This window comes from Microcaecilia unicolor, chromosome 6 (genome assembly GCF_901765095.1).
Source record: "Microcaecilia unicolor chromosome 6, aMicUni1.1, whole genome shotgun sequence".
Lineage (NCBI taxonomy): Eukaryota > Metazoa > Chordata > Amphibia > Gymnophiona > Siphonopidae > Microcaecilia > Microcaecilia unicolor.
This window is the reverse complement of record NC_044036.1, coordinates 295,309,869-295,432,940: the sequence shown is the minus strand read 5'-3', so window position 1 is coordinate 295,432,940 and position 123,072 is coordinate 295,309,869. Positions and strand designations below refer to the sequence as shown.

Sequence of the window (123,072 nt, the reverse complement as noted above, 5' to 3'; positions counted from 1 at the left end):
ATTTTCGATATGACATCTAAATCTGAATTTGGACATTTTACTCAAAATGTCCAAATTCTGAACAGGAAAGAAGGTCATTTTCAACAAAAAAGAAGTCTATCTTTTTCTTTTGAAAATACTGTTTTGAAAAACATTTTGTGATTTGGAAGTTTTGTTTTTCAGTCTATTTTCGAACAAAAAACATCCAAATGCAAAACGCACAAAATCAAGCCATTAGGATATAGACCATAAGAAAAGTTTAAGTCACAGGAAAGCATTCATAGTGGACAACAAAGTTCAAACTGCTGTAGAATCAGTCCTGTTACACTTGTGGAGGAAACTGTGAACCCTCCAAAACTCACCAGAAACCCACTGTACCCACATATAGGTGCCCCCTTCACCCGTAAGTGCTATGGTAGTGGTAAACAGTTGGGGGTAGTGGGTTTGGGGGGGCTTAGCATAGTAGACAAGGTAAGGGAGCAATGGTGAGATGTGTACATGGGAGCATTTTACAAAGTCCACTGCAGTGCCCCCTAGGGTGCCCTATTGCTTTCCTAGGATGTCACTTTTCCATTATTCTACCTGATGCCAAGCTTTCTATTTTTTATAACATCTGAACCTTGTGTCTATTGTTTATCAGTAGATTTGGGCTTTGAATTCAGATCTATAGATAAAAAGGAGTGCTATTTTTCCATACTTCATAGCAAGAGTGTACATTCCCTAATTACCTGTCCCAATGCAACTGAAGCTTTTACCTCCTCAGTGATTATAAATGGTTTCATCCCTGTATGGATTCTCTAATGCCATGTGAGGCTTTCTTTCTAACCAAAGCTTTTACCACACTCAGAACATGTAAATGGTTTCACTCGATTGTGGATTTTCTTGTGTATTGTGAGGTCTGCCTTCTGCCTAAAGCCTTTACCACACTCAGGGCATGTATATTGTTTCACTGCAACATGGGTTCTCTGGTGGACTGTGAGTCTGTCCTCAATGACTCTTTTACCACACTTTCTATATGCAACTGTTTTAACTTCTGAATGGATTCTATGGTTCATTGCTAGACTGGTCCACCATGTTGCAGCAGCATGGTGGGGGGACGGCAGCAGTATGGCAGGGGGGTGACAGCAGCATGGTGGGGGGGGGGGGCCCAGGGTCATCAGTGCCCAGGAGCCCAGAGTACTCTGTCTGCCCCTGGACAATACGCTGATCCACAAGCTGACCACATTCTCAGCCCCCTGGGCTGCCCAGCCTCAGCCCAGGGAGATTCACTATAAGGACCCCCAAAGTGCTCCACAATCAAAAGAGGAGGAAAGGGCAATGGGTATAACATCATAGCTAGTCAAATAATCTTAATCTTACAGAGTTCTATGGGTAAATACACCAGCAATAAAAAGTACTAATGTGACCTAGTCCCTCCTGCCCCCCACCCCCAACCCTCCCTTGACACCCTCTCATCCATTCCCACCCCCCACCCCCCACCCCCATTCATAGAACTGTGCCGTGTCCCTAAATATAGGCAGGAACAGCAAGCCACTTTAGTGCTAAAGGGTACCCCTTCCCCAGTTTGTACATGGAAATATCTATTAGGTAGGCTATAAAGTTCTAACCATCAGTATCAATACATTAGGCTAATAAGAGAATCTTAATACTAAAGAAACAGTATCATAAGTACATAAGTAATGCCATACTGGGAAAAGACCAAGAGGCATATTTTCAAAGCACTTAGCCTCCCAAAGTTCCATAGAAACCTATGGAACTTAGCCTCCCAAAGTGCTTTGAAAATATGCCTCCAAGGGTCCATCGAGCCCAGCATCCTGTCCACGACAGCGGCCAATCCAGGCCAAGGGCACCTGGCAAGCTTCCCAAACGTACAAACATTCTATACATGTTATTCCTGGAATTGTGGATTTTTCCAAGTCCGTTTAGTAGTGGTTTATGGACTTGTCCTTTAGGAAACCGTCCAACCCCTTTTTAAACTCTGCTAAGCTAATTGCCATCACCACTTTCTCCGGCAACGAATTCCAGAGTTTAATTACACGTTGGGTGAAGAAACATTTTCTCTGATTTGTTTTAAATTTACTACACTGTAGTTTCATTGCATGCCCCCTAGTCCTAGTAATTTTGGAAAGCGTGAACAGACGCTTCACATCCACCTGTTCCACACCACTCATTATTTTATATACCTCTATCATGTCTCCCCTCAGCCGTCTCTTCTCCAAGCTGAAAAGCCCTAGCCTCCTTAGTCTTTCTTCATAGGGAAGTCGTCCCATCCCCGCTATCATTTTAGTCGCCCTTCGCTGCACCTTTTCCAATTCTGCTATATCTTTCTTGAGATGCGGCAACCAGAATTGAACACAATACTCAAGGTGCGGTCGCACTATGGAGCGATATAACGGCATTATAACATCCTCACACCTGTTTTCCATACCTTTCCTAATAATACCCAACATTCTATTCGCTTTCCTAGCTGCAGCAGCACACTGAGCAGAAGGTTTCAGTGTATTATCGACGACTACACCCAGATCCCTTTCTTGGTCCGTAACTCCTAACGTGGAACCTTGCATGACGTAGCTATAATTCGGGTTCTTTTTTCCCACATGCATCACCTTGCACTTGCTCACATTAAATGTCATCTGCCATTTAGCCGCCCAGTCTCCCAGTCTCGTAAGGTCCTCTTGTAATTTTTCACAATCCTGTCGTGATTTAACGACTTTGTATAACTTTGTGTCATCAGCAAATTTAATTACCTCGCTAGTTACTCCCATCTATAAATCATTTATGGTGTCAGGAATTATCAATTCAAACATGGATACAAGATAGATTTCTGATTATGGCTAATGCACTTAGAAAACTGCCACAATAAAATACTGGACAGTTCATATCAGATCAGCCATTTTCTGCCACTTTGGGAAACATCGACACTAATCAGGTTTCCAGTAATTGCACAAGCTTGTGATCCGGCATTATTTCTGGCAAGCCTAAAAACCGAAGGTTGTCTTGCCTGGATCGATTTTCCAGTTCATCCAGTTTTTGTTGATATTCTGTACTGGGCATTCCACTCAGGTCAATGCCGCTTCCTGGGCCAGTTGAGTATCTTCCACCTCAGCTATTCTAGTCTCAAGTTCTCCAGTGCGCTAGACCATTTCTGAGGTAAGTGCTGTAAGCCCCGACAGTTGACCCATCAGTTGATTAAAGCATGGATCCAATGCTCACACCACCACGTCTGTAAGGTCTGGAATCAAGGAATCAGAAGATTGCTGTGATTGCAGTGGGAATGTCCGGGGAGCCACCATATTGGCCACCTGGGCTCAACTGCATTCCCCCTTATATGGCAGTTTGCAGAAGCCACACTTAAATGCGTGATTTATTTGTCCATAGACTAGTGGCAGATGTTCAACTATAAGTTCTGATAGCAATCATAGAAAAAACAGCCCGATGAAAGCTGATAAGGGAAGGGGACCTGAGCAGCTCACAGAAGACGTGTCTTCAGCCGCTCACAGCATTGCATGACCACCATGTCTGAAACATTTAAAAAAGTTGAGATCAACATATATACCCAACTGGGCATTTAAAAGTCTGTCCTTTAATGATGCCTCATGTTTAGAAATCATAGCCATAAGTATAGACAGTTATTCAAATATCACATGCATACACAGGCATCCATATACACATTGTAAAAGTAAACAACAACTTCTACACTGTACATCCAAAACTTAATTTTTATTTTCTCATTTCCATCTTTTAAAATTCCAGACAGCAGATATACAGATCAGCAGGACCCAAAGTCCAGAAAAAGTAAAGTCAGAAACAACATAGTTTATATCTAACTGTTCAACTACTCTTAGAATTCACCTTTGGATTTAAAAAGCAAAACTATATGCATTTAAGGACTGGATAAACGAAGTAAAACAAAGTTTAAAACAAATGAAATGCAATGCCCTTAATATGTAATACTTAGTATCAATAATGAAACAGTGATGGAATATTCACATAGAAAGCTGATACACGCCACCACCTTCTCTTACATGAGTACGCAGCTGTGGAATGCATTGCCTACACCCCTGAAAGCAATTGACGAAATACAGTGGTGGAAATAAGTATTTGATCCCTTGCTGATTTTGTAAGTTTGCCCACTGACAAAGACATGAGCAGCCCATAATTGAAGGGTAGGTTATTGGTAACAGTGAGAGATAGCACATCACAAATTAAATCCGGAAAATCACATTGTGGAAAGTATATGAATTTATTTGCATTCTGCAGAGGGAAATAAGTATTTAATCCCTCTGGCAAACAAGACCTAATACTTGGTGGCAAAACCCTTGTTGGCAAGCACAGCGGTCAGACGTCTTCTGTAGTTGATGATGAGGTTTGCACACATGTCAGGAGGAATTTTGGTCCACTCCTCTTTGCAGATCATCTCTAAATCATTAAGAGTTCTGGGCTGTCGCTTGGCAACTCGCAGCTTCAGCTCCCTCCATAAGTTTTCAATGGGATTAAGGTCTGGTGACTGGCTAGGCCACTCCATGACCCTAATGTGCTTCTTCCTGAGCCACTCCTTTGTTGCCTTGGCTGTATGTTTTGGGTCATTGTCGTGCTGGAAGACCCAGCCACGACCCATTTTTAAGGCCCTGGCGGAGGGAAGGAGGTTGTCACTCAGAATTGTACGGTACATGGCCCCATCCATTCTCCCATTGATGCGGTGAAGTAGTCCTGTGCCCTTAGCAGAGAAACACCCCCAAAACATAACATTTCCACCTCCATGCTTGACAGTGGGGACGGTGTTCTTTGGGTCATAGGCAGCATTTCTCTTCCTCCAAACACGGCGAGTTGAGTTCATGCCAAAGAGCTCAATTTTTGTCTCATCTGACCACAGCACCTTCTCCCAATCACTCTCGGCATCATCCAGGTGTTCACTGGCAAACTTCAGACGGGCCGTCACATGTGCCTTCCGGAGCAGGGGGACCTTGCGGGCACTGCAGGTTTGCAATCCGTTATGTCGTAATGTGTTACCAATGGTTTTCGTGGTGACAGTGGTCCCAGCTGCCTTGAGATCATTGACAAGTTCCCCCCTTGTAGTTGTAGGCTGATTTCTAACCTTCCTCATGATCAAGGATACCCCACGAGGTGAGATTTTGCGTGGAGCCCCAGATCTTTGTCGATTGACAGTCATTTTGTACTTCTTCCATTTTCTTACTATGGCACCAACAGTTGTCTCCTTCTCGCCCAGCGTCTTACTGATGGTTTTGTAGCCCATTCCAGCCTTGTGCAGGTGTATGATCTTGTCCCTGACATCCTTAGACAGCTCCTTGCTCTTGGCCATTTTGTAGAGGTTAGAGTCTGACTGATTCACTGAGTCTGTGGACAGGTGTCTTTCATACAGGTGACCATTGCCGACAGCTGTCTGTCATGCAGGTAACGAGTTGATTTGGAGCATCTACCTGGTCTGTAGGGGCCAGATCTCTTACTGGTTGGTGGGGGATCAAATACTTATTTCCCTCTGCAGAATGCAAATAAATTCATATACTTTCCACAATGTGATTTTCCGGATTTAATTTGTGATGTGCTATCTCTCACTGTTACCAATAACCTACCCTTCAATTATGGGCTGCTCATGTCTTTGTCAGTGGGCAAACTTACAAAATCAGCAAGGGATCAAATACTTATTTCCACCACTGTAACTAGCTTCCGCAAATCTTTGAAGACTCATCTCTTCAACAAGGCCTACTAAGAGAACCCACAGCCTCACAACATTACCTCACCAATATTCCCAATTATTACAACATTACCTCACCAATACTCCCAATTATTAAAGTCCACCTTCCATACCATCCGAATAACACCTTCCTTCTTTCTTCCTTTACTTAATCTCTGTACAATACTAAGTGTTTTTGTTATCATGAAATGACTATACCATAACAAACTATGTAAGCCACATTGAGCCTGCAAATAGGTGGGAAAATGTGGGATACAAATGTAATAAATAAATAAATAAGTCTGAGCCAACAGATTTATTTTTCATTGAACATAATTAAGGGCCCTGTTTACAAAGGTGTGCTAGCATTTTTAGCACACGCTAAAAATTAACGCATGCTAACTGGATCCCTAACTTTGTATAAACTGGACAGCTAATAGTGGGGTCCTTTTATTAAGCCGTGGTAAAAAGTGGTCTATTGTTGTGTAGGCATGTGTTTTGGGCACTCGAAGGGCCAGTTTTTACTGCGTCTGCAAAAAAGGGCTTTTTATAAATGGGATGGGAAAAGGGCATGCAGTAAAACTGAAACTAGTGCGCACCTAAAACCAGCCTGAGTCCTTAACACCACCCATTCATCTAGCGGTAAGGGACCACTGTGCTACATGCGCAGTGGTCGGCGAGCACCAACTGCTGATTACCGCCAGAAAGGCAACGCATGCAAGGAAATAAATAATCCAGACGTTATGGGCGCGTAGCAAATCTGAAGTTACCGCCAGGGGGCATGATAGCCTGGCAGAAGTCTAATTTTGTAAAAGGGCCCCAGTGTGCTGAACTGGACAATGTTGGCACATTTAGACTGGCTCTGGACTTCTGCATGAAGGTAACTCTGCCCTCATTATTCAATGTCTGTCTTTTAAATAGTAGTAATAAAAAATATCAAGTGCATTTTTATAACATACCACTGCAATCCACAAAACAAAAGGAGCAAGTTCCCACATGCCATCTTTTTCTTTTGATCTAGGCACAGGGAAAAAAAAAGATTTTAAATGCTACCAGGTTTCAACCTAATTCATGTTTGATGTGGGATATGTCATAACTAGCTGAGATAATATTTAACCATCTCTCTGACCTCATGTACAACTTTTTTTTTTTAAATCAAACACCTTACTTGCTAACTCTTCATACTTTCTTACCTATCTATATGTTACATCTTTGCTTTACCCTTCACTATCAATTATAATGTTAACGTGTTGTGTTGACATTGTAAATAGTATACCATGCCATACTTTGTATTGTTTTTGAATATTTTTACTGCTGCAATTGTCTATTGCTCATGTTTGATCTATTCTTACTGTACACCGCCTTGAGTGAATTCCTTCAAAAAGGCGGTAAATAAATCCTAATAAATATAAATAAAATATGAAAATAGACAAATAGAAATAATGAATTTGAGCACCTGATTTTCATAACATGATGTCTGTTTTAGTGGCCCTTTACTGTAGGAGTGGACAACTGGAATGTAGCAACTACTGGACTGCCAAGATTACTTATGAACTTTTACCCTGTTTGTGGCATGTTCCACATGTGACAATTATTGGACTTTGGACTTTTGCACTTGTCACTATTGCACTAATGGGATTTTCTATCTGAACCTTGTATTCATATTTGCACTTTTGCCTTATGCCAATACCTCAGGTTTATAACGAGCATACTAAATGTGTGTAGTTTGGAGTGGTTTACCTTTTTACTAGCAGTACTTATTCGTTAACCAGTATTCAGATAACAAGTTTCAGTGGTCAGCAATTTCCAGAGGCAGCAGGTTCTGCCAATGCAGTCTCGTGATCTACGCATAGAGGCTGTATTGTGTGAAGGTGCTGAAACACTGCAATAAGTTACATTTTCTTGCAAAGTAACAATTTCTATGAAAGCTATGAAACTGACGTATCTTTTCTCTGTGAGAACTACAGAACTACTAATGTATTGCGCATGTGCATGTACTGCGCATGTGTATGTGTGACGTGTGATGTGTTTTATGCGCATGATCACTAATTTGTATAAGACCGAATGTCAGATGACGCTCAGGAGGCAGTGTCCTGAGACTAAACTCGGTACTGTCCATTGCTAGCAATAAAGGTGTCCTGTTTTCGGAATTATTTGCCTCTTGTCTCCTGATTTACTAGCCGAGGGCCTGTTTCATTGGCGAGCCAGCCAGGAGTACAACAGGGAAACGGATTATATTCTTTCCCCTCCTCCGCCGCAGTCGGGTCGGGGTGATCTGCCCCCCCCCCCCCCCCGAGACGGTGGTGAGTGGCCACCGCTGATTTCAGCGTCCATCTCCCGAGGGAGGGCTGATAGACGCCGGCTGACTGGCGGTGGGGCTGTGTGATTCCGGCAGGACACCTTTCCTTCGATTCTGGAGAAAAGACCGTCGACGGGCCTGGACCGAGACGACGACGACGGACAGGCGAGTATACTCTGGGTAGAGGCCGATCTGGTAAAGGGTCAAAGAAGAGGCTTGATCATCCTCTTGGCCAGTGGCTAATACGGACTAGGTCCCGAAACCCACTAGGCATTGCGGAGAAACCGATTGGGAGGGTTTCTTGTGGCGTATGAAAGTTGAGTGATTGGGCCTGCAGTTTCGGATCGGGCGACCGCATTCCAGTCAGGCCGGTTGCTGACCCTTTTGTGTCTGGTGGAACGAGACCCCTTACTCCTCCACCACCCCTTTCCCTCTTTGTCTGTTTCCTATCCTTTGGCACTCAGGTTAGGGATGGGCGGGGGTGAGTCTACTCCGTTAGACTTAATGACGGAACACTTTAGCGAAGTGTTTGACCAAGAACAATGTAGCAGAGCCGGCATGATACAGCGATGTCAGTTTATGTGGCCCAGCTTAGGGAGATTTGTTGACTGGCCCGCGGTGGGGTCATTCGACTACGAGAAAGTGGCCGCAGTTATGGATGTGGTTATAGTTGAAGGGAACCCAGGCTGCCCCGGGGACATCCCATATGTGGAAGGGTGGCTTAATGTAGTCCGGAACCCGCCGGCCTGGGCTCAGAATCAGGTGGAAAAGGCCGCCCTAATGGTAATAAGCCAACGGAAGGGACGCAAAATTAAGTTTAAAGCTCAAACCACGCCCCGTACCTTCGCCCCCCAATCCCCGGCAACTGTTGCCGTTGCGAAGGTCATACAAAATGCCACTGGTACTGCGGCCACGCCCCCTGCTACCAACATAGAGGCCCCGCCCCGTGCTACCAACACCCCCTTCCCAGGACAGAGAAGAATTCGAGGGAAAGCGCAGGGCTCCCAAACCCCAATGGCCCCCATTCTCAGTACGGGAGAGGCCTACGAGGAGGAACATGAACCTGCGCCCCCTCCTTACAGCCCTGTATATCCTAACCCCGCGAGACTGGCGGAGGACCCGGGTAACGCCGAAGCCTCCGCCTCGGAATCGGAGGCCGAAGACTCTTCCGAGGCGGCAGTGCCCGGGACATCCCGTAAGAGCCAGAGGGTTACCAAACCGATCACCCGCTTTCCCCAATCAAGTCCGATAAGCACCCTTCCTCCAAATCAGCAAGCGGAGGTTGCTGACCTGTTTCCTATTCGACAATCAACCACGTACACTCCCACTCCGGAAGGCCAGCCCATTGAGTCAACGGTTTATATGCACGTTCCATTTTCCAGTGCTGATTTGTATAACTGGAAGGTACATGGACCTTCTTATGAACAGAAACCTGAACAGCTTGTAGAACTAGTAGAGGGCATAATATATAGCTACAATCCAACCTGGGGGGATCTCCGGCAACTGAGTGCCCATATTCTAACCACAGAAGAGCGCCGATTGCTACAACAGAATATGGAAGAAGCCGTCAGACGAGCTCACCCGGATGAAGCGCAGGTAGAAGACCGCTTAAGAAGAGAGGTGCCCACTGCACGTCCTGATTGGGATTACCGGACCGAGGACGGTCAAAACCGCACTCGTCAATACCAGCAGGCCTACCTAACCGCCCTAAAGAAGGGAAAGCAGAAAATCACCAATATGGGAAAAATCCATAATGTCGTCCAACAGAAAAATGAGAGCCCAGGGGATTTCCTTGAACGTTTAATGGAAGCATACAGAAGACATAGTCCCATAAATCCCGAAGATCCAAAGAATATCCCCACAGTGGTCATGAGCTTTGTTAGTCAGGCGGCACCAGACATCAGAAAGAAACTCCAGAAGACAGAAGGATTTGAAGGAATGAGCATAAGCCAGCTGAAGGCTATAGCTGATCGGGTGTTCGAATACCGTGAGCAGAAAGAGAAATCTGAGGCTCGCAAGGAAGCAAGCAGACGGATGCATGAAAATGCAGATGTATTGGCTGCTGTTCTGGAAGAGCGATTGGGATCCAGACCACGAGGAAGGGGACGAGGCCGAAGGGGGAGAGGATCACTTGGACGGAACCAGTGCGCCAATTGCCGACAAGAAGGACACTGGTGGGCGGAGTGCCCGGAAAAGCCGCGGGACCAGAGCCAGGAGGGGGTGGATGACGATCAGCTGAGGAACCCTGGGCAAGAACAGCGAGGCCGAGGCCGAGGCAGAGGTCGAGGCTGGGGTCGGGGCCGAGGACATATAGAACCTCAAGAATGGCAATTGGCCCTAGATGCGGCTCAGGGCTATTCTGTATGAAGAGGCCGGGAGGGCAGCGGCCCCACTGACCCTCTGGTGGAAATTCGAGTGGGGACGCAACTAATGAGGGCCCTATTAGACACCGGGGCCCAGAGATCTGTCATCACCACAGCCATTGCTCCTCCTACGAAGCAAACAATACCGATCGTAGGAGCTTCAGGGAAGTCCCTCACAGCCCCGCTCTTGAAGGAATGCCACGTTCAAATCGGAGGCACGATGGTGTCCCATCAGTTTATACATATCCCTGAATGTCCAATCCCCCTGATTGGTCGGGACCTGCTGTGCAAACTCCAAGCCACTCTAAGATTCAAGCCCACGGGTGAAGTGGAAGCCCAGTTTGAAGGCCGACCAGTGACGCTCATTTGCCCTGTCCGAGAAGAATGGAGATTACACGCCCCCCTTCTCACGACCCCCGACGACTGCCAATATTCCCAGGACACCCCTTTCGCACAGAAGAGAAGAACTCTAATGGCTGGAGTGCCCGGCGTATGGGCTGAAGTGAACCCTGGGGGACTTGCAGTCAACGCTATCCCTATCTGGGTCGAACTCAAACCAAATGCCCAGATTGTCAACCAAGGACAATACCACATCCCCTATGCAGCCCGGCATAGCATGCAAACGCATCTACAGAAACTCCTTCAACAAGGGGTCCTTAAATCTACCAGATCTGCTTGGAACACCCCACTGTTGCCCGTTAAGAAGCCAGGAACATCGGAATACAGACCTGTCCAGGACCTGAGGAAGGTCAACAACCAGGTGGCCGACATAGTTGCCCTTACTCCATACTCCATTTTAGCTCAAGTGCCAGCCCAAACCAAGTGGTATAGTGTCATAGACCTGAAGGATGCTTTCTTCTCCATTCCCCTTGCGGCCGATAGTCAGCAGTTGTTTGCCTTCACGTGGGAAGACTTGCAGACTGGAAGTAAGCAGCAATTCACCTGGACCCGACTTCCCCAGGGGTTCAAGAATTCACCTACCCTCTTCGGTGACCAACTTGCCCAGGACTTGAAGATCTACCAGGACGAGTATGGGCCTGTCGTCCAGTATGTAGACGACCTGTTGGTGGCCGACATAGTTGCCTGGAATCACGAAATGGATGGTGGCTCTTACAAGATGGCCGGATATGGATACCTGAAGCTCTGGCCTGGACAGTAGTTAAAGAAGCCCACAATAGTACTCACTTAGGGAGAGATGCCTTGGGTCGCCTACTGGGAAAAACCTATTATATTAACAAATTGTCCCTCTGGACCAAAAATGCTTCCAGCCAATGTACAACTTGTGCCCGGAACAATCCTCGGACAGGATCAGGTCCTGCCCCTGGGCATATCCTCCGGGGCATCAGCCCATTCCACATCTGCCAGATTGATTTCACGCACATGCCCCCAGCCCGGGGCTATAAAGCTCTCTTGGTGGCAGTATGTACATATACTGGATGGATTGAGGCTGTACCCACCAGGACGGAGATGGCTAAAGAAGTTACTTCCTTACTCATTTACCACATTTTGCCTCGATATGGGCTCCCCAAACAGATTAACTCTGACAATGGACCTGCATTTGCCAGTGAAGTGACCCAGCAACTCAGTACTAGGCTGGGCCTCGATTGGAAGCTACATTGCGCCTGGAGACCCCAGAGCAGCGGGGCAGTGGAGAGAGCCAATCGATCTCTGAAGAATCAGCTTGCCAAGCTATGTCAAGAAGCTAAAGCCAAATGGCCCGACTTGCTCCCATTGGCCTTGCTACACCTAAGGTGCACTCCGAAAGCTACAGGTCTCACCCCTTATGAGATGCTGTATGCCAGGCCACCACCACTGCCTTCCTTCCCCGACTCCCTAGAGATACAGGGTGAGAGTTCCTTAGTAAAACAGCTTAGGGCTTTACATAAAGTAGTGCAGGACATCCAGCAATACACCGAGTGTGTTGGGCCCCTAGTCCTCACTAGCCCGACACACCAATTTCAGGTAGGAGATGAGGTGTGGGTAAAGGAATGGGACGAATCTGACTGTTTAAAGCCTAAGTGGAAGGGCCCCTCTCTTGTTCTCCTAACCACCCCAACCGCTGTTAAAATTGCAGGGAGCCCTGTGTGGATCCATTGGACCAGGCTGAAGCCAGCTGCGCCTACCGACGGCCCACCCCCAGCCTGGACAGCTCACAGTCATCCAGATGCTCCCCTGCGATTAACCCTGAAGAGGAAGTGAACCAGATCCATGCCTACTCAGACGCCTAGCGCTTGGACCCATTGCGTCTTTGGTTCACTGTTTATTGGAGCTATCATCTTAAGTCTCCTCATCTACTTATTGCAGAAGCTTGGATACTTCATCCATCGGCCATGAGATTCAAACTACTACTCCTCTTTCTTTACCTTTGCCCTGCTCCGGGGGCTCCGGCTGCCCTTAGTCTGAACTGTACTGAGTGCTTACGCTTAGTACGTCACCGCATAGAGGGGGGGTATCACTTAGTCACCACCCTCATTCACCAATCACAGCCCCCGGAGAAAGATTGTCGTCCTCTTCCTGTTTGTGTCATTATTACCCCGGTTGGACCCCAACAGCTCCATAAGTGCCTTAAGAGCAAGAACCACACGGTCTGCCATTCTCCCTCAGCCCCTAGATACTACAATGTTACCCTGAGTGTGGGTCTTCCTCAGTACCCGGGGCAAGCATATAGAGGACGGATCATTACGTCTTCCACCGGGGTTCAGGGAGATGGCACCTTATATTACGTTACCTCCACCCGAGTCCTTGTCGCCGATACACAAGCTATTGCCACTCTCACCTTTGATGTTTGTGCTGCCATGGACAAACATCCTTTGTCTCACAAGTGCGGTAGTCAAAGCTGGCGAAAGGCCTATGCAAATGACCACAAGTATATCTGTTCCCTAACGTTAGATTGGAGATATGGTTCCCCTTGGGCGTGGATACCATGTGGGGCTGATACCCGGGCCTCGGGATGGGAGCGAGTGTGTGCCTACACAGGAGGCGGATACTCCGGATACGCCGGTCTGGGTGAATTCCGTCGGGGTTCAGGGAACACTGTGCTCCTTGAATGGCCCCTCAGAGGATCCAGGACCCCCTGGAAACAAACTTGGGGTCTTGGCATCGACGGGGCCGGAATGGATCCTATTACCTATATCACTATCAGCCAGAGCCTTGAGGAAAAGGCCCCCACACACTATCAGACCACAGTAGTTGGATTCCAGGAGGTATTCGATGAAATCGCTCGCGCGGAGGAAGCGGCTGTTAAGTTTCCTATTTCCCCTGAAGCTCGAAACATGTTTCTTAATTTGGCCGAGAACATTGCCCTCTCCCTTGGAATTGCTAACTGTTTCGTCTGTGGGGGCACTGATATGGGTGAGCAATGGCCCTGGGAAGCGAAGGAAGTTCACCAGCATATGTGGGATGCCCTAAATACCACTAACATTACTTTTCCCCAACGTCCGCGCCCGTATGAATGGGCACTGAGGACTAACATCATCAGTACTCTCTGTGTTAGCCGGGCCCCCTCAAAACGATACTCTGTCCCTGTTGGGGACTCAGCTTGCACGGGGGTCCTTCAGTTTAATGGCAGCCGAACCACTTGGTGGCAAACGGACGGCCTGCCTGTCCCGATGCCCATTTGGACCGAACCTACTCTGAACACAACATGGACACACGGGGGAAATGCCTCCCTTAAATGGGTAGCCCCGGAAGGATACTATTATATTTGCGGCCATAGGGCCTACGAACAGCTCCCGGTCCGCTGGTTTGGCACCTGTCTCCCAGGCACCGTCCGACCTAGTTTCTTCCTTCTGCCCCTTCGAGTAGGCGAGACGCTTGGTATACCTCTCTACATGGAACAAGGACCTGGAAGCATGAGGAAACGGTCCACCCGGGGCACCAAGGTTAAAATCGGGGATTGGAAGGACAATGAGTGGCCCCCGGAACGCATAATTCATTATTATGGCCCGGCCACCTGGGCTGAAGATGGCACGTATGGATACCGTACCCCTATCTATATGCTTAATCGCATCATTCGCCTGCAGGCAGTACTGGAAATACTCACGAATGACTCAGCCCTAGCGCTTAATGTCTTGGCCCGGCAAAACACTAAGCTGATAACTGCAGTTTATCAGAACCGCCTCGCCCTTGATTATTTATTGGCCCAGGAGGGCGGGGTGTGCGGTAAATTCAATCTTACTAACTGCTGTCTGCAGATTGACGACCAAAGTCACGTTATTAGAGACATTACTGACCGAATGGTGAAGTTGGCCCATGTTCCAGTCCAGACCTGGAACAGCGCCTGGGATTGGACTTCCTCTCTCACCGATTTACTACCTACCTCAGGGAGCTTTAAAGGCTTCTTTGTTATGGGGGGCCTGTTTTTATTATCCTGTTTATTAATACCCTTGTCTCTACCCTTTGTTCTCAGGTGCCTCCGGTCCACCATAGAAACCATTGCTGATTGGCGTGCAGCAGCCCAGATCATGGCCCTACAGCGGTATTCCCCCATCTCGCAATCCGATGCTGATGATAATGAAGCTGACTCCCCTTTTCTTGAGGCTGATGGGCCGCCCTCCTTGTGACAGCAAAGTCCGGCTACAAAGGGGGGGGACACCACTAGGGACCCCCCGTCTCAACCCCGGTGAAGCACCCAACGGTTGCGCAAGGACCTAGGGCCCTCTCACTGTTTACTTGTGCTAATTTTCCTTGTTTTTCTCTTCATTTTCAGGCTTGGAGGTGATACTCTCCACCGGACCGGATGTTCAAGTATCAAAAGGGGGGAATTGTAGGAGTGGACAACTGGAATGTAGCAACTACTGGACTGCCAAGATTACTTATGAACTTTTACCCTGTTTGTGGCATGTCCCACATGTGACAATTATTGGACTTTGGACTTTTGCACTTGTCACTATTGCACTAATGGGATTTTCTATCTGAACCTTGTATTCATATTTGCACTTTTGCCTTATGCCAATACCTCAGGTTTATAACGAGCATACTAAATGTGTGTAGTTTGGAGTGGTTTACCTTTTTACTAGCAGTACTTATTCGTTAACCAGTATTCAGATAACAAGTTTCAGTGGTCAGCAATTTCCAGAGGCAGCAGGTTCTGCCAATGCAGTCTCGTGATCTACGCATAGAGGCTGTATTGTGTGAAGGTGCTGAAACACTGCAATAAGTTACATTTTCTTGCAAAGTAACAATTTCTATGAAAGCTATGAAACTGACGTATCTTTTCTCTGTGAGAACTACAGAACTACTAATGTATTGCGCATGTGCATGTACTGCGCATGTGTATGTGTGACGTGTGATGTGTTTTATGCGCATGATCACTAATTTGTATAAGACCGAATGTCAGATGACGCTCAGGAGGCTGTGTCCTGAGACTAAACTCGGTACTGTCCATTGCTAGCAATAAAGGTGTCCTGTTTTCGGAATTATTTGCCTCTTGTCTCCTGATTTACTAGCCGAGGGCCTGTTTCATTACCAGAAAGAAAAAAAAATCTCTGCACGAATATAACATGTGCTTTATAAACAGCCCCTCCAAATTACACACTGATTAATATATATAACAAATACCTACTGTACCTATGAAAAGTTATTTCGTTATTATACTTCCTCTGTGTACAACCATATGCTGCACAAGCTGGCATGTGTTGAAAATATAAGTGGGATCAAATAAAAATACTACCAGCATAACGAACGACAACATGGATGCAGCAGCTTGTACGTTTGTTTTGTTTTGAGGGTACTTGAATGCCGGCTGCGGGGGGGGGGGGGGGGGGCAGAGATTAGCCTATGTGGCTTCAACTTTTGACGTCATCCCGTCCCCTGTTTTACCTCCTGGACTCCGCACTAACCTCCGAGTCTTCTCTGGCGTTAGTGACGTTCTATCTTACCGGAAACAGGACGGAGCGTCGCAGGAGGGCGGAATGCAGAGGGAGAGAGAACTTGTGCCATAGGGGACGGGGCATTGGAGAGTAAAGCTGTACGATTGCTGGTGGGCAACCTTAGGTATGAATTTGATGGGGAATTGGTGCTGGATCGCGGACAGGGAGGAGAGCGGAAAAAAGAGAAAGAGAGCTATCAGAGCACGACGAGTGGAGACCGCCCCCTCGCCACCGAATCCGTGTGAGGAACAGTGCTCGGTGTATGAGAGTGTGAGGGCAGTGTGTGATTTGTTATCTTTGTGTTAGGGAGGTGTAGGTGGGTAAGTCACTAGTGATGGCGTTGGGGCCAAGGAGGTTAGCTTGAGAACAGGAGACGGTGGGTGCAAGTCTTATCTAGACCATTATATGGGTTGAAGCCAGTAGGCGGAGATTGCCGCCTCTCTAGTTCACCCAAAACAATAGCAAACGCTATTGAAAACAATAGCAAAAGATAATTAGAAACTAGTAAAAAAAAAAAAAAAAAAAGCCCGTTTCTGACACAAATGAAACGGGCGCTAGCAAGGTTTTCCTGGAAGTGCGTATGTTTGAGAGAGTGTATGTGAGAGTGACTGTGTGAGAGAGTGAGGCTGGGTGCAAGTATGTCTGTGAGAGAGAGAGAGTGTGTGTGTGTGTGCAAGTGTTTATGTGAGAGACAGTGAGAGAGAGAGTGTGTGTGTTTCACACAGAATACAGTGTGTGTGAGAGACACAGACTCTCTGTGAGACTGTATGAGACCAAGAGAGTGTGTGAGTGACTGTGTGAAACATAGTGAATGTGATACAGTGTGAGAGTGAGTGAGAGAGTGTGTGTGACAGAGATACCTCCCCCTCCCTCTCTCTGGTGTCTGAGCGTTACTGTGCAGGACGCTGAGCTCTGGCTGTGCTGCAAGGAACTGACCAATCCTATTTAATAGAATGCACCTTCAACATTCTTGTGTGGTTGCTTACCTGTAACGGTAGTTCTCCTTGGACAGATCATCTTGCAGCCACACAACAGAAGTGACTCTCCCCTGACGTCACAGTCCCGGAACTCTCACAAGCATTTTTTAAATAAAATAACTTAACAACGAATATGCTCGTGCTAGCCACGCTCCACTACACCCTATAAATACCAGGTGTCCCGTGCCCCTGACAGTTTCTTACAATAGCTATCGTCAACTGTAGGGAGGGTAGGGCGGGCTTGTGTGGCTGCAAGATGATCTGTCCAAGGAGAACTACCGTTACAGGTAAGCAACTTATATTTCTCCATGGACAGAATGCATCTTGCAGCCCCACAACAGAAGACTCCCAAGCTACACAGGTAGCAGTTTCATACATTAACAAATTGAAAATTGAAAAAAAAAACTTAGAACTGGTACCTGTGGAAGGAGGAGGAGGTAGTTGACGCTTCACACGCTGGAAGATAACACTGCCTGACCAAAAGTTGATTCGGCTGATGAGGCAGTGTCAATGCAGTAATGCTTTGCAAAAGTATGAGTCGTAGCCCAAGTTGCTGCTTTACAAATGTCCTGCAGTGGTGTCCTTTGTAAATGAGCCATAGTTGCAGCCATGGCTCTCAGATGGTGGGCCGTGACCCGTGGAACTTCGGTAGTCACTCCTGAATGAGGAGAGTTGGCTAACTGATAGCATAAAGTAATGCATTTTGCAATCCACTGCGACAAGGTACCCTTGGTAACTGGTTTCGGAGGAGTAGACCTCAAAGACAGAAATAACTGAGAGGGTCGGTTTACAGATTTTGTGCGCTTATGTGTAAACTGAGCCGCAACCTCCACAGCCGGGAGGGTAACTTGTGGCTGTTTGGGCTGATTTTGCTGCAGAAAGTTGTGGAGGAGATGAAGGAATTCACGGTTGCTGACAGATGGCTGAAAAGAGAGAGTTGTTTTGTGCCCCTCAAGTATGCCAGCTGCCGAGCCCTGTGGAGCGCTGGATTGGGGCAGTGTATCTATAGGCACTTGTGGAGAAAGACCAGGAAGTGCCTTTGAAATATTGCTAATCACCTCCAGAGATGCTGGTGCAGAAAACTGACTTGCAGATTTTAATGGTGCTGTGTCTGTTAATTCTTGAAAAACTGGTGCTGAAATCTGACAGGCAGATCCTAGCTGTGAAGGTGAGGAGCAAGAACGCTGCACAGAAGAGTGGGAGGAGTTATGCTGGTGACTGTACTGGGAATGGGTGGAGCCATGCTGAGAATGGGAGGAGCCATGACATCGGTGCCGATGGGAAGAGGCTGGGTGTCGACGAGAGGAGGAAGAACTCCGTCGATGCCTAGAGTGTCGGTGTCGATGAGAAGCAGAAGGGGAGGGGTCGGTGTGCACCCTCGGTTCCTTGTGCTTTCTGTGCCTTGGAGGGGAAATGCTACTGCTCGGGGACTCGGCACCGACAACTGTGGCAGTGATTTGTGGTGGCCGAGTCTCGGAGGTAAGGTGCTGCAGAAGCGGGGGGAGGGCTCTCTCTAGAGATTGTTCTCTGTCGGTGTGCTTTCGTTTTTGCTGTGCCTTCTTCCCCCGTGATAGGGAACTCGTGGGCTGCTGCAGCTCAGATACTTCTCGTAATTTGAGCTCCCTGATCTTCCGTGTGCGGGGCAACATGCTGGCACAGGAAGTGGTATGACTACTGACAGCGGTTGATGTGCTTGAATCCAGTAAGTCTTCAAATGCCACTGTAGGTGCCGCATATGCAGCCTGGCTAGAAACACTACTGGTATGGTTGCTGCCATATGCCCCAGTAGCACTAATACTGTGCGAACTGTGGTGCAGGTGCGGGACCTTAGATGAATGATGAGGGACCGGATGTGTTGAGCCCTGTCCAAAGGTAAGTAGGCGAGGGCCCGTGGCGTAGCTAGTACTGCCCCTATAAATTGAAGGGATTGTACTGGCTGAAGCTGGGACTTCTTGTAGTTGACTAGGAAACCCAGTTTTTGCAGCACCGAAATTGTGTCCTGAAGAGCCCGAACAGTCTCCTGGACTGACGGTGCAGAAATTAGCCAATCGTCTAAATATGGAAAAACTGCTATCCCTTTCTGTCGCAGGTATGAGACGATTGTGATGACGCATTTCGTGAACACCCTTGGAGATGAGGAAAGACCGAAGGGCAGGACTCGATATTGAAAATGGCGTGATTGTACCTTGAAACGTAGGTACCTTCTGTATGAGCGATGGATAGGAATGTGCAGATAGGCGTCTTGGAGATCCAGGGAAACCAACCAGGCCTTTTGCTCCAACAATGGAAGGATTATCTGCAGCGTTGTCATCCGAAATTTTTCGACTGTGATGTAAGAGTTGAGGGGACGTAAATCGAGGATCGCCCGAAGACCCCCTTGTCTCTTTGGAATGACGAACAGCCTGGAATAGAAACCTGTGTTGATTTGTGTGGCCTGCACCGCTTCTATTGCTCTGATTCGGAGAAGGCGGGCGATTTCTTCCTGGACCCATTGACGGTGAGATTGCGGAATGGGCGAGTTGACAATGTGGGAATGGGAAGGTGTGGTTAAAAAATTCAGTCGGTAACCCTGATTGACGATAGACAGGACCCATTTGTCGGTCGTGATACGGGCCCATTGTGGGGCAAAATATTGAAGTCGGCCCCCCACTGGCCAATTCTGGCGTGCAGGGTCAAAAAGAAGGTTGATTTTTTGGGGCCCCAGTACTAATCTGTTTTGGGGGTCTTCGCTCTCGAGTGGGTTTATTATATTGCTGATACCGATTAGGTTTATTATTGTACTTGTAGTTTGACCCATACCTAGGCGCTGTGTAAGGTTTTCTATAAAAATACCTTCTCTTTGCCGAATTAAAGGAATTGTTCACCGAAGAACGGTGAGATGAGTATCTTGACTGATGAAGGTTGTTATCTTCTAGGGTTTCTAGTGTGGTGTAATCCTGTTTGATACTGTCAATGATGTCTTTGACCTTGTCACCAAAAAGGTTATCGCCTAAACAAGGTGCATCTGCCACTCTGTTGTGGACATCCTCACGGAGGCCCGAGGCCTTTAGCCAAGCCAACCGGCGAGTGGAGATGCCCACTGCCGCCCCCCTCACGGACGTGTCATAAGAGTCGTGTGCGGCACGAATGAGGTTTGTGGCACACTCGTCTAGATGTTGCAGAGACGGTGTTATCTGCGCCTGTAAGGGTGCTGGCATGGTCTCCACTATCTTTGACAGCGTTTCCAGGAGAGTAAACTGGTACTCTGAATAGTGGAAAATATGCATGCCAATACGAGCGTTCAGCATTGTATTTTGGTATATTCGCTTTCCTAATAAGTCCATTAGTTTCATGTCCTTATTGGGTGGAAAATTGGAGTGGTCTCTGGAACTTTTGTTCTTCTGCATTGCCGAACAGACCACAATGGACTGGTGCGACAGCTGTGGTTTTCCAAAGCCAAATCCATCTTGGACTCTATACTTGGTGTCCAGACTCTTTTTCGTAGGGGCGGCTGAAAAAGGTGTGGACCATATGACTTTGTGTTGCTCTGCTAAAACATCATGCAGAGGTAGAGCAATTATTTCCTTCGGAGCCTCCTTATAACGGAGTGTTTGTAACTTCTTGGTTCTAGGATCCGGTTGGGATGTGGATTGGATGCCTAATGCTAAGGCTAACCGATGTAGAAAATTTGGGTAAGAAATGTCTTCTGGTTGAGAAGTGCGGGATGGTTGCGTTGGGGATGGGTCAGACAGCAAGCCTGGTGTGTCCGCACCCAGCTCCGAGTGTGGGTCCGGAGAGGAGGGGTTAGAATGCATCATTGAATTGGGGGAAGAGGAGTCATACTCCGAAGCAAGCTCTGCCGCCATGGAAGCTGAGGTCGATACAGAGGATGTGCGCTTATGTGTAAACTGAGCCGCAACCTCCACAGCCGGGAGGGTAACTTGTGGCTGTTTGGGCTGATTTTGCTGCAGAAAGTTGTGGAGGAGATGAAGGAATTCACGGTTGCTGACAGATGGCTGAAAAGAGAGAGTTGTTTTGTGCCCCTCAAGTATGCCAGCTGCCGAGCCCTGTGGAGCGCTGGATTGGGGCAGTGTATCTATAGGCACTTGTGGAGAAAGACCAGGAAGTGCCTTTGAAATATTGCTAATCACCTCCAGAGATGCTGGTGCAGAAAACTGACTTGCAGATTTTAATGGTGCTGTGTCTGTTAATTCTTGAAAAACTGGTGCTGAAATCTGACAGGCAGATCCTAGCTGTGAAGGTGAGGAGCAAGAACGCTGCACAGAAGAGTGGGAGGAGTTATGCTGGTGACTGTACTGGGAATGGGTGGAGCCATGCTGAGAATGGGAGGAGCCATGACATCGGTGCCGATGGGAAGAGGCTGGGTGTCGACGAGAGGAGGAAGAACTCCGTCGATGCCTAGAGTGTCGGTGTCGATGAGAAGCAGAAGGGGAGGGGTCGGTGTGCACCCTCGGTTCCTTGTGCTTTCTGTGCCTTGGAGGGGAAATGCTACTGCTCGGGGACTCGGCACCGACAACTGTGGCAGTGATTTGTGGTGGCCGAGTCTCGGAGGTAAGGTGCTGCAGAAGCGGGGGGAGGGCTCTCTCTAGAGATTGTTCTCTGTCGGTGTGCTTTCGTTTTTGCTGTGCCTTCTTCCCCCGTGATAGGGAACTCGTGGGCTGCTGCAGCTCAGGTACTTCTCGTAATTTGAGCTCCCTGATCTTCCGTGTGCGGGGCAACATGCTGGCACAGGCTGCACAGTTGGAAGAGAGGTGTGCCCTGCCCAGACAGTGTAAACACCGGTCATGTGGATCGGTCGCAGACATTTTCCCTGTACAAACGCTACAGCGTTTGAAACCCTGCTTCTTTGGAGGCATAATAGGAAAACAGATCGCTGAAAAATCGAATTCGCGAAGTATTTTAAAACAAGAAACAAACAGAAGTAATTGGAAACGAGAGACAGAGTAAGAAACGGGACTGTCCGACGGCGGAAAAGAAAAAACTGTCAGGGGCACGGGACACCTGGTATTTATAGGGTGTAGTGGAGCGTGGCTAGCACGAGCATATTCGTTGTTAAGTTATTTTATTTAAAAAATGCTTGTGAGAGTTCCGGGACTGTGACGTCAGGGGAGAGTCACTTCTGTTGTGGGGCTGCAAGATGCATTCTGTCCATGGAGAAACAGAGAGCAGGAATGCCTCAGCCATGCAGTCAGCTTCAGAATGTTGGAGGTGCATTTTATTATATAGGATAAGGGACTGCCTATGCGTGGGCCATCTGTGAAAAGTCAAAAGCTGTTCCATTTGAATAGGCAGTGCCTTAAAAGGTGGAGGACAAACGTTTTGGGGGTTTTTTCACATGTTTGACAGCTTTTTAATTTATTTGAAAGCTTCGAGTATGTAGCTATAAATATTGTGAAATAAGGGAAAAGGAAATGGGACTTGATATACCGCCTTTCTGAGGTTTTTGCAACTGCATTCAAAGCAGTTTACATATGTTCAGGTACTTATTTTGTACCAGAGGCAATGGAGGGTTAAGTGACTTACCCAGAATCACAAGGAGCTGCAGTGGGAATCAAACTCAGTTCCCCAAGATCAAAGTCCACTGCACTAACCACTATCACTAAAACAGCTTCAAAAATTATTGTAGTTGGTAGACACAGCACTAATCAAAGCTGTATTTTGTGCTCATTTTTCTACACTCTTCTGTACAATACAGTAATGGACAAATTTCAGTGAGAGTATCCTGTTTACTGATGGGTTCATTTTAACTGTTGTTGTAATCTGCCTTGGGAAGCCTGGTGTTAAAAGATTGGATGTAAAATTAAACTCCCCTTTGATTGGGGCACATGGAATCACATCTTCACCTCATCTCTTTGTACAAATGGATTATTCTGTTTTGAGCATGTTTCAGGGACAAGTGGTTTTCTTAAGTCAGAATAATAAAAATAAATATTTTCTTCCATGCAGATTAGAGAATCACACAGGGACAAATTTTGTCCCTGCCCCATCCCCCTAGGCTCTTTCTCCATTCCCGCCCTATCCCTGCAGGCTCTGTCCTTAAGAAACTTCGAACAGTTATGATTTTATATTTAAATCTTATTAAAGTATAAAAAGGAACAAATACTGTGCAACTGTTATTTATAAATCACAAATAGAAAACAGTAACAACGAGCAACTATATAATAACCCCCACACACACCCTCTACCCTTCCAACCCCAACAATAGCTGACGTCTACTACCCCAAGGAACCCTAATCCACCCTGCTAAAATGTCCAGGGGTACAAAATACAATTCATTCTGTATGCCCTAGTGGGGGAGAAATATGTCCTATGAAGCACTGAAATTAATTTTTAATCTGTGGATGAATAATAAGTCATCAACAATCTCAGGATTCAGTCCTTCCTGCAGTAAACAATGTCTTCTCAGAAGATGTTCTGGTAGCAGAAATGTACAGGATCCTCCATGCAAATTTTGCCAATTGTGGCTAGCACTTTTGCTTGTTTTTCCAAAAAATGAAAACATTGCTTTCATCACTCGAACATAAATACCTATAACTGGCCAATTCATTAACAGCCTTCAAAGTAAAAAATGACATGGGTCAAAGTTTGTCTCTGTTCCAACAGGCTCTGTCCCCATCCCTGCCCCGTCCCCACAGGATCGGCTGTGTCCCCATCCCTACGTTTACCATGGGTCCCCAAGTCATTCTTTAATGCAGATATCATTTGTTAATACATAACTAAATGGCCTGTAAGTCCCTAATGCAGTCCGGGTTTTTTTTTTATTTTGTCCTTGTGATGACTTATACTGTGCCAAAATTGGAAATATGTGAGAGAATAATAGACTTTAGTAAAAACCAAACCTTATTTTTTATGTTTTAATCATCTTTATTCAAAGCCCATGTTGGTTGATAAGCTTCATACAGAACAAAAAACAAACAAACAAACAGTGAATTGTCCACCATGGCACAATAAAAGCTTTTACAGAAAACATACCCCAAGAACCTTTCCCGTCCTATACTCCCCTCCCTCCCTATACGCCCACCTGACTGTTTCCACTCACCAAAATAACACACCAGATGTACAGATTAGTAGGAACCAAAGCAGTACAAAACAAGTAAAGTCATAAACAACAGTTTATACCAAATTGTTTAACCACCCTTAAGTTTTGCTTTAGGTTTAACAAGCAATACCATCTGCATGTAGGGTCTAGATAAATGAATTTAAACAACCTATTTTTAAGGCATATGCCCTAAATATGTAATATTTGGAAGCAATAATGAAACAGTGATGGAATATTCACTTAGCAGGCAGCCAACAGATTTAATTTCCTCTGAAAATAATTAACTTTATGTGAACTTGGTGGCTAATACTTGCTATTTTGTATTTTGGCATTGTATTGTTTGCCTGCATAATTGCACTTGCACATATTTTCCTGCCAAAGCTTTAATTAACAAAAGCTGTCAAAGAAAGGGCTCTGATGGAAACCTAAGCATAGAACATTTGGCAATTACCAAATTGTGGCCTGCAGCTATTATTGTATAAATGGGTTACCCTAACTACCATCAGAGGCAGACACATTATAATTGTGTTCGCATTTGGGTATTAATTGAGAAAATGCTGCTATCAAATCATATCAGAATGCTTGATGTCGACTTGGTTAACTTCTGCTGAATATCAATCAGCTAATAGTTTTAAGGCTAGATTTTGGTTGCAGAACTCATGCTGACTTATTTCGCCTCCAGATTTGTTCCTCCTTGGTTGTTAATTTTAAACAAGAAAAAATGATTTACTCTGGTCTTGCAACAAGGACATCCCATCAAGCTATGCATCACCATTTTGAAAACGTAAATGTCATTCAGATCCAGCTGTTCTACTGCTGCTTTCTCTTAGTCATCATTATTCCTGGAACTCATCTATATACAAATACACAGCCGGGAGACAAAGATTAACCCCCTCCCCCACAAGAATAAAATGCGTTTTACAACCAGACTTGAAGAAGAAATAAATATATATCACAGAACTGGAAAACGTTGGCACATTTAGACTGACTGGACTTCTGCATGAAGGTAGCTCTGCCCTCATTATTTAATATCTCTCTTTTAAATAGTAGTAATAAACAATATTAAATACATTTTTATAATATACCACTGAATTCCAAAAAACAAAAGTAGGAAGTTCACACAAACAATTTCTCATTTGATCTAGGCATAGGGAGAAAAAAAAGATTTAAAATGCTCCCAGGTTTCAACCTAATTCATGTTTAACGTGAGATATAAACGTCATAAATAATAAATAGATAGAAACTCTGAATGTTGAGCACCTGATTCTCATAACATAATGTCTGTTTTAGTGGCCCTTTACCAGGAGGAAAAAATCTCTGCACGAATATAACACGTGCTAGGATGTCCCTATAACCAGCTCCTCCGAATGACACTTTGAGGCATATTTTCAAAGCACTTAGCCTTCCAAAGTTCCATAGAAACCTATGGAACTTTGGAAGGCTAAGTGCTTTGAAAATATGCCTCTTTGCGATTTATAACAAATTACTACTCTACCTATGAAAAGTTATTCCGTTATTATACTTCTTCCGTGTAAATCTATATGCTGCACAAGTTGACATGTTTGAAAATATAAGTGAGATTAAATAGAAATTCTAATAACAATAAAAAATAACAACGTGGATGCAGCAGCTCATAGGTTTGTTTGCTTTGTTTTGAGTGTATGTGGATGATAGCTTGGTGGGGGGGGGAGAGAGGAAACAGATTAACCTAATAGAGTTAAACTTTTTGATGTCATGCCGTGTCCTGTTCTCAGTCTAACCTCCTTGGGTGAGGCAAGGGAACTTTGACCTGATTAGAGAATAAGGGATTATAGTAATAGTAAAGGGGAGGGGACTCTGAGCTGCCTAGGGGAGGGTTAGATAATTATTTTCTAATGGTTGAATAGGTTCTGAGCTGGCCACAAGAAAGTAGATGCTTTTAGTGGTAGGAGAGAGGTGAGTGTTGCTAGTGGTATGGGGGATGGGCTGTAGGTTGAGAGGGGGAAGGATTAGTACCATTACTGTAGTTTTAGGGGTAAAGGTAGGGGATTCTTTTGAAGGTGGGGTTGGAGGCAGCAGAATTGGGTGGGAAAATGTTAGAGTGCGCTGAAAAATGACCTGCGGTAGTGTAGACATGTTTTGGGCGTGCACAGATGCATTTTTCAGCACACCGCGTCCATTTTGGGTCGGAGACCTTTGCGCCAGCCATTGACCTAGTGGTAAGGTCTCACACGGTATCTGGGCAGTAATGGTCTACGCATGTAAAATGCTACCCGCATGCCAGAAAATAAAAATATTTTCTGGTTCGCGTAAAGGACGCACATCAAAAATGTAATTACCACAAGGGTCAGGTGGTAACTCAAAATTGATGTGCGTTGGACGCATGTAGGCGCCTACGTGGCTTAGTAAAAGGGCCCCTAGGTGTTGCTGGATGGGGAGGGATGATATGGTTTAGAGGAAGGATTCAGAATTGAGAGAAGTAAAGACTGGTGCTATTAATGGTGGTGTCAATGAAGTGAGGAAGTGCAAAGGTTGGGTGGGAGGGTCAAGTGGTGCAAGTAATGGATGAGAAGGTACCAGAGGTCCCTTTTGAGATGTAGAGAGCAGTGATGCTGTTTGGAGAGAGGAGAGTCTTACGTTGGATAGGGGAGGGATGGCTGGTGCTATTAGCATTGTGGATGATGCAGCTCTGAGCAGGGTGGGGTAGGATTACATGGTTGGTGGTAGCATTGGGGAAGACAGGTTTACAAGGGTGTTGGTGGTCTGCTGTATCCTGTCAACAAGTGAGAAATGTCAACCTGACCAGGGACAATACAGACTAGCACCAGAACCTGTAAATTCTTGTTTTTGTTCTTTCTATACACTATACTATTTTATAAACATTCTCACTTACTTTTTCTTTAAATTTCCACCTTCACTGTTAAATGTATTACTTGACAACTTGTGTTGCAAGTGCTAATAAAATTACCTGGGGGGGGGGGGTGATACACAGATGGTTGTGTTAATAGTGGGAGAAGAGGGATGTGGGGGTGGTTGGTGATATTGGTGCTGGGTTTGAGAGGGTTTATTAGTGGTGCTGATGATGGGGACGGGGTTCTGATTTGGGTGTTTGGGTCCTCAGGGGAGTCAATTTTTTCACTCTGCTGCTCTCCACAGGTTGCTGGTCGTTGTCCGTGGAAAAATGTTTAACCCACAGCAGCAGCAGCAGCTACTCCATCTCCAGCAAATACTGCAGCCCCAGTGGCCAGCCCAGCAGCATGGAACCCGGTAAAAGAGCATGAAGAGGGTGCATTGCACGCCCTATGTTGAGATTGGATGACAGCTGCTGGTTGAGGGTCAGGGCATATGTTCACTACCACTGCTTAATGCAGCAGCTATGTTTGCCTGCATTTTCTCTTGCTGGGAGATCAACTTACCCTTCTCTGTGTTTGTTTTAAGTTGAATCATATTATTATACATCCTAAGTTTTTCCTGTTCTGACATTTTTTGCACAGGGTTTTGCAGCCATTGCATCAACCACAGCAGCTGCTTAATTTACAGAGAGCAAACCAATCAACACTACTGAATGCCAACCCTATGCTGCAGCAGGCTCTAATCCTGCAACGCATGCAAGGTATGGTATCTGAATAAAAGAAAGCATGAGACAAGCAAGGAGGATGTGTAAGGGAAATGAAGGGACTGTAGAGCTTAGCAGTTGATGTGGATGGGTAGATTGGTTTTACCTGTTGTCATTTTCTGTGCTTTTATGTTTGTACTAGTGGAACCCAGCCCGTTTCCTCAACAATGAAACGGGCCCTAGAAAGGCTCTCTTGTAAGCGATTTTTTTTTGTCTCTCCCTTGCCCTCCCATCCCCTCCATGTCCAGCGATTCTCCTCTTCCCTGCCCTCCCATCCATGTCCTGCGATTCTCTTCTCTCCTGTTCTCTCCTCCCATCCCATCCATGTCCATCAATTCTGCTCTGCCCTCGATGTGCCGCAATTCTCTCTTCCTTTGTACCTCATCGTTTTCTGGCTGGCCTGGCTGGCTTCCCTTCCTTTGGTAACATCCTGATGTTAGCTCGCCTCCAGCGTTCCCTTCCCTCTCACTGTTCCGCCCTCTGACGTCATTACGTTTTGACGTGAGGGCGGGGCAGTGAGGGGGAATGGAACGTTGGAGGCTGGCTGACGTTATGAGATATTAACGAACCCAGGCAGCCAGACAGCGATGGAATGTTGGAGGTGCAAATTATTATATAGGATATCCAAGTTAATACCAAAAATGAGAAAAAGTCCCCTATGAAAAAATACAGAAGAAAAGGAGGTAGGGGAGGACCAACAAAAAGTAGAAAAAGGAAATCTTGGCATCGGAGAATAACAAACAAGTTTTATTGTAATAAAAAAAAAAAATAGGCCAACAGGTCTACATAAAACAAATTCCCTAAAGCAGTAGGAGTTTCTTTTTCTTTTGTATATCCAAGTTGACATCCAACCATACTGCAGCATACCATTCAGGGTACTTCTGGTCTATGTTTGATAGACTGTGTTGGTTTCCTCCTATGTGACGAAAAATAGGATGTGTTGTGGTGAAGGCATGACTCCAGTTTTTGCTGTGTAAGATGGGGTATCCCTCAATGATCACTGCTCCTGTCAGTCATGCTGTTCAATCTGCACTTGGTGCCCACTGCAGCTGTTTTGGATAAGTAAGACAGACTGCAAGTTTTCACACAATTGCTGCTGATATTCAAATAGCTGCCTATACAAAAAAAAAAAAACCATAAAAATAAATCAAATCTCATTAAATGAGTGTCTAGATAAGTTTAGCTCTTTCAAAATCATGTTAAACCCCAACAAGTCTGCTGCTATGCGGTTGTCTTGCCAGTTAAATATGCTATTTAAACCAGCAGAATAAGGTGACATAAACATTGTGTGCCATGCTGACAGGTTTGAGGGTAAAAGTAGAGAACCTGACTCTCTGCTTTTTGAAGCATTCTGCAAGTTCTGATTGCTGGCGAAGCATGTTCACTGTATGAAGGGAGGGTGGTTTAGGATGGGAGAGATGGAGGTTAAAAAGAAAATGAAGCTGTTGGTTCATTCTTTTTGTGTATTTCACATATTTGATAATAAAAAGAATTGAATTAAAAGTGAAGAACTGGTTGAAATTTTCGGAACATAGGTGCAGTAGTAAAGCTGCTTCTTTCACCTATGTATAAGTCATCAGCCAAAGTCCTGTCTTGCCTGGCATTCCTTAGTATTCTCAACAGACCAGTCAGGTGCTTGTTGGTTGTGTCCATTGACCAGCAAGTGGAGATGGAGAAATACTGATAGACGGACCATGGTTCGGTGTTCTCTCTCTCTAGCAGGTGGAGGATTATCCTGTGTAGCATCTGGAATGATTGGCTGAGGCTGCTCCTGGACCAGTTTTCAGCACTGAGTGACAGAAGAACTGGGGGTATTGCTTTATTACAGCCTTTAGGTTTTCTTGGGGTATGCCTAGGTTCCCCACCCACACCCCTTATCACTGTTCCCTCTCCTTTCTTCCTGCAGCTGTTTGAAAAAATACAGGAGGAGAAAATTGAGAACATAAGAACATGAGCGTTGCTATACTGGGACAGACCAAAGGTCCATCAAGCCCAGTATCCTGTTTCCAACAGTGGCCAGTCCATGTCCCAAGTACCTGGCAAGATCCGAGAACAGTAAAACAAATTTTATGCTGCTTATCCTAGAAATAAGCAGTGAATTTTCCCAAGTCCATCTTAATAATGGCATATGGACTTTTCTTTTAGGAACTTATCCAAACCTTTTTTAAATCCTGCTAAACTAACTAATCCTAGTATTTTTGGGAAGAGTAAACAAACAATTCACATCTACCTGATCACTTCACTCAGTATTTTATAGACCTCTATCATATCTCCCCTCAGCCATCTCATCTCCAAGCTGAAGAGCCCTAGCCACTTTATCCTTTCCTCTTAGGCAATTTGTCCCATCTCCTTTATCGTTTGTTTTACCCTTTTTTGTACCTTTTCTAATTCTGCTGTATTGCATACAGTGTTCGATGTGCAGTTGCACCATGGAGCAATACAAAGGTATGATAACATTCCCATTTTTGTCTTTCCATTCCTTTAATTCCTAACATTCTATTTGCCTTTGGCTGTCAAAGCACATTAGCAATGCTGGTTGCAGCATTGGGCAGCGGATGCAGCGTAAGTCACGTCTAGTTAAACTGCCCTTTTGGGACAAGTAGCTGTTTGGAGAAGATCTCAGTAACTTGGTGAAAGAACTGAGGGAAACTAAGCCATAGTGGTTGCTGGAGGATGCCAAAAGCCGCTGGTCATCCATCTTTGGGGGGCTCTCGATTTTAAGAGAGTAGATGGTACCAGCTTGGTCGTCGGCAGTATGATCAGATGTCCCTCTTTCAGGCAAGTCAATCTTCCTTTTGTGCAGACAGGAAGTCCTTGTCCCAGTCAGCTAGAGCACCCAATGCCTCCTGAGCTTCACAGTGATGTGAGGCTGGTCCATTTTTCTCTTCCTCCGGTGGGAGGATAGTTTCAGGAATTTCAGGAAGAGTGGGTCAAAATCACGTCAGAACAGTGGGTTCTGGATATTGTTACAGAAAGATACAAGTTGGAGTTCTCCCGCCTGGTCACACTTCTCGTCTTTTAGTCTCCTTATCGAAAGGGAACCAAGGCAGTTGAGGTTCAGGCCACTGTAGCTTCCTTGCTGGCTGTCCAGGCCATTGTTCCAGTTTACCATGCTGAACAGGGACAAGGCAGATACTCCCGTCTAATTTGTTGTCCCAAAGAAGGAAGGCACCTTTCATCTGTTCTTAGATCTCATAGGTCTAAACCACTGCCTCTGGGTGTCGCATGGAGACACTGGGTAGTCATAGCCTCAGTTCAAGCAGGAGAACTTCTCACCACTCTCAATCTCAAGCAGGCATACTTTTATATATTCCATACAGCTGCAGCCACATCAGAGGTTTCTATATTTTGCTGTGCTGGGCTGTTGCGTCCAGTTCATGGCTTTGCCCTTCGGTCTTACCACAGCTCCAAAAATGTTTACCAAGGTTATGGTGGTGGCGGCGGCATCCTTCCTTCGTCATCAGGGAATCTTGAGTCTGCCCCCCTTCAATCTCATTTCATGTCCTAGAACGAGAGGACATGAAATGAGATTGAAGGGGGGCAGACTCAAGAAAAATGTCAGGAAGTATTTTTTCACGGAGAGAGTAGTGGATGCTTGGAATGCCCTCCCGCGGGAGGTGGTGGAAATGAAAACGGTAACGGAATTCAAACATGCGTGGGATAAGCATAAAGGAATCCTGTGCCGAAGGAATGGATCCTCAGGAGCTTAGTCAAGATCGGGAGGAGGGGCTGGTGGTTGGGAGGCGGGGATAGGGCTGGGCAGACTTATACGGTCTGTGCCAGAGCCGGTGGTGGGAAGTGGGACTGGTGGTTGGGAGGCGGGGATAGTGCTGGACAGACTTGTACAGTCTGTGCCAGAGCCGGGGTTGGGAGGCAGGGCTGGGGAGGTGAGGATAGTGCTGGGCAGACTTATACAGTCTGTGCCAGAGCCGGTGGTTGGGAGGTGGGGATAGTGCGGGGCAGACTTATACGGTCTGTGCCCTGAAGAGCACAGGTACAAATCAAAGTAGGGTATACACAAAAAGCAGCAAATATGAGTTATCTTGTTGGGCAGACTGGATGGACCGTGCAGGTCTTTTTCTGCCGTCATCTACTATGTTACTATATGTATCTCAACTGGTTCATTTGTGTGTCATCCTATTCAGAAAGCATGGTGGAGACAGACAGAATTGTTTGTCTTCTGCAGTTGTTGGGTCGGGTGATCAGTTTTGAGAAGAGCAGACTAACTCCATCGCAGATGCTGGAGTAACTAGGCATTCTATTCAACACAGTGCAGGAGAGGATCTTCCTGACAGTGCAGGAGGCCAAAGTTGGTTCAACAGATTTGTCTTCTCATTCAAGGCAGACCCAGTGTCTGGGACTATGTCCAAGTTCTAGAATCAATGGCCAGCGGCCATTACAGGAATCTCTTTTCAGCCGCTGGTCTCCAGTGTCACAGAAGTACAACCTTCATCTTCCTTGGACGTTGGTTGCCAGATAGAGTATGCAGTAATGGTTGTTGCTCAGGAATTTGACCATCGGAGCTCCGATAACACAATGGGAGGTGGTGACAACGGATACTAACAAGTCAAGTTAGGGAGCTCATTAAAAGTTTCATCTGGCACAGGGTACGTGGATGGAACAGTCTCGGTGGTCAATTAAATCACTTGGAGCTCAGGGCAGTTTGGAATGCCTTATGCAACTTCGCTCCCTTTCTGGCATTCTCCCACAATGCGATGTCAGTGTCTTATATGAACAAGCAAGGTAGGACCCGCAGTCGTCTGATGGCAGTGGACACATCCTCCCTTATGAACTGGGCAGAGAAAAATCTTCTCTGCTTGTCGGCAGCTCACATTGTTGTGTCCTTGATTGTGGAGGCAGCTTTCTCGGGCACTCTTTGGACCTGGGGGAATGGGAACTATCCATTCAGGGGTTTCAGCTGATAGTGGTGAGGTTATCCCACTCTGTAGGATGTTCAAAAGCAATCCCTAGAGTGGGCGGGATCCTGGCGCAGCTTCCGCCCCAAGGACCGAAGCCCCAAAACTGGCATCCAAGCGCACCACAACGTCCACCCTGTAGTGCTTGGCAAAGATATGCAGTGTTGATCATATTACCACCTTGCAAATATCCAGAGACAGTAAGGTGGTCTCTGCCCAGGATGTCACTATACACCTTGTAGAATAAGCCTGCAAAGCCTGAGAAGCGTGCTTTTGAATTAGAGAGTTGCACAGGGACAGAAATCTAACCTGTTCCCACCCATCCCCGCAAGAATTTAATGGTACCTAAAAAAAAAAAAAATTCCAGTCAGCTCACTGTCTTTAGGTTTGAGCCACAACACTGCAGGCAAGGAAGAAATAGAAGTTGGAACACTCTGGTGCGCACATGTAAGACTTATCTCTGATTCGCTGGCATTGTGTGCTGAGAGGTTGCCATGTGCATGCATCAGTAGATCAGGTGACCTCTGATGTTCGTGCCTGTGAGCTGAGAGGCCTGTGCATCAGCCCAGGAGCAGAGAGGGTTAATAGAAGACTTTCTACATCTGTGATGTGAAAGCAAAGAGGAGGAGGTGGCACTCAAAGAATGTGGTAGTTGGTAGTTGAGAGGCTTACACTTCTATGGGAACCCCACAGGAACTGCTTTCATCCCCACGGGAATCCCGCAGCCCTGGAAGGGTTTCCCACGAACCGCGTTCCCGTGCAGGTCTCTCTTTTGAACATCCCACAGGTTCTGGAATAGTGGGAAGCTGTGTAATGGAAGGAAAAGTTGAGTCTTACTTGATAATTTTCTTTTTATTAGTTTTTCCCACTATTCCAGAGACCCATCCGAGGTTGTAATGGGTCAAATAACAACAGTCACCTTGCATGGTGCTTCCTGCATATCTTTTGTTCTTACAAGTTGTCCAGAGATTAGGGAGGTCCACACATGTTTGCTCGTCTGGTTAGGTTAGCAAGTCGTTTAAGGTTTTGTGCTTGTTCTGAGTTTCTCCATACTGCTTGTCTACATAAATACTGAGGAGCTGGACTGGATTCCAAGAGAGAAATGTCTTGGTTCAGTTTTCAGTTCTCTGTCTCCACTTGATGGGGTTGATGGACACAACTATGCCACAGATTCTGGAATAGTGGGAAGGAGTAATGGAAAGAACGATCAGGTAAGACCTAATTTCTCCTTGAGATGGCTTCCTTAGGCCTTCAAGCAGCAGTTTGTGTATGTGTCTAGAGCCTCTAATGCTGGTTTCAGCACTTTATTGTTGAAGAGCAGAGCTGCAATATACTATGGAAGCTGGTTGTATCAAAGTGGGCTTAACTCATCTGGCAGATACATTTTGAGTTGATTTGCACTCTTGCTTGAAGTTTAGTCCTGTCAGTCTTGGCTGTTTATCTTGTGTGACTGAGAAACTGGGCTGCAAATTCAGCCTCTAGGTCTTGTCTTGGTAAGCTTCCATTTAGGAGAAAACTGTTATTTTGAGAAGAACTTGAAAAAGTTGTTAAAGATTTTGGAGAAGTTAAACCTCAAAGACTTTCAGAGGATAAATCCAAGTTGAATTGTTCTGGATGTAGGGATGTTAGATGTTAAAGGCCAGGTCGCTGTGGCTACTCTAAGAGATCCTGTTACAGTCAAAGCAGACTTCTTTCAGACTGACAAGAAAAGTTGAACCAAGGGAGTTTGACTTCAAAATACCTTTTGCTGTTCCCAATGATGGGGTTCAGGTCCATTCTTTGGGAGAGCCAATAGATCATTTGTCCAGCTATAACCTCCAGTCAGGGTAGGAAAGCTACAAATTGGAATTTTCTTGTCCCCTCACAGATTTTATTTTTCTTGGATTATTTCTAAAAACAGAAAATAAAGTCTATCTTGCTTAGCTTCTTAATTAGGAGCTGTAAGTCCAGTTCCAGACAGTGAATGCTGACTGGGCAGATATTCCATTGGTTTCTGAGTGCCCAAAAAAAGGAAGATTTCTTTTTGCCCTGTTGTAGACCTCAAGGGTGTGACTTGCACTCTGCAGGTAACTCAGTAATTGTATCGGTCCATCTGGGCAGAATTGTAATGGTTCTAAACCTCAAGAAGCCCGTTTCCACATTCCTGTTTGGCCTCTTCAAAGGTTTCTTAGATTTGCTATTCTAGGCCAGCAATACTAGTTTCAAGTAAGGTCTGTTAGGACTAAAGAAAAGAAAAAAAAAAACAGAGTTCTGTCCTTGCAGAACAGGCTTGACATTGAGTTTTAAACCAGAGTATAGAACATCACTATGAAAAGACTCAGAACTCTTGAGCCAAAATCTTCTTTAATGCAGTAATCAAATAAGGAAAAAATGACTTGCAGTTCAGATGTGCTGGACAAGAGTTTGTCTTGCAAATGGGATTCTGTTTTCAACCAGCCCTCTCTTTTTCTGCATGGGAGAAGCTGGGAGTGGTTCACAACGTGCTGAGCGTAGGTGTTGTATATACTTTTATACTGAAATCTTAATGGTGTCAGTTAATTTGAAAGGGTTATAAGGCAAGTGCACAAGGCAGATTCATTCACGTGGAGAAGCTGCAGACTGTCTTATCGGACCTGATGGAAAGAGGAAGGGGCAACTAGCCCAGCATGCACAGAGAAATGGGGGGCAACTAGCCCAGCATGCACAGAGAACAAGCAAGCCAATAGGAAGAGTCCCATAAGAGACAGGGATCTGGGACATAGGCTCTTACAGTCTCTCACAAGGACAGGAAATGAATCTGTACAAACAATGCTTGGCATTGTGATGTAGCACCTCCCACCAAGAAGGCACAGAGGTAAGAACATATATAGTAGTAACATAGTAGAAGACGGCACAGAAAGACCTGTATGGTCCATCCAGTCTGCCCAACAAGATAAACTCATATGTGCTACTTTATGTGTATACCTGTCCTTGATTTGCATCTGCCATTTTCTGGGCACAGACCATAGAAGCCAGCACTAGCCCCACCTTCCACCACCGGCCCTACATCAAAGAATTAAGCAGAGATGTCTATAGTATGAGGTCATTTCCACTCCTTAGGGTCAGTCTTTTGAGCTCCCTTTTAATTCAGGGTGAAATAAAAGCATATCGTCCCAGTATTACAACTTGAAAAGGAATAAACACCCAGCTTGGTGGCTACTTGAATCCTTTTTGCAATATGTAGGTCTTAGTTTCATTTGCCATATATTGTCCTCAAAAGAAAAGAAAAATAAATCCAACCAATGACCAAGGGAGCTTTATACAAATGAGCTGCTTTCTGGCAGTTCCTTTTAGTGCTTGGCAAACAATTGTCCTTCATTTGCTTAAACTTAATGCCTCTTCCTCCTGCTCAAAGTTTTATCCTGGCAACAGACTATGGTTCAGTTTTTAGCCATGAGGGAGAGTCTCCCCCCCCCCCCCCCCCCCAAAAAATAAAAAAAATTCCTTGTTTCTCAAACAGTCTTATTTCAACAAAACACTGGTGCTAACCAAAACTTCCTAGCACCCAAAAATTTCTCTGTTGTGTTTGGTCCCTCTAACAAGCCTAGGGCTCAAACAGCTAGCAGATCACATGCATAATCACTCGGAATGGAGAGGCCTGAATTCCATTATGCCCCCCTCCTCTTTGCCAACAAAACAAAAGAAAACCCTTTACTGTAGCTGCTAGATTAATTCCCATCTTTTCCAGAGACTTTTTAAATGTCAGTTTCTATTTCCATCTCACCTTCCTCGAGAGGTATAGGGACTGACAACCCAATACTCAAAAGAGCGCCAGAGATTTACCACTGTATCTGTGCAGAACAACAATTCCATCTTGCTCAATGCTAATGAGATGCAAATTTAGGCATGCTCACAGCATTAAGCATGAGAGAGTTTAGCAGGATAGTGTCTGGCACATATGCTGTAGATTTGTGCGTTAAGCACATCTCTTCCGCGCATTCCCAGAACACCGGAGGTGAGGAGGAAGGATTGCCAATTTTGAGTGGTTGGGATAGGAAGGACTGCATGCTCTGCGTTCACCCACCATGTCTCAGGTATCCGTCTCTGCTTGAGTAACCCAAACCGATCCAGCTCGACGTTGTCAGGCAGTTGTCGGCCCTTTTTTGCATTCTGGAGATGAGGATGTTAATATTTTTGCTGTAATGCTCTGCCCTTGTGCTTGGAACCTGAATGGAGTGCACTAGTAACGTTTTAATTCATCCATCCCTCCAGCCTTCCCTATTCCTCACTGCTCAGCACAACCCTAATGCGAGCTCCGAGCTGGCTTAGGGTTTCCAGCGGCAGGAGCGCCCTTGTTTGGCATGCTGTCCTCCAAGCATTAGAAAGGAATAGGTAATGAGCTTGTTAGCATGCATTTACATGAGACTTGCAGTGTTAAGCCGGTGCACTCTTTGTTTCCCACGCGTGAGCCTTTTCAGCATTCTGCGGGAGCAAATGCAGGTGCTAATGGCCTCTAGTGCCCGCATTTGCTTCTAAGCATGGGGCCTGAGTGCTTAAACTCCATGGGCTCTTTCCCGACTTCATCTGGAACATTGGTGTTTTCCACTTCCATGGGCTGGAGAACTTGTTCCTGCTCCTCCCTTTCCCAGGAGATAGGAATTTTAAAGCCCTCCGCCTTCTCAGGAAGTTCCCTTCTCATTGGTCTGGATAACCAGGATTTTTCCTGAACTTCTTTTCCTGTATTTGGTTGCCTAGCAACCTTTCATTAAAAGATGTGGAGCTCCCTCTGCTGGCTGCAAGTTTATTTGCAGCTGGGTTTCTTGGGCTATCCTTATTCCAGACAGCAGTAGGAGGGTATTGAGCTTGAGTTGGAAGCAGTGGCGTAGCTAGGGCGGGGCGATGGGGGCAGTCCGCCCCGGGTGTCAGCAGGTGGGGGGGTGCTCCGCACCTGCTGCTCCCACCCTACCTTTAAAAAAAATCAGTGAAGCGGCATGGCAGGCAGCGCCTTGCGTCTGCCCTGCTTGTAAAAGAAGTAGATCTCCTCGTTGTCGTGGGACCTCACTGTGTCCCGCCCTCCTCTGAGGTAACTTCCTATTTCTGCGAGGGCGGGACACAGTGAGGCCCGATGACGACGAGGAGGAGATCTATTGGCTGGCGGTAAGGGCTCAGGCTGTAAATAGGCATGCCCTAGTTTTAATTTTTACGCACGCCTATTTCCTAGCCCATTAAAAAAATTGCCTTTTTCCCATCCATGGTAAAAAGTGACCCAGCGCACGCCAAAAAGATGCACCCACACTACTGCAGGCCACATTTTACCAAAGCTTTGTAAAAGGACCCCCTTATGAATTATGCAGAATCAGTAACTTTTCGAAATTTTGCAGAACCTTGAAACCTCTGCTTTTTGCCCAATGTTATGGGTCTAGTAGCTAAATTAGTCGCTGGATATGTTGGATTTCTGGAGTTGGAGTTTTTATTGTGACGTGCATAATACTTGGCAGAGTGAGATCTGAAATGAATAAATTACATTACATTGCAAAATGTTTCTGCAGGCAACTTTCGAGGATTTAACATAGGACTGCAGCAGGTTTTCCCTCAGGCTACACAGCATTCACTTCTGGGACCTCCTCCTGTAGGGTTCTCCATGAAGCCCCTACGCTTCAGCTTCCCATTCCAGCAGCAAAACCGGATGTATGAGAAGGTGAGAAGATTGAATGCTCTTAAAGGAGATTTTGAATATGATGAGAAATGCTGTGAGTGTCTGGTTTACAAACAAAGCAGATTAGTATGAGATACAAACAAATCTTTATTGATGCAATACAAACCAAAATAATGCCTGACACAGGCCGTGTTTCACCCACATAGGGGCTACATCAGGGGCTATAAAATAATCAAAGTTACAACTTAATAAACAGTAAAAAATATATTAATAATAAAACAATAATTTAAAACAAAACAAAGAATTAAAACCATGACATGCATAAAAAAATTATAAATATAGAAGGGGAGGAAGTGACGTCAGCCCCTGGAGATGGCTGCTTAGCTAAAGAGCTCTGTCAGCTCCGAGGCGAAATTAAGAGATTCCCCACTCAAATCGAAGAGACCTGTCTTCAGATAACGAGATCACAAGCGGAATGGCGGCGAAGAAGAAGCTGGCCAAATTTAAATTCGCCTCTGAGGCACCGAAGCCGAGCGGGAGTGCAGGAGCGCGAACGATGACATGAGGCTCCAAAATGGCGGCCGAGGAATACGAGTCGGATCCGGACCCCGAGGAGAATGGGGCAAGTGACACAGAAATTTGCAAACAGGACTTTGTAAGGTGGTTTAAAGAAATAAAAACGGAAATGGTAACAACGAGGCGCAGCCTACACTCAGCAGTCGCGGAGTTGCGAGAGGAAATGAAAGAGATTGGCAACCGGCTGGCAGAGGCGGAGGAAAAGACTGAAGCTGTGTCAGCAGAGGTTCGGGACCTGCGGAAATCTCTAAAATCGGAACAGCAATCTAAGCTAGAGATAGAGATGGCGTTGGAAGACCTGGAGAATCGCTCACGGAGGTGCAATTTGAGATTCAAGGGGGTGCCGGAGGACGATCAATTCAAAGATGCAGCCCAGACGGTAAAGGATTTATGTGCCTTCTTATTACAGCAGGACACCGGCTCCGAAGAAGAAGCAAGGGGGGAGCCGGTGGAAATCGAGAGGGCCCATAGGAGTTTGGGGCCACAACGAGGTGGAATGCCGAGGGACATAATAGCTTGCTTTCACAAGTTCTCTGTGAAGGAAGAGGTGTGGCGGAAAGCGAGAAATATGGGAGAAATAGAATGGAAATCAGGGAAAATCAAAGTGTTCCAGGATTTGGCAAAGAAAACATTACAACGGAGGAGAGATTTTAAAGAAGTCACGACATACCTCCAGAAGGCCGGCCTGAGATACCGGTGGTTACATCCATTTGGAATACAAATTACTGTTGGTAACAGCACTCGCAGACTACAATCCCACTTGGGGGCATGGAAACTTCTACGCGATATGGGGTGTTCAGATTTGCCGAGAGAGGTGGAGGAAGCACAACTGCAGAAGCAGAATAGCCCGGCTCGAAAGGAGCGAAATGGATGGCAGACGGTTACCAGACAGAAGGAATATAGATCACAGTCTGTGGGGCGTTCGGCACTTGAAAATGAAGATGGAACTTGAAGAAAGTCAAGTATAGACTTTTTGGTTTGAAATTTGGTCTGAAGACAGACAAGCGGGGTGACCTGCAGGTTGTTATGTAATGTTATATGACGGGATAGAGATGCAGGGGGAAAGGAAATGTTGGGGAATGCTGATGACTGAGTTTATGGTTAATGAGCGGTCCTCTGGGGAGGGCTCACTTCCTGAGGGGCAAAACTGGCAGACGGGTGGATGGCCAGTTGAGGGACGGGCCCGTGATTGGGAGGAAGGGGGGAGGGGACGGGGGGAGGGGGGTTAAGGGTGGGGTCATGGAATATAAATGGTTTGAACAGCCCTAATAAGAGGAGCGTGATTTTTAGAGAATTGCGCAGAATGAACTGGGACATAGTCTTCCTACAAGAAACTCACATTAGGTCGCAGGATACACATTTGATACTCAATAAAGGAATGGGAGAAGGCTTTACGTTGGCAGATCCCAAGGGGAGTAAAACCGGAGGGTTGGCAATTTATGTGAAGGAACATGTGCAATTTGTTAAAGAGGATGTTTACAAAGAAAGGGAAGGGAGATGCATTGCCATTAAGGGGAGAACAAATGAGGGCCCACTCACACTTATCAATGTTTATGCACCCAATGTAGGCCAGGGGAGGTTTTATGATCATCTTAGGCAAGAATTAGCGAGCTTTGTGGAGGGGAAGATTCTCTTGGGGGGGGATTTCAATTATACGGTAGAAGAGATTGACCACTCTAAAGGGGGAGTGGGTGGGGGGGGGAGCCAATAGACGTATGTTACGTAAATTGATGAGGGAATTAGATTTACTTGATGTGTGGCGACTCCAGCATCCAGCTCAAAGAACATATACCCATTACTCACATGCCCAGGGCACTTATGCACGAATTGATATGTTATGGTGCAGTAGGGGGATATGGGGGGCAATTCATCAGACGGAGATTGAGAGCATTCATGCCTCAGATCATGCTCCAGTCTGGATTGCACTGAAGGGGAGGGGATGTAAGAGAATGGGAAAGCTGTGGCGCCTTAATGAAACTCTACTAGATCAAATGACAGACTGTCAGGAAATTCGAGAAGCTATTAAAGAATATTTAAAATTTAATGACAACGGAGAGGTGGGGGTGGGAACTGTGTGGGATGCATTAAAGGTGGTGATCCGGGGACATCTCATTAAAAAAGGGGCTTGTAGGAAAAAGGAACGAGAACACCATGAATTACAGGTGCGGAAAGAGCTGGTAAGACAGGAAGTTAGACATCAACGGGTGGGTGGAGCTCAGAATTTGGAAGAACTCATTAAGTGGAGAACGGAATTACAAACTATACAGCTGAAAAAGATGGAATTCCATAGAGGGTTAATGCAGCAGAACTTTTTTGAATTTAGTAATAGGGCGGGAAACATGCTAGCAAGGCGGCTTAGGGAACGAAGGATAAAAAATACAATTGTTAAAATTAAAGGGGTAAATGATAGGCTCTACTATCAGGACGATGAAATTAGAGAACAATTTGTGAACTTCTATGCAAAATTGTATGCAAAGGGAGAAGGGCCTCAGAAACATGACATTCTAGAATTCCTACAGGAATTAGATTTACCAAAGATAACAGCTGAACAGAGGGCGGAACTGGAAGCTCCAATGGATCTTAAAGAGGTGTTTTCAGTTATTAGAGGTTTGAAGAGTGGGAAGTCACCAGGATTGGACGGTTACACTGCTAAATTTTACAAGATCTTTCAGCAGGAATTAGGTCCACTCTTGGTAAGGGTTGGGAATGTATGTTTTGTTGAAGGCAATCCGCCATTGAGTATGAGGGAGGCAGGGATCTCGGTACTACTAAAACAGGGACGAGATCCCACGGTATGTGGGTCATATAGACCGATATCCCTACTTAACGTCGATGTTAAGATCCTGGCCAAGGTAATTGCGGAGAGATTGAAGGTACTGCTTCCTTCACTTATACACATAGACCAGTCAGGATTTATAATGCACCGACAAGTGAGCGATAACATCAGACGAACTCTAAATATAATTTGGGGAGCACAGAAAAGGGGGGATTCACTGGCCCTGCTCACAGTCGACGCTGAGAAAGCTTTCGACAGAGTCGAATGGGAGTATTTATGGGAGGTAATGTTGGAAATGGGGCTAGGAAGCCTGTTTGTGGGGTGGGTGAAAGGGCTGTATACAACACCGGTGGCCAGGATCAAAGTTAATGGGGGTTGGTCAAACTCATTTGTCATTCAAAGAGGAACGCGGCAGGGCTGCCCCCTCTCTCCGTTGTTATTTGCTATCTCTATAGAGCCCCTGGCACAAAGAATAAGAATGCTAAGGGATGCTAAAGGGATCCGAATGGGGGGAAGAGATCACAAAATGGCATTATTTGCCGACGACATACTGTTTTATGTAGGCTCCCCGCTCCTGACGTTACCTATAATAATGAGGGAATTGAAATTTTTTGGAACCTTATCGGGCTTTAAGGTTAATTTAGATAAGTCTGAACTAATGGGCATCACGATATTAGATTCAGAGATGGCACAGTTGGGGAATAACTTTGATTTCAGGGTGACAACTACTAGCTTCAAATATTTGGGTATTAACATCTCGAGAGACCTTAATAGTTTATACATGTTGAATTATCTACCTCTTTTTAGAGAAATCAGAAAGGACTTACGTAGATGGAAGCTGGGTTGGCTGTCTTGGTGGGGTAGGATAGCAGCCATAAAAATGAATATCCTTCCCCGGTTGCTATTCCTGTTTCAGACATTGCCTATTTTAGTCCCCAAAGGGGAGATTTACAAACTACAAATGGAGTTGGGAGGCTTTGTATGGGGTGGGAAACAGGCCCGTTTATCAAGGAAGATTATGTGGCGGACTGTGGAACAGGGGGGAAGGGGCATGCCGAATATCCTTTGGTATTATTGGGCGTCCCAATTGCAGCAGATAGGACTATGGAGTAAAGTAGACCTCTCACCAATAACTAATCTGGAGCAGATCTTTGTACAGGGGGGAAATTTGGATGCGTTACTGTGGGGCTCAATCCCGGATGTGGAGTATAGGAGGATGGCCTTGAATCCCTTTGTATCCCATTTGCTGAGATTATGGGGAACTCTTAAGAAAAGACTGAGGAAAACCCGGAATAGATCCACATATGCTTGGATAACACAAGAACCAGGGTTTATAGGGGGGAAAGAAAATCGGGTTCTCCACACATGGTTTCAAAAGGGATTGATTCGGTTTCGGGAACTCCTGGAGAATGGGGCGATCAAAAGCTTTGAGGTACTTAGGCGGGAATATGAACTCCCTGTGTCAGACATATTTGCATACATGCAGGTGAAGGACTATATGTGGAGGGAGATAGGGGTGAAGGAGGACCCAACCATAACAGAAAAATTTGAAAATCTGTGGGGTACCATAGATCTACAGGGGAGAGGGATATCTAAACTTTATGATTATATTAGGGGAGTGGAATTTGTAAAATTACCATACATGAAGGCGTGGGAGAAGGATCTGGAAACAGAATTGACTGAAATAGAATGGAGGCGAATTTGTTTAGAGGCCAAGAAAGCATCTATTTGTGTCCTTATAAAAGAGAATGCGTACAAGATACTAAGCAGATGGTATTACACACCTGATAAAATAAAGGCAATGTTTCCAGATGCCCTTGACACATGCTGGAGATGTAAGATTGGGAGGGGGACATACTTTCATATTTGGTGGGAGTGTCCGGTACTACAGGTATTCTGGGGGGAAGTAACAGGGTTGCTAACTACAATATTGGGTAATTTGGTCCCATGTGATCCTAAGTGGTGCTTGCTGGGCTGGGGCAATAGGAGGGGGAAGAGATGGCAATGCAGAATAAAAAGAATGGGTTTTGCGGCGGCGAAAACCATTGTGGCCTTAAATTGGAAACAAACTAAGGGCCCTACGGGAAAGGATTGGGTGGAGAGGCTTAGGATAATAGTGGCTATGGAAAAGATGACGGACAGACGTAGAGGGAGATATTGTCACACTGCAGAAGAATGGATGCATTTGGAGACACTTTTTACTGGAAACATAGTGAACAGGGCTGGTTAAGTTACAGCGCTGAAGGGTGGGAAGGGTAGGGGGGAGGGTAAGAGGGGGGGGAGGGGGAGGGGGTGGGAGTGGGGGGAAAGAAAAAAGCTTTGTGGAAATGGTTTGACTTTTGACTTGTTGGAAAGTTGTGGGAGTCCTGGGCTCCAGATTATTGTTATATTGTTTGATGTTCAATAAAAATTTATAAATCAAAAAAAAAAAAATTATAAATATAATTTGAAGACATAATTATAGAGAATCAAATAAAACGTATATAGTGCCTGAGTCATAAAAGCTGCAGCTTAAGTTGTATATATATTTACAGGGCGCTGTTTACTAAGCTGCGTAAGTGTTTTTAGCGCGCACTAATGATTAGCATGTTCTAAATGTTAAGTTGCCCATAGAAACATATGGGCGACTTTTAGCGAGTACTAAAAATGCTATCGCACCTTAGTAAACAGGGCCTACAGTAAGCACAAACAGTAATGTATGTCAATCAAACAAGCAACATCTTGGCTTTATACCCTTAGAAAAGTGAGGCATTCATGCCATAATACATTACATATTAGTAAAAACAGGTCACATACCTATGTGGTGTGTATAAAGCTCTTCACCATCAAAAATATACTACAACAAAACATAAAGTAAAAAATATTAAATAAACTAATACATTAAAAAGAAAGTGGTTTGAAAAGCAGCATAAAATGTACTGTTTTTGGATCTTGCCAGGTACTTGTGACCTGTATTGGCCAATGTTGGAAACAGGATACTTGGCTCGATGAACCTTCGGTCTGTCCCAGTATGGCAACACTTATGTACTATCCAACTCAATACTTGCTCACTAACCTCTTGGATAAGGCACTGTAACAAATGAAAAAAACAGCAAAGTGATTTCACATCTGTTACTATGTTACATCTATAATAACTGAAACAAAGAGAATCTGTGAATAAAAAGACTTCTCTAACTGCTACTCTCCAGAAAATGGCAACATGTACAGTGTATTAACAAACTGAACGTTAAAAATTTTTACCAACCACTCTCCAGGAGATGGCAACGTGCTCACAAGCATACAGCAGTATCGCTGGAAAAAGAAATGTTAGCGAGACCAGCAACACATATACCCACACTATGGTCACTAACAAGCTGGCGCCAAAACAACTTGCAAACAAAAAAGAAATTAATTAGTTTCAATCACATAGATCACAAAACAGTACCCTAACTTAGAAAACCTACCCCACTGTTTACAAAGCCACACGACAATGTGTCGGCATTAGTCCACGGCAGCTGCTAGCATGGCTTACTAAACAGGGGGGTAAATAAAAAGCTTAGAAACTCCCCAGAAATAAGATTTAAAAATACTTCTAAGCAAGATTATGCAAATTAAATAGCGTCAAAACATGAAAGTTAAAAAAAAAAAAACATGCTACCAACTTAAAAAGTGGGTAGATTTCTAAAATCTCACTAAAACGCCATCCCTAAAAATGGAAAAAAAATAAGGAAAAATAAAAATCGCTACCAGTGACGTCAAATCGTGAGATAGAGGTCTCTGTGCATCAAAAAAAAAATGGCACAATAAAACACAGTATGTGGTGACAAAAAATAGTGGTGCAGTGCCATAATAACAATGAATACAAAAGTAAATTAAACTCACTTTGAAAACACAAATACTAAAATTAACTTATGAAATGAACATCGCTGCACATTTAAATGCTGAAACAGTAAAAAATGCACACAGACTCTGACTACTAATAAACATACAATGCTAAAAAAGAAAAAGCACATATCAGTTCAAAAACATTAAGACCTTGTATGCAAGGGTAAAATGAACATTCAGCGCCATAAGTTAAAAAAAAAAAATGACCACTGACAAAAGTATAGTGCTATAAGTAAGGACAAGATTGGAGGGCATAGATGTCCTAATCCAGTCATGGCCCCTTTGGTTAAGAAATTGATCAGCGGATTTGGCCTTTAAGTCCAAGTTGATCAGGCTGTACGATATCAGCGCCCAGACAAGTTAGATAAGTTGGCAAAACTCTTTGGGGATTCTGATGTTGCCAGGTTGCTGGAGGACAAACCCAAAGGGACTAGTCATGGTTTCTTGGCACGTGGCTGGTTTTGAGATGCTTGATGATACCGTCCAGATTGGGCAAGTGCTTCCTAGTATCTGAATATTTTCAGAGAGGACAGTTCTTTTGGGGCAGCTGTAGAGGGGGATTGTAAGAGATGGTTATACACTAAAGTTTCCATGGCCTCTGAAGAACAGCTTCCTGATTCCCCTTCTGCTGCTACTGGAAGGTGGAGGTTGTTAGAGAGACCTGCAGAGGTTGGTGCAACTATGGCCCTCCGCAAAACTGTTTAGATTTGGTTTCTCAGTGGCTCTCAAATCACAAATTGGTACTCAACAAACAAGACTGTGGCCTATTGTTTTTCTGGTGGCTTAACTATTCCTACTTCTCCTCTCTGTTTCTTTGGTACATACATTGTTCCAGTTGATTCTTTTCGGTATCTAGCAGTCATCCTAGACTTTCACCTGACTTTCTTCCTTCATGTATCATATCTGTCTAAAACTTGTTTTTTTGTGCTTCGACAACTACACACTATATGCCATTACTTTGACCACACTACATTTCACTCCTTGGTCTTGTCCCTCCTGTCTCTAGACTAGATTATTACAACATCATTTTCCTTGGCTGTTCACGCACAAACATTGAGAAGCTTCAGACAATCCAGAACACTGCTGTTAAACTGATCCATCATTCTAAAAAGTATGATCATGTTACCCTCCAGTTGCAAAAATTTCACTAATTATCTATTGAACAGCAAATTATATTCAAACTTCTCACACTGACTTTTCAGGCTTCAAGCTGGAACCCCTGACTACCTGGCATCATTGACTATTCTTATTCTCCAGTACACTTACTTTGCTCTGTCAATTTTTTTCGCCTTGTACTTCCAGGTCCTGAACCAGCCCAACTTTCTCATCACTGTGCCTTCTATTTTTCTGCCCCTTTCTTTTGGAACTCTGTTCTTTGACTGTCATGGCTGAACCTTCATTTAAAAACTTTAAAACTGTGCTGTAAACCTGGTTATTTCAACAAATCTATAACATAAACTCCCGAGAGGGGTTATTGCTCATGGGGCTGTCACTTACCTTTTATCCGTTCCTTCCTCTCTTCCTTTTACCAGATTATGCGGATTTGGCTTTTAAGTTCGCTCCTTCCCCTGATCCCTATAGTTTGCATGTTTGAGCCCTGCTTGTTATTGTATGAATGAGATACATGTTTCCTGTCTGAAAATGGAGTTCCTTTCCCACTGTTTTGATTTTATATCATTTTATGTATACCACTCAGGTCTGATAGTTATTTCGAGTGGTATATTAAATTCTAATAAATAAGTAAATTAATATGGGCCGTGGTGTGGTTCCTTGGGCAGAAAGAGATACGGGAATGTACTCCATCTACTTCATTGTCCCCAAGAGGGGAAGGCATATTTTGTTCTATTTTACATCATAATCAACCAAGCTCTTTGGGTGCCTCAATTCCATATAGAAACTTTAAGTGCAATGATGGTTCAGCAAGGCAAATTTCTTGATTTTTCCAAAGTATATTTGCACAGTCCCATCAGTGTTATCTAAAGTTTGCTGTTCTGCATCAGTATTGGCAATTTTACGCCCTGCCTTTCCATCTGGTGATGGAGCTTGGACAATTGTTGCTTGAGCAAAGTCAGCTCAAAAGAGATCTCAGGACACAGCATGGGTGATTCATTTGTTGAAGGAGGTCAGCTGGATAGATGATAGAATATTGGGTGTGTGTTTCAATACCAGTTATGCACTTTCCTTACAGACGTTTTGCCATACATTTCGTTTCACAAAGCAGCACAGCGTTTTCTTGTGTACGTCGTTTTGCCATACATTTCGTTTCACAAAGCAGCACAGCGTTTTCTTGTGTACGATATCGTTGTTAGCAGCTTTAGTGCTATATTTTTTTCATCTGATCTACAAGGTACTTTTTTCTACAGATAATACTAGACCCCTGACGCAGGCCTCACGGCCGAAACACGTCACGTGTCGGGTCATTTCTGCTACTGTCAATAAAGACCTTGTTCAGGAAGACACTCATTGTGAGAGGACTTTTTTGGATCCACTGTGTGTTTTGCCTTTCCTTACAGACAACAGGACCTCAAATTTGCTGGAGCAGATTCGCGGTCTGTTGTCAGTTGTCAAGCCACAAGCGTGAGATTACTTTCAAGTGTTGGGGTCCATGATGGCAACTGTAGAGGTAGTTTTGTGGGCCATGTAGGGGTATTTACCTGAGATCTCACCTTTGCTGATCTGGACCTATACAAGCCCGAACCATTCTTATAATAATATGAATTCTACAGGGATATGCCTGAATACATCTGTAACTATCAGAATCCGGCTTTCTTGCCAAGACCAATTACTGCTGAGGATTGAGATTGCTGGGCATTTCAAGATTACTTCATCCAAGGACATATACCTTGTTGCCAACTAGCCATTATCTCCTGGGAACTTTTGAGGAGTATAGCCAGGCAGGGAGTTTGCATACCATCTATAACAAGGGCTCTCTCTTTGACCATGCAGCTGGCTGGACATTAGGTCATCGAATGTGATTGATCCATAGGTATCATCTGACGCTTGGATACCTAAGGTTTGGACTGAAGAAAGGGAGCAGGGGAAAGAAGAGCAGAGGGGGGAGACACACCGGAAGATTTGCAGGTGAACAGATCGCTCAGAAGAGCAGAGACTGATTTTCCTAACACCAGTGAACTGCGTGCCTCGTAACAAACTCACAGTGTCTGCTCAGCTACAACCTCAGGCCTTATCTAAGACTGTGTAATCTACATTCAGATACTCTTGGACTTATTTCTGGACTGTCTCGCTGTGACCTCAGCTCGAGTCAGAGGAAAAATCCGCTTCTCTACCATTGGGAGTCTGTCACAGACGGCAAGGTGAGGTACCAGGATTTATTACCTATAGTCGGGGATAATTAGTTCTTAGTTTTGTCCGAGAAAGATAGGTACGGCAGGACTTTTGGTCTGTGTATTCAGCTGATCACTGTATTTTGCCTAAGATGTGTGATAAGTTCTTATAACAATCATTAGGAATTCATGATGGTACTGGGTTGTGAAATCACTCCGTTAGTTAGTACATTAGGATAATCAGATTGTATTATCTATTCTGGTGATAATCTATTTTTATAGCAAGTTATTTTTGTATTTTGCTTGGCACTTTGCTTCAGAACTATTTATATATATATTTTCTCTTTACCTAATAAAATAATGTATTTCATCTGTGGCATTGTTCATTCCTATCACAACAGCTAGCTTGTCGTTTGGGCTATAGAGGTACGCCTCCTAGACACGAGTCCAGAGTATTGCTATCTGCTAATGTTATCGTATATATAAGTACCTCTAGGATACCTACAGCCACGGCTCACATGCCCATTACAACATTCCCTTCTCATTTGTTGGTCTCCACAGTCGCAGGACCTGCAGGTTTGCTTTTCCTTAACAGGGGAGGTGAGGGAGAGTTGCCTGGGAGTTGGTGAAGGATCATCTACACCCGCAGGATGCACCTCGAGTCTCCAGAATGAATTCTAGCCACCATGGACACACGTCTGAAGGCAGGAGCACTCACTCTCTGAGGCAGCTGACTCAGGGTCTGTGGTCCCAGCAAGACAGACTGGATGCCAGGACAGTCCATTTGGTATTTTAGGCCTTCCTAAGCTGGACACAGTATAAGCTGATTTGCATTCTATCCAACAATGTTACAACAGTGGCATATATTAATCAGGGTGGAACAAAGAGCCCATAGGTGGTGCAAGAGGCAGCTTTTCTGTTTGTTTGGACAGAGATCCACCAATTGGATATCTCAGCAGCCAGGTTGGACAGTGTACAGGCAGACTATCAGAGCCACAATTCGTTGAATCTGTCAATTTGGAGTCTAGGTCTTGAGGCCTTTGTGGTGATGGGGTGGCCTGGAGCTGGATCTCATAGCCCCAACAAGCAGTGCCAAGTCCCTTGATTCTTCAGTCATCAAAAGGACATTCAAGCGGAAGGTGTAGATGCCATAGGTCAGGTGTTGCTGATGTAGATTCTCCTGTACATATTTCCACTGTGACCTCTTATAGGGAGGATCGTCAAGTGAATAGAGCATCATGGGGGTCTGGTGATTCTGGTGGGCTTGATTAGCTGAGGCATCCTTTGTACTGAGATCTGGTTCCTCTGATGGCAGGAGCTCCTCTGAAGTCTCTGGTCTCAGACAGCTTGTGGCAGTGTCCTATGCAGATACCAGATCTGTCTCTGTATTGTCTTGTAGCTTGGCTTATGAGAGGGCATGTCTCTTAAAAAGAGGATATTGTGTGATCTCTACCATGCTCAATTCTTAGTGCAGGCCTATTTGCATCTGACGAATCTTGGAAACATGGAGCAGAAAGTTCCATTGCGGACCTCAGTCCCCAATGCATTGGATTTTTTGTAGGATGGTTTGGATAAGGGCTTAGAGTTAGCTTTTCTGAAGGTACAGATTTCAGCCTTGGTATGCTAACGGCTTACTGAGAACCAAACCCCGATGACCTCTCACCCATTTGTCATCAGTTTTCTGAGAGGGGTCAAGTTGCTGTGGCCTCCGAGGCATCTGGTTGTTCCTCCTTGAGATCTTAACCTGGTTCTCTCAGCCATGGTTAAGTCACTTTTCGAGCCACTTTCAGTGGTGTCCTTGAAGGATTTAACACTTAAGACTGTTTGTTTTCTTGGTGGCAGTCTGTTTGGTGAGAAATATTTTGGAGTTACAAGCCCTTTCATGTAGGCAGCTAGCTATTCTTAGAGTTTTATAAGGACAAGGTGGCTCTTGGGACTATTCCTTCCTTCTTCCCTAAGGCAGTATCCTCTTTCCATGTGCACAAAGCAGTGGTGTTGCCGGTCTTAACAGATGCCATGGGCGACATGGAGAAGCGGTGTCTTTATCCGGATGGTCGAAGAAACCCTTGGGAATATCTTAGAAGAATTTTGCAGGTCATGTCGGCTCTTTGGTGACAGGAAAGGAGAAGCAGTATCTAAAGTGTCCATTTCAAGATAGTTGAAGGAAGGTATTGCATCGGCATATATTCCTAACAGGCATCAGGTTCTGCAGGTGCTTAGAGTGTACTCCATGAAGGGGGTAGGTGGTCTTCTGGGTAGCGTGTAATCTGCTGATGCTTCTGGACATTTGTGGAGCAGGTACTTGGTCTTTGCTGCATTTCTTTGCTAAACACTATTGCTTGAAAGTTCAGGTGCAGCAGGACATCTGTTTTGGATACTGGGTTTTATTCACAGTCTTAGGGGGCCCTACCCTCATGATGTTACTGCTTTGGTACTTCACGCTTATCTGAACTAATCTGGAGGAATGATAAGGAAAGATAAATAAGATTTTACCTGCCAATTTTCTTTCCTTTAGTTCCTTCAGACCTATCCTACTGTTTGGCATGTGGCACAAGTGCAGAAGCAGCACCATTAAAAGAAAAAAGAGAGACTAATTCTATTCAATTTGGTTGGTTGGTTTGTTATGGGCCTTAAGGGTCCCTATTATTATTACAACAACAACAACAACATGTGTGCATTTCTTAGTGAAATTCTTTTCTTCTGGTTTATCTGGTAAGACTCCATGGGTCTTACATCTAGCTTTGATATTGCAATACTAACCAGTGAGGGGGGCTACACAGGGTACTTATAGGTTCAATTTTGAGGTTAGTGGCTTTTTTTTTGTCTCCTTCTGGTTGGAGTGCATAACATGCTCATCTGAACTGGTCTGGAGGAGCTAAAGGAAAAGAAATTGGCAGGTAAGATCTTACTTCTCCTTTTGTGCTCTAGAATAACTATTCTGTCCCTGGTGCTGTTGAAGATTCACGCCAGTGTGTAACTTATTCTGTGGAGAAACCTTGTTACAGATAAGTAACTTCGATGTCTTTGAAAGTGTTAACATGTGGACAAGAGTGAGCTAGTAGATATTGTGTGTTGGATTTTCAGAAGGCAGTTAATAAAATCTCCAGTGAGATTGAAAATAAAAAGTTATGGAAAAGGAGGCAATGCCTCTTTCTAGGTTGGTAACTGATTAAAGAATTGTATCAAGAGTAGCAGCAATTTGACCCTTGGGAGCCAAAGCTGCAATTCTGCAGCAGAGCTATGGTTGTTTAGCTATACAAAAACTAAGCAGATTCACCCTAGTGGAGAAAAAATATCTCAGGACCATAACTCATACTTGCAAACACAACAGCAAGAGCAGAGTCAAAAATGCCTTCACAAGTCAGAAAATAATTCCACTTCCAAACATAATCAAAAAGGGTGAAGTATGAGTTATGGTCCTGAGATATTTTTTTCTCCATTTTTTTGATCCATTAAGGTGAATCTGCTTGGTCTTTATTTAAAAACTTGGCTATTAGCAGTTCTACAAATTTAAGTTTCTAGCTCTTGTGGTATTTCTGTTTATCTACACAGCCATGGTAACGTAATTTTAGGTAGATACGGGGAAAGCACCATTTATGCCTAGGAGTGAACAACAAGGAATGGATCTACTTTTTGGGATGTGCCAGGTACTTGATGAACTTCTGGTTTAACCCAGCTTGATGATACTTATGTTCACTGCAGGACTACCAAAGGATTTTTGATCGGAAGAGAGAGCTAGGTCAAGGATCTTTGCCTCAGGCAAAGGGGAGTGAAGAGAGAGAGCAGGAAGAACACAAAGGAGAGGATTCTCAAACTCTGCCAGAGAGCAAGGACAGTTCAAGTTCAGCAAAAGGTAAGGATGTTTACCAAGTCATACCAGGGGAAAGTAATTGCTGCAAGTGATATTGATTGCTTGCTCACAGTTAAGAAGGAGAGACTGTGACCTCTACAGTAGGTGATATGCACCTGCTCAAAGCATTGGTGCCAGTATAGGGTTATGCAGTCAGCGTGTCTGAGACTCATTTCACTTTGCATATCTGAACTGTCAAATGCTTGTGTGCTTTGTTTAGTGTCATGTGCAGTGTGGCAGGATCTCAGTTTTCACTTTGCATATCTGAGCTATCAAATGCTTGTGTGCTTTGTTTAGTCTCATGTGCAATGTGGCAGGATCTCTGTTCAGGAGTGCTGGTCTTGCCAGTTTTTCACTCCCTCAAGTATGATAGTAGGACAGTGTGGTTTATTGGGTTATTCTAATATGTGTGATGGCAGTTAGTTTTCAATTTTCTATCAGTGTCCTGTATGTGACCACACATTGAATACTGTATGCAGTTCTTGACACTCAGTATCTCAAAAAAAAAAAGAGAAAGAAAAAGCTAGGAAAGGTACCGAGAAGGGCAGCCAAAATGATAAAGACATTCTAACCCTTTTATGATGAAAGGCATTTCAATTGAAGAAGATATGACTGAGGGGGATACTTTGAGGTTTATTAAAATCATGAGTAGGGGAGGTCACGTGATGCTATGCTGGAGGACAGACGCTAGGCTAAGTCTCTCCTGGCGGTTTCCCCGCGAATAGTTGCAAGATAATCGGACCTCACGCAGCATAAAACTGCATAAGAAAGAGTGAAGTACATTCCAGATTGCTTGATCAGGGTAAATTGAAGCGATGGCAGCAAGATCAGCGCACAAAGAAAGAGCCAAGGGGAGAGCCGCGGATGACAAGATGGCGGTGCCTTCGAGTCCCACAGGCTCCACTGTTTCTTCGGCAAGGGTGATGGAGATCACCATGGAGATGTCGGTAGTGATGGAAGAGCAACTGGAACGCCAATTTACCCCTTTGGATTCCAAATTGGAGCGAATGCAATTAGAGTTAATGGAGCTGGCAAAAGAATGTGTGACTTTTCAACAACGTACCAGCGAGGTGGAAGATCGGGTCACTGTGGTTGAACAAACGCAGGATTCCTTGCACTAGAGGCTAAAGTAGAAGATCTTGAGAATAGGTCACACAGGAATAGCCTGCGATTGGTGGGCTTACCAGAAAGCATAATGGATAGAGACTTGGTGGACTTTTTGGAAAATTGGATCCATAAAGAATTACAACTGGGAGAAAGTTTTGGTCCGATTCGAGTGGAAAGGGCACACAGGATTGGATCCAGACAAAACCTGCATGCAAAACCCAGAGTGGTGATCCTCAAGATCTTGAACTTTCAACATAAACAGGCAATCTCGCAGGCCATATGAGCTGGGAAATCTCTTATGTATGGAAATACAAAGATCTTGTGCTTTCAAGACTACTCGGCGGAAGTAGCGGTGCAACACAGATCTTTTGCTCCGGTGTGCACTAAGTTATTCGAGGCAAAAATAAAATTTGCTTTGCTGTACCCCGCAATACTTCAAAGTTAATTACAAGGGATCTGCACAAACCTATACTTCGGTGGAGAAAGCACTTGAATTTCTGGCGCAGATAAATAACCGGGAGAGTGAAGCAGAAACGAAGGTGAATTGTTGAAGAAGTTTAATAATTCCCCAGTTTGGTGGGACTTTGATACAGAAGTTCAATCGGACCGGGATGTTTACTTTCACGTTTAAGTTCGTGAGGTGTGTGAGGAAGAATTTGACCATAATCGTTTTGAGTGACTTCCAGTGGTGGTTGCAGGGCACTGTAAGACTGATGTTATATGGAGGGGAGAGGGAACGGCGTTGAGCCACCAGCTGAGAGGCAAAAGTTTGGACATAACACCGTTCGAGTCATGTAGATGGTAGGAGAGGCGGAGGAAGTGCGTTCGCCTGCTCCCCCCTCCTTTTTTTTTTTCTTTCTTCAAAGTTCCATAGAAACCTATGGAACTTTGGAAGGCTAAGTGCTTTGAAAATATGCCTTTAGTGGGTTGATGAGAATTGATGATTTGGACGATTGCGGGGTTTCTGATGGAAGGGAGATAGGTCTGAATGCAATTGCAAAGGGGTGACAGGGGGGAGGTGTTGGGTGTGGCTGCTCTTAGAAAGGGTTGATAAAAGGAGTCCTGAGGAAGTGAGTGGGGGAGGGAGGGGAGGTTGAGGGGTTAGGGGGGAGTGGGTGGGAAAGGGCAGAGAGCGAAGAGGACTGACAAGGAGGGGTTGATATATAGGATAAGACGTTTCTGGTGGGGTGATAGGTTGGAAATACAGATCTGGGATGGGATCGACCAAGAGATACAATTTAGCAGGGGAGGTGAGCTGGGACACCCCCTCTGGTCCTATGGCTGGTTATTGTTCCAAAGGGACACCAAACTGGTCAAGTGTAAATGGTGAATTTGGTGACTTGGAATGTGGGGGGAATTAACTCGCCCATAAAAAGATCAAAAATTATTCATCATTTACAAAAGCATAAAGTCGATATTGCAGTTACAGGAAACACATTTAAATGCCCAGGAGCATGTTAAGCTTAAAACTTGGTGGGTGGGAACTTGTGTAGCGGCGACATCCCAAGGGAAGAAGGGAGGGGTGGCTATATTGATAAGGAGGGGGATAGTGGATAAAGTGCAATCCTTAGCAGTGGACCCAGGAGGAAGATATGTTTTAATAGAAGTGACTATGCAGAATCAGACGTATCTTATATGTAATCTATATGCCCCGAATCAATACGATAAGAAATTCTACAGGTCCATCGTTAACCTTCTGCTGCAGTACAGACATAGATATTTGGTAATTGGGGGAGATTTCAATGCTGTATGGGACCCTGGGATAGATAAGTGTGTACCAGGAGCAGCTGCATCTTATCATCTTAACAAAGGTCTGATTCAGCTAAGTCGAGTACTTGATTTAGTAGATGTGTGGAGGGAGCTGCACCCAATGGAAAGGGACTACACACATTTGTCACGGGCTCACTCAACTCAAGCACGGATAGATTATATACTGACAGCCAGGGGATAATTTGGAAGAGTAGAACAGGTAGAAATAGGTCCCTATGCTATTTCGGACCATGCTTGGGTGAAGATGAGGTGGTCGGTGGGAGGTTTGGTGCCCAGAGGAGGTCATTGGGTTTTTCCACTGGATTTGTACAAAAACTCGGGATTTCAGGACCGTATATTAACATGCTGGAAAGAATACAAAGCCCACAACGCGATTCATGAGACGGATCCAGTGTTATACTGGGAGGCTGCAAAGACGGTTCTGCATGGAGAAATAATAAGTTACTCCCATTATGTGAGGAAAATGAAAGATAGGGAAATTCTGTGGCTGAGCTCGAAGCTATGTAAGGTGAGGCGGCAATGGGGGGGGGGGGCATGTCCATCAAGGGAACTGCGCCAACAAATTCTTGATCTGCAGGTAGCGTTGAATTCTCTTATTCACCAGAGGGCCATTAAATCGCAGGTATACTATAAATATGGAAATAAAACAGGGAGGCTTATGGCTCGTTTGATCCATCCGCAGGGGGGCCCTCAAAAAGTCCTGACACTTCGGGGGGAGGGGGGATTAGAGTGCATACAGATGAGGCCAATAAGTGATAGTTTTTATGAATACTTTTGATGACTTTATGCATTGCCTGTGGAGGAGCGACTCCCTGGGTCCTTATACATGGAGAGTGTAGTCTTGCCCTCAATTGATCAAGCTGAGCAAGAGTATTTAAATGAGCCTATAAGTGAGGAGGAAGTGGCACTAGCTATTGCCCGCAGCCCCTTGTTGAAAGACCCTGAGCCAGATGGATTTCGAGCAGAATTTTATAAAGTAATGGGGGGAGAGGTGGTACCCCCCATTACTGGTCTTTTCAATAAGATCGTGGAGGAGGAGGCCCTGCCATCATCCTTAGATATGGCTCACATAATTGTTTTGCCTAAGCCAGGCCGAGACCCTACGCTTTTGGAATCTTACCACCCAATCTCGCTTTTGAACTATGAAGCTAAGCTACTGGCTAAAATAATGGCTAATCGTTTGGCGTGAGTTTTGCCTAGTATTGTTCATGAAGCAGAAGTGGGCTTTGTGCAAGGGCGATCAGTGGCTAAAAATATTCATAAAATACCACTTTGGAATATAGACAACGGAGAGAGTTGCAATCCATACTTATTAGTTTTGACGCAGAAAAAGCGTTTAATAGGGTGCATTGGGACTTTATTTTCGCCTCTCTGAAAGCTTATGGGTTTACAGGAAGCTTCCTTTCAGTCATAAAAGCGTTATACTTGGCACCTAAGGCACGAGTACTGGTGAATGGACAAGTGTCATAGGTGCTTCCAGTACTCAGGGGTACCAGGCAGGGGTGTCCACTCTCGCTTCCAGTACTCAGGGGTACCAGGCAGGGGTGTCCACTGTCGCTGCTCCTTTTTGTGCTGGCGTTAGATCCCCTGATTAGGGATATTATGGCAAATTCCGAGATTAGGGGTATCCAGATTGGTTCCTTTTGTTTTATGATGGCAGCGTTTGCTGATGACCTTTTGGTTCACTTGGCAAATCTGAGGGAATCCCTTACAGCCTTATTGGAATTATTTCAAGAATATGGGGGTTTCGCCTTAATCGGGATAAGTCAGAGGCTCTACTGTCCTCGCCACAGCTTCAGAAAGAGTGGGGGAGAGTTTTTCCATTAAGATGGGCGGTGGATTCCTTTCGATACTTAGGTATTCGACTAGCAATGGATGTTATATCTTTGTACCGGCTTAATATTGGGATCCTCATGGACAGTATTAAACGCCGATTGGAGGAGTGGAGGGGTATTCCTCTATCTCTGTTGGATCTGGTGAATCTGTTGAAGATGGTACAGCTTCCACGTTGGTTGTATGTTCTCCAATCATTGCCGCTTAGGATTCTAAAAAAAGATCTGCGGGGCCTGTATCAGCTATTTAGTAGATTTTGTTGGGCAGGGAAAAGACCGAAGATGCGTCCGTTATGATGGGAGACTGGAGAATGGGGGGTATGGGTCTCCCCAATTTACAACAGTATAACCAAGCATGTCTTTTACGACACTTGGGTGACTACAAACTTACACACCAACTGAATTTGAAAGCGCATATTATGCACCATATACATTTTTTTCATTATTACACTTGTCTAAATCGCAAACACCTCCTGGCCTGAGAAGGAGCTTGTTATTAAGGCCGCTGCAGGAGATGTGGTGTATATTAGTGGGGCAACTGGGAGCCAACCCTTCGGTGTCTGACCAACTCACTCTGAGGGGTAATGGGTCTTTTCAGACAGGCATGGACAATCCGATTTTTGTTGCGTGGGAAAGAAAAGGTATTACGTTACTGGAACATGTCTTAGGGGAAGAGGATGGGTTGATCCCCTTTGAGAGGTTGCAAGAACAGGTGGGACAGCAGTGGGGTAACCGATTTGTGTACATGCAACTTAAACATTATGTTTCATCCATGGAAAAGACGTAGCTGGCGGTACATTTGGGTGTGAAGGTCCAGGAGTTTTTTCGAGAGGTTGATATCCGAGGCCTGTCAGTTTCGGGTCTTCGCCAGGCCCTGATAAAGGGGATCCCAGATAGGGATTTTTCTTGGTTGAAAGCTAGATGGGGGGGAGGATTTGGGGGTGTCTCTGAGGGATTGGGATGTCGTTGCTACACTAAGGGGAGTATTCTTGCTTACTACAGAGGCGAGGCTCAGGGAATGTGGGTATCATGTAATTCTCTGAGCTTATTGGACCAAAGCCCACCTAGCACACATGGTGGAAGGAGGGGAGGCGGGCTGTCCTAAATGTCACCATCAGAGAGACAAGCTTATTTTCATGCTATCTGGCTATGTCCTAAAATTAAAGCGTTTTGGGGGTGGATCAAGGGCTTCTTCTCTTCTATGATGGCTTGCAATATTCAAGGGACAGTGGAACAGTTTTTACTAGATAAGCCTGGCGCACTTAGACCCCTTGCTAAATATAACATTCTTTTATGCTGTAAACTTAGTTTGGTGACCAAAAAAGTAATTTTGTAATATTGGACGTCGCCAGACACCCCAGCATTTTGGCACTGGCGGAACCAAGTGCACATGTTGGCCACCTGGGAGGCTAAGGAGGCTAGAAGGTCTCATAAAAGCAAACAACATTTTTTGAAGCTTTGGAATCCCTATTTGCAAATATTAAGTCCACAGGGACGAAGTCTCCTTATCAATAACCTATAAAGGGAGTAAATGATAAACATAGTTTTTCAAATCTCTCAGTGAATTAGGAATCTGGGGAATATATTGGGTCAGGGGGGTGGGCTGGTAGAGGGTGGGAGGAGGGGAAGGAAGGGAGAGGGGATTGGGGGGGGAGGCAGATCTATAGGGTGGGTAATTTGAAGATTGGTAGAGTTGGGGTATCTGGAATAGGATTGGGGTGGGGACGTTGTACTTGGGGTTGATACCAGGAGAGGCAGTGGGGAGGGATGTCTGGAGTAGGGGAAGGGAGGGAGGCACTAGTGAAATGATTGAATCTTAGTGCTAGACATAAGCGTGGAGAGCTAAAGTTAAGGGGATGGTAGGTTGCTCCTTTTGGTCTCCAGATGATATCATGTCCTCCTCCTCATTACTGGTACTTGCACTTCAAGCTACATCCGTGATGCCGGGATGGGGCAGGGTGGGGAGAAAATTGGTAAAATTTTGATGACAACACTGTTACTTTGTTTCTAATAAGTTTATTCACATGTTGTGATTGGAAATTTTGTTTCTTTTGTTTGTCTAATGTGAATAATGGCTGTTTTGTATGGTGGAATCATCAATAAAAATTGTTGAAACGTAAAATCATGAGTAGGATGGAACAGATAATGAGGAATGATTATTACTCTTTCTGGTAGCACATTTTTTAAAATATGAAGAATGAATGTACTTCCTTTGATCCCTGTAGACCAGTCCAGGCACTTGGATTTAAGCACGTCTACCAGCAGATGAAGACTGAAAATTACTCACCTCAGAGTGAGCCTATAAGAACCCTGTGCGGTCCCAAGGCAGTCAGTATTTCTCAGATTCCAGCAGATGATAGACACGAGTAAATCTGTGCAGTCCTTCTTAGTCCAGGTAGGCTAGTCCTAGGTTTAGGGGTCCAGTTGAGGGCCTGAGACAGCAATGAAACAGGTTAAAAAAAATAAAAAAAGACAGGAAACAGAGAGCAATGCAGCAAAGATGGTTTCAGAGCAACTGTCCTTTGGGGCCAGTTTTTTTTTCTCTTTTGCCCAGCAGTATACTACACCCAGGAGGCTGTCTTCTCCACCCCCCCAAATCCTCCAGGTCCTCTCTTTGGGTCAGTCTGAGGAAGGGTCTGTGCCTCTGGCCATCCTTCCCATTGTAGAAGGGAAGCCTTGAGCGTCTGACTGGGAACAGCCTCTAACAGACAAGAAGCAAGTTCAAGAACTCGGATAGGGAGAATAGAATGGTGGGGGGTGTCCTTTACCATCTGTAGCTACTGCACACTTATTTGTTATTGTGTCTCGCTCCTCGAGGTGAGAGAAAAGGAAGGGGGAAGGCCTAGTTGGCTCTCAGGGCATGCACTGCAAGGGCTGGGAGCATGAGTACTGAAAAAATTCTGGCAATGCTATTCGTGCGGCAGATGTGGGCTGTATGGGTCTGGAGTCCGCCACTTCTTCAGCTGTGTGGTGGAGCTTCAATGGCTGAACCCACCCCTGGAAATGGGTCCGACAAGTGACTCCATATGTGGAAACCCAGGCATGGAGAGGGATGTGGCACCAGTTTTGGTGGGAACCACTGTCATCTTGGATGTGGCCAGACCAGCAGAGGATCCTTCATAGCTAGACATGGACTTGGCCCAAGGGGAGCCAGAGTTTATCCTGGATACATATTAAGCGTTTTGCCTGAAGTCAGCAAGGGGTCAGCTATATTTGGTCCTAAACCTCTCAAAGTAAGGATGACAGCGCCAGAAGGTAGATCTACTATTGCAGGGGCTTTGTAAATCAGCCAAGTTCTTCTCTATGCACTAAAGTTATATGGGACACAATTGTAGTGGAATGTGAAAGGAAAATGAGACCTGATAGACCACCTTTCCATGATTTTTGCAACTACATTCAAAGTGGTTTACATAGTATATACAGGTACTTATTTGTACCTGGGACAATGGAGGGTTAAGTGACTTGCCCAGAGTCACAAGGAGCTGCAATGGGAATCGAACCCAGTTCCCCAGGATCAAAGTCCACTGCACTTTCCACTAAGCTATTCCTCCATCCCAGATGTGAATTTTAAAAGCAGTCTGTCCATAGTCCGGTTAAATCCACTTCTGGTGGATGATAGGGAAATCTTAAGACCCTGGTAGGTGGATGCGGTGGTTTTGGCAGTGACAGACCATGATTCCAGTAAAATAGAGCATGGTGCTGGAGAACCCACAAGATAGGAGAATTGAAGCCACCTTGAATCAGGTTGTTGACATTTCACCCTTGGCCTTGCAGGTGACGGTTTGTGGTGGTCTCATACCTAGGGCATGCTTTAAGGTCACACATGCATTTCAGAGTGGGCGTAAAAGGTTCTGGATAGGTTGGTAGATGAGCCCTGGTTGGGTGGGGGGATGAGGAAGTCTGAAAGATTGAGATGGGGTCAGCTTTTCTGGTCAGTGCACTGCATGATTTGATCAGGACTTCGGAGAAGAATATGGCATTCCTTGTGGCGGTTCATAGGGCTCTGTGATTGGTCAGCAGACTGTGGCTTCAAAGACGAGGTTGAGCAAGCTTCTCTTTTAAAAGAAAAATGTTTGAAGAGCTAGATAAGTTAAGAGTTTCGGTGAAGCCGAGTTTCCCCGCCTGCCTAAAAAGTGATAGAGGCTTGGCAGGTAGGGGGCCTTTTTGTAAGCCAGGCGCTACTGCACAGGCAGAATGAACAGAGAGCATTAGAACAAGAATTCCAGAGAGGGCAGTCCTTTCGTAGAGGCCGATGAGGTGGATGAGCCTAGAACGGAGACCTCGGTCCAGTCCAAAGGGCCACAGTGAAGGTGTCTGGGTCCACCCCCCAATAGTGATTGGAGGCTGGCTGCAGTTGTTTACCAGAGATGGGCCGAGTTTACCAAAGGCCAGTGAGTTCTCGGTCATATGGGAAGAATGCACCATGGAATTAGCATGGGTCTTGCCTGACTGTTTCCTGAAGTCTCATTGTCACACCAGGATAAAGTGGCAGCAATCAGGAAGACTGTGTAGCAATTGTTATAACTCCAGTCCATAGTGTCTATGCCTCAAGCAGAACAGGACATGGGGCAATATTCGATCTACTTTATGGTTCCAAAAAGGCAACCTCAAATAGGTGAACAGGGTCTCTGGATTCCTCGAAACGTTGAGGTCGGTCATAGTAGCAGTCAGGGCTGTGGAGTTGAAGTCAAAGGTTTGGTGAACCAATTCCTTTATTTTTCTACTGTTCAACTCTGACTCCTACTGATATTAGCCTCCAAATGTTTTGTTCTAGATCTGAACTACTGGTAAATATTGACCAGTACTTTAGATCCAGGACAAGGATACTCCACCCAAAATGTCCTTGGACTTGACAGAGTCTTATCTGCATATCTTCATTAGCCTGAGACATCAGAAATTCCCTTGCTTTGTCGTTTTGGGGTGGCATTGTCAATTCTGTGCTCTGCTGTTCGGCCTAGAACAGCACCAAGATGGTGGTGGGAACTTGGTGCACCTATATTTTTAGAGTTGACTGATTCAGGTAAAATCCTTTCGTGAAAACAAGTACATCACATCATGAGTGGTAGAATTCTTAGAGCAATTTGGGCTGGGTGGTCAATCTGGCCACGAGTAAGCTCATCCCCTCTCAGATGACACATTATGTGGGAGTCTGATTTGACACCCTATATGGGCGGGTACGTTTTACAAAAGTGAAGGCACAGAAGTTGCAAGAACAGATTCAAGGTCTTTTCAACCATTAGACCACTGTAAGCTTGTGACTACCTTCAGGTATTGGGATTCAAGGCTGCAACACAGCAGTTAGTTCCATGGACTAGAGCTCATATGTGTCCGCTACAGAAGGCCCTGCTTTCAAGTTGGTCACCGGAGACACAGGAGTTTGGAGGTGAGGCTTCCTTTTCAAGGGGAGGCAAGGAGGAGTTTGGAACGAGGCATGAGTCTGAAACCTCTGGAATGGAGGATGGTAATGATGGATGCTAGTCTCAAGGTCTGGGGTGCCCATTGTCTAGGTGAGGTGGTGCAGGGAGTCTGGTTACCAGAAGGAAGCTCAGTGGTCCATAAAAGGTTGGATATTAGGGCAATCTAGCTGGCACTACTAGCCTTCAAACTGATGGTTTGAGGCAAGGCAGTGTGAATTGTGTCCAACAGCGTGAGACCTATGTCGGCAGGGAAGCACAAAGAGTCACCAGGTGGAATTAGAAGTGACTGTCCTAATGGTCTGGGTGGAGAAACATCTGACAGATCTCTCCACAATGCATGTAGCCAGAATAGCAAACATGCAGGTGGGCTTCCTCAGCAAGAATGTTCTAGATCCAGGAGAGTTGCCTCTTGAGTCATTTACAACCATTGTCCAATGCTGGGGACAGCCAGTGATGGATCTTTTGGCCTCTGTGGCTAATGTGAAGGTTTCCTAGTTTTTCATTCAAAGGTGTCTTGGAGGGAATTGATGTTAGTGCAGCCATGTCCTCTGGACAGTCTTCTGTATGTCTTTCCCCTGTGGCTGTTGCTGAGACAGATCATTCAGAGGATAGAACGGCATGCAGGCTTGGTAGTGCTGGTGGCCCCAGATTATTGTTGAAGGCCCTGGTATGGGGACCTGATGCACCTAACTGGAGGATCCAGTTTGATTGCTGGAGGGGCTGCTAATGAAGGAACTAGTTTGAATGCCGGACCTTATCCATCTTCTCTTAGGGCATGTGTCTTGAGAGGGCAGAGTGTGAAAAGGAGGATGTTCTGACAAAGTAATTTCTACCATGCTTAGTTCAAGAAGAAAGCCTGCCTCCTTGTCTTATGTCAGGGTGTGGTGCATTTTTGAAGGATAGTATCAGGGGCATGAAGTGATTTCCTCTGAAGTCATCAGTAGCAGAAATTCTGGAATTTTTGCAGCGTGCTTTGGATAGGAGCTTAGTGTTAACCTTCCTTAAGGTGCAGGTGTTAGCCTGCTATTATGGGCTGATTCAAGGCAAGGCTCTTGCCTCCCATCTAGATATTTTTCAGTTCTTGAGGGGGTGAAATTGAGTCAACCTCCTTGATGGCCAGTAGTTTTACCTTAGGACTTAAATCTCATGTTATTGGCTATGGTGCAAGTGCCCTTTTGAGCCTTTGAGAGTTGGAGCATTGAAGGATTTCACTTTGAAGACTGTTTCTTGTACCATTTGCTCACCAGGTGAATATCAGAGTTGCAGGCTGTGTCATGTAGGGAAACTTTCTTGGGGTTCTCAAAGGAGAAAGTTGTGCAATGACCTGGTATTGAAGGCTAGATGGGACAGGAAGCTGCATCTCCTTGCTATCGGAAGGGTTTTATGTGAGTATGCCAAGAAAACAGAGCAGTTTCTTTGTTCCAGTCATTTGCTCTGTTCAGAAGCCAGAAGAGGAGAAGCTACGTAGAAAGCCACTATTGCCCAGCATATTAAGGAGGCTGTTGTGTATGGGTGTATCTTTAAGGTGTACTTGGTGCCAGAACTTGTTAAGGCACATTCATCTAGAGGGCAGGCAACCTCTTGGACAGAGAGTAGTCTTGTTCCTCCAAGACTTTTGTAGGGTGGTGGTCCAGTCATTTCTTTGTTAAGCATTATGGGAGTATATGTGCAGATGCGTCAGGATGCAGGCTTTGAGGTGAAAGTTCTGGTGTCTGGTTTAGGAGGCGGCCCACCGATATTTCCCAAACATTTGGACTGGTTTGGAGGGATGCTCAGGAAGGATAAATTATTTCCTTTAGTCACTCCAGACAGGTCCAAAACCCTCCCTTTTCAGTATTACTTATGCTAGAGGAAGGTTGACAGAACTCTGGAGAGATGGAGCTTACTCAGAGGAGTCGGTCCTTTAGTGATATTGTTCAGTTGTCTGTTTTTATGGGTTAGATTGGTCATTCTTGAGGGTTATGATTGTTTGTTTATTACTGATTTTTGTCCATCTACTTTTGTACAAAAATACTGACTGCATAGTGTTCTGATAGGCTCACTGTGAAGTTATTAGTTCTTAGTCTCTATCTGCTGGTAGGAATGTGCAAACTCAATTGTTTGGACCAGTCTGGAAGGAAAGAAAATTAGCAGGTAAAATCTCATTTCTCCTCGTTAGGATCTACTGGGACTAACCACGGTCCGAGATAGAATGTTGGATTGTCAGTCTGTCATTTCTATGTTGTGCTTTTTGTCTGTTTGTGTCTCCCTTGTAGCTTTAAAACAACTGTACCTAGCTCAACCAAACTTGTAGAGCTAATTCATTGGGAAAACATTACGCTTTCCTAATTTTCTAAGCTGGGAGTGCAGAGGGAGCTGGGAAGGAGGCAAAATTTTGCCATTTTGTATAGCATTGAGACTGGAACCAAGGCTACATATTGCTGCTTTTACTTAATTTAGAAATTTATTTTCTATACATATTTGTATTTATCTTCTACTTTTTATTTGAATGGTAGTGCGCAGGTGCATGAAATAGGAAAGAATTCCCTATACATGGTAGCCTATTCAGTGCCCTCCCTAAAAGAAACATCAGGCCACTTGTTTCTGGTCCATTTCCAGGGCCGGTCTTAGGCCGAGGTGGCCGCATAGGGCCTTGCGCTTCAACTCTGCCTCCTCTGCTCCATCTCGCTCCCGCACCAGTGCTCACAGTCCGCTGCCAACCACCTACAACCCAGACCCAGCCAGACTGCTCGGCTGCGCGTGAGCTGGCTGCCTGCCAGAGACTTGCAGCAGCTGGGCTGCAGCGCTCCCTGGCCCTGCTCGCCCAGTCGCCGCTCTGGACCGTACCTCTCCTCCTGAGTGAGTCTGCACCTCTGACCCCCCAGGCTGCATGGCGTGATGGTTGCGACACGTGCTGCGTGCGTGAGCGCCGCAGACTGTCTGCAGAAGAGCAGTAGATCCGTCCTGCTCGTTCCTCCTGAGTGACAGACAGTCCTGGTCTGCCACTGATGATGCGGCCCACCCCCGCGACAACTTCCTTCTTCAAGGGCAGGCCGCGTGGGATGGGCGAGAGAGTTCCAGCTTGAGCTTCCAGCCGCAGCCAGTCAGTGACAGTCGGAGTCTTCTTGAGTCAGAGAGTTGTGGTATATATTTTAAAACAATTTTAATACCTTGGTGGTCTATATGTTTTTATATTGTACATTATATTTTACACATCACTTTATTTTATTGTATATCTCATTTCATTTTTATTTTATTGCATATATCTATATTATTTTTGCTTATCAATGGGGTGGAGCTAGGGCGGGGTTAGGGCGGGGCGGGGCTAGGATGGGGCCCCACCAAATTGGTCTGCACAGGGCCCCGCACTTGCTAAGACCGGCCCTGTCCATTTCTGGCTATTACTGAAAAATGTATTACAGAACAAGAAGGGAGGTTAGAGCTCTAAATGTGTCTTAGAATTTAGTAGCAGCCCTGCCCTGTAGAGGTACTGAGACCCTTATTTCTTTGCTGAGGTCCTGGAGCATGAAATGACTTAACTGTAGTGGGCTTTCTCCACAGAAAGAGAAGCTGGAGGGGAAAGCTCAGCAGATGATGGTTCCGAGCCTGCATTAAAGAGATTAAAGAGGTAAGTATGTAGGGTGAAAATACTAGTAGATTAAGTTGGTCATGATTTTTATGATTTTTTTTTTTTTTATTTTATGATTTTTTTTTTATTTAAAGATGGACTAGAATTCAATTTTATGGAGATGCAGGGTGAGATGTTTTGGGATTTTTTGTTATTGTTTAGTGTTTTAGTATTGTGATTTTTTTTTCTAATCCTCTTTAAACCCCATTTGGGGTATAAACAGAATATAATTTTTACATTTAAATTCCAATACTGGTGACACAAGTACATCCTTTTTTTTTTTTTCCTTCTTTAGCTATGATGAGAATGGCTCCTGTGTTCCTCTAGGACCAAGGGCTGGGGTGTGATGTGGTTGAATGAGCAGCTCTTCCTTGTATTTCTTGAGTTCTCATCTAAATCATTCAAGCTGCATTTCTATCCTTCCATGCAATTGTCTTTTTGTCAATGTAATACCAACAGGGGCGTTTGGAGAGGTCCATAGCCCCCATGCATCAGCCTGAAGAGGAGCTAGAAAGTTTAGAAAAAAAAAAGAAAGGGAGGAGCATAGAGCCTTTGTAATATGGTATGTGTTGAAAAGTACACAAATGTAAAACACTGGCCATTTGATATGACACTACCTTCCATTGTTCTGTACAACAAAAAACATAGAAGCAACAGAAAAACTGATCAGTTGAAATAATGTTAAAAAGGTGATCCAAAAAACATTTTTTTTCAGAAACCTTTTATGAGCAGTAAAAAGTGCTAGATACAATAGGCATCAAAATAAATTTGCATTTTTTGTCCTTACCAGTCAGCCCAGAATCTGTGGGTTTGTACCTGACAGCAAGCAGATAGAGCTAGAGACCAAAGACCTGTGAGCTCTGCCATATAAGGGCATCATGCGGCCTTAGGTTTTCAGTATTTCTCTGTTTTCCAGCAGATGGGGATTGGTGGACCATGCAGCTTCTAGGCTGATCATGGAGGACAGCTTGTGGGCTGGTTTGAGGACTGGGTTCCAGCTGAGCTGGGTGTACCTGCCTAGAGGTCTTAAATTCCACACACACACAAAAAAAATTAATCCTTACATTGTAAGTAAAGTAGAAGGAATAACTCTGAAGAGTCTGAGTCTCTTCCCCTGCCCCTTCCTTTTTATTTGATTTCTTTCTTTCTGTGAATTTACCAAAAAAAAAAAAAAGACATTTGTGACAATAGAAACTTAGGCTCTTTTCTTGCTTATAAATATTTTTCTTTCCTTCTAGCAGGATGGTGCTACTGAAATGCCAGCAGGTGAACCTTGACAGTCAGACTGCGAGGGTAGGGGGGAGTCTCCTCAGTTGGCCAGTCCAGTGGAGTTGGCTGTGCAGGGTTTAAAAAAGTTTGGATAAGTTCTTAAAAGTCCATAATTTTTATTTTGTGTTATTTTTATTTATTTATACTTGTGACCCACAATTATCCAAAAACGAGTTTCGGTTCAATGTGGCTTAAATTTTAACAGTTGTTAGAGGTTACATTGATTCAATTACATTTACAAATTTGTGTGATGCTGTGTTTTATAGTAGTTGGCAAGATAACTATTAGTGCATATGGAATAGTCATTGGGTTCCTTGAGAAGATATGTCTTAGTTCATTTCTTAAAAGAAAAGATGTGTTACAGTTAGAGGTTGTGTTGTTGTTCCAGAATGATTAGTGTATATTTTACTCATAGAATTTCCTGAAGAGGGTCTTTAGGTCTTTTCTGAACTGGAGGTAGTTTGTGATGCTTCTTATAATTATGGGAATTGAGTTCCACCATTTTGAACCCAGGTAGCTAAATTCTGCTGTGTAGGTGGACTTGTATAGAACGTTTTTGCAGTTGGGCAGGTGAAGTAGTAGGTAACCTTTGGTTCCTGGGTTTACATTTCTTGGTGATAGTTTGATCATGTCTAGCATGTAATCTGATGACACGTCAAACAGTATTTTAAAGATGATTGTGCTGGTTTTGAAAAATAGTCTGACCTTGATCGGGAACCAGTGTAGCATTATGAGCAGTAGGGTTGCTCTACGTTATTTCAACTTTTTAAATAACATTCTCGCTGCTGTGTTTTGGACAGTCTGCAATGATTGTTGTAGGTTTTCTTTGCAGCCTATATGTGCTGCATTACAGTATCAGCGTCTTTACTATAAGACAGAATGACTGTCTGGGGAAATAGTCTCTGATTCTTCTAAGTTTCCATAGTGTTTTGAAGCTTTTTCACATGATTGCAGCAGCTTGGTCTTCAAGGGTCAGATGTTTGTTGAGAATGATTCCTAGTATTTTTATTTGTGTTTTGATTATGATGTTTTGGTAAATAGTGGGATTGTGCTACCTGGATAAAACCAGGAGTTTGGTTTTTTCTTGGTTCAGTTTGTTTGACAGTTGTGGCCAATTTTCCATGAGGTCAAGTCTTTTTTTTTTTTTTTTGGCCTTATCCAGTATCTCTGTGATGCTGTTGTTGAAAGGTATGTAGATGGTGACATCGTCTGCATATATGAATGGGTTTAAACCCATTTTTACCAGTTTCTTGTCACATGGATTCATCAGGACATTGAATAATATTGGTGATATCTGGGAACCCTAAGGGACCCCGCATTCAGGGATCCAGGAGGCTGAAAATTCATTGGACATCTTGACAAGGTAGGATCTAGTTGTTAGAAAAACATTGAACCAGGCTGCTACTGCTCCAATTAGTCATATGTTGTCGAGCAGTGTCAGTAGTATTGTACTGTAGTTCCGGTTGCGCTCTAATGTTTCTCCCAGTGAGCCAGCAACTGAAAGAGCAGAGTCTGAAGCTGATTCTGACACTGGGGCCGAGACAGCATGATGACGGTGTGTTTTAGCAGAGGACTGAGATGCACCCCTCTCTCCCTTCTTACCTGCCAAATTCTGAGACTTACTGATCGATGAGAAATTCAGCAAGCAGGTAAATTCAAAAATAAGCTTTAACAGCGACGGATGAGTGGTGTCTGAGGGCGATGGTAATTGGAGTGGAAGGGAGCAAAGGAATCAAGTTGCCATCTAGATTGGTGAAGTCACTTCCTCCACCAAGGGTGTAAATTTTATGCTCCAGCAGCTGGAGCTGTTAGATATCTGGCGCTTGATGTATCCCTCTGTATAGGAGTTTACTTTTTATTCCAACCCTCATGACATATATACTAGATTGGACTACACCCTAATTGATAAGCATCTTTTTCAGAGGGTGCAGGGAGTACAGATGAACTCTTCTATGATGTCGGATCATGCCCCTGTAAGCTTGCCACTGAGGTTCACTTCTGGACAGAGGGAGGCTTTCAAATGCTTTCAAAATCTGCACACTGGTTCACAAATTATCTACGGTGAAGCCCCGGGATACATGACAGAATTGATCAACCTACCAACTAGAAACACATCCGAATCAATACGAATGTACCTAAACCTGCACTACCCAAGCTGCAAAGGACTCAAATACAAATCAACTTACGCATCCAGTTTTTCCTACATAAGCACACAATTGTGGAACGCATTACCAAAAGCCTTGAAAACTACATACGACCACCTACACTTCCGGAGAACACTAAAAACTTATCTGTTTAAAAAGGCATACCCTACCAACCCAACATAAATGTGTGATCTCTGCAACACAACAAAACCAAAATACGAAATGGACATAACACAATTTTTCCGTTGTACGATGCCCTTATGTGGCTATACCACATGAACTTTATCTTATCTCAACATCATTCTGTATTGGGTTACACTGGAGTCTGCAAACACATCTCCGGTACTATGTAAGCCACATTGATCCTGCAAATAGGTGGGAAAATGTGGGATACAAATGTAACAAATAATAATAATTTGTGGCGTTTCACACCTCACTTATATAACGACCTGGATTTTCGAAAGTATTTAAGGGCTAAATGGCTAGAATATAAAACACAGTGATACTCCTGACATAAGCCCAGTCAGCTATTGGCAATCATCAAAAGCAGGGCTGAAGGGTCACATTATTTCTTACAAGTCTCAGATGCAGAAAGTAAGGGAGACGGAAATATTTCAGCTTACCACAAAGCTCCAACAGCTTAGGAATCGACATATTAAGGTCATGGATGCCCCTACAAAAACTGAATATCATGAAGTCAGGCATAGGATAGAGGAGCTTTTGAATAAGCTTGCAGAACAGTTACTCTATTATCAGAGATATAAACTGTTTAGATTGGGGGGAAAGACAGGAAAACTTTGCACCAGCGGCAGGTCATCACGGCCATTAAGGATGTTAAGGGCTCAACATTTGTGACAGCATCACAAATAGAAGAGCAGTTTATTTTATTCTATAAAACCCTGTATGAAAAATGGGACCTTGACCATCAGGAACGTAACCGATTCTTTAACGGCCTTCCCCTCCTGAAATTTACAGCAGATCAGGTGCAGAAGCTTAATTCCCCATTCACAGAAGCAGAATTTCTTTGGAGTATTTGAGCCCTTAAACTAACCAGAGCCCCAGGGCCGGATGGATACGGGCCGGAGTATTACAGGATCCTTCCTGATTTGGTAGTTAAGCCTTTGTGCTTTTTACAATGAACTAGCAAAAGGGGAGGGAGCAGGACTAGAGAACATGGCACATGTGGTACTGATTTCCAACCCAGGAAGGACCCGTGCAGGTCAATTCATATAGACCCATAGCCTTGTTAAACCAGGATATGACATTGATGGCAGCAACATTGGCTAGGAGGCTCAATGCGTTTTTGCCATTTGTTATTTACCCTAATCAGGTGGGATTTGTCCTGGGTCGCTATGTTTCTATGAATCATAAAAGTTATGGGACTTTTACATAATCATAGGGGGAAAGGCGTTACATCAACAATAGCAGGATTAGATATGGAGAAAGCATTCAATAGCATCTCCTGGGAATATCTTTTTTGGGTATTAGAGCAGTATGGGCTGCATGGCAGCTTTGTGGGTTGGGTTCAGAGTCGGACATTATACACTAACCCTTGAGCCTGACTTTTGGTAATGGGAAATTAACGGACTCATTCAGCCTGCAAAGGGGCACTAGACAAGGTTGCCCAATGTCATCCCTCTTGTTTTTGATGGCGATTGAGCCTATGGCTATAAAGATCAGGGCATCCTCATCAGTCCAGGGATTGGTGTTGGGGGGGGGGGGGGAGACAGGAAAGTAAGATTAACCTCTTTGCTGATGATATCCTTCTGTATTTAATACAAGCCCAGGTGCATTTGGCACCAGCCTTATGGATCATAAGGACGTTTGGGAGTTTTTCAGGTCTTAGAGAAAAATGTGAAAAATCGGAGTTATTGGTGCTGGGGGGGGGGGGGGGAGGCACAACCATGGCATGACACACTGGAATTTGCACCCACAAGAAAACCTATGAAGTATTTGTGAATTTACTTGGGTGCCAATTCATTGGTTGTTTATCATATTAATAATACCCGTCATGTGGAGGCAATGGGGATGTGCCAGGCTTGGCGTGATGTTTCACTGTCTCTGTGTTGTCGGGTGGCATTGGTAAAAATGGTCCTGGTTCCCAAACTAATGTATCCCTTACAGACCTTCCCAGTTTGGCTAAATAAACGGGACAAACTTAACTTTAATTCCACACTATCTAAATTTATATGGCAGTCCAAAGCGCCCAGCTCCGACTGGAAAAGCCAAGGGGGGTCTAAACATCCATGATATTCGAGCCTAAAGTGTGGCCGAGCTCATGCAATGGATCCATGAAGGATACACGGGGCACATAAAGTACTCAAGGATGGGTTAAAAAATCAAAATGGATAGCTCCATACTTCTACCCATCCCTGAGTACTTTATATCAACAGCATACCAAGGGCGGGGCTATGGAGGCGGTCCGCCCCGGGCGCACTGCTGGAGGGATGCAGAGAGCAGCCGCGCGCCTGTCTGCTCCGCTGGTTCCCTGCTCCCTCTGCGCCGGAACAGGTTACTTCCTGTTCCAGGGCAGAGGGAGCCAGCGGAGCCAAGAGCCCCACGGCTGCTCCCAGCAGCTAAGAATGCACCTGGGGGGGGGGGTATCATTGTGCTGGGGGGGGGCTCGTGCTGCACCCAGGGGGGGGGTGCGCATCAGCGATCCGTCCCGGGTGGCAGCCGACCTGGGATCGTCACTGCTTTATGTGCCCCAAGTATGGAGCTATCCATTTCGTTTTTTAAATCTGCTTCATGGTCAGGGGTGTAGCAGGCAAATACAGTGATAAGATTCAGTTTTTAGGATCTATGCGCAGGGCATGGAGGTGGTGGCGTGGAGTGCAGCGCAAATCGTCAGTTATGTCACCATTTCTGAATCTAGAGGGTAATTCTAATTTTACACCAGGATGGGGGCAAACAGTCTTTAGAACCTGGACAGGCAAAGGATGCTGTCATGGTAATGTCATGCAATGACATTACCTATCTCTGTGGCTGTATGGATCCATGCTGCACACCATCCTGATCACAATTTATGATGTACATACGTGTACAAAATGTATTTTTTTAAGTCTTTACAAATTCAAAAACTAGTCTTTATAAACTGATTTTTCAACAAAGTACCTTTTTTAACTTGCTTTCTGATATAATGCAGATGAAAATAGGCTTAAACTACAGTAAATCACTGTAGAATAGCCTTTGGTCCATAAATCTACTAACAGCAGGGTGGAAATACATCATACATTGTGGTGAAGTCATCCAGTTACAGTGCCTCTCCAGATGTTTCAAAGCTTAAATTCCTGCACCACTAGTGGGTCCATTGGGAACTCTGGGCTTGTTGGCTTCTATATATATATTTTTTTTAACCTCCTGCTGTTTTCTACACTTCTCTGTTGATTGCAACTGATTATGCAGAGCTGATGAAAAAGAATGAAATTAGGGCATGGGGCTAGAAGAACATTTAAAGGAAGGGAGTGGGGAGCACAAGCTTTGAAACATTTCTCCAGAGAGCAGCTGTCACTGGATGATATCACCACTGCCCCACTGCGTGTGGCTGCCTTTCCCTGCCATCTACAGAGAAGTACCGTTACGGGTAAGCAACTTCACTTTCAATGCAAAACACTTTTTCACTTGGACATTTTGATGTTTAATACAGAGGCATGGAAGTTCACTCAAACCTCGGTAAATCACAGCAGGAAGGTGTTTACTTGACACCACCAGTACTTCGGCAGTCTGCCTTTTCAAGGGAACCTTGGTGTCCCTTATACCTTTGTCCAGATTCCAGTTTGCAGTGACAGTGATTCAAAATTCATACTGAAAAAGCCATATTGTTAATGGATAAAGTTCCTTTGTGATCTAAACATCTCTGTTCACTGTTTACCTGTGATTTATAACTTTTTCTTTATGCATAACTAATTTCATATCTACAGAAAGATTTCAGTAAAGAACCTATTTCTCGTCTGAGTTTGTAAATGGTGAGGACCCCTACTATAATGTTAAATTTTCCCAGAAACAAGTCACAGTGGTAATTTTTTTTTTTTTTAAGAAAAGTACCGGGGTGGGCTGGGGACTAGGTGTAGCATCTCCTTCCATTCCAGCTTCATGAGGGGGAGGAGGGCATGGAGGAGGAAGCAAGTTGGCAAAAGATCAGTAACTTGGCAGAAGTCCACTACCTAAAGTCCAATGTATATAAAAAAAAACTTTTAAATTAATACTTACTGTGCTGACTAGAAATTAATAAAAGAAGCATGTACATTTCCTTAACAGTTGTATTTGGAAATTACTAAATAATGTATTCTCTCTACAGCTCAGAAAAAGGAGGAGCTGAGAGCCCAGAGCAGAAGCCCACCATGGTCTGCCCTGCTGAAGGTGAGCAGAGGAGTCTTAGTCTAGGTGTTTTCCTGACTCCTGGTAGGAATGATGAAACAAATCGTAGAAAATATTTCTTCACTCAATATGTAATTAAACTCTGGAATTCATTGCCAGATAATGCAGTAAAAGCAGTTAGCAGGGCTTAAAAAAAGATTTGAATAATTTCCTAAAGTAAAAGTCCATAAGCCATTATTAAGATGAACTTAGGAAAATCCACTTCTTATTTCTAGGATAAGCAGCATAAAATCTGTTTTACTGTTACGGAATCTTGCCAGGTACTTGTGACCTGGATTAGTGACCTGGATTGACCACTGTTGGCTACTGGGCTTGATGGCCCTTCAGTCTGTCCCAGTATGGTAATGCTTATGTTCTTGTGATAGTTCACACTAATTCCTTGTAGTGAAGTATACATCAAAAATAATCCTCACTAACCCAAAGAGGAAAAAGCCTCAGCTGACCCAGACCAAACTTAATTATTTCAGTTCTTTGTGTTTTTCCTCTTTGGGTTAGTGAAGTGTGAGGATTATGCTGCCAATTCCTTTGCCTTAGCTACATTTGGCTGACCAGAGAGAATTCAGTGGTGACAGTCAAGCTGATAAATGCCACTGTCCTTATGAAAATTTAGTGCCATCATTGCTGGTATGTAAAGAGGACTTTCTAGCTACATACATACAACCTATTGCTTAGCCATCTATCCCCCCTTCAGTCCGTTCAGAACTCGGCTGCACGTCTTATCTTCCGCCTGGACCGATATACTCATATCGCCCCTCTCCTCAAGTCACTTCACTGGCTTCCAATCAGGTACCGCATACAGTTCAAGCTTCTCCTACTAACCTACAAATGCACTCGATCTGCAGCCCCTCCTTACCTCTCTACCCTCATCTCCCCTTACGTTCCTACCCGTAACCTCCGCTCTCAAGACAAATCCCTCCTCTCAGTACCCTTCACCACCGCCAACTCCAGGCTCCGCCCTTTCTGCCTCGCCTCACCCCATGCTTGGAATAAACTCCCTGAGCCTATACGCCAGGCCCCCTCCCTGCCCATCTTCAAATCCTTGCTCAAAGCCCACCTCTTCAATGTCGCCTTCGGCACCTAACCACTACACCTCTATTCAGGAAATCTTGACTGCCCCAACTTGACATTTCGTCCTTTAGATTGTAAGCTCCTTCGAGCAGGGACTGTCCTTCTTTGTTAAACTGTACAGCGCTGCGTAACCCTAGTAGCGCTCTAGAAATGTTAAGTAGTAGTAGTAGTTGTTGGGCGAGGACAAGTGTTGTTGGTATAGACAGATCGGCTACGTTTCAGTTGAACTGAGTTTCAGTGTGTGGAGGTTCTGTGTGTGACAACTCTCTTTATGTTCTGAGCTAGAAGGGGATTTGTCTGCAGGAAACAGTGGTACAGAGGAGCACGAAAATGGCAGCCACCCTGAGGAAAGACGAGTTTCCTTAGAATCCAAAATCTCTGAGGTGAGTAGGAGGGTCTCCTGAATACTGCTATCATAGTAGGTTTGTTAGTGACATCTGCCTCTTGCATAATAGCCCAATGAGGAATTAACTGGCCTTATGTTCTTTATGGATTTTCCTGGAGTCCAGACTGGCATAGTAAGATGTGCTCTCTTGTGCATATGTTACCATGCACTGTTTGCAGAAAGATTAAGGACAGCTTTTTTTATTTTTTTCATTTTTTTCTGCTTATTTTTAGTTTTTGTCTACTATCTTTAGCCAGCAAGTGGTGTTCATTTTACTTTTCTCAGGGCATGTGTAGGTATTACACTACTGTTGTGTTGGTAACTTTGGTTCTCTGAGGATAGGTAGGCATTACATTTCCACATGTGGTGACATGGAGCCTGGTGCAGACACTGCTCAATGTACTGTCACTTTAAATCTTTGAGGCAGTGCAACACTCAAGCATGAGCTCAGCAGTCTTTCGTTTTTTGTAGAGCAGAAAGTTTGGCTGGTTTTTTTTTTTAAGGAAATCTTTATTAATCATAGCAACACAAAAATATGATACGTCATATAAAAACAAGCATCAAAAGAACAACCATAGAGATTCCTCATTTTTATTTTACAATTTTTAACTTCCCCTCCTAAAGAAAACACAGCCCCTCTCTACTGATCTATCAACAAACCCCCATCTTTCCCCAACCACACCCAACAAGGGAGAAAAGGAGACTATCACAAACCAAACAAACACCCCAACAAGGTACGAAATGAAAAACCCCAATCATCCCAGAAAGATCGGATTATGCACTTTGCCCCAGATTCCTTTCCATTTCCCAACCCCTTTCAGCAGTCAACTTTTCCTTCTTATAGATATGATACAGTTTAAGATGGCATCCCAGAGTCCTTCCATGCAGTGACCAAAATCAACTTGGCCACATGTAAAAAATGATGAACCACCCCAAGTTCCAATTCCCATTTGTGCCTATGAAAAAGGTCCGGAGATACAAAGTCCCTGAGGTAGGCGTAGTGTACTCACCAAAACTTTGTGAATCTAAAATCCTCGCAAACATCCTCCAAAAAAAGAGAATTCCCCAACCAATCGAGATCTATACTTCTTATTAGACAAAGAAAATGGGCCAACTGCAAGTATGCATAATTGTGAGACTGTGGGAGACTATAGTCTCTAGCCAAAACAGGAAAAGAAATCAATTTGTCATCATCATACAGCTGACCCCATTTTGATAAGCCCTTACGAAGCAAATACCTGTAAATTAAAGGCACCAACGCAGGAGGAAACAAAAGGTTGTGAAAAATGGGAGTATAGCTGTTGAAAATTAGGTTGTAGACTCAATTTATTCTGAATTTTTATTTTCAGCATGTGATAGCAAGTAATCTCAGAGGCAACTATGCGGTTTACAATTTCTGTTATAGGTACTTTGAACTGTCCCTAAATGGACTCACAAACTAAGTTGTATATTATACCTGGGGCAATGGAGGGCTAAGTGACTTGCTCAGGGTCACACTGAACCTGGTTCCTCAGGATCTCAATACACTACCAACCGTCAGGCAGCAGCTGGAATTGAACCTGGTTCCTCAGGTCCACAACCCACTGCACTAACCATTCGGACACGTGGAGGGGCATTTTTGAACGAGAACACCCATCTCTAAGGGCGTCCCGGCGAAGGAGTGGGGAAACCCATATTATCGAAATGAAAGATGGGCGTCCATCTTTCGTTTCGATAATACGGTCGTCCTCGGTTTTCGGCCATAATGGAAACTGAGGACGCCCATCTCAAAAACGACCAATTTCAAGCCCTTTGGTCGTGGGAGGAGCCAGCATTCATAGTGCACTGGTCCCCCTCATATGTCAGGACACCAGCCGGGCACCCTAGGGGGCACTGCTGTGGACTTCAGAAATTGCTCCCAGGTACATAGCTCCCTTACCTTGTGTGCTGAGCCCCCCAACACCCCCCCCAAAACCTACTCCCCACAACTGTACACGACACTACCATAGCCCTAAGGGGTGAAGGGAGGCACCTACATGTGGGTACAGTGGGTTTTGAAGGGCTCCCATTTACCACCACAAGTGTAACAGGTAAAGGGGGGGATGGGCCTGGGTCCGCCTGCCTAAAGTGCATTGCACCCACTAAAAACTGCTCCACGGACCTGCATACTGCTGTGATGGAGCTGGGTATGACATTTGAGGCTGGCATAGAGGCTGGCAAAAAATGTTTTTAATTTTTTTTTTTTTGTTTGGGAGGGGTTTGGTGACCACTGGGGGAGTAAGGGGAGGTCATCCCCATTCCCTCGGGCGGTCATCTAGTCAGTTCGGGCACCTTTTCGAGGCTTGGTCGTGAAAAAAAATGGACCAAGTAAAGTCGGCCAAATGCTCATCAGGGACGCCCTTCTTTTTTCCATTATCGGCCAAGGACACCCATCTCTTAATCACGCCCCAGTCCTGCCTTCGGTATGGTGCTGACACGCCCCCGTGAACTTTGGTCATCCCCGCGACGGAAAGCAGTTGAGGGCGCCTAAAATCGGCTTTCGATTTTGCCGATTTGGGCGACCCTGAGAGAAGGACGCCCATCTCCCGATTTGTGTCGGAAGATGGGCGTCCTTCTCTTTCAAAAATGCCCCTGATAGTATGAGAAATAATTGGAAGAACATCTGGAAGCATGCAAGCCCCCTTAGGCAACCATATCAAATCACCCAAAGGAACAGGACCTACCTGAGATTGCTCTATATGAGCCAATAACTTATGAACATGATTCTGGAACCATTCCATAGCTGCCTGGGCAGCTCGATAATAATTCTGTAAATTGGGCACCCCCAACCCCCCACGTTTAGGGTCTCAAAATAAAATTTGCCTTGATAATCTAGTCTTTCTGTCATTCCAAATAAACCAAAAATAACACCCATTATTTTGAAGACTCTGTAGGGCCTTCCGTGGAATTGCCAAAGGAAGTACCTGGAACAAATAAAGAAGATGGGGCAACACATTCATTGTAATAGTAGATATCTGATCAAACCAGGACAGAGTTTGAGCCTTCCAGTGCACCAGGTCAAAGCAAATCGCTGCAAATAATTTTGGATAATTTGCTTGTACAATTGGGAATAATCTGAGTGAATCCAGACCCCTAAATATTTAAGCTCCTTAAAGACCCAGCGAAAAGGAAAATTAGTTTTTATGCTTTGTAATCTATAGTAAGATTAAGGGCTTCAATCTTCCCCATGTTTGCCTTGAAACCCAACAGCTTAGCATAGGCTTCCAAAGTTGTCATCAAATTAGGGACCCACTGGCTGGCATCAGGGCATTGCAGTGCATGCAAGCCAGGAATCCCGTGGGCCGTGGGGGAATTGGTTAGTGGCAGCACGTCCGGATATGGCACAGCATCCAAATATGTGCTTTGAAAATGAGCCCCATAGAGTATAGTTCTGCTAGAATGCTAAAAGGCCTGGAATGTAGCTGTTCCAAGTACAGCAGAGCTAGACATCCAGTCATGATGTTCTTCCCTGAACTCTCATAACCCTCATCTCGGAGGTTTCAGTTCATCCAAAGGCTATAAAATATAACTTGCTGCCCACAGGGCTCATGGACTCCACCAAAATCATTAATACTTCCCCCAGATTTCTTTTAAAAAGCTCCTAAGGTACCATTCCAGGGAGTTTATGGAAATTCAACAGAAGTAGATTTAAATACCTATTTTTGGTCACTAAAGCTTGCTAACATTTTGCCGTGTAATAGTGTTGGTTAATTTAGTTAGTAAATTTAGTAGTTGGGTTTTGTGCAATGGGTATGCCTTACTGATTTTCAGTTGTTTCCTTTAGATTTTCCCTGATTATTTTCTAATGTCTTGCTGTGTCCCACGTTTGGGTTTATTGTAAATCAGTAAATTTTTTTTTTCTTTTTATCTTATAACATTAGTTTCATTTTTATTTCATATTTACATTTCCTATAGAGGTGGTCTTAGTTTTGAAATAATTTTTTTTAATTTGTATTTATTATTCTCCGAGGACAAGCAGGCTGCTTGTTCTCACGACTGGGTGACGTCCGCGGCAGCCCCCACCAACCGGAAAAAAGCTTCGCGGGACGGTCGGCACGCAGGGCACGCCCACCGCGCATGCGCGGCCGTCTTCCCGCCCGTGCGCGACCGCTCCCGCCAGTTCCTTTTTTTCCGCGTCTGGAGAGAGTCGTGCCCCGCCGCTCTCTCTGATTCAGCCGCCGGATTTTCGATCGCGTTTACGCCGATCGTGCTTTTTCTTTGTTTATTTCGGTCTAGTACCGTCCGGTTTCTTTTTAAAAAAAAAAAAAAAAAAGAAACCCTGCGCGTGTGGAGCACGCGCTCCCTTTTTTCCCTCGCTTCCAGCGGGGACGCTGCGTTGCGGCCTAGTGGCCGCACGGTCGTTTTCCTTTTTCGTGGTGTGATTTCAGCCACCATTGACGACTTTGACTTCGCCGACGCGATTTTTCCGTCGATGTCCTCGAAGGTCCCGAGTGGATTTAAAAAGTGTGGTCGCTGCGGCCGGCCGATCTCGCAGACCGACACCCACGCTTGGTGCCTCCAGTGCCTCGGGCCGGAGCACAATATCAAGTCGTGTTCTCTGTGTCTCGGTCTCCGGAAACGGACTCAGGTTGCGAGGCAAGTTCTGCGGGACCGTCTTTTTGGAACTTGCGCCGGCCCCTCGACGTCGACCTCGAAGGCATCGGTATCGACGCCCGGCCCTTCGGTACCGGTATCGATGCCCGAGACATCGGCACCGATGGCAGCGACCCCAGGAGAACAGGTCCCGTCGGCCAGCCGGTCCTCCGGTGAGAGTGGGGGTGAGAGGCCGCGTGGGCAGTCGGCCCCGGTCACTCCCTCAACTCGTGGGCCACGGGACCGAACCCTGTCTGACCCGGTACCTCGAGACCGAGGGGGATCGACCTCCTCCTCCTCCATGCCTTCCGGCGCCGGTGACGGGCATCGTAAGAAAGATAAGAAGCGTCGTCACCGGTCGCCCTCGGTGCATCCGGATATCGGAGAGGAGGTGACGCCGAAGCGTCATCGTCGAGAGGAGAGGTCTCCGTCGGTTGTGGAGGTACCGACGCGTCGGGGTTCCGGCACCTCGGTGCCGTCTCCTGGCCCCCAGCAGCTTCTGGCGCCGACACCCCTACCGGCCCCACCGCCTTTCCCGGCAGCGGGCCTGGACGAGTGCCTCAGAGCCATCCTTCCGGGGATCCTGGAAGGGCTGATGCGCCAGGCTGTGCCGGCGCCGGGGGTGCTTGCGCCCTCGGCGCCGATGACTGTGGCGCCGGCGAGCTCTAGCCCGGTGCCGGGGCCGTCGACACCACCGCCGCTTGCGGTGCCGGTCTCGACCGCCACGCAGGTGGAGTCGACGTCGATGGAGGGAGCTCCGTCCCCGCCGGCGCGGGAGTCCACCGCTCGACGACACCGAGACCTTGGTGCCTCGACGTCGAGCCGGGCCCGGTTCAGGACTCAGCTACATGAGCTTATGTCCGACACCGAGGATGAGGACTCGTGGAGGGAAGAGGAGGACCCTAGATATTTCTCCTCAGAGGAGTCTACGGGCCTTCCCTCGGACCCCACGCCTTCACCGGAGAGGAAACTCTCACCTCCCGAGAGTCTCTCCTTTGCCTCCTTTGTGCGGGATATGTCTATTAGCATTCCCTTCCCCGTGGTCTCTGTGGAAGAGCCAAGGGCCGAGATGCTCGAGGTCCTCGACTATCCATCACCACCTAGAGAGTCCTCCACGGTGCCGCTGCACAATGTCCTGAAGGAGACGCTGCTTTGGAACTGGGTGCGACCATTAACTAACCCCACCATTCCCAAGAAAGCAGAGTCCCAGTACAGGATCCACTCCGACCCAGAGCTAATGCGGCCACAATTGCCCCATGACTCAGCGGTCGTGGATTCTGCTCTCAAGAGGGCACGGAGTTCGAGGGATACCGCCTCGGCGCCCCCGGGGCGGGAGTCTCGCACTCTGGACTCGTTTGGGAGGAAGGCCTACCAATCCTCCATGCTCGTGACCCGCATCCAATCATACCTGCTCTATATGAGCATTCACATGCGGACCTATGTGCAGCAACTGGCGGACCTGGTCGAGAAGCTCCCGCCGGAGCAGTCCAGGCCTTATCAGGAGGTGGTCAGGCAGCTGAAGGCGTGCAGAAAGTTCCTGTCCAGGGGTATCTATGACACCTGTGACGTGGCATCTCGTGCTGCGGCCCAAGGTATAGTGATGCGCAGGCTCTCATGGCTGCGTGCCTCTGACCTGGACAACCGCACCCAGCAGAGACTGGCCGACGTCCCTTGCCGGGGGGATAACATTTTTGGTGAGAAGGTCGAGCAGATGGTGGACCAACTGCATCAGCGGGAAACCGCTCTCGACAAGCTCTCCCACCGGGCGCCTTCAGCATCCACCTCCACAGGTGGACGTTTTTCCCGGGCCCGGCAGGCTGCACCCTATTCTTTTGCGAAGCGTAGGTACAACCAGCCGGCCCGAAGGCCTCGTCAGGCACAGGGACAGCCCCAGCGCGCTCGTTCTCGTCAACAGCGTGCGCCTAAGCAGCCCCCTGCGCCTCCACAGCAAAAGCCGGGGACGGGCTTTTGACTGGATCCACGGGAACATAGCCGCCCTACAAGTGTCCGTACCGGACGATCTGCCGGTCGGAGGGAGGTTAAAATTTTTTCACCAAAGGTGGCCTCTCATAACCTCCGACCAGTGGGTTCTCCAAATAGTGCGGTGCGGATACGCCCTGAATTTGGCCTCCCTGCCTCCAAATTGTCCTCCGGGAGCTCAGTCTTTCAGCTCCCATCACAAGCAGATACTTGCAGAGGAACTCTCCGCCCTTCTCAGCGCCAATGCGGTCGAGCCCGTACCACCCGGGCAGGAAGGGCAGGGATTCTATTCCAGGTACTTCCTTGTGGAAAAGAAAACAGGGGGGATGCGTCCCATCCTCGACCTGAGAGGCCTGAACAAATTCCTGGTCAAAGAAAAGTTCAGGATGCTTTCCTTGGGCACCCTTCTGCCAATGATTCAGAAAAACGATTGGCTATGTTCCCTGGATTTAAAGGACGCATATACTCACATACCGATACTGCCAGCTCACAGACAGTATCTCAGATTCCGCCTGGGCGCACGGCACTTTCAGTATTGTGTGCTGCCCTTTGGGCTCGCCTCTGCCCCACGAGTGTTTACAAAGTGCCTCGTGGTGGTGGCGGCGTATCTACGCAAGCTGGGAGTGCACGTGTTCCCATATCTCGACGATTGGCTGGTCAAGAACACCTCGGAGGCAGGAGCCCTCCGGTCCATGCAGTGCACTATTCAGCTTCTGGAGCTGCTGGGATTTGTGATAAATTACCCAAAGTCCCATCTCCAGCCAACCCAGTCTCTGGAATTCATAGGAGCTCTGCTGAATACCCAGACGGCTCAGGCCTACCTTCCCGAAGCGAGGGCCGCCAATCTCCTGGCCCTGGCTTCGCAGACCAGAGCGTCTCAGCAGATCACAGCTCGGCAGATGTTGAGACTTCTGGGTCATATGGCCTCCACAGTTCATGTGACTCCCATGGCTCGTCTTCACATGAGATCTGCTCAATGGACCCTAGCTTCCCAGTGGTTCCAAGCCACCGGGAATCTAGAAGATGTCATCCGCCTCTCCACCAGTTGCCGCACTTCACTGCTCTGGTGGACCATCCGGACCAATTTGACACTGGGACGTCCATTTCAAATTCCACAGCCCACGAAAGTGTTGACGACGGATGCATCTCGCCTGGGGTGGGGAGCTCATGTCGATGGGCTTCACACCCAGGGTCTGTGGTCCCTCCAGGAAAAGGATCTGCAGATCAACCTCCTGGAGCTCCGAGCGATCTGGAACGCACTGAAGGCTTTCAGAGATCGGCTGTCCTGCCAAATTATCCAAATTCGGACAGACAATCAGGTTGCAATGTATTACGTCAACAAGCAGGGGGGCACCGGATCTCGCCCCCTGTGTCAGGAGGCCGTCGGGATGTGGCGTTGGGCGTGTCGGTTCGGCATGCTCCTCCAAGCCACGTACCTGGCAGGCGTAAACAACAGTCTGGCCGACAGACTGAGCAGAGTCATGCAACCGCACGAGTGGTCGCTCCACGCCAGAGTGGTACGCAAGATCTTCCGAGAGTGGGGCACCCCCTCGGTGGACCTTTTCGCCTCTCAGACCAACCACAAGCTGCCTCTGTTCTGTTCCAGACTTCAGGCACACGGCAGGCTAGCGTCGGACGCTTTTCTCCTCCATTGGGGGACCGGCCTCCTGTATGCTTATCCTCCCATACCTTTGGTGGGGAAGACCTTACTGAAGCTCAAGCAAGACCGCGGCACCATGATTCTGATAGCGCCCTTTTGGCCCCGTCAGATCTGGTTCCCTCTTCTTCTGGAGTTGTCCTCCGGGGAACCGTGGAGATTGGAATGTTTCCCGACTCTCATCTCGCAGAACGACGGAGCGTTGCTGCACCCCAACCTTCAGTCCCTGGCTCTCACGGCCTGGATGTTGAGGGCGTAGACTTCACTGCGTTGGGTCTGTCTGAGGGTGTCTCCCGGGTCTTGCTTGCCTCTAGGAAGGATTCCACTAAAAAGAGTTACTTTTTCAAGTGGAGGAGGTTTGTCGTGTGGTGTGAGAGCAAGGCCCTAGAACCTCGTTCTTGCCCTGCACAGAACCTGCTTGAATACCTTCTGCACTTATCAGAGTCTGGCCTCAAGACCAACTCAGTAAGGAATCACCTTAGTGCGATTAGTGCTTACCATTATCGTGTGGAAGGTAAAGCCATCTCTGGAGAGCCTTTAGTCGTTCGATTCATGAGAGGCTTGCTTTTGTCAAAGCCCCCTATCAAGCCTCCTACTGTGTCATGGGATCTCAACGTCGTCCTCACCCAGCTGATGAAACCTCCTTTTGAGCCACTGAATACCTGCCATCTGAAGTACTTGACCTGGAAGGTCATTTTCTTGGTGGCAGTTACTTCCGCTCGTAGGGTCAGTGAGCTTCAAGCCCTAGTAGCTCATGCTCCATATACCAAATTTCATCACAACAGAGTAGTGCTCCGTACCCACCCAAAGTTCCTGCCGAAGGTGGTGTCGGAGTTCCATCTTAACCAGTCAATTGTCTTGCCAACATTCTTTCCCAGGCCGCATACCCGCCCTGCTGAACGTCAGTTGCACACATTGGACTGCAAGAGAGCATTGGCCTTCTACTTGGAGCGGACACAGCCCAACAGACAGTCCGCCCAATTGTTTATTTCTTTCGACCCTAACAGGCTAGGGGTCGCTGTCGGGAAACGCACCATCTCCAATTGGCTAGCAGATTGCATTTCCTTCACTTACGCCCAGGCTGGGCTGACTCTTGAGGGTCATGTCACGGCTCATAGTGTCAGAGCCATGGCAGCGTCGGTGGCCCACTTGAAGTCAGCCACTATTGAAGAAATCTGCAAGGCTGCGACGTGGTCATCTGTCCACACATTCACATCTCATTACTGCCTCCAGCAGGATACCCGACGCGACAGTCGGTTCGGGCAGTCGGTGCTGCAGAATCTGTTTGGGGTGTAAATCCAACTCCACCCTCCAGGACCCGAATTTATTCTGGTCAGGCTGCACTCTCAGTTAGTTGTTCTTCGTAGGTCAATTTCTGTTGTACCCTCGCCGTTGCGAGGTTCAATTGACCTGGGTTCTTGTTTTGAGTGAGCCTGAGAGCTAGGGATACCCCAGTCGTGAGAACAAGCAGCCTGCTTGTCCTCGGAGAAAGTGAATGATACATACCTGTAGCAGGTGTTCTCCGAGGACAGCAGGCTGATTGTTCTCACCTACCCTCCCTCCTCCCCTTTGGAGTTGTGTGTTTCATCTTTTGCTAGTCATTCAACTGGCGGGAGCGGTCGCGCACGGGCGGGAAGACGGCCGCGCATGCGCGGTGGGCGTGCCCTGCGTGCCGACCGTCCCGCGAAGCTTTTTTCCGGTTGGTGGGGGCTGCCGCGGACGTCACCCAGTCGTGAGAACAATCAGCCTGCTGTCCTCGGAGAACACCTGCTACAGGTATGTATCATTCACTTCTTCTATGGTTGGTACTCAATGACCTCTCTGTATCTATAGTGGAGGATTTTTGAGTACCATAGCTCTACCAGCTCTCCAGCATTTTTGTATTAAAAATGTTGGACTTTAACTAAAGTTTCCTAAATTGGCATCTGATAGGTTGTTTGGTGCTGCCATTCCAGAGTCAGACATAAAGACTGTAAATTTCAATGCCTTATTTGACCAAGGAGTTGAAAAAATGGACAGTTTGTTAAGCCTTCTTCCCATTCTTAGCCCTTGCCATCACCAACAACTTCTGTCCTCTGTCTCTTACTACTCCTGTATCACTCAGGATCAGCAGGGCACAAAGTGCTTGTCTGTGAGTTTTGAAGTTGTTGTGCCAGCATGGATGAGAGGAGATGCTGTGTAAGACTCCTGCCAATCTTCCTGCCAGATCCTACATGATATTATCTTCATCATGTACAGCTTCTGAAAGAAGGCTGTGTGGCTGGGTGTGTGTGTATTTTAAAGAGAACTTTTGCCAGTGGAGTTAACAAGATTTGCCTTCTTTCCTTCCCATTTCTGGGCTGCACCTGCTGGTCCTGGCTCCTTTACTCTGCTACTGTGCAAAACTATGGCCTGAGCCCCAGGTTCCTGCAGCATCAGTTTAGGATTAAACTACAAAAGGAGAACCAGTCTCTCGTGTAAAAATTCTGGTCTGCTAATAAACCTTGGGTGTGAGTTAATTTCTGTATTAGTTATGTAATTTGGAGCAACCTTGTGCTCAGGGGCTGCTGCTGCTGCATGCTGTTAACTACATGTTTCTAAGTCCTCTGCATGCTAGAGAAGCCATGTGAACCTGAGTATTATAAAACACCAAATGGAAATTACCAAGCTAGTGGATACCAAAGTTAGTGGGACTTAGAGTTGTGCCTCTTCAATGTCATTGGACTTGGCTAGGACTAAAGTACTCAAATTAGTGAAAGCTTTTTGTACCAAGCTGGAGAAGAGAATGATCTTACACACTGGTTAGTGTGTGCTGTTTGAAACTTACAAGAAGAATTGTTGCATTTTACTTTTGACAGGTGCCTAGTGTAGGAAGTTCCCTGAAAGTGACCATTCAGCAAAGCAGTGAGAGCAGAGCCATCAGCACAGCAGCTTTGAAGCCAGGACACCAGAGCAGAGAAATGGATGTCACAAGCGAAGCAACACTGCATTTTGGACCTACATTCTACTGTTATATCTGCAAAAGCAACTGCAGCAGCCAGCAGGTGAAGTATCTGGGATTGGTACTGGAGGAGAGCAGACACATCATTGTGCAGTTGGCATGTTGGCTTTTCTCACCTTCTTACATGCACCAGCTCCTTTTGATTTGTTTAGGAAGTTGGGAGCGGGAAGGAATTCCTACTGAAGTTACTGACTGTCAGCACCCGGGAAATGTGTTCAGCCTTTGGTTGGTGAAAGGAGAATTGTGGAAATAGATGTTGGGAAGTGAAGTGTTTGGATCACTAATGGGGAAAATATAAAGACAGAGGCCATGCACAATGATGTCTCACTGGTGGAAGCCAAATGGGAAGGAATAAGGAGAGGGGAAGTTGCATAAAAGTCCAGAACAGATTGCTTTATTTGTTGTGATTGATATTCTAACACTGTTTGTGGAATTCAGAGTTTTCAGTCTCATATGGCTACAACCGAGCACCAGCAGCGATTCTTGGAGATTCAGCATATCAGCAATGCCAGCTTAGTTACACTACTGCCTACTAGAAAAGAGAGCTTGCAGACACTCATAGACCCGGATGGGTAAGTGTAAGTAGATGTTGATGAAAGCTGGGATTATCATTGTGTGTGTGTGTACTTTTTTTTTTAAGTTAGGAATTTGTTAGCTTCAAGTTCAGAGAGGAATAAGAGATACTCCTTTGTGTTATGTGTTTTTTCAGTGAGAGCAGGAGGGTGATTCCATACAAATGGGTCATGTCATCCTGTGACAGTGGCTCTGCGGACCATTCTGAACATTATTTAAGTTAGCCCTTCCCTCTCCCCCATCCCCTACCCTTTTGCCAGATGTGAAGTACCACACTAAGGGGGACAGGGGGAATCTCAAAGGAATGCCAGCCAAAGTTAGCAGTGGTTAAGTTTTCATTCATGGCTACAAACTAACATATTAGCTAAACCTGTATCCAATGACACCACTGATATTGATCAAAAATTAATACAATCATCTCATAATTTTGTAGTCTGTAATGCTATCCAGAGAATACAAGCTTGTCTAAACTAGTTGTAATTCAAGATCTGAAAGTTTATTACATATAACAAATTTGAATTGGTGCTTTCTGCACATTAGTACTAACTGTACTCCCTAATGGGCTGATGATCAGAAGCAAACACAGGCTATTACCTCCATACTAGCGCCTTCGTTTGCTTCCACCCCATGATCAGAGCCCCCGAGCACGTGAAACAATGAGCTTGAGGGCTCTGAACGCAACTAACATACACATACATGCAAAACAGGGCTCTCAGCGCAAGTAGCATGCAGATGCATTGTAAATGTATTCCTCCCCGATGATCAGCAAGCAACGCGCCAAACATTGGCGCTCTGTCCGCAGCAAACTCTACGCCAACTCAGAGCTGGTGTTAGGGTTTTCAGACCATTGGGGAGGAATGGTGAGCCCTGTCCAGCATGCATTTGCATGCTAGAAGGCCCCCCATTTCCCCCCAATTCAGCACCCCCTGCAGGAGCAGGAACCCTGACACCCCCCCCCCCCAGTGACACGGGGGCTGGAGGTCCAGTGGACCTCCGACCTCCCCAACACAAGTTCGGGGGGGGGGGGGGGGATGGAGATCTGGTAGGGCTCCAAACCCCCCAACCCCTCCTAGCATCCGCCCAAGTGGAGCCCTGGTGGCCCAATGGGCTGTGAATCAACCCTCCCACCTGGTGGTCTAGTGGCCCTCCTCCCATACCTTTATTGGAGGAGGGAAGTGGACTCCCTCCTCTTCCCCACCTCAAAAATGTCGGTGCGCAGCCCTGCCCGGTGCATCCTGGAATGCACTGGGCAGGGCTTCACACCATATAAGGTGGTCTAGCGGCCCTCTTCCCCACCCCCCCTATCTCCCTCCTCCAACAAAGGTAGGGGGTGGGGAAGAGGGCCGCTAGACCACCAGGTGGGGGGATTGATTCCCGGGCCACCAGGGCTATACGTGGGGGGGGGGGATGCTAGAAAGGTTACGGGGGCTGGAGACCCACCAGATCTCCAGCCTCCCCTGAACATGTGTCGGGGGGGGGGGGGGTTCGTGGGGACTGGAGGTCCACCGGACCTCCAGCCCCCATGTCGCTGGCTCAGGGTGGGCGTACTAGGCCACCAGGACCAATACTGTTTGGGATCTGGTGGTACCATGGACCTCCTCCAGCCCCTTTGTTTGACAGGTCTGGGCTTTTGACAGCCCAGACCTGTCAAACAAGTGTGGGAATCCTCACGCACTTCACCCCATGATCAGAGATAATAGCGCACATAAATTTGCATGCTATTATTTCTGATCATAGGGGCGGTAAAGCCCTGTGCTGTTTGGAACAGCGTGGGGCTTTCGATCATCTGCCCGTAAATTAGTATCTCATCACGTATGTCCTTTCAGTACTGGCAGGCTCACTCCCTGTCCTTCCCCATACCCCATAATAAAGCATATATATGTGTTCTGACCAGTGCTGGTAAGTTAATTCCCTTCTGGACCCCTTTCCGGTATTCGGGGGGTAAATACAATTCTATAGTCAGCTTAAGCTTGCTGTCTTAAAGCAAAGGTAGGGGATGGGAAGGCTATGTTACTTTGCCAGCTCTGTATTGTGAGAGACGGGCCTAAAAGCCACAGACAAGGACCCCCAACCTTTGCAATTACTGGACTGCAGGGAAGTTAGGTGGCATTTCCTTAAAGAATGAATGGAGTTTGGACAGAAAGATGCATCTGAGGCAATGGGTGAAGGAAAAGGAGGCCAGAGAACAAGAAGCAGTGAGCATGAGGTGTGTCTGAGAAGACTGAGGAAGGAGCTGGCAGAACTTGCTGTGAAGTAACCAATTTATTTCATACTCTGCGTGTTTTGTTCCTTCACTTTAGAACAAAGAGGTTTTTTCCACAAAGGTGGTGCAACACCTGTCAACTGCACTTCAGTGGAGACCTGATTAAACATCGACGCACCCAGGAACATAAGGTGCTCATATTTAACTGGCTTTAAAAGACGGGTCGCAGCCCATTGCTTGTTCCCTGTCATAGCTAGTCTCGCACTTATATCAACAGACGTTGGACATTGCACGATGTTGCGGCATGACCAGAAAGTAGGGTTGTCTTTCTGTGGCTTGTTCTGGTTTAGCATGTTCAAACCTGACTCATACCAGCTTCTAAAGTATCAGTTTGTTTGTGGGCAGAGGGTTGTGAGTTTGGGTTAAAGTCTCCTGCGTAGACAACAGCTGGAACTGTGAGCTTGCTTCACCTGTCCTGCATTTTTTATTTTCCTCCCAGCTTGCAAAACACTTGTTGCGTCCCTTCTGCACTATCTGCAGCCGTCACTTCAAAACCCCTCGCAAGTTTGTGGAGCACATGAAGTCCCCAGAACACAAGCAGAAAGCTCAAGAGGTAATGTATCATTGGGAAATCTACAGCATGAAGGAAGCTGGGCAGTGGGACATGGCAGAGAACCCTTAACTTTTATTCTAACCAGTTATAAACAAAGGGATCTCAGTGTGCTGAAGCATGAGCTGAGCTACCATTGGCTTTAAGCTATGTGTAGATAGTGGTATAAATGTTAGCATAAACACTTATAAAGGTCTTCAGTTTGAGCATTTGTCAGAGTGCCTTTATGGTGTCATCACCCAGGTGAAATTGAGATTTTATTGTATAGAAATGATTAGTAGTAGTAGTCATCATTTTTTTTCATCTTTATTATTTAACCATGTATATGAGAGATTCTTGCATCTGATTGACCAAAAGCAGTCTTCCTTAGTGCTCTCACCAGACCAGTCCAGTATCTGTGGGTTGTGTCATCAACCAGCAGATGGAGACACAGGATACAGAGTTGTGAGCGCTGCCCTATAAGAGCATCATTTGGCCTCATCACTTCATTATTTCTCTGTCTTCAGCAGATGGTGATGGGTGAGCATGCAACTCTTGGGCTATTCTGGTCAGATAAGCTCCAGGGGCTGGTGGAGAACTGGTTACCAGCAAAGCTAGTCTTTCCTGTCAGCTGTTGAAAGAAAGGAATAAAAAGGAGACATTTCTTTATTGTCCAGCTAGACCAGTCCAGACCACTGGATTATATCCCCCGACTAGCAGGTGGAGGTAGAGAGAAAAAGTCAAGTTCTGGTGACAGGTGCACCTAGAACTAGCCAGTATTTGAGTGTTCTGTTAGACCTGATGCATCCACAATGTCTTAAAAGTCTTTATAGAGGAAATGTCTGAATGTGCACATTATAATCAGGTTCTTAATGCTGGATAGTGCCATGTATGTAGGACCATGTAGGTCCATGGACAGCTGGGCATAATGCTCATAATAGTGCTACAGTAGTGCTTCAATAGCTTGCTTTGCTCCTACAGTTCATTAAGAGATTAGTGACCGAGGGGGGCAAATGATGCCCCCATCGCTGTCCCTGATAGTTGTAAATCAATGTCCTCACTAAATAGAAAATAGTTATTTTTCAAAGCTAAACTGGTCAATTGGAAGATAAATTCTGTAGGTACAGTAAATGGTTGACTACGTTAATTTAAAGCATATCGTATCAGTTCAATAGCTTCCAATTGAGGAATCGCAGTAAACAAAGACTGAACTTCTAAGGTGACCAATAGCACTTGAGCTGAAATCTCATGAAGACTTTGTATCTTATTGAAAAAAAATGAGTTGTATCTTTAATGAAAGAAGGAATCAGGGGGATTAATGGAGCTAAAAAGCTATCAACATATTTACAAGAACGCTCTAAAAGAGAATCTCTGGTGGAGACTATAAGGCATCCTGGAGGATGATACAAAATTTTATGGATTTTAGGTAGGTAACAAATAAAAAATAGGTATTTTAGCCTTTGTGTGATTAAAAATTGAAACTCATTCTTCATAAGGAAGCCTGAATTCAAGGCTTCCAAAGTAATTACTCCAATTTGTTGAAGCAAACCCTCAGTAGGATTATCTGTTAATCTCTGATAGGTCTTACCATCCAACAACTGCCACAAAGCTTCCATCATATAATCCTCCCTATCCTATAGCACAACCACTCCTCTTTTATCAGCATGTCTAGTGGTAATCTTAATGATTGTAGAGCTTGTTTTTCGTCCACAGTTAGATTGTAAGGAGTCTGAATGCATTCTTGTTACAAAAAGACAACATCCCGGAAAACAAGTTTACGAAGCTCATCAGTAGTGGGGTCTAACTATCCTGGGGGAGACCAGGTACTTTTCTACCACACATCTCTGAATATGCAGATGAACCAATGTCCTGATCCAAAAAATACAATTCCAGTTGAAGGGAGTGCCACATCCACATGCAGTTGAAACAGATCATGATGATGAGTAGGTACAAATGTTAACCCTTTAGCTAAAACGTAGCACATCAATCAAGGAGTAGATGTTACAGTACTAGGAGCAGGGACGTAGCCACGGGTGGGCCTGGACGGGCCCAGGCCCACCCACTTTCCCTCCAGGCCCACCCATCCAAATCCTTCATCGCTGTCGCTGCCTTTTCTCCCGCGGCTCCGGGGAACGGCCATCCGGGAGGCAGCGATCAGCGTTGCCTGTCAGTGCCTGCCCTGAAATTGTGCTTCTCTTCTCCCCAGGCTTCGCCCCGCTCTTTTCTTCGCTTGTCGCGCAGTGTTGCGCTGCTATTCAAACAGGTAGCTCCGCTCCTCTCTGCCATGTCCATCCGGCCCTACTAAACAGGAAGTGCATCAGAGGGCCGGATGGACGCGGCAGAGAGGAGCGGAGCTACCTGTTTGAATAGCAGCGCTGCGCTACGAGCGAAGAAAAGAGCGGGGTGAAGCCTGGGGAGAAGAGAAGCACAATTTCAGGGCAGGCACTGACAGGCAACGCTGATCGCTGCCTCCCGGACGGCCGTTCCCCGGAGCCGCGGGAGAAAAGGCAGCGACAGCAATGAAGGATTTGGATGGGCGGGCCTGGAAGAGTAAGTGCTGGATTTGTGGTTGGTTGGTTGGGGGGGGGGGGAGAGGAAAGGGAAGGGATACTTTTGCCAGACAGACTTGTAGGAGGAAGGGGATTAGAGGGAAATGGGAAGGAAGAGAGCTGCTGGAGATGGGAGGAAAAGGAGGAGGGGATCAGGATAGAAGGGAGAGAGCTGCTGAACATGGGAGGAAGGGACTGGAGAGCTTCTGGACAAGGGAGGAAGAGGGAGGGAAGGGAGAGAGCTGCTGGATATGGGAGGAAGAGGAGGAGGGGACTGAATGGAAGGGAGAGAGCTGCTGGACAAGCTAGGAAGAGGAAGAAGGGACTGGAGGAAAGGGGGAGAGCTACTGGACATGGGAGGAAGAGGAGGAGGGGACTGGATGGAAGGGAGAGAGCTGCTGGACATGGGAGGGAGAGGAAGAAGGGGTTGGAGAGCTGCTGGACAAGGGAGGAAGAGGAGGAAGGGACTGGAGGGAAGGGAGAGAGCTGCTGGACATGGGAGGAAGAGAAGGAGGGGACGATGGAAGGGAGAGAGCTGCTGAAGGAAGAGGAGGAGGGGATCTGGGTGGAAGGGAGAGAGCTGTTGGATGTGGGAGGAAGAGGAGGAGGGGATCTGGATGGAAGGGAGAGAGCTGCTGGACGTGGGAGGAGAACTGGAGGGAAGGGAGAGAACTGCTAGTACAGCACAAGGAGAGAGGGAAGAGAAACAGAGATACCAGACTAAGGAGATGAAGGAAAAGGGAATATTAAACCTACAGCTTGAGGGAGGGAGGGAGGCAGGAAATCAAGCAACCAAACCAGATGCTGGAAAGAGGGAGGGAGTGAGAGGGAGAGAAGCTGGATGGGGTAGGGTCAGAGAGGGTAGAGATATATTGGCACTGGGGACAAAGAGAGGGGAGAAGATGGACAGAGTAATATAGGGACACAGAGAAAAGGCGATACTAACCATGGAGGAAGGTAGAGGTACAGAGATGGAAGAAGATAGAAGGATGGCAGAGAAAGAGGGAAAACAGATGGAAGGATGGCAGAGAAAGAGGGAAAACGGATGGATGGGGAGAGAGACACTGGATGGAAGGATGGGGAGAGAAAGAGGGGAGATGGATGAAAGGATGCAGAGAGAAAGGGGAGAGACTGGAAGGATGTGGAGAGAGAAGGGACACTGAACAGAAAAGGGTAGAGAGATAGACAGACACTGGTTAGAAGGAGGGAGAGAGACATTAGATGGAAGGATCAGGAGAGAGGGTAGATGGGTAGAAGGATGGGGAGAGAAAGAGGGAAGACGCTGGATGGAAGGGTAGGGAGAAAGAGGTGACACTGGATGGAAGGATGCAGAAAGAAAGAGGGGAGACTATTGGAAGGATGGGGAGAGAGAGGGCAGACACTGGAAGGATGGGGAGAGAAAGAGGAGAGCTGCTGCATGGAAAAGGGGAGTAGTGAAAGATTGGAGAATAAGAGGAAGGGGCATTGGGAGAACAAGGGTGAGAAAAAGATGAAAAGCCATAAGTAGATGAAAGGAAATTAAAGAATGGATAGTAAGAATGAATTAAATCTGGACACAGAGAGAGGCAGAAAAATATTGAAGAAAGCAAAGAAAAAGGAGAGAAAAATGACAAATGGCCAGGAAACCCTGGCAGAAGAGTTAAGCGAAAACGAAGGAAAGCAGAATCTAGAGACACAATGAGAAAAAGTAAATGGCCATACAACAAAGGTAAAGAAAATAATTTTATTTTTAATTTAGGATAAAGTAATATGGTGTTAATAACATCTCAGAGACCAATACTTCCTTCCTTAGGTCAGGAGAGGATACCGTAACAGCATTATACTGACCTGAGGCAGGAGGTTTTGGCCTCTGAATGCTCACTGAAAAGGATTAGGCTATTAAATAAATTGTCTGAAATCGGATGCACTGAAAAGCAGCACTTTACCCTGTGTGACAAATGCATCTGAGTGTGACTAAATTTTGCTGGGGGGGGGGGGGGGGGTACAGAGAAAATTTTGTGCCCACCCACTTTGGGTTCAGGCCTACCCAAAATTGGCAGTCTGGCTACGCCACTGACTAGGAGCTGGACATACAGGTGAACCAACGCTTCTGGAACTCAGAATTTTCTCTACATGAACTGGATCAAAAAAAAAACATATTTCAAAGAATTCATTTTAACACACAGAGAAAATTAAGCCAAAAAATCCCTCCTAATTGCCATACATGTAATCTCAACTTAAGAAATTGTTGTCAACATCTCTGCTTAGCCATGGTTACATCTGGAAAAATTCTTATAATCCACGAGGAGGACATCTCGATGGCGAAAAAGTAAACGTAGAACTCAATCACGTTCAGGCTCCAACACAGAATTCACAATCAGGGTTGAAGGTTTAACCCCTTTATTATTTCCCTCCAAAGCCTGAGTCAAATTTAAAATGTCAAATGAATCTTACTCCTTCACAAATGTTGGCAAATAATATATCCAAGATATTGGCAGACAAGATTCTTCAGGCACTTTCAAAATTTCAGTAAGATAACGTTTAAACATAAAGAGGGGTGCTACAGAGGGGACTTTAGGGAAGTTCAGAATACATAAGCTCTTCCATCTCAAATATTTTCCATGTTTTCAGTTTTCCTATTAAGAACGTCATCTCCCTTAACCAGTGCAGCTTGATTGTCAATCACTTTTTTAACATCCTTTTCCACAATACCAAGTCTGTTTTTCATTGGTAAAATCTTCTGTTCCATTAAAGTAGCTCTACCAGCATGATCAGGTAATTGAGCAGATAGACTCGAGCTTTTGACAGAGAGAATTTACTTTTTGAGTCAAAGCATCCCAAAGAGAATCAAGCGCAATAGTAGAGTTTTGAGGCAAAAATGTAACTTGCTGCAATCCACTAGTAAAGGTTGTAAAGTCCCATGTTGGGTCAAAGATGAAATTGTCTTCTCCAAGTACAACTGCATCGGCAAGCTGTGCCGCACTCATATGCATGGCATCTCTTGGCATTCCTTCAAGCTGCACCAGGCTCACTCCTTGAGCTAGTGTCTGGTTATTATCTGCTGATGGAGTAGTGGTTTGTAGGGGGGGGCGGATTTGTAGAATGGAGTGAGGATCTTCATGTTAATTATATGCTATGTAAAATTACTTTGTTCTACTGTTACTGCAATTGTTATGCTTCTTGGTTCAATAAACAGATTCTTAAATAATAAAATGACCTTCCTGTTGGCAATTTCTTCAGCTTGTTGAATTTCAGAAATGCAAGCTTTCTTGTTCATCCTTTCTGCCAAAAGTTTTTCTCTTTTCCACATAAATTAGTCTTCCTTCTTTTCTCTGAGAGGAATGTAGAGAGATATATAGGTTTTTGCATTTCTTGGATGTGCAGTACATAGTCATATTTGGAGATCTTGTAAATTACATAGATTGTTGGTTCTTTTCAAAAGTGTAAGAAAGGGAGAAGCAGACTCCAAGGCTATTATAGTACAGTGGCTTAAAGAGATTATTTATTTTGCTTACATTGTCAACAAGGTGCTGCTCAAGGGATTAAAGGCTCTTTCCATGAGGATGGTGGCAACCTCTTGGGCAGCGTAACGATGGCTGACATTTTATCGGGCGATGATTTGGTCCTCACTGCATACATTTGTGAAGTACTATTGATATGACATGGCTGCTAAAGCAGAGGCAGATTGAGGACTGCTTTGCTACATTCTACAGGTAGTGGACTGGTCTGGTGAGGTTGGTAAGGAAGGAGAAATTAGATCTTAACTTGCTATTTTTCTTTTCTTTAGTCCTCCAGACCAGTCTAGATTCCCCACCCTATGCTTGTTTAAATGTTTTTTGGGGGTTTTGTAGCCTATAGTTCTCTTGCTGTGTTCTAAATGTTGAGGTTCATGTTTCAATTGTATGTTTTGTTTTCTGTTTTCAAAGAAATGGAGAATTTCGAGGGAATGTTAGTAATAAGTTACAGGGGTAAGAAAATAGATTTACCACTGCTTTATTGAAATACCAACATGCTGACCCTGCACGGCAGCACTTACTATTCTCCGTTCTCTGTCTCCCTCTGCTGGTTCATGGACACAGTCCACAGGTACTGGACTGGTCTAGTGGGACTAAAGGAAAGAGAATTAGCAAGTAAGTAGTTTTGCTTTACATCACTGTATTCCAGTTGTTGAGTAGTGTCTAGGAGAGTAAACACACAACTGTGTAATGTATCTTGGGAAGTTTCTTTAACAATTGTGTGTGGTGGCTATTCAACCCATTTGTATCTTTAATATAAAAAAGCCAGTGGGAGAAAAATATACAAATCTAACCACAGCAATTAAATGACTGGATCATAGTTTAAATGATCATATGGCTAACCTGAAATAGAACTGAACTTATAACCCCAGAATTGTTAATAAAACATTGAAGATTTTTGTAGCTGCTCTTTTGTGAGGAAACTTCTGTTTGGCATGAGATTAAAGGCGATAGAGGGGAAACCGGACAGGGAGATGGCATGGTGTTCTGAGGCTGCTCATTTGTCTAGCTTTAGGTACTTGACTATATTAATTGGTTGTGCTCTGTGTGTCCTGCAGGCTAGACTGGGGGAGAAGGAACCAGGGAGCCCAGAGGACCCTGATGAGCTCATTACAGTGGATGCAGTTGGATGTTTTGAAGACGACGAGGAGGAAGAGGGAAACAGTGAAGAAGAAGATGCCAAGTCTCTCTTCCCGGATGATACATCTGTCACCCAGCTGGTATGCAGATCACTTTCAAATATGGGACTGTGCATTGCAGCCGTGAAGACAGGGCTGCTGTCAGCATCCTATTTGCCTCAGAAAGGTGGTTTTCACACTGATGGGTGACATCACTGACAGAGCCCTGGCACAGAGATGCTCCCCAGCATTGTTTTTCAGGAAGCTTTTGAAAGTTTGTCCACATCTTCCCGCCCACTGTCATTGTGCGAGACCAAGCCAGTCATCTTCATTCTGCAGAGCAGAGAAGTTTTCTTTACAGTCTTCGCTTAGCTCACATCTGTTCTTCTCTTGTAATTTTCACAGCCATTATTATTATATCCAGCAGTGTAAGTATTCATGCAGGGCCAGTGCCTTTTCCCCCTTAGTGTCCCAGATAAGTTTTTTGGCATTTATAAGTTTATTTTCTTTTGCCGTGGCTCACTAGACCCTCTTAGGCCTTAAGCTTACTGGTCAGGGCTGAATTTTTGTCAAGATTGAGTTATTTGGTTTTGCCTCAATTATTTTTGCCAAGATATGTCCCGAAGAACCCCCAGTGGTTTTAAAAAGTGCAGTAGGACCATTTCCCTCACAGACACTCATAACTGGTGCTTGTGGTGTCTGGGGCCCAACCATAATCCTCCTCCTCGTACACTCTGTCTGGAAATGTTAGTATTTTAAGGTCATGAGAAGCAGTGCATTTTGATTTTTGGCAACAGGACGTCTAGTCCGTCAATTTCTGCATCAGTCCCAATGGCTCCTGGAGCTGCACTGGACACTGGTGATGCTTCAACATTGAGGAGGTCTCCACCTGCTTCAACATCAAGCATCTGTAATGCCCTCCAGGATTGAATATCATTCAATCCTACCCCAAGGATAAGGACGGATTCAACATCGCCATTGTCGATGCTGAGGGACTCCAATGCCATGCGTCGGGTAGAGGCCAAGAAGCATTGGCATCATTCCCCCTTGAAGCATAACTTTGAGACCACCAGGGTATTGATGTTCTCAATACTTGAGAAGTTCCCACACCATGAAGGCTGCTTACCCTCCAAGGACTTGGAATGGGCAGACCACTTTCATTGAGCCGGTGTGGTCCAGTTCCTCAGGGGAGGACATTTCCTTGGAACACCAGAGATCACCCATTCCTCAGCGCCCTCAACCAGGGCCTCACCAACCCAACCTGTCAACAGACTGAGGCAGGTACAGTCACAAGCATTCCTCAAGGAGTAGTTTTGTGAGTCTTAATTTGGACTTCTCCTAGTTGTCTGAGGAGGCACCAGAAGTCCTTTCAGAGTAGGTGTCTCTTGGTCTTCCTTCAGATCTCTGCCTTCCACATGAAAGGAGAAAACCTCCCTCTGAGGAGCTCTTCTTTACTGATTTTGTTAAGGAGATGGTCATTTGAGTTAGAAACTGAGGATGAGTCCAAGGCTGAGTTCGACATAGTCAAATTTGACACTACCCTCTCTCCCCCCCCCCCCCCCCAAAAAAAAAAAAAGGGTGCTGTGACTGCCCATGCATTTTTAGGCGTGTATAGATGAAGCAATAGGAGACTCCCTTCTCTGTACAACCTTTTCATAAGAAGGCCGACTCTTATGTATAGAGTCTAGAAGGCCTCCATCTTCCTTACTTACCATTCCATTGTGGTTGAATCCACTCTCAAAAGAACCAAGAATTTCAACGCTCACTCCTCAGTGCCCCTGAGAAGGGAGGCTTGGACATGTTCATACCGCCCTGCCCAATTCACCTTGGAGTGAATTCCATCAGCTTTAGTAAGACTGGCTTGGTCCTACATGACAATGGACAGGAAGACATGCACATACATAATAGCATGCTTCCAAAAGCTTCGGGAAAACAGTGCTGGGGAGTGTCTCTGTGCTGAGCCTCCATCGGTGATATCACTCATCAGTGTGAATATGTCTTTGAAGCACACTTGCTACAGGTGAGTAACTTTGCTTTATTAGCACATGAGGTGGGGGGGGGGGAATGTCACCAGCATGTGTTCCCTGCAGCTGAGGAGAGTGGCACTCTCTGCCCATCAGCGCAGGAGGAAGGATAGCAAGAGTTGCTTGCCTGCACATGTTGTGGGGCTATGTTGGGACACAGCTTCCAAACCATGAGGTAAGGGAGGCATCTTTGTTTTCCTTCCCCTGGAGCGCACACGGTGGTAAGCTGTTTTCTGGCAATATGTGCATCGCTTATTAGGTTGCAGGGATGTAAGCAGGAGGAAGCACATGATTATGAATTCGGTCAGCTGCAACCAGCCATTGGCAGGTTGCCAGCATGTGTAGCTCTGTGGTATAGGTGTATACTCTAAAAGGAGGTGCTGGTTTCTTTTTAGGTCACAGGGAAGGAAATGCCAGTGCAGGGCTGTGAAGGAAATGAAGGCTACTGCTCAGACACTGTCTATGGTAAGTGGGAGCCCTGATCCTGCTCCCCAGTCACCTGCAATCTTGCAGTGAACCATCTTAGGGGTTTTTCCCTTACACTTGTAACATTTTCAGAATTCATTGTTAGCAGCTTTTTCTTTTTCTTTTTTTTATTTTAAATTTAAATTTGACTGTTAAAAACCTTTATTTTTCTTACATTTTTTAAACCATATATATTCACTGTATTTATTTTTAGCTTGTATTTTTCCAGTGTTGTAATTGATTTCTTTTGGTTGTGTACTGCTCAGGACCTTCAGGGAATATGTGGTTTATAAAAGCCTAAATTATATTAGTGAATGACGTGAAAGACCACTGAAAAGGACTGTCGACTTTCTGCATATTTTTTTGTAATGTGCATTTCTTAGCCATCTTATCTTGTCTGCATTATCTCCATTGTTCTCCTTGTATGTTTTCATGGTCCTAGTTGGGCTCTCATCTTACTACAGACTTGGTAATGTTGGTCATCTGTTGGGATTACATTCTGTTCTGTTTTGCAGGCCTGGATTTTGTTGTCCCCGTGACAGGCTACCTCTGTAGGCTGTGTCACAAATTCTATCCCCGTGACTCTGCTGCCCGGCTTGCACACTGTAAATCCTGGATGCATTTTCAGAACATTCAGGTTAGCTATTTCTATCAGAGCTTTTCTTTTGTCATTTCCTCCTTCCTCCTATGCCGCATTCTGTCTCGGTGGTACTGAAAAGTTACCTGGTAAATGTGTTTCCAAAGGAATCATTTGTATAGTCTCTCACAACATCACCATTTCCCATTTCCTACTCACTGTGCCATGCCCCAGAAGTAACTATTTTCATAGAGATTGTGAAAGGGAAAATTCTGATGACTTCTTATGTAAGGTGAGCATAGGCATAGTTTGCCTGCTTTGTTTGGGGGGAGGTGCAAGAGGTAGGGCACTCAAATGTAAGTGTGGGGGGAGGGATTCACCCCTCCCCTCAGATTGGCAGCTGTTAACTTTCTCTTCCAGTATAATACACTGTTGCATTTGCCTGTCCCTCCCAGCCTGCTGCCAGCAGCCTCATCCTTCCCTTCTTTTTGTATCTTCAGCAGGGTGATACATTAACATATTTTCAAACTTTATATTTCTTAATATAGTGTCATCCTTTATCTGTGTCTTTTTTTATTTAAGATTTTCATTTCTCATGGTATTCTTTCCATATTCATCTTCCCTCTGATTTCTTTTTTTACTTATTTTATTCTCAGCATTTCCTCTATATTTTTCCATCCCATTTTTTTTCTTTTGCTTATGCTAATAGGTTCCAGTTCTTTTGTTTTCCCTTTTTTTGTGTGTTTTTCTTACCCTACTTATGCTCCTTCCATTCTTCTCTCCCCTCCTGCTCTCTCTCGCTCCCCTTGTACCTGGCTTCCCTACTCATTTGCTTTTTCTCCTTTCTTGTGCTCTCTCTCTCCTGCTCCATCACCTTTTCCCACACATTCTCCCCCTCAACAGATCCAACATCTTTCTGTTTCAAATCTCCCTTCCTGTTAGCATAGCAATTAGTAAAATGAAAAACAGTAACAAGAACTCCTGGACCTTTGCACTTCTGTGCAGCTAAAGGCTCTGTAGTGTTCCACTTCCGTACAGCAATTAGACGTGCATGTCAGAAGCGGTAGGACACAGAGTCTTCATTGGCACTGGCACACAAAGGTCTGAGGTGTTAATTACTGTTTGGGGTTTTGTTCTTTTTATTTTGCTTTCAGTTCTCTGGCAGGAAGGGAAGTTTGCAAGAGAGACACTGGAACATGGGGTAGGCAGGGGGAATAGAACAGAAAATGGGGGTAGCACCGGCAACAGGGGGGGGGGGGGGTTAAAATTTAGATGGACTAAAAACTGTGTGTGGCTCCCACCCCTCCAAAATTATGCCCATGAAGTAAAGATAGCACCTGGTTAGTTAGGTTTAAGACCCAAATGAATTGGCATTTTCATTATGTCCCAAGACTCAGTCCAGACTTCTAGGATATGCCCATCTACCAGCAGGTGGAGACAGTACGGCAAAGTTCTGCTTTAAAGACTGCTATACAGCTGCTCCCAACTAGTATTCTCTATCTCCAGCAGGCAGAGACTTACTTGTGCAGCTCTGTGACTAATACTGGAGGATGGATCCTGAGCTATTACTTTGGGTACAGTTGAGCGGGGGGGGGGGGGGGGGTCAACTACTGTACTGCTTCTGCAGTGTGTGAGTACACACTTGGGGGTTCCAGGTTCACCCTCCCCTGGCTTCTGCCTTATTGAAAAAATAATAATAAAATGGTGGTTATTGCCTTTACTGGCATTACTTGGAGGAAGTTATCAGTCTTAAACATGGCAGTTTCACAGGGCCTGTGACCTTTGGAAGCTACAGCAGTATCAGCTGTGATGGGGGGGATTGGGTGAGTACTCCTTCCTGTTTCTTCTTGCCACGGTGGCCGAATTGGCAAAGCGCAATTTGTGATGTGAGAGCCACTGAACAGCACTGGGGCAGTGCAACGTGTGTATGTGGGTTCCTGATGAGCTGGTTCTTCCCCTCTGGATTCCCTGCCAGTAACCTCACTAGCAAACATCAGCGAGAGCACAGAGACTACTCTGGGCCTCCCCACCATGCTGCTGCTGCCCCCTCCCCCCACCATGCTGCTACCCCTCCTACCATGCTGCTGCTGCCGCAACATGCCCCCACCCCCACCGTGCTGCCTCCCTCCCACCGTGTTGCCTGTGTCCCCCCCTACCTTGAAGGGCCCTGGTGGTCTAGTGGCTGTGGCTTCTTCGAGGGCAGTAAATAAATCCCCTCTTTCCTGCCCATCCGCTGCCTCTACTCAGCCCGGTGTGGCACCGTTTTACAAAATGGCTGCCGACACTTCCTACGGTAGTCTCGCCTCTCGGAAGACTACTGCAGGAGTCTCGGCAGCCATTTTGTAAACACAGCAGTGCAACCAGGGAGAATAGCGGCAGTGGCCACTAGACCACCAGGGCCTCGTGGGGGCTGTAGTGTGCAGCAGCAGGCAGAGCCTCTGGGCCCTCAAGCACTGCCCGGTTGCCCAAATGGTCAGCCTGCCTTTGTCTGGTACTGATAGCAGGCAAGCATCAGATGAGCGCAATACCCGTGATCGCACATAACGCTGGAGAATGGTACACATGCAGCAAGAAGTGTTGTGATACAATCCCTGATGAACTGATAACAGTAAATCGAATCTTCTGCGCCACACACAACCAGCACATCTGTCACAACACTGAAGAAATATGATCAGAAGAATGCTAAAGTCCAAACACCAACCATGCAGCTGAGTTTTGGACCATTCGCAAAGCTTGCAAACAAGAATTAGACAAGCCCTGATACACAATATTACAATAATCCAACACACTGAAAATCATAACTTTACCACATTGCGAAAATCAGTCTTAGGCAACAAAAGCTTAAGCTTACTTAATCAGCATAATGTAAAATATGAGTTCCTAACCACTGCCTGAATTTGAGACTTGGATAGAAGTGTCCAAAAGAATTCCCAAGTACTTCATTTTTTTCAGACTGTGGAATAGGAATTCCAGCCAAAAATATGGTTGATGGAAAATCAGTGGATGCTCTAGAAGAAACAAAACACTTCCGTTTATTTTCACGTTTAACTGCAAACAATTGGTATTCATCCACTCCTTTATTCCCTCAACATCTCCCTGGACCTGTGGTATTGCAGCTGTTACAGAAGACTTATCATGGACAAAGAACTGTGTATCATCTGCGGAAATTCTATACGACACACCATATTCCTTCAGCAGTTTACACAAAGGTTTCAGATACAAATTAAACAATACAGCAGAAAGTGCCGAACTTTGGGGAACCCTAGTGCTTGGCATATAAACTTTCAAAAGCGCATCTCCAGTATGAACCTGATGTGCGCTATCCATCAACAATACTCTGAACCACTCCAATACGACACCCACAAGACTATGTTCCTGCAGTTGCATCAATAAAATGCGGTGGTCTAGAGTACCAAATCCTGCAGAAATGTCAAGAAAAATTATAATCCATATGTTTATCAAGACCACAACGCAGTTCATCCACGGTAGCTGTAACCATACAGTGGTGGAAATAAGTATTTGATCCCTTGCTGATTTTGTAAGTTTGCCCACTGACAAAGACATGAGCAGCCCATAATTGAAGGGTAGGTTATTGGTAACAGTGAGAGATAGCACATCACAAATTAAATCCGGAAAATCACATTGTGGAAAGTATATGAATTTATTTGCATTCTGCAGAGGGAAATAAGTATTTAATCCCTCTGGCAAACAAGACCTAATACTTGGTGGCAAAACCCTTGTTGGCAAGCACAGCGGTCAGACGTCTTCTGTAGTTGATGATGAGGTTTGCACACATGTCAGGAGGAATTTTGGTCCACTCCTCTTTGCAGATCATCTCTAAATCATTAAGAGTTCTGGGCTGTCGCTTGGCAACTCGCAGCTTCAGCTCCCTCCATAAGTTTTCAATGGGATTAAGGTCTGGTGACTGGCTAGGCCACTCCATGACCCTAATGTGCTTCTTCCTGAGCCACTCCTTTGTTGCCTTGGCTGTATGTTTTGGGTCATTGTCGTGCTGGAAGACCCAGCCACGACCCATTTTTAAGGCCCTGGCGGAGGGAAGGAGGTTGTCACTCAGAATTGTACGGTACATGGCCCCATCCATTCTCCCATTGATGCGGTGAAGTAGTCCTGTGCCCTTAGCAGAGAAACACCCCCAAAACATAACATTTCCACCTCCATGCTTGACAGTGGGGACGGTGTTCTTTGGGTCATAGGCAGCATTTCTCTTCCTCCAAACACGGCGAGTTGAGTTCATGCCAAAGAGCTCAATTTTTGTCTCATCTGACCACAGCACCTTCTCCCAATCACTCTCGGCATCATCCAGGTGTTCACTGGCAAACTTCAGACGGGCCGTCACATGTGCCTTCCGGAGCAGGGGGACCTTGCGGGCACTGCAGGATTGCAATCCGTTATGTCGTAATGTGTTACCAATGGTTTTCGTGGTGACAGTGGTCCCAGCTGCCTTGAAATCATTGACAAGTTCCCCCCTTGTAGTTGTAGGCTGATTTCTAACCTTCCTCATGATCAAGGATACCCCACGAGGTGAGATTTTGCGTGGAGCCCCAGATCTTTGTCGATTGACAGTCATTTTGTACTTCTTCCATTTTCTTACTATGGCACCAACAGTTGTCTCCTTCTCGCCCAGCGTCTTACTGATGGTTTTGTAGCCCATTCCAGCCTTGTGCAGGTGTATGATCTTGTCCCTGACATCCTTAGACAGCTCCTTGCTCTTGGCCATTTTGTAGAGGTTAGAGTCTGACTGATTCACTGAGTCTGTGGACAGGTGTCTTTCATACAGGTGACCATTGCCGACAGCTGTCTGTCATGCAGGTAACGAGTTGATTTGGAGCATCTACCTGGTCTGTAGGGGCCAGATCTCTTACTGGTTGGTGGGGGATCAAATACTTATTTCCCTCTGCAGAATGCAAATAAATTCATATACTTTCCACAATGTGATTTTCCGGATTTAATTTGTGATGTGCTATCTCTCACTGTTACCAATAACCTACCCTTCAATTATGGGCTGCTCATGTCTTTGTCAGTGGGCAAACTTACAAAATCAGCAAGGGATCAAATACTTATTTCCACCACTGTAAGTACATAAGTAATGCCACACTGGGAAAAGAGCAAGGGTCCATCGAGCCCAGCATCCTGTCCACGACAGCGGCCAATCCAGGCCAAGGGCACCTGGCAAGCTTCCCAAACGTACAAACATTCTATACATGTTATTCCCGGAATTGTGGATTTTTCCCAAGTCCATTTAGTAGCGGTTTATGGACTTGTCCTTTAGGAAACCGTCTAACCTCTTTTTAAACTCCGATTCCATACTATGGACATTGCAGAAGCAGTACTGGAATGGGTCCAATAATGAGTTACAAATCATTTAATCATCCAGTTGCACATATACAGCCTTAACCACAATTTTAGCCAACACAGGTAAAGGTGAAAATTGGTGAACTCTCTAAATCCAAGGGAAGATTTTTTTTTTTTTAAATCACAGAAGCATGGTGCTGCTCTTTCGGTGGTCTCCAGTGTTGATGGATTACAGTGTTTGTCTTCCCTGGACCCTGCAGGCGAAGTGGAGTCTATTTTGGTGGCTTTTTCCTGTCAGTCATCAAAAAAGCCTTCCTCTGGCCTCTCCGTAATGGACAGCAATGACTATGGATGCCAGGTTGGGGTGCTCGCTGTCTTCATCTCATGGCTCAGGGTCAGTGGTCTGCGACTGAAGCCTCTTGGTCGATCAACCTTCTGGAGCTCAGGGTAATTCAGAAAGTGTAATTCTGCAAAGGTTTGGTAAAATTCAGCAGTATACTCGTCATTCCCAGGAGATTTCCCTTTGGGAAGAGATTTAATGGCATCCATAATTTCTTGTAGGGCTCTGATTGGTCAGCAGACTAATGGGTACATGTAGAGAGAAAGATTTATCTAATTTAGAGTTTTGAAAGGAGGTGACTAAAGGATGCTTAATATCCTTTACAAAACATTAAAAGGGTTCTTTGGAGAACTGAATTTCAGAGTCATATAGTTTCTTATAATAATTTTGAAATTGTTGGGCAATGTCATTATCACTGGTATATACGAGATCATCAGAGTCAATAATTTGGGATATTCTAGTTCTGTTCATCTTAGCTTTTAGATATTGAGCTAAAAGGTGACATGCTTTATTATTTTCTGCGTACAGAGTAGATTTTTGAAGGTGAATAATTTGTAATGCTTCTTTGGAGAGAGCTGTATTAAGGTCATATTTTAGTGATTGTAAAGTAAGGAGAGTAGCCTGGGTCATTATCTTCCAAAAATCTATTTTCCAGGGTTTTAATGCGAGCGATTTTATCTGCCAAATCTTTTTTCCTTTCAGAATTTTTCCCAGCTGAGTAACTAATGTGTCCTCTTATATTAGATTTTAATGCATCTCACCATGTAAGAGCCTTATAATCTTCAGTAGGATTAAATTCATAATATTCTAATAATTTGGTTTTGATATATTGAACAAAACTTTCATCTTGTAACATTATGGAGTTGAACAGTGGTGTGCTGGTAAATTTTTAACAGCAGGCTCTCCCCCCGGTCTAACTCTGCGCCCACCCCCCCCCCCCCCCCGGTCCACCTCTACGCGCCCCCCCCCCCCCCCCCCCCCCACCAAAAAAAAAAAAAAAAATTGCAGAGCTGGCTATACCCAGGGAGAGAGCCGGGGGTGGGGGGGGGTCATGCATTACTCTCTCTGGGAATTTTTTTTTTTTTTTAATGCTTCCAGGTTCCAATCTAATTCAAGTTTAACATGGGATAAAATGCCGTAAATAAATAGATAGAAACTCTGAGCATTGAGAACCTGATTCCCATAACATGATGTCTGTTTTAGAAGCCCATTACCAGGAGAAAAAAAAATCTCTGCACCAATAACAGGGTTAAATGTCATAAATAAGTAACTAAATAAATAAATAAATAAATAAATAAATAGATAGATAGAAATTCTGAATGTTGAGCACCTGATCCTTATAATATGACATCTGTTTTAATGGCCCTTTACCAGGAGAAAAAAAGATCTCTGCACAAATATAATACATGCTAGGATGTCCCTATAACCAGCCCCTCTAAATGACACACTGATTATGATTTATAACAAATTACTACTCTATGAAAAGTTATTCCATTACTATACTTCTCTGACCTCTGTGTACATCTGTATGCTGCCAAAGCTGGCATGTTTGAAAATATAAGCGAGATTGAATTGAAATGCTACCAACAATAAAGAACGACAACATGGATGCAGCACCTGATTCTTATAACATGATATCTGTTTTAGTGGCCCTTTACCAAGAGAAAAAAATCTCTGCACAAATATAATACATGCAAGAAGGTGTCCCTATAACCAGCCCCTCCAAATGACAGAGTGATTACATAGTAACATAGTAGATGACTGCAGAAAAAGACCTGCATGGTCCATCCAGTCTGCCCAACAAGATAAACTCATATGTGCTACTTTTTGTGTATACCTTACCTTGATTTGTTTCTGCCATTTTCAGGGCACAGACTGTAGAAGTCTGCCCAGCACTAGCCCCTCCTCCTAACCACCAGCCCCGCCTCCCACCACCGGCTGTGCCACCCAATCTCCGCTAAGCTTCTGAGGATCCATTCCTTCTGAACAGGATTCCTTTATGTTTATCCCACGCATGTTTGAATTCCGTTACCGTTTTCATCTCCACCACCTCCCGCGGGAGGGCATTCCAAGTATCCACCACTCTCTCCATGAAAAAATACTTCCTGACATTTTTCTTGAGTCTGTCCCCCTTCAATCTCATTTCATGTCCTCTAGTTCCACCGCCTTCCCATCTCCGGAAAAGGTTTATTTGCGGATTAATACCTTTCAAATATTTGAACGTCTGTATCATATCACCTGTTTCTCCTTTTCTCCAGGGTAAACAAATCAGAGAAAATATTTCTTCACTCAATGTGCAACCAAATTACCATTTATAAGAAGTTACTACTCTACCTATGAAAAGTTATCCTCTGTATACATCCGTGTGCTGCACAAGCTGGCATGTTTGAAAATATGAGATTAAATTAAAATGCTACCAACAATAAAGAACAACAACGTAGATGCAGCAGCTCATAAGTTTGCTTGATTTTGTTTTGGGTTTAACAGCAGCGCGGGAAGGGGAATCAGACTAACCTCCATGTGCCGGCTCTGTGCCTATCTGGGGCCGTGGAGGCGTACAGACGCCCTGGGCTCAACCAAACAAGGCAGATCGAACAGGGAGCATGTCGAAGGGAGTGCCCAATAACTTCTCTGTTTCTGTACAGCGCTGGCGTATGTGCACGTTGCAGGGGCAGTGGGGGACAAGGCAAGAAAGGCACTTGAGAATAGGCCCGTCGAAGAGCAGAGGAGCACAGCACTGAGCCTAAACATCCTCAATTTCTTTGTTTCATGCAGTGCCTGGTCTACCTGGAGCCTTGTCTCTGCCGAGTGTACAGCCCTGCTGATGCAACTTCCTGTGGGTGGGATCCGGCAGAGAAGAGGCTCCGGGTTGGTCAGGCAGTGGTGAGGGGGGATGATGAGGTATGCTGGCGCCGGGAGAGGAGGAGAAAAAAAAAACAGATGCTCATGTGCTGGCTGCCTGACTCTAACAACCGGCTCGCAAAAATCAGTAAAGTTTAACAACAGGCTTCTGTGAGCCGGTGCGAGCCGGCTCCAGCACACCACTGGAGTTGAATCTCCATGATGGCTTTTCATGATTGATCATGATATCTTCAAGAGTGAGATATTGGAGAATGATCAGACAAGGTCTTACTGAGAATTTCAGCATTATTGATAGTGGGCAGCAATGAGGAGGAGATAAGGAAATAGTCAATCCTGGAGTAACTACCATGTGGGGATCAGTAGAAAGTGAAATCTCTCTCAGTGGGATGGAAAAGGTGGCACGGATCAACCAATCCTAGAGTGGATTTTAAGTCTTGAATTTTTACTAGGGTTTTGGTAGGCCTCGGGGGACATTTAGATTTTCTATCTAAGATAAGGACTTGTATTTGATTGAATCCCTACCTATCACTGTATTCTGAGAACCAAATGAAACAATCTCTGAGATAATATTGTGAAAAAAATAAAGGAGAGTCAACATTTGGAGTATATAAATTAATTAACAAGAGATTCGAGTTATGTAAAGATACTTTAAGTATTACCCATCTACCTTCACTATCAGAAAGTTGTTTTTCAATACAAAACTGTAAAGATTTATGAATTAAAATAGCTACACCATTACATTTATGTGAAGCAGGTGAGAAACTAGCAAGAGAAAAAAAATTGTCTTGTAATCTCATACAATCAGACCCATTGAGATGGGTCTCCTGAATAAGGATTATATCAGCATTTAAACGTTTAAAGTATACTGACAGTTTTTTACGTTTTATAGGATTGTTTAAACCCTGTGCATTAATAGAGAAAATCTTCATTAAATTTATATTAGGAGATTCTAACAATAAAAGAGCAGATGGGCAATCAGTGAAATAATCTTTCATTTTGTGAATTAGTAAGAGAGTATACATAGTGATGCATAGTATATTAAGTTTGTAAGCCAACATTAAATGCTAGAAAACAAAGCACTAACTAACCAGCAGGAAAGTCTGCTGAGGAGAAATATAACCTGGGAAGTGGAAGTCAAGGCACATGGCAGCCAAGTCTCCCAAACATTAAAATGAACAGTAAGTTTACATCCAGTCAAATAGAAGGCATGAATATGTTTAAGCATATTAATGGGAAGTTTATAAATGCTTATAGGACAGTGAATAAGAGTCAATTGCAAATATAAACGATATCAAAGTGATCTTGAATAGAAAAACTGATACATCATTTTACGTTACTTTACTTTTTGAAGGAGTCCAAAAAGATTCTCAGTTCGGGTTCATCGAAGTTACAAGTAGTGTTGTGTACTGTCACTCGAATTCTGGCTGGGTAGAAAAGCCCAAATTGAGCACCAATATTTTTCAGGCGTTCTCTGAATCTGAGGAAGGCTTTTCTTTTTTGAACTGTGGGTTTGTTAAGATCTGGGTAAATGGAGAGTTACATTCCTTAAAAAACAAGTGGAGCCTTCAATTTAGCCCTTTGCAGGATATTTAAAGTCAGTGGGTTATGCAGAAGTTTGATGATCACAGGTCTTGGAAATTTTTGATATATGGGTTTAAAAGATGGCGCCCTATGTATCCGTTCAATTTCAATTTGCTGCGTGGGATCAAGATCGAGAATTTTTGAGCGCAGCATTGCAATAAAGTCACACGTTTGATCCTTCAGTCAATCCAATAAGGTGAATATTATTTCTTCTGGATCTATTATTTAGATCTTCCAACTCTTTTTTTCAAAGTATCTATTTGTTGTTTATTTTTTGGGGGGGGGGGTTAAGACTTACAATCAGGTTTTCTTGCACTTCATGTTTGTTTTCTAACACTTCAGTTCGAGCTTCTGTTGATGCGAGGTGAGTTTTGATGTCAGATATCTCTTCTTTTATATCAAATAGTTAATTTTGTGTGTCCTGTAAGAGACTTTTTATAGAGAAGAGTTCTCCCATAATAGTATGCAGAGAGATATCGGTGTCGGTTTCCGTCGCCATCTTGATGGGTGAACGAGGATCTTTTTTATGTAGTTTAGACGCTGAGAGTGGTATTGAGGATGGCTCGATCTTGGAGTGTCGACCAGCCATCGAATCCAAGAGTGAATAGTATCTTCCAGCCAAAAAGAGACGATAAAACTGTCTAACAAGATGTTAAACTCAAGATTCTAGGACGAAGAACTGGGAGCTGTAGAATTAGGCTGCCATGCTTCTCGAGGCTCACCAACACCCCCTCCCTGCTTCTCGAGGCTGATCAGCGCACCCCCCCCCCCCCCCCCAGGGACAGCACTTTTGATGCAACAGCCAGAGAAGGATCTCCATTTTCTGTCGGCAGCCCATGTAGTGAAAGTCTGAAGCAGGTTTCCTCAGTAGACTCATGTTGGATCCAGAAGAGTGGGCATTGTCCAACAAACTGGTTTGCACCATAGTAGATTGTTAGGGGATGCCAGTGATGGAACTCATTGACTACTGATAATGTGAAGGTCATCAGAATTATTTTAAGGTGGCTTGGATGCAGTAGTGCGAGGATGGTTCTAAGAGGATCTTATGTATGTGTTCCCTACTTGCTCATTTCATAGGACAAAAAATTCAGAGGATAGAGAATCAGTTGGGGCGAGCGATACTGGTTGTGTCAAATTGGCCTAGACAGCCCTGCCATGGGGTCTTCATGTGGCTGAAACTGGAGGACCTCCCTAGTACTTCCCATGACAGTAGAACGTTTGCATTAGGGCCTAGTCCTAATACAGGATATGGTTCAGTTCTGTCTTATGGCATGGGTATTGAAAGGACTCAGCTGTTGAAGCACAGTTATTCCTTAAGTGTAATTAAGATGTTGAGTTCTAGGAAGTCTTCTAGGTCTTTATGTCAGAGTAAGGAGGATTTTTTAGGTCTAGTGTGAAAAGCACAACTTCTCGCTTCTTAAGGCTTCTTTTGGTATGGTCCTGGAGTTTCCACAGGATGGCTTGGCAAAGGTTTAGCGCTATCCTCTCTGCAGGCTCATCTCATAGCCATTGCATGCTTAAGGAGGCACAAAGAAGGGCATTCTCCTGTGCTTTATCCAGATATTTTCCGTTTCTTGAGAAGAGTGAAGCATATCAGGCCTCCATTTTAAAGCAGTGGTTGCTGCTTGGGACCTGAACCTGGTGTTATCAGTCTTAGTGCAGACAGTTTAAACCTATGCGGAAGTTGACGATCAAGGATCTTACTCTGAAAGTGGTGTAGCCATTTCTCCTTCCATCAGGATTTCAAATTTGCAGATGCCCTCTTGTGAGGAACTGTATCTGTTCATGACCTGAGAGAAGCTTGTGTTACATTATATTCCATCCTTTCTTTTTAAGTGTTTTCCCCTTTCAGTGTTAATCCATCACCGTTCTAGTGTTTTGAGGGATTGGATGATTTGGAAGAGAGGAAATGGTTTCATCATCTGGATGTTGAGAGAGCCTTCTGCATCAATTTGAAGTAGACAAGAGTTTTGTAAGTCAGATTAACTTTGTGATGTTGAGGGGTCCACCAAGCGGTGAAGTGCAGTGTGGCAGAGTGAAGAGCAGCGCTAGAGGAAGATCTCTTCTGCTGGCTGGGCCTAAGGGGGACCCCTGCCAGCCAAACTAGAGGTCCTGTTGTGTCTGCTCCTCCGGGTCCTCCCTAGACTCCAAGGGGGGCCTGGCATTGGAGTTCTCTCTCTCCTGCTCCTGTCGGGACGCAATCACCCAGGTCTTGACATGAGGAGTGAGAGAGAGACCCCGATTAATTTTGCCCCTCCTGTCCTCCCCTCTCAGCAGCCCTGCTTCATCTGGACTGGTTTAGAGGGACTTGAGAAAAGAAAATTAGCAAGTAAGATCTAATTTGGTTATAGAAACTAGTTTAGTAGGTCAGTCTCCACTAGAGCCACTAGCGAGCAATCTGATTTGTAAGTGCTGTGTATAATGTAATGTTGCAGTGTTGTACTGAGAAAAAAAAAAAAAAAAATCTTTAAATGTTAAAAAAAACAAAAAAACGCAAGTCATGTAGAGCACATATAATCAAACTCTGAATTGAACCTTCTCTGGTGACAAGAATGATTTATAGATAATCCCCCTTCCCAAACTCCCCCATCCTAGTCCTCAAATCGTCTTTTACACATCCCAGGTTTTTTGTACAAAGCAATGCACACCCACACTAACAGTCCATACATCCAAAAAAAAAATGTCGCTTTAGCTACCAGCCCTACTGCCATGCACTCTATACATTATTAGCATTTGTATAGCGCTACCAGACGCACGCAGCGCTGAACACCTGATAGAGAGAGACAGTCCTTGCTTAATAGAGCTTACAATCTAAAAATACAGACAGACAAGACAATTAAGGGCGAGGGAAGTACTGGGTGAGAAGGAACAAGGGGAGGGCAATTGAGTAGTGGCTAGGAGCCAAAAGCAGTGGTGAAAAGGTGGGTTTTCAGCATAGATTTGAAAACAGGTAGAGATGGAGCTAGACGTACAGGCTCAGGAAGTCTATTCCAGGCATAAGGTGCCGTGAGGGAAAAGGAACAAAGTCTGGAGTTAGCAGTGGAGGAGAAGAGGGACGACAAGAGAGATTTGTCCAGTGAGCGGAGTTCACGGGGAGGAATGTAGGGAGAGATGAGAGTGGAGAGGTAATGGGGGGCTGCAGAATGGATGCATTTAAAGGTCAGTAAGAGAAGTTTGAACTGTATGTGGAAGCGGACAGGGAGCCAGTGAAGTGACTTGAGGAGTGGGCTAGTGTGGGTATAACGATTTTGGCGGAAAATAAGTCATGCTGCAGAATTTTGGACAGACTGGAGAGGAGAGAGATGGCTGAGTGGAAGACCAGTGAGAAGCAAATTGCAATAATCCAAGCGAGAGGTGACAAGGGTTTGGATAAGGGTTCTGGTAGCGTATTCAGAAAGGAAGGGGCAAATTTTGCTAATGTTGTAGATAAAGAAACAACAGGTTTTGGCGATCTGTTGAATATGCGCAGAGAAGAAGAGAGAGCAATCAAAGATGACTCCAAGGTTACGAGCCGAGGAGACGGAGGATGTGAGAGCCATTAATAGAGATAGAGAATGGGGGAAGAGGGGAGGTGGGTTTAGGGGGAAAAATTAGAAGTTCAGTTTTAGTCAGGTTTAGTTTCAGATGGCGTTGAGACATCCAAGCAGCAATGTCGGACAAGCAGGATGAAATTTTGTCCTGGATTACGGTTGAGATTTCAGGGGTGGAGATTTAGATCTGAGAGTCATCTGTATAAAGATGGTATTGAAAGCCATGGGATGAAGTCAGGGTACCAAGAGAAGAGGTATAGATGGAGAGAAGGAGGGGTCCAAGGACAGAACCCTTGGGGACACCAACTGAAAGCGGGATGGAAGTTGAAGAGGAACCGCCAGAGTGAACACTGAAAGCGCGAAGTGAGAGGTAGGAGGAGAACCAGGAAAGAACAGGGCCCTGGAATCCAATCAAGGAGAGCGTATCTAGGAGTATGGTGTGGTCAACAGTGTCAAAAGCAGCAGATAGGTCAAGAAGGATAAGGATAGACCTCTGGATTTAGCCAGCAGAGGGCGGAAACCAGATTGGAGTGGGTCAAGAATAGTTTGAGAAGAAAGGAAGTCAAGACAACGGCGGTGAACGAATAGTTGGAGGGACAGGTAGGGTCTAGTGAGAGTTTTTTAAGGAATGGAGTGAAAACAGCATGTTTGAAGGCCGTAGGAACAGTTGCAGTGGAGAGTGAGAGATTAAGGATGTGACAGATGACAGGGATGATAGTAGGAGAGATAGTGTTAAGTAGATAAGTGGGGATGGGATCAGATGAACTATACATAATAGTTTATGCAGTGTGGCTCTTTGTTCCTTCTATCTCTTCTTTCCTATAATAGTTTAGTTCTTTCTCTTTGTTTGTTTGTTTGTTTGTTTGTTTGTTTTTTGTTTGTGTTGTTATTGTGGAATTGTGTACTGCTCTGACTGTTTTCTCAGGAGCAGTATATTAAGTACATAATAAACTTGATCTGATTGTGCCATGATATCAGAATCAGCAGGTAATCTAACTTTCATTGTAGTAGAATACAGCCTTTTACTAAACTTTGCTTTGCAAATTAACAATATATTGGACACTACTCTTGCTAGCAGAGCATGTGTTCTATCCAACAGACAACAGATTCACTTGTGGGTTTATATCTAATGTCACACCAATCATAATGCCAAAGTAGCCCTAAACACCTGCTCAAAAATTGGTAATCTTTGGGCTGTCCTATGCATAGTGCTTCAACGTGCTCTCAGTGGGGTATTTTATAAAATGTGTACACATTTTCAGAGTAAGTTTAAATTTGTATGTGGGCATTTATGCACATAAGCACCTATATTGCTTGTATGAAATAGGCACTGCTGTGTGCATCTCACATGTTCATGCAGGTTTTTAATAGGGCTGCATTTCAATTAACATTTTTAATTGCAGGACATAGCCAGCAGTCTGTTGGGAGGGGAAGGGGACTTAATATATCGCATTTCTGTGGTTTTTTTGCAACTATATTCAAAGCGGTTTACATACTATATACAGGTACTTATTTGTACCTGGTGCAATGGAGAATTAAGTGACTTGCCCAGAGTCACAAGGAGCTGCAGTGGGAATCAAACCCAGTTCCCTAGGATCAAAGTCCACTGCACTAACCACTAGGCTACTCCTCCAAATGTCCTCTCTCTCCCCACATTAAATATACCTTTTACTGGTGGGCATGCTGAAGCCCCCCCTCCCCCCCCCCCCCCCCCCCGGTCAAAGAAATCCCCTTCCATCTTGTGCTGCCTCAGGAGTGAGGAAGTCAGTGTGGTGCCACTGCTGCCGGCATTCCCTGTGCATGCAAGGACAGTGCAAGTGTTGGTGGCTGGAGGCACCCCGTTCCTGCTCAGTTAAACTATGCTAAGTGGGCCAGCTGCTGATATTCAGCAGCACTTAACCAGTCAGTGCTGCTCAATGTCTGTTCTAACCAGCTATATCAAGGGTGGACCAGGACGGAGTTGGTGAGGAGCTTGGAATTATGCAGCCCTTCAGCTATTTTGTTTCTTATGACACCACATGACTGTCTGAAAGTCTGAGTTTCTCAGTGTCCAATTTTCCACATTGTTCTCTCTATCTTTTGAAAATAGGAAAAGAGTTTGGGTAATGCACAGCTCAAACCTATGGAGTTGAATGGGGGAGGTAGAAAACAAAATAGCTGGTATGAATGCAGTGCCACTAGTGGGGGGAAGGGGAAAGAGTTAGAAGGCTACGTTGATGGTTGGGTAGGCTGCTACTGGCCCCTAGGCCTTGCAATGAATATGAGGTTATGACATGGTGTTGTGTTTCTAAAATGTTTTATTACCTGCCAGGAGCAACTATTTTGAGCCAATGTGCTCTAAATGATCGCATAATGGTAGATGTATATGTATTCACTGGCCTAAAAGGCCACTCCCCTGACTTTCTTCTTTTCCATGTTTGCTCAGAAACATAAAGCAGCAAAAAATCAAGGAAAATCCTCCCAGCTCCAGAGCAGCAGCTTGCCTTTAACAGGTGCATCAAATCCATTGCCAGCCATCCCATCACAATCGAGAAAGTCACCACGAGCGGATGTAAAGGAAGTAAAAAGTACTGATCAGTTAGCATCAGAAAAGGTGGCCTGCTTGCTGGAGTTACCCATTACAGGAACAAAACCCCCAGTTACTAATGAAGATGAGATAAGTGGGGTCCTGGTTGTAGAAGATGATCTGGAGAACGAATCCACCAGTGCTTGTGAAGATTCCAGTCTCCAAGTTTCAGCTCCTATAAAGGATATTACAACTAACCAAAATCAGATAAGGGAGCAGGCAAATACTGAAACTGAAGAAACATAAGGTCCCTCTCATCAAGACAGTTCAGAAGAGATTATGCTGATGGCCAATGGCTACAGTGAGGAAGAGGGTAAAGAGGTAGCCAAAGGCCAAATCTCCCCTTCTGGCTGTAGGCACCCTTCTAGACACAAGAATAGATTAAAATAGTCATCAGAAAGAACTTACCTAATTATATGGCTACAATGTTTCTGTGCTGAGTCTTTTAGTAAATAAATTTTATTAAATTGAGTATTGTTCTCCATTATTTACAAAAAAAAGGCACAGCTTTAGCAAAATATGGTGTAGTAAGTATATATTTATTTATTTATATAAATTTTGCTCACACCTTTTCAGTAGTAGCTTGAGTTACATTCAGGTACAATTAGGGTTACCATATCTCCAGATTTACCTGGACATGTCCGGGCAACCAGGCAGGTTTTGCCAATCTGCCCATTTGTCCGGATTTCTGGACAAACAGGCAGGCTGGTGGGCGGACAAACGGGTAGATTGCTAGCCTCCCCTCCCCTTACTTACTACTGCCCTGGTGGTCTAGTGACCTCTTCCACCTTTGTAGCAAGGAAAGAGCCTCCTCCTTCCTTCCCAGAGCGCTGCCCTGCATGCATCCTTCCTGTTTCTGATCTCGGCGCTGATTCAAAATGGCTGCCGAGAGTTGAAGTGACCTCGTGAGACTTCAACTGTTGGTGGCCATTTTGAATTGGCGCCAAGATCAGCAACACGAAGGATGCATGCAGGGCAGCACTTCGGGCAGGAAAGAGGGGGCTCTTTCCTGCCCCGAAGAGGTCACTAGACCTCCAGGGCAGTAGTAAGGTAGGGAGAGGGGAAAATGTGACAGGGGTAGAGTGAGGGTGTGAAAGGGAGCGGGGCATGTGTCCTCATTTTTGAGGGACAAAATATGGTAACCCTAGGTACAATGGGTATGAACACCTCAGAGCAAAAGCAGGCCCTGTGTCCCTTTTTGTATTTCAGCTATCCCCTGACAAATAACATCAAGCCTTAGAAGAAAAATAGGCCATGTCCATGGCTAACAATTCTTTTTACTGAAATTACTTGTCTATCCTGATTTTATGTATACTTCATAGGTAGATTACCATATCTCCCATTGTAACAACGTGGACTTTTGGGCTGCTTTTGTCTCCCAGTTAGGGTTACCATTCGTCCGGATTTCCCCGGACATGTCCTCTTTTTTAAGGCATGTCCGGGGCGTCCGGCGGGTTTTGCCGTCTGTCCGGATTTCTGGACAAACGGGCGGGCAAGCGGCACCGTGGTTCTCCCCTCCCCTTCCTATCTGCCCTGGTGGTCTAGTGACCTCTTCGGGGCAGGAAAGAGCCCCCTCTTTCCTGCCCGGAGCGCTGCCTTGCCCTTCATCCTTCTCGGTCTCAGCTGGGGATTCAAAAAGTTGAAGTCTTGCGAGGCCGCTTCAACTCTGGGCAGCCATTTTGAATCCCCAGCCGAGACTGAGAAGGATGCAGGGCAAGGGCAGGAAAGAGGGGGCTCTTTCCTGGCCTGAAGAGGTCACTAGACCACCAGGCATAGGCGCCCGGTATAAGAGGCTTGGAGAGGCTAAGCCTCCCCCCTGCTGCAGCAGAATGGATCAGCTGTGGAGTCCAGCTGCTCTGAGGGGATTAAATTGTTGATTTACCTCCATCCTCACAGCAGGAGCTGCAGTGAAAAGCCCTCTAGCAGTTGTAGAAATTGGTTTATGGTTTGTTTACCTTACTGCTGGGAAAGCAGGGGGGGTTGGCTGGAGGTGTCCCGGGTTGCCAGGGAGATATTTAAGGAGGATGACTTCCTGACCTGCACTGAGGACAGATAGCAGCAGAATGGATACTGGGCCAGCATGATCAGAAAAAGTCACCAGACAACAAAGGTAGAAAAGATCATTTTATTTTCATTATAGTGCTTGGAATATGTCACTTTGAGAATCAGGTGCTCAACATTAAAAGTTTATATTTATTTATTTATTTACTTATTTATGGCATTTTATCCCACATTAAACATGAATTAGGGTGTTTTGTGGCTCTACATGAGAATTGTGATGATATGATCCCTTGTTTCATATTGTTGACGGTCTGCATTTTCCGTATGGGTGGTATATTGGTGTATTAGGTCTGCCCAGTGTAATATTTATGGTACAGTAAGGTTCTGTGTGTGTTTTTGGACAAAGTTGTGCATAGTGTTTTGCAGTTGAGCGATTGTGGTCAGAATATGCTTTGAGCAACCACTTTATTCTTTGACATATGATACATATCTAATATCTAAATTTAATAAAAGGTATTGTGACTTTTATTTATTTATTTTTTCTGCATGTTATCAATTATGGATTTAAGCTCCACCTCTGGCCCACCCCTAACCCTGCCCCCTTTAGCCTCCCCAAACAGTTGGGCCACCAACTGCCTATGCCACCAGAGCAGTAGATAGTAAGTAAGGGAAGGGAAGGGGAGGGGAATATGTGACCTGGGGGAGGGGAGGTGATGGGGCAGGGGAGGGGAATATGTGACTGGGCGGGATGAGGATCCGAAAAGGATGTGGTGTGGGCAGGGCAGGGGCTGTGACTTGTCCTCTTTTTCAGAGGACAAACTATGGTAACCCTACCCACAGTGTACAAGTAGTTGACTCGCTTCTTAGAAAGAGACAAGAATTAACATCCAAAATGGGAACAATAAGAAAAACACCCTGGAAACAATGCACAATTTTTTTTTATTTGATGCTGCATAAATATTGCAATTTAGTATTTTTCTTTAAAATACATTTAAGGATAGCTATCGCCATCACCCTACCACGATTAATCCTTTACAACAACTGAATTTACTGCCATAGGTGACAATTATAGATCAAGAGTAGTAGCTTCTACTGGTACATCAAGATTAAACGTATTTTATATTACATAAAATAAGCAAAGTTTTGAGAGGTGATGGTTTTAGTAGAAAGGAACTATCACATGATCTCTGTGCCTATTTCCTCTACTGCTGTTACTTGCGCCTTGTTGACTTGCTGTTGGAACTCACGGCGAGCCTGCCTATTGGATTCAAGTAGTTCCTTCAGTTGGGTATGCAAGTGGTCATTCTTTTCTTCTATGTGATCCAACCATGAATTGATTTGATCCAGCATGGAATTTATTGCTATATATTCTGGGGGGGGGGGGGGGGGGGGGAGGGGAGGAGACCAAATGCACACAACTTTCACTATTGCAACCACAATTTCAAAACGTTTTTTCTCGTTCTAGCTCACCGCTAGATTTCCACGTCATTTATTACATTAAAGCCGAGTCAGGACTGGTTTCTACCAAAAAAAAAAAAAAAAAACTAAACCGGTATTACATACAGTTACATCAATATGCCACCGGCTATTAAACCAAACAATTCGACGCTGACAATATTGGCTTTAACAAAAACAAAAATCTTCAAACACCCCCCCTCCCCCCAATAAATAAATAAATAGCGAATCAGTGTAGGGAAGCACCCAACCCATACAAAGAGAGCGACAGAAAGCATAGTGGAGGAAATATGCATTTGAACATTTTTTTTTTTTTTCCCCGTACCTTCCTCGTCTCCGGAATCCGCCGGGACGAGCAAATCGCCGTTTGGTCCCGACATTGAGAATAGCAAGACGCTTCTGAGGGACAGCTCAAGGAGGTTTGATTGAGCATAGGAGACGGCACGAGACTATCTAGCCCATTATATGGGTTGAAGCCAGTAGGCGTAGCTTGCTGGCAGTGGGCAGAGTAACAAGTACACCCAGAACAATAGCAAACGCCATTGAAAGCAATAGTAAAAGATTGTTAGAAATAATGGACTGCAAATGCGAGGTCCATCTGTAAAAACTGAAAAACTGTTCCAATTGGATAGGCAGTGCCTTAAAGAGTGGAGGAAAAACAGATTTGTATTTTCACTTATTTTACAACTTTTTAATTTATTTGAAAGTGTCCCATATGTAGACATCACATCAATATCATTAAATCAAAACTGAATATCACTAAAACACCTTCAAAATTATTGGAACTGGTGGATAAAGGCTGTATTTTGTGCTCATTTTTCTACACTGTTCTATACATACATGGCCAAATTTCAGTGAGGATATCCTGTTTACTGATTGGTTCATCTTAAGTGTTGTGGGAAGCATGGTGTTATAAAGATTGGGGGAAAAAATAAACTCACTTCATTGGGGCACATGGAATCACATCTTCACCTCATTTCTTTTGTACAAATGGATTATTCTGTTTTGAGCATGTTTCAGGGACAAGTGTTTTTCATAAGTCAAAATAATACAAGTAAATATGTCTTTCCTGCAGATCTCTCATTTGTTTAAACATAAATGGGCTATAAGCCTGTAATGCAGTCCATTGGTTTTCTTATATTTTTTTTTTCCTTGTGATGAGTTATACTGTGCCAAAACTGGAAATACAGTGAGACAGAATAGTAGAATTCAGTAACATCTAAAACTTAATTAACATTATAATTGTGTTCGCATTTGGGTAATAACTGAGAAAATGCTGTTGAAAACTAACTTGAAGAAGAAATAAATATGTTTCACAGAACTGTAAAATGTTGGCACATTTAGACTGATTCTGGACTTCTGCATGAAGGTAGTTCTGTCCTCATTATTTCATATTTTTTAATAGAAGTAATAAACATTATTAAGTACATTTTTATAATATACCACTGCATTCCACAAAACAAAGGAGCAAGTTCCCTCAAGTTATCTTTCTCTTTTGAACTAGGCACAGAAAGACAACAAAAAAAAATAAAGATTTTAAATGCTCCCAGGCTTCAACCTAATTCATGTTTAATGTGGGATATAACTGCCATAAATAAGTAAGTAGAAACTCTGAATGTTGAGCACCTGATTCTCATCTGTTTTAGTGGCCCTTTACCAGGAGAAAAAAAATCTCTGCACGTATATAACACGTTCTATGGTGTCCGTATAACAGCCCCTCCAAACGACACACTGATTATGATTTACACAAAATTAATACTCTACCTATGAAAAGTTATTCCATTATTATACTTCCTCTGTGTACATCCCTATGATGCACAATCTGGCATGTTTGAAAGTATAAGTGAGATTAAATACAAATTCTACCAACAATAAAAAAACGACAATTTGGATGCAGCAGTTCATATGTTTGCTTTGTTTTGAATGTATGCAGAACAATGGCTGCACATGAAACAAAATATAACCTAAGTGGATTCAACTTTTTGATGTCACGCCTCCTGTGCTCAATCAAACTTCCTTGTTCATTCTCCTGAAGGAGGTTTAATAGACTAGAGACCAAGTGACATCAAAACATTGAAACCAATCAGGTCAGTCTCAATTTGCCCTTCCCTGCGCAGCCGTCATCGCCCTACTCTCAAAATAAAGCAAGCAAACCTATGAGCTGCTGCATCCACTTTGTTGTTCTTTATTGCTGGTAGTGAAGGAGTGGAACGCCGGATACTACTCGAATACTATGAGTACTACCCGAATACTACTGAACAACAGAACAACCTCATGTTTTGTGCCTACTGATGGACTTATACTTATGCACTCTACCTCTGCTTTTGGCTGTTTAGCCATACTTTATTACTGCACTGGACATTTGTGCCTTATCCAGTTTTACTGTTTACTAACGAAAGAAGTTTTGCTGTTTACTAATGTAAGGACAGAATGCAGTATTATTAGACTTATAGCTTGTAACAGTAGTTTGCAAGGCCTATACAAGACCAGCTTGCATGTAGCAACGCGACCTTGGAGGGTGCTGACACCCCCTGCATTCCTGAGCCGAACCTTATCTCCTGTGCTAGAAAGGAGCATTGTGTGTGTGTGAAGAATAAGCTGCTAAGTTTCGTTTTTCTTGCCAGTATCATTTCGCTGTTATGACGTGTGTACGTACTGGGACTACAATTTTGTACTGTAAGAACTACAATTGTTTACTGCGCATGCCAAATGTGATGTGTAAGGGGCCTAGTGCGCAGGCCCAGTAGGGAAGTATAATTGTAAGTGTCAGGTGATTCGCGACACACAGTGTCCCGAGACTACTCGGTACTGTTCACTTGCTAGCAATAAAGTTGCCTTGTTTGGAACCAAAATTTGCCTTTCATCTCCTGATTTCCCACCTGTTTCAGTAGCATTTGTATTTAATCTCACTTATATTTTAAAACATGCTGGCTT

General features: G+C 45.1%; 2 protein-coding genes and 1 long non-coding RNA gene across 3 annotated transcripts; 2 read left to right on the top strand and 1 right to left on the bottom strand.

Annotated features, from left to right (window-relative positions):
- Positions 1–16,206: 16,206 nt before the first annotated feature.
- Positions 16,207–117,153, top strand: CIZ1 (CDKN1A interacting zinc finger protein 1). Its single transcript, XM_030207927.1, has 16 exons — positions 16,207–16,327; positions 27,355–27,465; positions 27,693–27,811; positions 38,238–38,386; positions 52,547–52,697; positions 66,361–66,427; positions 74,138–74,199; positions 75,571–75,668; positions 86,756–86,941; positions 87,337–87,470; positions 89,772–89,865; positions 90,174–90,287; positions 97,365–97,526; positions 99,844–99,913; positions 100,429–100,550; positions 116,542–117,153. The coding sequence occupies exons 2-16, from the start codon at positions 27,380–27,382 to the stop codon at positions 116,926–116,928; spliced, it is 2,001 nt and encodes a 666-aa protein (XP_030063787.1). The 5' UTR covers positions 16,207–16,327; positions 27,355–27,379; the 3' UTR covers positions 116,929–117,153.
- A 94-nt stretch (positions 117,154–117,247) lies between these two features.
- Positions 117,248–122,612, top strand: LOC115472321. The gene is made up of 3 exons (XR_003942503.1): positions 117,248–117,280; positions 117,831–118,063; positions 122,602–122,612. It is a non-coding gene; the product is annotated as an uncharacterized LOC115472321 (long non-coding RNA).
- On the bottom strand, positions 119,657–120,570 carry C6H9orf16 (chromosome 6 C9orf16 homolog). Its single transcript, XM_030206551.1, has 2 exons — positions 120,464–120,570; positions 119,657–120,053 (listed from the first exon to the last, which is right to left on the bottom strand). The coding sequence occupies exons 1-2, from the start codon at positions 120,516–120,518 to the stop codon at positions 119,860–119,862; spliced, it is 249 nt and encodes an 82-aa protein (XP_030062411.1). The 5' UTR covers positions 120,519–120,570; the 3' UTR covers positions 119,657–119,859.
- Positions 122,613–123,072: the final 460 nt, after the last annotated feature.

Coding starts and splice junctions, on each gene's coding strand:
- C6H9orf16 (XM_030206551.1), bottom strand. CDS start 120,518: ATGTCGGGACCAAACGGCGATTTGCTCGTCCCGGCGGATTCCGGAGAC. Junction 120,054..120,463: donor GGATTCCGGAGACGAGGAAG/GTACGGGGAAAA, acceptor CCCCCCCCCCAG/AATATATAGCAATAAATTCC.
- CIZ1 (XM_030207927.1), top strand. CDS start 27,380: ATGTTTAACCCACAGCAGCAGCAGCAGCTACTCCATCTCCAGCAAATA. Junction 38,387..52,546: donor AAAACCGGATGTATGAGAAG/GTGAGAAGATTG, acceptor TGTTCACTGCAG/GACTACCAAAGGATTTTTGA. Junction 74,200..75,570: donor CATGGTCTGCCCTGCTGAAG/GTGAGCAGAGGA, acceptor GTTCTGAGCTAG/AAGGGGATTTGTCTGCAGGA.